The sequence below is a fragment of the Haliotis rubra genome, unplaced genomic scaffold (genome assembly GCF_003918875.1).
Source record: "Haliotis rubra isolate DU_JTF1 unplaced genomic scaffold, ASM391887v1 Scf39, whole genome shotgun sequence".
Taxonomy (NCBI): domain Eukaryota; kingdom Metazoa; phylum Mollusca; class Gastropoda; order Lepetellida; family Haliotidae; genus Haliotis; species Haliotis rubra.
Window position 1 is genome coordinate 900,194 of NW_025767068.1, and position 144,179 is coordinate 1,044,372.

Here is a 144,179-nt window from a genome sequence, read left to right on the forward strand (position 1 = left end):
TTGGATAAACTGTTGATCTTAATACTAAACAATGTGACAGACAAAATAATTCCTTGTGGGACACCCTGATCCTGATTATAATGGTCAGACAGGGGTGAACCCACTCGGACTTGAAATTGCCTGTTTGTTAAAAACTGGGAAATGAAAAGAGGTAAACGACCCCTCAAACCAAAATCATGTAAATCCTTTAAAATGCCATGCTTCCAGGTGGTATCGTACGCTTTCTCGAGATCAAAGAATATCGACACGGCATGTTGTTTATTAACTATTGCAATTTTAACAAAGGATCCTAGTCGTACCAAATGATCAATGGTTCTACGATCTTTCCTGAAACCACATTGAATATTTGTTATAAGGTTATTGGTTTCAAGATACCATGTTAATCTATTTCGTTCCATGGTTTAACAGACCCACCCCGTAAAGTGATTGGTCTATAATTAGATGGGTCAATATGATCCCGGCCAGGCTTTGGTATAGGGACAACAATGGCATTACGCCACGAAGTTGGGAACTTCCCTGAAGTCCATATTGAATCAAAAATTTCTAAAAGAATTTCTAAACATGATTCAGACAAATGCTTCAGGAGCTGATAGTGTATATTATCAGCCCCTGTTGCTGTATCATAAGCTTGCTGAAGGGCAGTGTGGAGCTCATGTAACGAAAATAATTCGTTATAGTCTTCACCATTGTCTGAGTTAAAATTTATTCTTTTCTTCTCCTGTTGTTTCCGATACTTTTGAAACTCAGGGACATAATTTGCTGAAGATGAATGCTTGGCAAGAGTTTCACCAAGTTTATTTGCAATGTCAGTTTTATTAGTTAAGATATTAACACCATCCTTAAGATGATGAACAGTAGATTTGGAACCTTTGCCCTTTATTCTTTGGATCATGTTCCACACCTTTGACATAGGTGGACGGGAATTTATTTTGGAACATTATTTCGCCAAGACTGACGCATATTTTGTTGAAAAGAACGTCTAGCCTGAGCATTTTAAATTTTGACTTTGTCTAAATAATGGACAGTAGGATGTCAACGAAAATATTTTTCGGCTTTCTTCCTACATTTTCTGGCCTGTTTACATTCATGATTAAACCATGGTTTACGAATATGTGGAATTGCAGAGGACTTAGGAATTGTTTTGTCAGCAATGTCATTTAGTATATCCGAAAAAGAATGTATATGATCTTCAACTGTTCCGAAAAAGATCATGCTTCAAGTGTTCAACACACAGAGTCTCATATAATGACCAATCAGCCCTGGCAAAGCTTGTTTTAGTAACATTATGTTTGATAAAATATTTCACGTGACAGACCATATACTATCAAGCTATAGCTTTATATTCTGATTTTCATTCAACGGTTCTGAAGAAAACTTGAGTGTTATGTCTGTTTGTTAGGAATTAACATAGAAAATGTGTTTAAAATCAAATATGTTTTTGATGACATAAATTCCATGTAGATATGTGTATGCATTATTTATTTATTTTTACAAATTTAACAGATAATACTTATGTGCAATGACTGAATAAAGTCATGCATGTGTAATGTAATATTAAAGTACACACGCACCATCATACAAAAATATCAGATAAAATTCACGACGCAATTCACACGTTGCATAACAATTTTTTTCACATTTCGTGTACAATATCAGCTCCCGGCCGTACTGAATTACATGAATGTATCCTAATCGGCGTAATACGATATAAATTTGAGTACAAATGCAAAAATACATTGCAGGCTTAAAAGAGTGATATTCAGACATCTAGTGCCAGATTTGAATTACCGATTGCAAAACGTCAACAAACTGACAAAATATGACCTGAAAACGATCAGCTGATTCCACCGCCTCGCTTCGAATGGCCATTTTGCGATTCATTAATGCAATATAAGCAATTAATATCTATCCCCGGTGTATCATGGAATCATAACAAGTATTTCAGGATATCACACTTGATATATCAACAATCGATTAATCTGGTACTTGGAGACCAATAACCTCCTTAGTGACCTCCAATGTGGTTTCCGAAAAAAAGAAGTACCACTGACCCATCTGGTGCGTCTGGAATCTTTTATCAAAAATTCCATTGTCAACAAACAACATACTGTATCTATCTTTTTCGATTTATCGATTTATCATAAATTGTAACTGTGTAATGTGACTAACAATTGCCTGCCTTTAACTTTAGTGCTATGACTTTTTCTTTTTTTAAATGACAATGTATGAATATATGTTTTTGAAATAAAACTCATTTTGACTCTGTACTTACAATGTTTACTAATGCAGACTTCTTCTCGTCACTATATGGCTGGAATAATGCCGATGTGACGTAAAGCCCAACTCAACTCAACTCATCGGTAAAGGCAATAGATATACTGTTCATATGCACCAGCGTGAACGTTAACGGTTATGGTGAAGGCTGTACTGGTTAACTGTCTCTAAGTGTTTAGTAACAAGACAGCTCCCATCGCGCTGTCAGGTTAAGGTTGGACCGTCCGGATCAGCGCTCCAAGCGGATTAGTGAAGGGAAGATAAATTCAAAAAGATCGCCCATTTAGATGCTTTAGAGACTTTTCAAAATATTATGTTTTTCAAAGTTGACTTTTAGACACTTTTTTCGTTTGATCGGGCTAAAATTGTTGCTGTCGGCGGGATTTTGTAAAATAAAAAACATTTTTGTTCCGTCGGAAGGAAAATGTGGGTCGGTCGGGAGATGAGAAACACAGAAAAAAATACGGACGGCCTTATCTGCATTTGCCGCTGGTTGGGCACGTATTTCTGTATCTCCACTGAGAAAGTGACTCACGGTTACATGCTACGTGTATTCCTATGTTCATACATATGATTCATGCTAATGAAAAGGTTAGGGGAGGGTGTGTGTGTGTGTAAAGTAAACAAATTGAAAGGTTCGGTACCGGTCCCTGGTGTTTTAGGTGAGGTGAGGTGAGGTTTTACGTCGTGCTTGAGAATATTTCTCTCATATGACGACGTGCATGCGGCTGTATGTGTAGGTGCGGCTGCTTGTACTAGCCCAGACTTAAGCTGGTTTTATAGTGCTAGCCCACTGAGATACCATACCGCAGTGAAGCATGAATACCCCACTCAGACACATTATACTGACTCCGAGCCGACCAGTCCTTGATGTACCCATTAATGCCGAGCGCCAAGCAGGGACCAACAAGTACCATATTTTAACGTCTTTTGGTATGACGCGGTCGGGCAAACTTGTACATACCCCAATCCTTGGGCATGTCACTTCCTACCGACCACCGGTACCTTGCACGTTGGAATTTGTAAACAATTTTTTTGAACATCACACGTCTCCAAGGAATCGAAAGTCCGTTTTAAGTTTGTTTCTAAAAGTATGGTCGCGATTCATTTGGTTTAACAGATATCTCTGGAAAACTCCTTGGCGCAGTTACTGATCGCGTAATAATTAATTACCTCTTCTAACTGATTAGATTGCTATCTACAGTTATGCTTAGTTCATAGAAACATCTTTTGGCAAATCACCATGTGATGAAATGCCAGTTCATGAATTCCAAGGTTTGGTTAAGTCATCAGGCGTACAGCTGATGAACACAAACATAAAAGTAACTGACGATCCGTGTATCGTTCGACAATTCATTTATCATTATCATTCACCTTTTAATGTTTATCATTAAAGGTGAACAACTCCCAACGCTTAACTTCACTCTCGTAATTTTTGTTAACTTTTTAGTGAAGCATAAATAGTTCAGATTGCATCAAATGTATTACATGAGTAATGGTATCTCAATCGAGTGTTCGACGTTTTTGTATGCGTCTTTTTAGATTTAGGGTGAACGGTGCACGTATGAATTACCAATTAGAAAACTAAAGACCGAAAAAAGGGAAACAGATGTGAAGTTGAAACAGGCACTAAATCAACTGATTGCTCCAAACATTATGAGGTAAGATAGTCGCGGAATTCAGTGTTTTTGTGTTTTATCAGTTGCTCAGATCGCTAACCTTAAGCCTGTATTAAACAAATTATATGCATATCGTAAGCAAATATGTAAATGACTATCTCGTTAAACTTCATTTTCATTGAAAACGGAAATGACATGTGGTTGATATTCCAGATTCATTAAATGTCATTGCAACCACTGAGCTGCCCCGCTGAGTACATGTCTCCTGTCTAAGAAATGAGGAAGGATCATGTACGATAGTCCTTCCCAGAGGAAACAAGGCACAAACAATTGAAAGTTTTTGCAGTCAAGTCATGCGTTGTCATTGTCTGTATAGTGTTCAAACACTAATAATCGTATTAATGGAGGCATGTCAGGTCAAGCGGTGGCGAAAGTTTATTTCATTTCTCACCTGATAACAACGAGTGAACCCTATTTCCTGCATTCTCCTAGCATTTTAATAAACGTGGCATAAAACCATAGTTGCTCGTTCACTCAAGTCAGTTTTGTCAAAACAGAAGATATTTTAATGCTGTAGTTCTCATTAATTTTGTTTCAGTAAGGTTTGGCTCTTACCGAACGAAATAGTTCTCTGGAAGAAATGCTGCCAACATGCAAACTACACATGTCTGCAGACACACCACTGAGTACAGACACACCTAGTAGCCCCTAGCAGTACGTCAACACGTCGCGTGTTGGAGGAGACTAGTCTCGCATCACCAACGATAGTGCACATCTATTTCTGGCATGGGACAACATGTCAGGATGGCTTGGCACAGAACGTACCATTGCGCGACAACTGGGCCTTCAGGATATCAGTCAAGCTATGATGAGACTATGTTGGAACAATGGTGTAAGTGTATGTTTTAAATGGGTGTGCATGCCTTTAAACATTCCATTTATTATAACTTAGGTAAAGGTCACAATTTAGAAGTTTTTAAAGAAATATACACGGATATTAACTCACTTGCTCCTTAATGATTAACAGTGTTCTGGGATAGACCACGGAGACGAGTAGTCATAATATATTCTCCAGGTACCTGACCCCGGGACCCCGGGTCTTTGTTCATCAGTTTCTCTTCACACAGATGAAGATGCGGGTTAGAATTGGTCTTCAGTAGTCCATGCTTGTCGTGAGAGGCAACTAACGGGATCGGGTGGTCAGGCTCGCTGACTTGGTTGACACATGTCATCGTATCTCAGTTGCGTAGGTCATGATCACTAGATTGTCTGGTCCAGACTCGATTATTTACAGACCGCCACCATATAGCTGGAATATTGCTGAGTGGCGCGTCTAACAAGAAACTCAGGACAAGTTCAACTCAGTTTCAGTTCACCAGTGCCAAGAAAGATGAGTTTCTATCCACTAAGGCTGGTATATCCAGTGTTCTGTTTTCCGGACCAGACCTAGACAACCATGTTACGCAGAGTTACGCATCGGGAATGTTTCAATCTGAAACCCCGACAACAAGTATTAGAGCATGTCATCAATGCATCAATGTTAAGTTTACAAGCAACCTGAAATACTGATTCTTACAAACAGATTCAGATTCAGATTCATTTTTATTCAGTATTTTGGGCCTAAAAGCCTATAGTACAAATACACTTGCTACAATTAAATGCACATGGTGGTGGGGACATTTCTTGCATTGAAGACATGTTTTAATTAAATTGCAATAGATTTGATCATATCAATATTTTTAGAATTTAACAGACTGGGCAAATTTTGTTTAATTCTTACAGGTGCTGATATAAATGATAAATACTTACTTCGTAAATCTGAATACTTGGTACACACAAATGATACATGAAATTCACTTTCAATATTACTTGTATAATTACATTTTTTACAGATGGATTCATTTACATCAATGAAAGCTCTATTGCGTTTGCGTAAATAGTGAATTCTTAAATCATGAAAGCCAATTCTAAATTTACACAACGCCCGTATTAACGATTTGTCTTGTAGACTCATAATATAAAACTCCGGTTCTAGCAAAGATTTATGAGGGGAATAGTGTTCTACAAAACTTGAATTATTAATAGACATAGACCCTTCTTGGAAGAAAATGTCCTGAAGACGTTGCTTAAAATCATATAAAAAATTACATTCATTTCCAACCTTTTGTGAAATCCACACATGAGAAAATCCAGTCGAAAAGAGTAACTGTCTAACCTCTGATGCCCAATTAAGCTTGCCAATATCTTCTTGTAGCGTTAAGAAAATATAACTTTGCCTAGGGTACCTATAAGAATCCATTTTTAATAATTTCAGCCAAAATTATATTACTTTTAATCTGGTGAGTACAAATATATTGCAACGCCCAGTTTCCCCTAATACAGCCTTATTTGAAGCATACCCTCCCAAATTTAGGAAGCATTTAAAATATGATGCATGAACCTTTTCTATACAGTGAAAATATTTAGTTCCCCAAATTTCGGGCCCATATAAAAGAATCGGTAAAATCTTACAATCAAAGATGGTACAAGCAGTTTTCAAATAAATAAAAAAATTCCTTTTGAATAGCTGGTATACAGATTGCATAGACTTTGGTGCTTGATCAGGTAACTTTTACAGGCTGTTGACCGATTTTGTCTGGATGAGAATATTAAACCCAAATATTTATAATACGAAACACATTTCAGCCCTGTATTACCATAAAACCATACCTCATCCTTTTTTAACACACCTCCATTTCTGAACACAATAATATTAGCTTTCTCAATATTAACACTACACTAATACCTAAGCAGCAGGAAGTGGAAATTGGCAGGTTTTACAAATTTACGTGTGACAGCCAGCGCTATCATTTGCTCTTTAGTGTTGCAGTCCTTGCATATTGTTAAAATTTATTTCTATAGCCATATTTTATCATTATTATAGAAATAGACCTCTTAGGTGTCAATGTAAATGTTATTAAACCGATGATAATCTGACAATACGAGCAACTCAACCGGGGAGGTTTTGAAAGGCATTTAGAAGTTGGACGAACATGATTACATGACACGTTTTATGGAAGGAGCATATATGGAGACATATGAAGGAGCAAGATTTAGCTCTGAAACGTCGTTTAAAGAATAAAAAAGAAGTTGTTATCCATAAAATGTGCCATGTATTCAACTCCACCGGGCTAATTATTTTGGCTGTTTTGATAACTGCCGATACAATGTAAAGACTGGTTCAACCCGTCCCGTAATTTATGTCAACAAATTGTATACGTCATGGTGCGCTTACACGTGTGTTGAGAGCATTTGATGATCATATCAAACGTCGCTTACTTTGTGTTGGATCAGTGCAAATCAGCAATCTGGGTTACCGACAACTGACAAAACTGATTGAGGCTCAGCTGTTGCCCTGCAATTAGTGGGTGACGGAATTTGGTTTAACATCACAACGGCCAATATTCCAGATACACGGCAGGAGCCTGTAAATGATCCACCCTCACAAACTATTGTCTGAACACACGAGGAATGACAATTCTGACAATCAAGAGAGGTGATCGCCCGATCCAGTTTAGTGACCTCATGTGGCAAAGTCCCAGGAACATTTTCAACACACGTAAGCGCCATGTTGGAAAAACTAAGCAGTGTTTAATACTTAATGTGATTTACATTCATCAAATTTGCAAAATATAAACATGAATGTATGTGTGCATATCTTAGGACATTGAAATACAACATGTTAATGCAGAAGAACTGGCGATGGCACTGCTCATTTTGTCACAGAAAGCAATGTATATTACTGTTAATACCATCGTATGGTTGTCTGAAGTATGTTAGTATGTATTATCTATTTAATGTTAATTTGGTGCTGAAATGTGAATGCTTGGTACTTCCTTCAACTACAAGTATGATGTTCAACGTATATTACAGAATAAAATCTTTCCATATAGACGTGGATTGAGTCCGTATTGAGGTGCGAGGTGAATAACTTGTCGAATGTTGTACATAATTAGCTAAATTCATGGAACACCACATTAAACCCTTTCATTCTCTTTCAAAGGGAAATTGAGAAAACACAGGTGTTAAGAAGCGTATTACGTACACATGGCTGCTTCTTTGAAGAATTTCCAAGCCTACATGAAGTCATTGAGGGATCGCTCACAATCGTGAATTATAATAATTAGTACGTAGGAAAGGAGCGTTGCTTTCATAATCTCTCACGAAAGGAATATTTTTAATTTGATAGCTAGTATTATTTTGATGAACCTGTTCCTGATATTCTCTTCAATGTAATCCTTCTTTCAATCTTGTACCACATAATTGTCACAACCGCAGGCATACACAGAGATTATGGAACTAATGCCTGGTTAACGGGAATTCTTACAACGTGTTTGTACTTATTTCTGATAATTGAGTCATCAAATCGTTTTACGGTGCTTTGCAATGGGCTTAAGTCTAACCTGGCACAATGGTATGGCAAAACAGTGAGATCATGACTGGTGTTCGCACTGGTATTCTAATAAAACTAATAGAGCACTTCAAGCGTTTTCAACAATGTATTTGTGCTGGAATGACGTCCCATTTAGTATTGGCCCAGATATTTGCTGAGGGTTATTTCGGTTAATGCGCTTCCTTTCGGTAGTGGCATTCCTACATATACCAGAATAGTACATGTATCGCTGTGCTTACATGCTTACTGTCGCGACCCATACATGTCGTGGTGCGTCCATCTATAATGTCGTGATATATTGTACCACACATGTCGTGGTCCGTCCATCTATAAAGCCATGATATATTGTACCCCACATGGCATGGTCCGTCCATCTACAAAGCCATGATATATTGTACCACACATGTCGTGGTCCGTCCATCTACAAAGCCATGATATATTGGCATGGTCCGTCCACCTACAAAGCCATCATATATTGTACCACACATGTTGTGGTCCGTCCATCTACAAAGCCATGGTATATTGTACCACACATGTCGTGGTCCGTCCATCTACAATGCCATAATATTTTGCTGCATACATATCTTCATCAAATGATATATTGTTCCATCTAAAGCCAAAATATCTATTTTACTATCCATTATAAGGTGATTATATGTAAAATCACATACTATATTGTACTTTTAATGCGACTGGTTTTGCATCTGTGAATCCAAATTGTCATATTGTCATATGACCTAAAGTCGCCAACGTGAAATGGGAAATGGGTCAGTGCCCTGTGCCCTGTGCCGCTACCCAACAGAAATCCCACAAGCATAGCCATAACATATTGAGTAAGGGGTTTGGACAGGTGTTTTGAGCAAGGAAATGTATTCTCGCCCATGGAGCAGAAGTAGTTTAAGTTGGGAGTTCTCGAAAAATGAATTTTCACTTTTTCAGCCTCAGTAACTGTGTATCCATGAAAATAGAAAGTTGAATTTTGTAAAGTCCTTTGTCAGAAACAAGCCTCAATGCGAAGATTTTGTGGACAAATGAAAGTGTGACGTATTATGTGAATATCCAGAACCTATGACCAATTAAAAGAACAATATCTTCGGAACTACAAGATAGAATTTTGGACAACAACTTCGAAATATAGAATTGACAAAACTAGCTTGTGGTTGCATGCTTAAAAACATGTCTTATGAAATAAGACGAAGCGTATAACCTGTCTCGATGTCATAGATAGTATTAACCGCAATGCACTACATCGTAATGGAATCAAGCTTTATTGGTATTTGCCTGATGTATTTGCAAAAAAAGTCATTTCAGAGTAGATAGAGTTGCAGCCATGATCATCAACACAATATACAAATAGACTGTCTGATCCAACGACATCATCGTCTCAAACTGGGCGAAGTGTAATCAGGATCTATATCAATGTCATTATTTTGTAGCACTTAAAATAGCAACATATCAATTAGAATTCCCGGCAAACATGAGGAGTGGGGGTTTTGATCTCTGGCACACACAGTTTCAGGGGGTTGAAGATGGTTATTCCTGAAGGTGGCACTGCAAAAATCATAATGTGGGTTCGAATACATTATTAATCTGGGTCTAGACCAAAGTTAGTTGCCCAACTCTGAACAGCAAAGCGTTTTGCCAATGAAGACCACTGAGTTCGGAGTGGCACCTGCTTCATAACGCTGAACGATTGATCTCTTGCCAGAATTCCAAGAATCGACATGGCAAAAGGTGGTTGTATGAGATGAGGAACGCACTGACTCACTGCACCAGTAACCAACTAACTTGCTGTACCGAGGAACTGATTGTTTGTCTCAATCAAGAAACCAGTACACCACACGCAGTCCTACAGTAGATGGTGAATGGAGGTGTCAGCGAAACAATGGGGAACCTGTCGCTTATACGTCAAACTGTTTGTCTATGGTTCATGAAAATGTCTTACTGAGTAAGCAATGATACGCAAGCGATTTCAGGAGAGCATTGAGTACCTATGTCAAAGGTCTGGCATGGGCACAATTGCGAATGTGCTGCGCCACTCACTGAATGAAAGTTGGTCATTTATTCACACATGGTATAAGGACTTCTAAGCAAAGTTATATCCTACATACATACACTCGCCAAGGAAACGAGGAAATCACACATAATAATAGCATATTAAAAGCTAACTAACTTTATATCCTACTTAAGTACACTCGCCAATAACACAAGGAAACCTTTGGACGGGACAGACAATAAAAACAATGATGAGTTGTTCGACAGGTTTATCATCAAATACCACACAGACATCCAGCATACAATCAATACAGACGGTATGGACCCGGCCTTCATTGTGATGCTGATTGGGACTGACATAGCCTTCTCGGCGTTTGTATACGAGGCCTAAAGTCAACGGCGTGTTTAAACAGTGGTAAATGGTCCATTTTAGTTAGTACAGATTGGGGTCTGTTTAAGGACCCTGGTGATTCTACATTATTGCATTTAGATTACATCTAGGCTCGCAGTTCTTGTCTTGATGAAGAGAGTGAGTTGGGGAAATAGATCCCTCCAAAGTTAGGGCCGAGCAATTTGGTGTTTGACGAAAGGTCTTTAACAGAGTACTTTATTTTACGTAATGACACTTTCTTCTGATACCACGTGTTAACTGACTTTTGACAACGAGGAAATAAAAGAAGGCTTAGAACACAAATGGTCGGGTCAGTTGAGTGTATACTCATTAATGCATTCAGTAAGTTTTTTCCTTCATTTTTGGTACAAAAAGCTAATGGTGGTTCTATGTAAGGTGTCGCGTTGTAAAAGCAATTCTTTTGTTGAAACCACTCTTCTTTCATGCATTTCAATCACATACAATGTCCCGCAGTAGAGATGCATAAGAAGTCCTATGAAGTATCTCATTCACTCCCTCGTCTACTCAACACATTTTAGTTCAGGGACAACTGCATCAAAGAAAATACTTGAGATTTTCCCATGGACTACATTGTTGCATTTACATTTCATAAGGACCCTGCACACTCTTCCTAGAAGCATGCGACCACTACCTTTCTTATCACTATTATGTCCTCGCATCCTAATGTTTTTTTTCCAAGATCTTTGTAAATGATATCGCCAAAATTTGAAGTATTCGCAGCTATGTTAAATCTCATTCATGACATTTATCTTCTGAAATGATATCTCATCTTACATGGGAATTCAAAATAGCAGACATGTTTAAGATACAATTACATGTTCCATGTTGGCATTTGATAACTGAAGCTAACTTGGAAGTATTGAACACAATTACAGCCAAATCAGTCGGGAGCGATCGAGTGTTTTATTTACCATCAAATTCATCAATTTCAGCTGCAACGAGTTATTAAACCTGTACCGGGGGAACACACGGGGGTTTCAAGATGTTCCAAGGGGAAATCACACCGTCTGCTTTCCCTCAAAATCTATACCTGGCTCCTTGAAGGAATACTTCAAGACACAAATAACTTCTAAATTGTATTTTGTCCGTGGATTCACGTACCCTTCCTGGTGCTACGTACACGTGTATGCATCAGCTACAGATATAAATACATCAATTTCATGTTTTGTATCGAGCACAGTGTTTACATGATGCTCAAGGATCTAAATTAAACACCCACAGTGATGGATGTAAATGAGTATGCTTTTACACCGCAATGCTCCAGCAATATCGGGGAACACATTAATGTATCAATGTAAGGACTGGAACACGGCCCGTTGGCGAACAGTGCGAACGTTTTAACTACAAACCATCCCGGACACCAAATTGATTTAGGATAATTTTGAGTGCCGGCATACCAACAGCTATAGGACGGAGGGCCAGATTGAAGACATCCTGGCCTAATATAACTACGACGGTCTGCGATGGTGTTGCTACCTATTTTCAACATCATCCCCTCCGTCCACACACTTCTGCCAACGAAAAAGACACCTTTCTGATTTCGAAAACAGTCCCCCACTTAACAGTCATTTGCATAATGCTTGTCTGGCAGTTCTTTCGTCAAGTCTGGGAAGACGTGTACATATGACGGTGCAAACTTCGGCGAATAAGGACATTCAGTGACTTCCATGCGATGTCGTACATTCCAGCCATGGCGAACTGACTTGCACTATGGATTCCACATTCGTGCGGACCGTGAATTGAAACCGAAGTCAAGTGTATCCTGATAGGACTAACGCTGAATTGTTACTTATATGTGGACCAGAGTTCATGGATACTCTGGTGTCCCCCGCCGTGATATTGCTGGAATATTGCTAAAAGCGGCGTAAACCTAAACTCAGTCAGTCATGGATACAATCAACAGAATTCAACGGGATAGTAATCCCGAGGCATTTGTGTACCGACCCTGTGTGTCTCGTACGTCATAGAACCGAAAAGGAACATCGTATCGTACTCGGGTACACCTCCAGCGTGGGGTACACATAATCTCGCCGATAAATTGCCAGTTTTCCTTCGTGTCCACACGTGTTCATCTTGTGCGCGGTATATCTCTTCTCACTTGTTTTCTTGATGGAAATGGCGGTTTTACAAAAGCAAGAGATATTGGCTCGTACACAAGATGCGTTCTATGCTTGTCAAACTCACTTGAGCCTGTACATGAGGAATATCATGAACCTTTGTAACACAGGAAGGCCCCATTTTCGTTTATACCACCGTTACACCGAGCTTGCGACCCCACTGCGACCGATTCTTGCCTCTCGGTCGCATTCACTCGCGCACACTCGCACTGAGATCGTAGTTTGGTCTTGGGAAGCTCGCCATACTCGATCTCCCTCACTCGCACTCGCTCGCCATCAGTCGCAGAGGGTTCTGGGGGTGTATGAAACGGTTCCATACACTCGCACAACTGTTGCGACCGACGCGACCGATGGCTCACTCGGTCGTAGTGTGCTCGCATCGGTCGCAGTGGGGTCCTGGTGCGGTCGCATACCGGTTGCATGAACTCGCACTGCACTATGATTTGTGCGATTCTTTCACTTGCGATAAAATAGCGCCATGAGTGGCGAGCGCACCAAGACCCCTGTGCGAGCACTGTGTATTACACTGGTTTCAATGCGACCAATCACGACCGTTCTTGCGACTAATTAGCACACCAATGGCGAGCGCTTCTGCGAGTGTACCCCGAGTGATTTAGAGCTATAAAAACCAACTGGCGGCGGTCTTGAATTTGAAATCATTATCATCTTTAGTCAGTTGTAGAATTGCTCGCCACCCGGCAACACCGAAGAACTGCTCCAGTGAAAAGAAGACTGCTGCCGTTATGGCACCATGCGCTGAACTGATGTCCTGCTGACCCTGTAGCTGTAGGCCATACTGGTCACCGGTGGCTAGGTGTCTTAATGTCAGTGCGAGTTTCAACCCTGCTTCCAAAGAGGGTCTGTAATTGGTGCATTTCCTGTTATCATGGGCCCTCCTCTTTCTTGAATTCCGTCAAAGAGTTCGACTGGCATCCTCATGTAGGTCTTGAACTGAGTTGGATTCTCTTCCTTCAACCACAAGAAGGTAGTACTGGCACTGGTCTTGTCTGTCCGAAGGAGTAAGCCACTCTCGTACCCAAACTTCATGCCATCGATGTCTTCTTCTCCTTCGCGGAATGTGTCTAACCATGACCAAGGTACAATTACCAATATCCTGTATTTGTTGGTGGGTTTTCGACAGCAAGGCAAGGACCAGGGTCATTTCAGTGTCCATCTTCTCTAGGTGTTTTCAGTCTGCTGTTCAGGCTCAGAATGACACGATCTCAGTCGGTCGCGGCCGTTTTTAGACATTTTTTGGTGACCGATCGCGAATAAGTCTTGATGAGGTCGTATGGGTCTCGATGCGATCTTACAAAAAGTCGCCATGGTCGTACTAAAGTCTCACAGAACTCACATAGACTCGCATTGGTCGTAATACGGTCGTACTCGGTCGCACAAACAGTCGCACTGGTCGCAGGTCAATTGCAGGTCGGTCGCAGATCGGTCGCAAGTCAGTCGCAGAAACTGTCGTGTTTGTTATAACCCAGTCGTGGCTGCTCGCAGGGAAAATCGCCAATACTGTCATACCACTATACGACCGATCGTATCGCTCTCAACTCGCTCGCCCACAAAATGACCCGTTAACTCTTTTTGGTCGTAGTGGGATCGCACAGCTGGCCTGGTGTAACCGGAAAGTCAAAATGTGTCAAAATCGGTAGCAAAAACTCTGCGACCGGCTGCGATCGAACTGGTCGCTGTAATCGCGCTCGGTCGTATACCGGTCACGCCTTGGTGGGACGGGGGCCTTACATAACAGTTCTAGCTCACTCGTAAAAGTTAGGAAGAGCTGCTTGGCTGTACTTGTTTTTGGCGTCATGGTGTCTTGGTGTTTATTGGTTCCAATCCCCGATCCGGCCTCATAGCCAGTATTGATGTTTGTCAGCCCTAACTACAGACTTCATGATGTCAAGTAACATGGTGAGCGTCTACAACCACAGCCAATCAATATGCAGAGTAAGTTTTCACAAAATATACCATCAGAAGTTTCAAACCACAAAACCAACTTCTGACAGTTGATTCGGCGGCCGTATCACCGCATGTGCTTATATCAGTAGAAAACGTTTAGACATGTACAGTTTCAATGCTACTCGACACGTTCCAACTTTTCAAAATAGGGCATTATATTTTGATCAGAGAACAAGGTGAAAATGGATGAAGAGAGTATGTCTGACGTTGTAGAGTATTTGGTGAATTTCCATATTTGACTGCTACGTTACACCTTCTGCATCACAGTGCACGGCCTGCCATCATAATTGTAACAATGTAGAAATATATTCTGCAAAGCTTCTTGACTTTAGTATTGTGACGCCCACTTCATGCTGGCTGGCGAAGATAGTGAGCTACATGCTATCACAATCTATCATGTATGCGAGTACCCATGTATTTGTATGCACATAGACACATATTGACTATACGGTTATTACTTAATTCAAAGCAGTATCCTGAACATTTGCTTCAGCCAGTGCCGCCTCACTCCACATCTTCGTGATCATCAGTGGTGTTGCGTGCACTATTGTCAAGACAAGATGGATTTCAACATGCTTTTACAAAGTGTACCAGGCTATCTTTGATGGAAGCTTGGTAATCTTAATGTTTGATGACCCGTGAAGATCCGGATTAGAATTGATCTTCAGTAACCCATGCTTGTCGTAAGAGGAGACTAACGGGATCGGGTGACTTGGTGACTTGGTTGACACATGTAATCGGTTCCCAGTTGCGTAGATCGATGCTCATGCTGTTGATCCCTGGATTGCCTGGTCCAGACTCGATTATTTACAGACCGCCGCCATATAGCTGGAATATTGCTAAGCGTAAAACTATACTCACTCATACCATCTCATGCCGTGCGAAATGTTTACAATACAGACTTCACCTGATATACTTAATACAATAAATGTTAGGAACTTTTCCTCGTGGTTACAGAGCTCACAGTTCAGGCCGAATAACCAGGTTCTCTCAATAGATTACTGTGTTTGGTGGGTTTGGTGTTTCACTCACCAATGGTTGATCTTTCAGGCTGCGTGCTCTTTTACTGATTGGCAGTAATGTCCTGGTAACCTACACATGTGTAAATGTTCCTCCACATTAAAACACACAGCGACTTTATCACCCAATTATTCACCAAGACAAAGTCATACACAATACCGACATGAACATGTTGCTCATGATGCATAATGCAATTCTTCTTGATTTTCTGGATTCCATTGACTCTATCGCGGGTGTGGCCGGTGCGGCAGGATACGGTCATCTTACCGCGAACACCCCGCGAACACCTCTTGACATTGTCATAATCGGCTTTGTTGTTTATTTGTAACATCCCCCATCATTCTGTCAATTGTCCGTCCATTGTGATACGCGAGAGTAACCCGAGAGCCATGCAGGCTTCGTGTCAGGGGTTATGTTCACTCGCTCTGAGTTACTGGATTGAACGAATATTTTCAACGTTGTGTCAATCATTTGTATTTATCACAAAAGAGTAACAATACGATACACAAATTAAGTGAAGATGTGTATTTCAAACCTGTGATGATTTGGTGTTATTGTCGCTCCTTGTCCAGAAACAGATTCAAAATGTTGTAGAAACAGATTAAATAAAATTATGTCAATTCAGTTTTCAATAATTCGAGTACAGTTTGTTCAAAGCCCTGCCCTAAAGTCAAATCGTGGTCTTCTACTGTAACATATAACAAATTGTCATACAGTGGCATGCTTTATTTTCCTGAGACGCCACGTAATAATACAATAATACATCAAATATTGAACATACCACGTTCATGTTATTTACACTCCACTTTCGGCTACTTTGGCATAACTAACATCTACCAAACTGAATTATATCGAGAAGCAGGAATGCGATTACTTCTACTACAAATCAAACCTGTCAAGCCGCTAATTCATAGAAGGGTCAGGTGTTCATCCTTATCATGTCTAATCTACATATCTCGAATTCATATCACTTAATTTGTTATCGATATAAAATAAATGAACAGGCTTGTCCACCACAGGTCTTTTGTCAACAGTAGTGCAGTTATTATACATTGCACTAGACATGTTTCCATTCTTCCAAGTGACTACATGTAAAACACCGTCCATTTCCGGTCTCTCAAATAATCTAAAACAGTTATGTGATATATCAATCTAAACACACGAAAGTGTAGTCTGGATTAGTTTTTCGATGTAGCAGTCAGGTTGCGTATCTACAAACAAACAGTGTTTCAAAACTACTGTTGCTGTTCGCATATATTGACACTCCTCGGCTCTTTGATAATATTTAATGTCACTAAAGCCGTTCAAAATGGTCAGACAACTGAGCAAAGGGAACCAACAGAGTTCAGCCAAAACATTTTCCCTTCACAATACTGGTTCCTCCACGTACCAGAAGGGATAACAACAAATATTCACAAACTATACAAAACATGAAGGCGTCATATAATATAAGGTTTACAAAATGTCTGACGTTATGTCTATGGCAAACCAGGCTTCCATCCGTCTTTCATCACAGCGAATATAACATGATCAGTGATATAGATCATGGCTCTTAGTCTGTTGGGAAGCAGTCACTTTGCGGGTCTTCTGTCTGGTCCTGTCTTTCACTGACATCAAAGTGGTCCTGGCTCTCGAGACAAAGCGATCATAGTTCGTGACGTGATCAGCTGTGAATGCCATGTAACTCCCGTAGGATTCATAACACGAATGAAGAGTGAGCGTTCTGATTAGTTTTGCTGTGAGTCTGGGACATAGAAGTAACTGATACAGTACGGCCAATCCTGCAGTACATCGATTTCAAGATGAGGGATACTTGTTGGAAAATTTAATTGTGTGTAACTGAGTAATTTTCAATTCATTGTTGCATGAAATAAAATTATTTGATTAACGGGTTCTGTATTTTGTGTAATTTCATTAACAGTACCCTTATGACCCCCCTTTCTAAGTAAATATAACACTGGATGTTCACATAGATGAAACGACACAACGACGTATAAGGAAGGTCCAGTTTGAAGCTCACAACGTCAATGTCATTAACAACTCTTTGTAAGGTACAAGACACTTGTATGATCATAGAGATTTCCGTTGTGCCAACAATCTCTACCATCCTTGAGTGTAAGTAGGCCTCGGGCAGCTGTGACGTCACCCGTAGTGTACGCGATGTCACCGACGTTGTTACCAAGTTTCCAGCGTCGTGCACCGGGACGGTACGTAATTTTATGCTTCCAGCATGGACAAGAATGCACAAGAGTCCTCAGATCGGCCTGCAAGATAGAACGGAAAGAGTTCATGTAGTAACCAGTCTATTTATATCACGGTTAAAGACTCATCTTCTAGGACTCGTCATTAGGTGACGTGTGTTGTATCTGTATTCCGATGATATATCAGTACAATAAGCATTAATATTTACACAGACCCATGGAACATGAGTAATAGAGAAAAATAAAAACTACTGTTAGCGCAAAGTACAAATGCATAGTTACATCAAAAGTCTCATGACAGTACTGTGTTAGGATAGAACGCAATTGCTGTTCTCACACCTGTACCTTCATATCCTCATACTACCACGTAGTCATAATGAGTGAATCTACAGAACACTCCTAACACAATGATTCAATTCATCCTTTCTATTATTCACATATGATGATTCATTCTCTAGCATCCTTCAGATATAACAATTCAATATATAGTATTCACCATATGTTATGATTCAAAACATGCTGTTTTCCCAGATATGATTATTTAAAGCTTTCTTCAGATATGATACATTCCATATTATTGTTACCATATATAGATTCAATCGGTAGTATTATCCAGATATTATGACTTTAATATATATCGATGTAACGAAGTTCTAGGGACAAGGCAACAACATTGCCAGACATAAAACCCTTCAGTCGAATATTACATGTTTGTTCAACGGTAAAAAGCTCATCAAAATTCCGTTTCAAGAAGTACGTACGGCGCATGGTGTTATCAAATATTGTTTTGATCTTCTTCACAGAACGCAAAGAATTGTTTTTTAGCGCAAAGCAATCAGCAAAGAACGATATACGTGTTTGGACAGTTCATAGCTGATGCAAAAGCAGTGCCTATTATTCTTTTCTTTCCAGGAATATAACCCTTCTGGTTGGTTTCGGCTGCAGGCATATTGCATCAGCTCACACATGAAAACTGGAGATGGACACAGTTATTGTTGAATCATCTGCACGTAAAGCATAAACTGTGCCCGCGAAATCTAGACAGTTCATTGTGTGTAATTGCATGGGCTGGCGAGCAAATTAGCTACGTGACACGTCTTGAAAAATCACCGATTTCTCTCTGACATCGTAATCCCTTTAGGGACCCATGACTGGTTGGCCTTCGTCGGTGGCGAAATGAGAACCTGTCTAGCAATCAAAGAGATTCGATGATTGTTTTCCCAATGAGTAAACTTGTGGTCGGAAGTGCACTGTTTGAGTAAAACAAGTCATGTTCGATTTTTGCTCGACTTAAAAGAATATGTTTAATTGGATTGGTTCACAATGAAACTTTAACTGAGTTAGAGAAGCCGTCCTGGAGAATATGTCAGTTTTACGTCTCCCTAGTGAGCACTGTTTCTGCTATGAACGAGTTTTGGCAGCGAGCTATCATGGAATGGCGGATTGTAGCAAGGCGACGATTGTAACACCCACAATAATCACATCAATAGCCTCTCATATCTGATTTGGACTCCCCAGTACATGCGAGTTTCTGAAAGAACCAGTACAAAGTGATGATAACCTCGCAAGAACATGGAATGTAAATAGGGGCTATATAGTCAGAGAATGAACGTCTTGCACTTGTTGGCACCGATATCTATAACGTATTCATCATGGAGCAAGGTTGTCAGATGATTCGACCATTCGTTCTGTCTGGACGCTCGTGTATTCAAATTGTTGCGTGTGAGATTGTTTTAACGCAACACTGAATAAACACGCAATGGACAAGAGTCATTTTGATATGAGAGACACTGTCTGAGACGCAAAGGGTACTGAGGTGAAATGTTTTGGCACATTTATTTGATCCCCGAGCACGGTAAGTCCAACACGAATTCGTTTGGGTACCATTCGAGACTACATTGTTCTGCAAAGGGACACAATCTTGCATCAGCAGTCTCGTGTGGTGAGCGGTAAAATGAATTGCTTTAGTTAAGATGGCTACTTATTCCAGCTACAGTTTCAGTCCGGAGTATACAGGTATCAACTGTTTACCACGTTGCTGGCATATGTATGCTGCTGACAAGGATGTTATCATCAAGCAGGGATTCGACCACATGGATATGGCAAGCTGTCAAACGGTCTCCATTTTTGCCTTAATTTGCTATTTAACAAGATTTTCAAAGCATTTATTCAAAGGCAGTACAAGGTTGGTTGGTTTGTTGTATAACGCCACACTCAACAATATCCAAGCTATATGGCGGCGGACTGAACCAGACAATCCAGTGATCAACAGCATGAGCGAGCGATCCTGACCACCCGATCCTGTTAGTCGCCTCTTACGACAAGCATGGGTTGCTGAAGACCAATTCTAACCCGGATCTTCACGGGTCCCAGTACAGGGATCAACAGTGGTGTTAACACGGATTGTTGTCATATTCCGCATTTTGTGTGAGTTTGAGTAATGTACATGCACTTGCCTTAAAACTGTCGTTCATGAAGCCGTAGATGACTGGGTTAACAAAACTGTTGGCCATAGCCAGCCAGTGGCAGGCGTAGTACAGGGCGTTTTTGTCCGCCTCCCGCATCAGTTCCGGTATGAAGGATTCCAACAGGAAGAACGTGTGCAGAGGCAACCAGCACAGACCAAACAGCAGGACGATGATCACCAACATCTTTACGATCTGAACAAGATACAGTTGTACATTTAAGAGTGCCAATCATAATTTTGTAAACATTTGAAAGAATTCGGTGAGTTAGGAATGCATCGACATTATAAACAATATATTTTCTTACAGTACGACATTTCAGCCATGTATGGGACAAGCAGGGGCGACTAACTGACGACTCTCAGTAAATCGATGCTGTAAACGTTCAGACGTGTTCAAATATTGTTAGATCACAAGTAATACACTGCTGATAAACACTATGTGCTCCCTAACAATGTGTGTTGGACACGTGCTTCCAGTGCACGGAAGCAATATGTGTCATGAAAGGGTTTCTTTATCCCTTAATCACAGTGTGTGTTGGACAACATTGAACTGTCTGTGATTGCAATGGATGCTTTGTATGTATTTTGTATGCTTCATAGGTCAGCATTACATGGCGGTATCTGAGCGAATGGCATAATAGTCGCATCTTCGAAAACACACGAAAGCATTCTTCACTAACGTCATGCATATCAAGTTTCAAAACACTTCGAAACATCTGCTCTATTATTATATCCCCAATAAATAGAGTAAAATTGGAATCGTTACATTTCTAATAATACCCTTTTATTTTCGAAGTGATAATTATAGTATTTAACATGCTATCATTGAACATGTGTTTGAGATCTAACAACTTAATCATGCAACCTTTTGTTTTTCTGTTTGTTGCAAAGGCAATTTGAATCAAACACAGATGAAGTTTGTAACACACCGACGATATCTTGTTATGTTCATAATGCCCTCACCTTTCGTTTAGACTTCAGTTGCTGGGCATCCCTCATTTCGTCAGTGTGACCTGGCAAATGGCGTCTCCACAAAATTCTCCCAACCATAGAATATGTCACTGTCAATATTGTCAACGGAAGGAAATACGTTAGAAACATTATAAACAAGGTGTAGGATTTCATCCATGCTTCTCTTGGCTCTGGCCACTCTTCCTTACAGTGCGTAGAACCGTCCGTATCTTCATATGTCCGCCCAACAATAATCTGAACAATGTTTAAGGCAATGGCTATGAACCATATTAAAATTATCACAAATTTGGATCTTGATGTTGTCAATCGCTTCTTCAGAGGGTATGTTATCGCGAAGAAGCGATCTACTCCAACCGCCATGTTCGTAGACACACTAGCAGTTACTGCCATCTGTTGAAGGAAGGACACAATTGGACACATGGGAGCAGAAAATATCCATTTCTCCAAAATTTGATACGTAAAGGTGAATGGAATACATATTATGGCCATGATGAGATCAGCGACAGCAAGGTTTATCAAGAAAGGTCTAAGTTCTGTTCGAGATCGATGTCCCTTCACGAAGATAACGATGGCAAGCGTATTGCCAATTACAGCAGCAACACTTGTGATGGTATATAGCATGATCAGCGTCACTCGAGATCCCATATCAAGTGTCATGTCAACAGTAGCATTCATTGCAACTGTATTCAACCCCAGGTTGCCTGTGCTGTTGTAAAGTATACCAATGGTTGTATTCAGATGTATTGCTGTTGAAGAAGACATTCCGTGAACATCTGGAGTATGTCGATGTGGTGTATGTCCTGGATCCATACGTATTGGTTCTGATTCAAAGTATGTCGACGTATTCATAATTCCCTGCAATCCAAGATCAACTCATTCCAATCTTAAGTTCCGTTTCCGCTGATCCAGTCTGCAAAGGTAAGGGATAAAGGTATTAGCTGGGACCACTTAACAGATCAAATGATTATCACTATCGATACCATGCTAAGATCTAGCACAATACCGTCTCGTACTGCATGGCTCAACGATATTCTGGTCTAAAACTGTAGGTAGTTGCCTTTCTTCAAACATATCATGACCAACTTTAGGACCGAAATTTGTTTAATATTTGTTGGTTTCAATCTAACATTAAACACAGCTTGTTTAGAGTGTATAACTCACAACCATCGTCACTTTCATTGGATGCACCCTGTCATCATCATCAATATTTATTACAACCAATGACACGATCACCTTTATTAATATCATTTCCGCTCAGTGCCCCCGCATCATATAGTATTGCTGTGCATTGATTTTCACGTCCCCATGTTTGCGCCTCATTGAAGCAAGACTCGGTTTTCTTTTGTTGTAGTGTACAAAAGAGATTTGCGGCACATATGTTCCCATGGCAGTTACCGGTAACGATTTGCGTATATTACCACCCCCGGGTGTCATCGATTGCCAGTTGAGCTTTTTAAGTATTTTTGTGTGTGTGTTGAATGTTTTTATGAAGTAGTCAGAGTAAGCGTTACTCTTGACTTATTTAATCACCAAGTTAAATGACATGTCAACATATAAACACACGTACTAATGAAAACATTAAAGTGCAACTTGAACTTAGATATCATCGATTTTATGGCACACAAAGATGTATAAACACGAGCTAGATATGATGCCTCACATGTCACACACAGAAACAGTCCATGTAAAAGTAGCTTTGTGAATGTAAATATCAGACAAGATTAACTACACGGTCCACACACAGAAACAGTCCATGTTAAATTAGTTTTATGAATGTAAATATCAGATAAGATGAACCACATGGTCCACACACAGAAACAGTATATGTAAAAGTAGCTTTGTGTATGTAAATATCAGATAAGATGAACCACATGGTCCACACACAGAAACAGTCCATGTTAAAGTAGTTTTCTGTATGTAAATATGTAAATATCAGATAAGATGGAAAACACACAGAAACGTGTCCATGTAAAGGTAGCTTTGTGTTGGTAATATATCAGATATGATGAAACACACGGCACACACACAGAAACAGTCTATGTTAAAGTAGTTTTGTGTATATAAATATCAGATAAGGTGAAGCACATGGTCTACACACAGAAACAGTCCTTGTAAAAGTAGCTTTGTGAATGTAAATATCAGATATGATGAAACACCACGCAAAAACAAAGCAGATTTCATTGTTTTCTTATATAAAATCTTTGAACAGCGTAAAAAGGGTGAAGTGCTTTGATAACAGATTTCTGGCACTATTCGCGTCTACATTACACGACATGCATGAATTGCTGCATGCCAGTTAGAATTTGGATCTTCACAAAGGTAGCAGACTTCTTCAAGGACAAGACAAACACTTTGGTGAAAAAGTAAACTGAGATGTGTTGAAAAAATATTCCTATAGAAAAGTATCTTTCTTGTGTGTTTGATTTGTCATGAATACGTTAACTTTCTATATTTATGCTCTTAACAAATTAACATCTTTTATCGTTACATTTGTCGTTAGTTAATTTATCTATTGTGCACTAAGATTCACGTCAGAAATCAACTATTGGCATATACAATACTGGCTGGGAAATTTGAAATTATGACCTATAAATTTACAATGTTAATTTACAGGCTAACTCACAATAATAGTTTTGTCCCAGATATGGTGGCTGTTTAGTGGAGAAGCGTTCGCCCCGTGTAACTCTCCCATGAGTATTATTGACATTGCACTCCACCTACTTTTAAGCATAGACTATTCATTCGCAAACAAAACCACTGGTGTTTAATAATACTTTAGGTTCCTGCAACTAATCAGCTGTGGAAAGATATGGCCATGCCGTGCCTCAGTCTAGCGCTTCAGCACATTCCTAATGTGTAAACCAATATCCGTTCAGCCATGTAAATAAACGCCCACTTATTTGAGTGCAGAGGAACGGGAGATTCGAACTCAGGACTAAGTAGCCGCGAGGTATCAATCATTCCCTTTTATTGTCAAAGTTAATTCACTTAGCGATGGAGCCAAACGTCGATAGGCGCTGACTACCAGAATAGACAGTGTTTGATCTAATCTAACGTTTGTTTGCCACATTATTTTCAATAGCCTCTTTGTAACGCTCAATCTGTCAGGCTTGTAGGTTGTAGCTAATTTTCTAGTCTCAAGATGCCACTGGCAGCAATTTATTATTCATTTGTACAACCCGAGGCGCTGCTGTAACGCTCCATGCAGTCAAGAGGAGATCATGTAAGAAGGATTCCATGTTCGCTAAAGAGTTTTCATGAGGTTCAAGATGACACAACGTGACAGTAAGACAAATACAGCTGAAACACTGAATCTGGACAACAATGGGGTACTCAAAGACTTTGCGTCTGTGGTGTTTCTCAGACTAATGCAAATAAAACATCTTATTTTGACCATTTATGTTGAATCAAGCCAACCCCAGGGACGTTATAGACGTCAACTGTAAGTGGCTCCTTGAATAGAAGAGCCCTAGTTGCAATTCCCTATCACGACAAATTAATTTCCTCTTGCAAACAGAAAAGGGTCAGAATGTGTTGGCGATGAAATCCTCTGATTGAGACGCTAACTCAATTTTTGATTCATTGATTTTCGTTTAATGGCATCGGGAACCCTGTAAGTGACCCGTTAGACATTGGAAGAGCATGATGTATATGAACTGTAACAAGACTGAAAATATTTGAAGATGAAAATGCTGACTTTGATAGGTACTAGATTATCACCAAGAGAGAAACTGTCATTTGTTTTAGTTTAACTTTCCCGAGAGCTGAGTACTTCTCTTATTAACGTTCACGACAGTGACATTACTCGTGTGAGAATATCTGTGTAAACATTGTCAACTTGTGAAACCAAAGCAAAGCACGATGCATGTACAAGGCTGAAACAAACAAAAATAATCATCCGATATTTGTTTCTGATGAAAGTACAAAGTTTGGGTGTTATGACGTCATTGTTGCTTTAAAACGAAACAAACCGGACCAAGCATTACTATTAAAAACACAGCATGGCATTGTTTTATACATTGTGCTATGACGTACTACACAGTCGAAAAGAAAACTGTCTAACTACCGTGCATGAATAACTGGTGCCAAACGGTATGTAATGAATAAATTATCATGGCATAACTTAATTACCAACTTAGTGTTATGCGTTATTGCAGTCAAACCGGACAGGACCTTAGAAAGCCATCGATTGAAATAAGTTTCGCAATTACAGCAATTGCTATAAAATCAGTCTTAATCCAACCAAAGTAGAGGGGATATGTCAACAGTCGGCCTTTCACTTCCACTGCATTACAAAACCATGTGTCCCCGACCGCGTTAAACCCAATTCCACCACCACCACCACCACCACAAAACCATGTACCAACTGAGCTGAGATAGTGTCTCCTTATCATAACTCCATTCTCCGCACGTTTAAAACTTTTATAGAGACATCAAACTTGAACTTTGCCAAATCCATAATCATTATGTAAAATAACCCTTGTCACTAATGCAGGGAAGATGTTCTTGATTTGTCCTCGTTAGCGTCGCACTGGAAACGTTTTTCTCATCGCGGAGATTTTCTTCAGGAAACAATCTCCGTGTATTATTGATGGTTCTTATTTGAATATCACACTTTCTATTTCAGCCCAGCTCCTTCCTGATGAGAACTTATCACGTTATCGTCTAATCTAGTTGTCGACAAAATACACGACTAATGCGGCATCTAATAATGTCCCCATCAATCGGAAAATGACAGAACCTTTGTAAACATCCTTTACCAATGTAGGGGCTTATAGGCAGCAGTTGGACAGGTGCTGGCCGGGGCAGGCATTCCTTGTATCCATTACAGTTACCAATGGTCAGCTCATGCCCAGCATGACACAGAGAACATAATGTGCCATAACTGACTATATAATACAATACGATATACTCTTATGTGGTAGAGTTATTCACTGTGTAACAGTGCTTCAAGTGTATTACATGGTTCCGTTTGACATTCTGTGGGGCAACGGTGTGCTTTATTAAGATAGATATCTGTGAGATACTACAAGCCACTACTACCGCATGGTCCTTACCAGCACAGAATATTATGGAACATTCCAGAACAGTTACACAATACATAATGTTCGTGCATGTGTCTCGGTTATCTCACGTTACATCTCACATTACAAGACCAGCATTTGCGTGAAGATCAGCCTATGTTTGACGTTTGACCACTGTTACAGGAGGTGTATATTATCAACCCTGTTTTATTACTAAAATAAATATTTTTTGCATTATACTGCCTTTAATGTGCCACCCTATTACGTAAACGCTATGAAACGTATCCTGGATGTTTACTTAAAAGCTATGAGGAATATGCAGAATGTTTAAAGGGTATGATATATATTGCGATGACACCACACAATTCCCATGCATAAACATGAAGTTTCTTAACATCGATTTAGCAAACACAGCGTGGGGTGGTATATTGCCATTTTGAACGTAACCTTTAAAATATCCTTTGATAATGTCTTACAACTGATTTCGTTTGAATCACTAACACATTTACGATTGCTCCTAATTGGTACTAAATCTGAAATGATTGCTTGTTCGGGTATAAATATATTTTTCAAAATGTTTATGAATCCCATGCTGACATGATCTAATGATAAATGTGTGTGTAAATGTTAACTACTGCGTGTACTGTTACAACATGCCACTTCAAAGACGTTTCTGAGAGAACATGAAGACACTTACTGTATGGCAGGAAAATAAACCTTCCAGCACAAACGCCTGTCCCTTACACTTACAGTAATATCATCAGCAAACATCAAACGGAAGTGAGGTATCGACACATGTTTTTGCGTGATTTGACCCGATATTAATTCACGTAGAGGAAGACATACGAGTATGATTCATGTCCTGGGTATATTCAATGTTATATACTCTATGGAGTAGTCGCATTTGGATACGGGAATCACCTTATGTCCATATGAGTTGAACTCAGGGTGAGAATTGATTGGGAATGGTACATGTTCTGAAGTAACCGCCTGTCAGAACATTATACTCTCTTACTTCATATTGTACCAGAGACAACGATGTATCTCTGGTGGATATATATATATATATATGTGTGTGTGTGTGTGTGTGTGTGTGTGTGTGTGTGTGTGTGTGTGCGTGTGTGTGTGTGTGTGTGTGTGTAGAGAGAGAGAGGGAGGGAGGGTATTGTATTATATCTGGCAAATGACAATGTGGGCACACATTGTGGGTATCAATCTTGAAGGAGGTTTTATCCATACATTGTCTACTTTTAAAATATACTCATGCCAATAATGGTTGTCACTGCCCTCCCCACCCCAACCCCCACACACTCACACCCCACCCCACACCCCCTCTCCAATTAAAACAATTGAATGGGGTGGCAACCAGTATTGGCATGAGTATAGTTGCTCTGTATATGAGAACATCTACACATACCTTTCCATGCGTCCGTGCCGTTACATGTTACGTTTTGGATTTAAATTGCTGCTCTGCAGCAACATCTGAGGCAGCTAATCCTGTCCATCGGCCTCTTGCCTCCACTCTCACCTCCCAAGTACAGGGGTATTTGACAAAACACTCTTTCAGACGGTCAGTGAATGCATCAGTGACTTCATGGAACGCGTACGGTTGCTGGGATTGAGGTGTTGAGAGGTCACGGCGTGTCACGCTACATGTGAACAGATGCAGGGTTTCCTCGGTCAGATGTTTTATAGCTGACGTTCATGAATAACCCGTTTTGTCGGACTCGTGGAGCGAGAGGTCACACGGGCCTGTTACTGTTGGTTGGTGTTGGTGCGACAATAGGCTTATAGAGCCTTGACATTAAAGCATCAGCGTAATATTTAACCAATGTTATTTGAATACACCGAATATTTCTATAAGACTGTTACTGAAACGCGTTTCCCAGTAGTAAAAGGTGGAAATGTTTGTGTACACGTATAGAGGATTATCTTGTTTCCCACTGCAGGGGGAAAACACTGACCACCTGAGCTGAATCATGAATAACACACATAGCGTGATATACGTGCAGCTATTCAACAGACCCTACCCGTGAAGATCCGGTTAGAATTGATCTTCAGTAACCCATGCTTGTCGTAAGAGGCGACTAACGGGATCGGGTGCACGTGGTCAGGCTTGCTGACCTATGTCACAATTGCGTAGATCGATCTTCGTGCTGTTGTCTGGTTCAGGCCCGATTATTTACAGATCGCCGACATATAAATGGAATATTGCTGCGTAAACCTAAACTCACTCACTCATCATACGGTCCAATGCCGTGCGAAATGTTTAAATACAGACTTCAACAATGCAATAAATGGGAGGAACCTTTCCTCGTTGTTACAGAGCTCACAGTTCAGGCCGAATAACCGGGTTTTAAGCCTCCCCAAATACTTTAATATTTGACGTTCATTCCTGTATTGTAGGCATATTGCTGTTAATGACACTTACACACTCGTCCCCTCAATAGATCACCGTTTTTGGTGTGTTTGCTGTTAAACGACACAATCCGGGTAATCCATATATATGACAGAACAATAGAGTCTGGACCAGACAATCCAGTGATTGACATCGATCTACGCATTTGGGATACAACGACATGCATCAAACATCAAGCCTGTCGAGCCCCTCCCGTCAGTCGCCATGTACGACACGCATGGGTTGCTAATTTCTAACCTGGACCTTTATGGGAGCCAGTCGGCGTTAATCTCTTAGAATCTGATATTATTTCAAAGATAAATTGAGAATGTCGATTCATTTGACCAATTTTCTTATAATGACAGATAAAACCCATGACAGTACCTTTAACAAATCGTGAGAACCTATGACATTTGAGAAGTACGTTGAATGTTATTCACAAGTGCAATACACGTACACTGGCTGTCAACTGTCTACAACTTGCACCGCTACTTACCGGTCCTTGCAGCTGACACGTCCCGCTCTCAGTGTAGAGGGTGCAGTGCGGTAACAAGTAGAACGGTGAGTGTTGTGGGAATGGTTCTCAGTCGGTGCGAGATCGACAAGATATAGCCCACAGCTACACATAAACACAGTCGCTTTCCCCACTCTGATACGGTCCATGATGGATTTCTGACAGCCCTTCTTTCTATTTCTATTTTAAGTAGAATCCCACTGGCGTGGATTGGCGATGGGCATATTTTTGGACAGAAACGCCGGTCAAAAACGTTAGACACATATGTTTTATGATGGACATACAACTGACATGATTGGTTTGGCCTGCGAGCCACACTGGCCTACATGCATGCTAAGTGTGTCTATTATGTACAGGTGTGTCTTAGTATTGACTGCATAGAACCAGGGAACGGTCAGGTGTTCACATGGATGTAAGCTTTGTAAGCCAATAACACTTCTACAATGCAGCTGTAACAGCTTGAAACAATCAATATGCTCTCAAAGTCTGCACTCGAATATTGGATTTAATCAAGATTAAAAAGGATGTTATTAGTTCTGTAGATTGCCACAATAGCATCTTTGTCTGAGGTACATTTATACACACGTACATATATACACGCGACTTTTGCAGGTGCATACGCATTTAGATGTAAGTCCAGATATTTGTTCTGGTGAAAACTCCTTTATGTGCACGAGATCGTTCACTGCGCATTACATTTGAATATCTCTGTGTGTGCGTCTATGCAGTGCGTGCGTGTGTGTGTCAGTATGATTCAAAACAATTCCATGTCTACGTCCCATTGCTAACATCGCTGGATCTATTCACACATGTGCTTATTTACATCTTACTCTTGTTATAAACATATGCAAGCACCTCTACCTTTGTGTAGTCTGCATTCATCATTCGTGATTAATTTAATCTGATACTGTCAGACTTCATTCGGATGAGGGTCAAGGACAACGATCCCTAAACACAGACAAGTTTGTCACGTGGTATATACTTACCTGCAAAATTAACCTGCACACATATTGTAAAGAACTGATGTTTGATAAGAGGAAAGCCAAAGCACCCAATCCCCTGAACATAGTCAGCCTCTAGTGGGTCTGTGAAGCCGAAGTACCCAATTCCCGGAATATAGTCTCTAGTGGATCTGTGAAGCCAAAGTACCCTATTCCCTGAATATAGTCAGCCGCTAGTGGATCTGTGAAGCTAAAGTACCCAATCCCCTGAATACAGTCAGCTTCTAGTGGATCTGTGAAGCCAAAGTACCCAATCCCCTGAATATAGTCAGCCTCTAGTGGGTCTGTGAAGCCAAAGTACCGATTCCCCTGAATATAGTCAGACTCTAGTGGGTGTGTGAAGCCAAAGTACCTAATCCCTGAATATAGTCAGCCTCTAGTTGGTCTGTGAAGCCAAAGTACCCAGTCCCCTGAATATAGTCAGCCGCTAGTGGATATGTGAAGCCAAAGTACCGATTCCCCTGAATATAGTCAGACTCTAGTGGGTGTGTGAAGCCAAAGTACCTAATCCCTGAATATAGTCAGCCTCTAGTTGGTCTGTGAAGCCAAAGTACCCAGTCCCCTGAATATAGTCAGCCGCTAGTGGATATGTGAAGCCAAAGTACCCTATCCCCTGAATATAGTCAGCCTCTAGTGGGTCAGTGAAGCCAAAGTACCCAATCCCCTGAATATAGTCAGACTCTAGTGGGTCTGTGAAGTCAAAGTACTCAATCCCCTGAATATAGCCTCTAGTGGGTCTGTGAAGCCAAAGTACAGGCAGCCTCTATCACTAACTTACCGAGCCTGTAGCACTGCTTATGAATTCTCATCTGTAACGAATGCAAAACGAAGAAAGATGGCATCACTACCCGAGAGAGGGCGATAACCAGTTAAACCTATGGCGGAAGTTGAGCTGAGTTGAACTGAGTTTTACGTCACACCGGCATTATTCCAGCCATATAGCGACGAGACCAAGTCTGCATCCATACACATTTCAATGGCGGAAGTACTGTATTAAGTCTATTCTTAAGTACATACAGTTTTCCCAGACATTATTGAGAAAATCTTTGTTTCCTTATACTGACAATGGAATTTAAAAATATATGTTACATTGTGTGTTGAGGTACTCAATATGGGAAGCAGCTCTTGTAGGCTTAAGAATGAACCTTACTACATCAAGAGTTATCTCCCCTGGGGTAGCAGACGGCTTCCTTTGTTGACTTGGCAGATTTGACAGCAGAAGATAAAGGAAAGCTGGTTCCAGATGATTTTAAAAGTGTGACTAATGTGAAAGAGTTTTAGCTGGTAGACATGACATTCCTCTGACTACAGGACCCGTGAAGGTCCGGGTTAGAATAGTGATCTTCAGTAACCCATGCTTGTCGTAAGAGGCGACTAACGGGATCGGGTGGTCAGGCTCGCTGACTTGGTTGACACGTCATCGGTTCCCAATTTTGCAGACCGATGCTCATGCTGTTGATCACTGGATTGTCTGGTCCAGACTCGATTATTAACAGACCGCCGCCATATCGCTTGAATACTGCTGAGTGCGACGTAAAATTCAACTCACTCACTCACCCTGACTACACCATACAGAACTTTGAAGAATCTTCAGTCAGGAGTTTGGATTGATCACAAGACAGGGACCACGAGGCCAAGGAAGTTCAATACTACGGATCGCCGGGGACTTGGTCAGATTGTGAGTTGGCGAAAACTGAAAAGCGTTGAGAATATCAGAAATGAGATGATTAATACAGGACGTCCTTAGGTATGTAATGAAACCCTTAGGCAAGAATTACAAAGATTTAACTGAGTGAAAATGTGCGGAATTCCCTCACCATTGATGAAAGATCCACAAAAATAAAGACGTTTCAACTGGTGTAGGGCTCACGAAAATCAAGATTGGATAATGGTTTCTTTTTCTTTTCTGGCTTTTATCTACCAACGGCCAAAACATAGCCCGAAATTTTACATGTGCGGTGGGATATCATGACGTGGAGTGTATTTTGACTGGAAATTTCACGAAGGAACGATATGTTGACATCTTAAATGATCACCTCCTCCCAGCGGCCCGAACACTGTATGAAGATAATTGGACTTTCCATCAATAACCCTGTTGATAATGTGTGGGGACTGATGAAGGACAGAATACACCAAAATGGACTTAGAAATATTGAGGATATAAAGAAAGAAGTGACCGAATATTGGGATACGCTGTCTCCCGATTTCCTACAAACTTTGATCGTTAGTGTACATTCAGTCGTGTATTGCAGGGCAAGGAGATCTCACAAAGTACTGAAACGACACTTAGACTGTAGAGAATCATATCTCAACATATTCATTTAAGTAAAACTTCTATAGTTCATATACATGTATTAGATATTTGCAGATACAAACTTCTCAATATTTTCTGGGAATACTATATATATGGCTTTATGTGTGTACATGCACAAATCACAGAACCAGGAAGTCTAGTTCCACGTTAATCGTCTACAGACACATGTGCAGGATGTGATTACTTGCCCATGGAAACCTATCATATTGATCTTGATGCAATCACAGATATTAGCAATTGCAGTATCTGCCTGAAAATAAGACACAGAAAGAGTGATTCATGTAAGTAGTAATTATAGTTCGTCTTTGATGAAAAATATGTCCTGGGAAGGAATCTCGAATAATCATACACATGAAGGCGTTTTCAAATAACCCTATTTGTGTCGCTTTGATTGACAGAGCACATTCCACAGCGCATGTTTAGTTTCGTTTGTTCTGTTTATTGACTCCGAGCTAATACGATCTCCCAGCTAATAAGATTTCTCCCTGAATAAAAGTAAAAAGTAAAATCAAAGTTTGTAACTTCTAAACGTCTTCTGCATGATCTTGGTTGATAGAGAAAGGAAACAAATTAAGTCCTTCGTGTATTCACGTATTAACGTATTATAGAAACCATGTGCTTCCATTGTAACAATTACTTTTCTTGAACGAAATACGCTACATCAATCAACCTTGGATAAGCAGACATTCCCATTTGTTTGGTGGTGTTGATCTAAACAGAATCAAGGTCCTGTTTCTTCAACTCCACGGCATACAAATCAATTCTTGGCATTTATTGACTGTTTACTTCTCATAAGCTCACAGAGTAATATATAATAACCTAACAATCTGACGGTGCCAAATCTGACTGAACACTGAGGAAGTTCAAGGCACACTCACTGATGCATTGCATCCATCGGTACAACCGATTTATCGACTGTTTATGTCTGACCGATAGTGGTTAACCCACATCTTAATTATAGCTACCACAATCAACAAGACGTACGAATCCCAAGCAAGCTCAATCACCTTTACAATGTCCGGTTCATGTCTTAGAGTGATGTCAACTACTTCCTGAGAGATGTCTCAGTCGTATCATGTATTTTACCACAACATTTTCCTCAGTGGTGAGGTGAGGTGAAATTGGGTTTAACGTCGTGCTTGAGAATATTTCGCTCAAATGACGACGTGCATGCGTGTGTATGTGTATGTGCGGCTGCTTGTACTAGCCCAGACTGAAGCTGGTTTTATAGTACCCCACTCAGACACATTATACTGACTCCGAGCCGACCAGTCCTTGTTGTACCCATTAATGCCGAGCGCCAGGCAGGGACCAACAAGTACTATATTTTAACGTCTTTTGGTATGACGCGGTCGGGGATCGAACCAGCGACCTTCCGCTCTCCGGGCGGACGCTCTAACCACTACGCCACGGAGGCGGTCTCCTCAGATGTTGCAGTTGAAGGTCTTCTTGATCTTAGGTCGTCTTTAAGCCCCCCTTGCCCTCTATAACTCCACTACCCATCTCCTAATGGTGACCATAGAAGGAGACCATCCCCCTATGGTGACACCATATCTGAATGGATGTCCATTGAAGCAAGCACTTTACACATTTTTAAAGCAACACAGGAGACAATTTTATCCATTTGTATTAGTCAACTCAAAATACCGCCCTTTTCTATACTTTAGATACTACGCTCCCTGGTTGTGTACTTAGGTTAAATACAGCTTCCAAGCAGGCAGACTGAACGTACTACATGCACACTATTAAGAGTGTACTATACATCAGATAGGCTCAGAACCTTTCAACCACCCCTCGTGAATTCGGCTACACTTGATTTTCGAGCAATATAAAAAGGATACCACGATACATGAAAAGGAAGTAAAAGTGCAGTTTACGTACAGATTTGCCTTCTATTATTCTATCAACAACTGAGTACTTCTCATGCGGTCCTTTTGTGAGTGAGTTTAGTTTTACGCCGCACTCAGCAATATTCCAGCTATTTGGCGGTTTTGTGAGTATATGTTCATCCACCCGTCAATATGGACTGACCCATCTTTATCTATTATGACGTCGTTTCTTCCATAGAGGACTTGTTTCATCACCAAGAACCCCCGTGCACCAATTGGATCTGGGCTAATATCGTGTGTGGAGGATATTGTGTTCTAAAACCAGATGGCAACAGATGAACGCAGTTACTAATAGTAGAACAGACAGGCTCGTATATTACTTTCAATTTCGATATTTCTGGAATGATAACGTTTATATTTTAAGTTTCGATTAACATTATGTTTTTCAAAAATGTTATGTCAAGCAATGTTAATGTCTTCCTGGGGCTCCTTTCACAAAGCAACCTTTACTAAGGTTAACCTTAACTTAACAATTCTTTTACATTGCACTAAGGTTACCTTAGTGACTTACGATCACTTTAGTGCTTTATGGAAGGAGGCCCGGGGTGTCGTTGTACAAAGCGATCTTAGCGCCAAGGTGGCCGTAACTCCCATACCTTAACATAGACTTAAGGTAGTCTTAGCGCTAAGGTTGTTTTGTACAACGGCACCCAGGTCTATAATGACATAATATTGGCTGAAAATGAGTCCGTCTGTTCTGTGGGAATGTTGCTGCTACGTGAACTAAATGTGTTGTTTTGATGGTGCGGAAGAAGTGCTGCTATGTGTCACGTCCTTCATGTGCAAGGATACGATGACAGTGAATTCAATTCATGTCACAATGTTTGGGGTGGATCTTCACCAAAGAGACAAAATATCTTTCATCTGCCTCTCTTGGGTCACTATAAATGAAGTGACTGCCTTTTGGGGTGAACGCCATGGTGTAAAACGTCCAACATTACACATGTTCGTGCGCAGATGCCATCTCCTCCTCGCAATCATTAATAAATCTATAGACAGAAACAGAATGTTTCGTCAGTTAATTGTCCATTTCACATAAGCTATATGCTTAACTAGTTATTGTCATTTCCATTAATAAATATGGTAGGCACATATGAGCAAGTTTACCCCCTTCATGTACATTAGAATTATAAACACAGCGACACAAAGGTCATGGAATCTATGCCGGTTAAAACTCCATTATGTGTGTGACATCGCTGGATCTAAAGTTGTTTCACCCAAGGCCAAGTCTGTTAACAGCGGTATCCACCGGGTCTTCTTACATACCAAAGACCTCACCTCGGTAATATTCTGTACAGACGGCGTCATTATCTGCAAGGCATGGCATCTGGTTGTGTCGTGTGAATGACGTTAGCCAATGGGTAAGAGCACAGTATTGAACCAGTTTCCTCACTTCCATAAATTCGAAATGGTCCATGCCGCCGTAACATTCGAAACACAGTTCGATCACAAAAAGAGTCAAGTTGGTGCGTTAGCCTTTCCGCCGATACTTGTAATTCTTCTAAATGTACAAGCTGGTGCTTACTTTCCCACACAGCACTATTGCTTGGTTCAACGAAGCACGATGATTATTCAACATTGTGTAAAATCCATATATAAGTTTGATCGATTTCCTTCAAAACTGAATCATCTGGGAAGACTAAAAGGTTAAGAATGATTGATGAACCGCTTGAGATAGTATCCTCAAGGTTTCTTGACCATATGCCGGAATAATACGCACCAGACATTCTACCAGATGCCTAATTCGTGTTCATTTCGGATTTGTATGGTGCACACAATCATGATGTTTTGAAGTGGAAAGGAGAAGAAAACAACACCGTACACTTGCTTGAAAGGAATATGTCTACGCAGTGTTGAATAGATATACTGAAATATGAAATCTTGCTTGGGTAATGCTCAATAGCTAGAAGTATGCTTAATGCGTTTCGTGTACATGGGAATATTATTTAGATTTTTGATAGTACTGACATTATCGCTGGATATGTACCTTATATATACCAGAGTTTTCATAAACATTAATAATTTACATTTATTTAATTCTAGTGGGATGACTTTGTGACGAATGATAAAAAAATGATATTTTTCACTCATGTGTTCTTCGTAATGCTGCATAGCTATGCATTCTAGTATTTCTTTAGTGCTTGTAAGTGACAAAGCATCGTGATCGTATCAAATCTTTAAAAATAAAATATCAAAGCCAGATCAGGAAGTCACAAGAGAATCGAAGACGAGAGGAAGACATGTTTTAAATCGGAGCTTAATAGTGCTTACTTCATGTTTGACGTCAGAAGATAGTGAAAAGCTGAGGTCCAAGAGGTATCTTTGAAATCAATATTCAAATGTAGAGGTCAAGAGACAACTGGATGAAATCAATATGATCTTCTCCAACGGTTGTGTATCGTATTTCATGAGTCATGAAATTAATACATTATAAAAGAAGAAGGAAGAAAGTGAGCCCTTTCTGGTCAGGGGGGTAAATCAAACCTAACCATACAGACAGCAGGCCGGACAAACACCAATGGTTTTAATTTGACAGCATGCATGCAAAGTATTCAGAGCACAATATGCTGAAACACCGCATTGTTATTGACGACAAATGTCTAGCTATCTTTGTCATGTTAAAACGCTGATAACTTCAAAATAAGTTATATGTTAAAGAAACAGACTAGTACAATTTCATTTATTTCCCCAAACGTCGAGGGAGACAATATTCCTTTTACTGCGAGTTGCGGGGTTGACTGTGGATCCACGTTAATATGTGATGGAAATAATTAATAACGCGGTATTTTTAAAGACGCAATACGCAACGGTTCCCAGACAGTAAAACTGTTTACGCGTCTTTGTGATCATGCAAGAGAACTCCAACGGTGAAAGGTTCCCCATTACAACCACCGCATTAATTACATGACTAGGGTTAAACAATCGGACATTCGATTCGGAGCATAAACAGCACGGAGACAGTCCGTACACACATAGCTCATCCCTTAAATTGCTCTTGTACATTGCCGTGAATGCTTATTGTGAATAGACCAAGACAACTGGCTGAGATGTCTCGTCCCGCAGGTTTCACTGGCGAGGCTGCAATTAGTGATGCTACTTCGATTATACCGCCCGTACCCCTTGGTAAATAACGTGACTAGAGAAAGTTATCGTTTATGAACACGCGTGATTAGGAATGGGATACCGATATGTGACTTCCGACTCAGTCGAAGAGCATGTTTGTCTGGGTTTACATTTTATTCTACACGATTTTCATAAGATGTGAACTATGAGAATAGTTCGTCTAAATAAAAATACCATCGGAATACACAGTTTATTGAAATGTCTGCTTGTGAGACGAGAGTAGATAAATGGTAAACTAAGTATTCTTAATATGGCGATACTGGATAGAATTCGTTTGTGTTTCGTCTTGATCGGAGAGCGAGGTCTATTCATTGATATGACACAACTCATTTCCACGTTGTTGGTCCTACTATCCAATTGGTCCTGATAGGAACTTTTAGTCTATCATTTATACCAAGAATATGTATTATTGGATATTTTCGGGTCTTTCCATTTACCTGAAATATCATAAACCCTGAGAAACATGCTATATTCCTATAATGCGCTCCAGTGAATTGCATCGTTGCAGATGACATAAATATGAAGGTTATAACGATACGATTACCAGAAGACCTGCATGTCAGAGCTACCTACGAAGTATCCAGTGCTTCAACGGGCCATTGTAAAACCAAATTAATTACGCAATTACTATATTTCCCCTTGGAAAAAAACAACAGGAAGAAGTACAAATAAACGTATAAAAAAGAACGATCCAAAACAAAGTTACCAGACAATGTAAAGTCATAAAAAAAACCAGCAGGGAAACTCATAACTGGCCATGGGCCAGTCGTCAGGCTGTCACATTACGTCAACAAAAATTCGTATTCAACTGGCGCTTCTACGAAATTGATACCAAACTGCCACGTTAACAGTTCTGATATTTTCTGGGTTCAGACCAACCGGTTCAGACAGCACAAAATCCGACCCTACGTCCGACGATACTCCCATTTTTGCTTTCACGTCACCATCAGACACGCAGGCAGACAGGCAGGTAAACAGGCATGGTGTAAACATTATCTCACAGTTAGGAGACAAGACTAGGATAGTATATTATATATTGGATTCGGGTGGACAGATCGTGATGATTGTACAAGTGTCTACATGAGTCTTGTCTGTCTGCGTCCAGTGGTAGTTATACTCTGGTTGTGTAAGTGTGATGGTCTGGGGAGTCATCAAAACACACTGGACTACAACATGAAAGCGTAATGGTCGAGAAGTCATGATGGAAACACAAAACACTTATCAATGGTAATGGTAATCTGATCGCCTTATGATACCGAGGCGACGTGTTTTGATCATGCTTTACACATGGACGTACCGTCCGCAACACAGGATAATGTCCGGCCAGGTGCTGTAGTGGTATACTGTTTGAAGCAACGTTTGCTGTACAGCCATGGCAACCTGTTTCTCCAGTCCCCCAATGAATTGCGTGGTGGGAGATGGGTGGACATCAACGATAGGACCAAACCAGCCGGTCAGGCTAACTCTGTTATGCCAGTCTGTGGTTGCCATTTGGTGTATTCAATGCTCCGCCAATGGTGTCTTCAAAGTACCGGCACTACCTCGCCTCAATCAACGCAAACGATTGTTGCAACCGACCTAATGTATTTCCATAACGTAACGTTTACGCCACGTACTTATAACAGTTATTTTTGGTTGTTAGCCTATATGTCTAGCATTCTTCATCTTCACTAAAATACCTAAGTATGCATCGAACCAGTACAATGCACTTAGAGAGTATGAAGCATCTCCACCGTGGTGGTTATTGAATTTCAACAAAAACAGACAAATTAACTTAATCTCTTTAGGCTGTTCCACATCTAATCAAACGAATCCAGCTGTATTCAAGCATGAAGCACTGGCCATCACGATATCAAATTTGAGTGGCGTACCTCATCGTTTTAAGGATGTTTAGACTGGTTTCAGTACGTCGTTACTTCATTTAATCAACCAGTTCAAATCCAAATTCTTGTAGAAATCCTAAATGGGGTAGTTTAGTTATCACGTACAGGTCAATTCCAACAGATCTCCGCGTTCCTTCATCATCTGTAGGCTATATTTGTCAACAGAAATACCAGTATAGCCCATTGCTAAGGGTTTGGGTTGCAAGGTCCTTCTCAAAAGTCTGTTTTGTTTAATCCGAAGTCTGTGCAATCGAATCTTTGTGAGGACCGCCGAATGGTTTACTGAATGTCAACAACAGCAGCACATCGATCACACCCTGAACATGTCTTGCGTACGGCCAACTACATGCTCACCGCAACAATTACTGGTGACACGAACCATACACTCCTGCTAAGCTCACCATTAAGTGGAGCAGATCCACAAAACCTAACCTAACAAGATTTATTAAGCGTTAAAGTTGACATGAAAATAGCCACACAGCCTCAACTGATGCATAAATTACATGTTGTTGATCCGAGCCAACGTCTTACAGTGCCAATTACTGTTGAAACAGAGGTTCCTTTCATTCTGTTATTGATGTCTTGTAGCAGTTGAGTGCATTGAAGTTGTGAACCTGCATCGGGACAACCTTTCAACTGAGATTCTTGGTCCATGAGAGAATGTTATTTTACGCTATGTTCCTGCGATATCGAGGCATGTGTATACATCACCACGTGAAACGAAACACACAAGTGGTTTCAAAGAGACGATATTCTTTGGCTTCTACACGGTTTTAAATGTGATGTATTGGACGTGTATGGAGAAATTAGAAAGTAGACTTCAGCAATAAATCAGGGTCTTTTTATTCGACTGTTACATCACTGTCTCCAGCACAGTTGACGTAAAGCCTCGTGCCGTTTGTGTGCTATACTGGCATAGATGACCACATGATACTTGCTCCTAATGGAACTATGAAGTCTTCGCACGACACACCGTACAGCGGTAACCCACTCTTCCTGAAGAGCTCAGCGTAATTGTTGTGTCAGTGGCCCTGTTTAGCTCATTCTGCTGATGCCCAATTGGGTTAGGATCCGGTGACCTCGTAGGCCATGACATTAAGGTTTGGTTCTTCTGAGCTATCAGGAAATCAGTATATACAAGCAGTGAGTGGTGACGATTATTGTCATGCTGGAGGCTGGGCGGCATAAGGACGTCACATCTTCACGATGCCGTATACAAGTGTAAATGCACCGGACAGGAACACGAACAGTTTTCCGTCCATAGGAAATGTCTCCTCACCTGACGGAATATGTCTTTTTTATGTATTCAACTTTCGGTATAACGCTTATTCAGTCGTTGACAAAAGGAACCGCAAATCTCCCGGAATCCGACTATAACGCTGAACTATACGGTAGTAACTATACGGTAGTAACGCTGAACTATACGGTAGTAACTATACGGTAGTAACGCTGAACTATACGGTAGTAACTATACGGTAGTAACGCTGAACTATACGGTAGTAAGCTATACGAAAGCCAAAGATGATGTTTGTAGTTACAGCAGCTCGAATATGTTAGTGTCAGCAGGTTCCGTGCGCATTGCAGGGAGTGTGTTATTTCGAAAGTGAGGGACCCGAATGTAGCCATGCTTGGTCGTTGTGGTGATGCAAGTTTGATATCTAGTGGTGCCATATTTCTAGTATCATTACGTGCTCTGGGAAACATTCAAATGCATCAACACTGATGCTAGTAATTCACAGCGTCAAGTCCACCAACAGCATTACTTCTCGAATCGGCATCATGAGCTGATGATTTTGAAAATTTACTAACTGAAGAATTTTTAAGAATAATTTGACGAATACCATGACGTATGACGCTTTTAGGATTTCCAGCAAAAACAAATCATGCTATGTCAAACGTGTTATAAAGTAGTAAAATCTGTTGATGGTACTTTAGGAGCATGCAGCAGTGCCATATGGCGTACTTTACATAAACCAAATTAATGTTTGAAACAATCAAACCACGAATAGGTTTCTTTACCTTGAGGAAGAAAACGATTGTCAGCACGATGTAATAATCAGTCTTTATGTGCATAATGTCGTCATGAATACCTCAAAGATAAGCACGTGTACCTATATATGTGTATTGTCACATAGATCAGCGAGGATTGATTTTGATTTTTGCAATTAAGCAATTTAAACATAAACAGAAAATGAAAGGTTTATTTTAAGAAAACATAACCTACCAGACTTCACAGTTGGTTTAGTTCTGCTTGGCGGTCCAAGTAACCTGCGGCAGGTACCTGTCACGAGTGCTTGTCGTTACCCGGACCTGTTGTCCTGTTAACATACCTGTACACACGTGGCCCCAGGGAAAACAGGATCAGCTCGTCCACGTGACCTCACTGCAGTGAAAATAATGTCTTTCCCAAATAGTGTTATTTTCAACTGGCAGGTGCAGAATGAAAGTTGACCGGATATTCGGTTTGTGACACGTTCACGCGAAGCAGTATTATCATGGATTCGACTCTGGTTTTAAGGGAGATTTTTTATGAATAGCGAAAGAGTTTCATTTTCTTAATCTGATCACTAAGTTTACCACCACCACAGTGTAGCAATACAGCGGTTATCAACTAGGACTGACGCGAATACAGATTGTTCAGAACAGAATGGATCTCATATGCCTCCCATAGAACAGATGCAAAACATACTTTTGCCTAAAACACATGAACAGATGTTTTTGATATGTGTATACTTATTCAAGCACGTGTCTAAAATGTTCTGCATGTTCACGACTGTGTGGACTGACGTGGGGGTGTCTACCTATCACACAGATTGATAGGCGTAGAATGGTCTATGACCATCCAGGGTCATATAATCGTTGGTTTGAATCCTATATTCGCTCTGGTTATGATAATTGTTATTATAATTAACACAGAGGGAGATGCATCTTTCCTTTGTCATAAGATAACTCATAAGATAATGAAGCAGAGAGTTCATTATAAGATTACCACTATAATCATCATAAGCAGTTGGTTTGCAAGTTATTATAAAATAGTGATTGCAGGTGTTTTCGAAAAGGTGAGCGAATCTTAGCTCACTGGCTGGAAACGTCACAAAGGTAGTAATCTTATATAATATATTGAAAATTATTACAGAGTGATCTCTTTTTAACGTGAAGTTGGCAACATGCTATGAAATCACATTTGAGTAATCGTCCTTTGATGTAACAACCCGCCTCGTTGACCAAATCTACATTTGGGGCTGCTAACATTTTCTTCCGAATTTCAGATGTCAACGCAAGAGAATAAACGTTTCTGTGACTGGACGAAGTAGATTCCATCTGGCGTAAAAGGCACAATAGTGATGAAAACTGTATGAATGGATAACTGACAATCAGTGTTGACACAAAGAATAAGCAAGGACTGACCAGTAACACTGCAACTCACGCAATTGACATTAAAACTATGATATGCCTATTTATATATATATATATAATGTTGTAATGAACTAGTGTATTAACATTTTACAACGTATTTACATAAACTCGTATTGCGTTGTCATTAATTAAATTAACTGCAATTTTACTCTTGTGATTTAGGTAGCTCATGTGTTGTTTATGGTGGCAAATTGGACTTGTGTACAATATCCGTCAGCTCGTCATACCTTCACCTTTCTTGTTCTATCGTTGAGAATGAGGGAACGATTGTATTTTCTTATCACATGCGGATTTATCTATAACTATGTAGGTTATGTATATTGTGATAGGTTCATATGTATGTCACGAGGAGCAGTACAAAGTATGTTTCCCTAGTTTTCCTAAGTAAGTTATTCGCTATTTGTATTTATGAGTGGTTATAGTTCTTCGCCTGGTGTAATCAGTCCGAGCCCCGGTATAATCCACAAGCATGGTTATATCTCTTTAGTGTCTATGTCGTTAGACTTTATGCAAATTATGTCGTTATGCATGAATACACATATATATGTATATATAGGCAGAGTAATTCATACAAGCAATCACTGAATGGTGCTTTGATAAATGTATGAGTAAACTACATCGTACTATGTCATCTTTCCTTCGTTAAATGGATACACATATGACTGACTGCGAATTTGATGCACCCGTACATGCATCTGTGTATTAAATATTATGGAAATATTTCAGGGTGTTTGTTATTACTTCCATTAAATAAATCCTCAATACTAACCCATGACCTGTGTGTTGTTCATGAACACCCCGGTTGCACCGTCATTCACAGAACTTGTACTCCAAACTATGTGTTTGCTGCCTGATCCCCAGCAGCAATGCGCCCGCTATGCGACGGCGGCATACTCGACGTACTGAGTTTCTCAGGGAACAGAAATACATACCAACTGATGCCTTTGAACCGAGATTTAGAAATAGATAGTATGAGTGGTTAGTTCTGTGCTTGGTGTGGACATTTATTACATGAATAATGAGACAAGACATTTTTTATGGTTTGACATATTAACGGTCACTTTCCAGGTGCCTACACCAGGGACACACTTCTTGTTAAATGGATGTAAACGTTGTATAATGCTAAAAACATTGTGTCAGCGTTCGTATTTGTAAATGTCAGATATTTTATGACCCAACACTGCTCTGCACATGCTGTTCTAAGGCTTAACATGATTTGTAAACCTGTCTTCGTACACTTTCATACAACTATCCGACAGGCTGTGTTTGTTATTGAAAAGGTGCATCTGTTGTCAATACAAACATTCATAATCTCGAAGAATATGTAAATTCCCAAATTACTTCGGATTGTTTGTAAATTCAACTGAGTGAATGTTGTGTTACGCTGTTTACAGGTATGTTGTGATGACCCGCCACTTCCACGTAGACAAGTGTTACGCTGCTTTACAGGTATGTTGTGATGACCTGCCCCTTCCACGTAGACAAGTGTTACGCTGTTTACAGGTGTGTTGTGATGACCCGCCACTTCCACGTAGACAAGTGTTACGCTGTTTACAGGTATGTTGTGATGACCTGCCCCTTCCACGTAGACAAGTGTTACGCTGTTTACAGGTATGTTGTGATGACCCGCCACTTCCACGTAGACAAGTGTTACGCTGTTTACAGGTATGTTGTGATGACCTGCCCCTTCCACGTAGACAAGTGTTACGCTGCTTTACAGGTATGTTGTGATGACCCGCCACTTCCACGTAGACAAGTGTTACGCTGCTTTACAGGTATGTTGTGATGACCCGCCCCTTCCACGTAGACAAGTGTTACGCTGCTTTACAGGTATGTTGTGATGACCCGCCACTTCCCACGTAGACAAGTGTTACGTTACGCTGTTTACAGGTATGTTGTGATGACCTGCCCCTTCCACGTAGACAAGTGTTACGCTGCTTTACAGGTATGTTGTGATGACCCGCCACTTCCACGTAGACAAGTGTTACGCTGTTTACAGGTATGTTGTGATGACCTGCCCCTTCCACGTAGACAAGTGTTACGCTGTTTACAGGTATGTTGTGATGACCCGCCACTTCCACGTAGACAAGTGTTACGCTGTTTACAGGTATGTTGTGATGACCTGCCCCTTCCACGTAGACAAGTGTTACGCTGTTTACAGGTATGTTGTGATGACCCGCCACTTCCACGTAGACAAGTGTTACGCTGTTTACAGGTATGTTGTGATGACCTGCCACTTCCACGTAGACAAGTGTTACGCTGCTTTACAGGTATGTTGTGATGACCCGCCACTTCCACGTAGACAAGTGTTACGCTGTTTACAGGTATGTTGTGATGACCTTCCCCTTCCACGTAGACAAGTGTTACGCTGCTTTACAGGTATGTTGTGATGACCCGCCACTTCCACGTAGACAAGTGTTACGCTGTTTACAGGTATGTTGTGATGACCTGCCCCTTCCACGTAGACAAGTGTTACGCTGCTTTACAGGTATGTTGTGATGACCCTGCCACTTCCACGTAGACAAGTGTTACGCTGTTTACAGGTATGTTGTGATGACCTGCCCCTTCCACGTAGACAAGTGTTACGCCACGTTTACAGGTATGTTGTGATGACCTGCCCCTTCCACGTAGACAAGTGTTACGCTGTTTACAGGTATGTTGTGATGACCTGCCCTTCCACGTAGACAAGTGTTACGCTGCTTTACAGGTATGTTGTGATGACCCGCCACTTCCACGTAGACAAGTGTTACGCTGTTTACAGGTATGTTGTGATGACCTGCCCCTTCCACGTAGACAAGTGTTACGCTGCTTTACAGGTATGTTGTGATGACCTGCCCCTTCCACGTAGGCAAGTGGTTAGTAAGATCACTTTGTAGCCTCATCTGGGTATTGAGCCACGGCTGGGATAACAACCTCCTATTGCTGTTGATGGTATCTTACATACATTCATGACCATCTGTCCCTGATTCAAACCCTGCTAGACTGATCCTTGTCGGTCTGGTAAGCAATACAATGTTTGGGAATGTCTACATATATGTCTTTGTTTTGCAATTCTTCTATTTGACATACCAACAGACAAAGTTCATCATATCCGCATTAAAACACCCGTCCATATACAGTTAGTGCGGAACATATTTTTGTGGTAATGCGTTTAGACATCAACGTGTGCAGCAATAACAGGAACTGAACATCAAACTGATGAGCAATGGTTGTTCATGGTTCATGGACGGTTAACCAAAAGATGCAAGCACAGATTTACCGACAGAAGCGTTTCCGCTCCCTAAAGAGACACTTTAAGTAGGAGAATGGGTACGGGGTATTGACACTGGTACACGAAGTAAATATAAGTAAGTATGTGCACTGTAAAATACGATATGCACACATAAAATGATGCGTATTACATGTCTAAACTATCATATTGTTATATATGCACACTTCATAACAGTGGACATGAGTGAATGGATGAGGTTTTCGGTGCTGATGTACACCCAATGGCTTCAGATAACGCAAAACAGGCTGTAATTAAACGTGAACCAGGCTACATTGGTAAGCTTAAACACATCCTGTAATAGTCCAGTAAGGGAACATTAGTGTAATTTCAATAACCTGCAACCTGGCACCTGTAGTACATAGTATGTGTAGCTGTTGTGACTGTAACATACAAAGCGGAAATCTGCACACGTCAATCATTTGCTGACACTAATAACATCTGAATAAACATAGATCAGTTTACAGGTTAGCACACGTGCAGACAGGAAAAGGAACTATGCACATTAACACACTGTCCACAGATAATTAACAATATAATCACGAATTTAGTTTGCAAGAACAGACAGCTGAAATTGCCATTTTCTCTTGCATGTGTTCATATTGTTCCTGTATTACAAACATTGTCAAATCAACTGCATATTTCTTTATATTTCTATATACTCCGTTATGTGAGGTTTACCGGGAGCCGTAGACATGTGGGTTCACGGATACAAATGTAAACTGTGCCCTTCATGTTTATATGAAATAGCGACTCACTCACAAGCTTTGTCTGAATGACCATCTAATCCCCATTGGCTCTCTATCACGTATATGAGTGGAATAACTCAAATGCCATTACTTGAAACCTGCAAATCCTTTTGTACAGTGATCTGTGAACTGTCAGTGGAACCATGTAACGTCTCGTTGTCTACTTCTGTTTAAATTTATGTTTACGACTTCACCTGTGTGAAGGAATTATGTCTGTATGCAAACTCATGAAATAAAAGTCACCAGCATAGCAACCATTATATGACGCCCTGGCACTACTAGTAATGAACGTCACATGCGATACACCACATACAACTCGAGCTGCTTTTTCGGCGCTTAATATTTAACTTTCATTTACGTATTCTATCCTCCTCGGTACCAGCTCAATGGTGAGTGAACAGTGGCATATTTCGAACCAAGTCAAAGGCGTGTGCGTACACGACATGTGTTATATGTGTGGGAAAGTACAGGATCCCAGGAGAAGGTCCTTTTTCAGATATTTTCATTTTAGAACAGAAGTCACCTGTGTCCATAATTCTAAGTGTTGACAGAGGGCAGGAAACATTCACACATACCGTGTCTTTTCCTTGCACAGAAACTATCGTGCCAGATGTGAGGGGTTCCTGTGCTCCTTCGTCGCGCTATGAATCACCTGACCAGAACGTATTAATTTCTAAATAGTACATACTTCACTAATCTAAGCACCTTGTGTAACTGTGGAAACGCAATATACTATTGTAAAATGAAGGGGATATTACAAAAAACGGATATTGATATTTTATATATTTAATAACATAAGTAGTTTAAAAGTGTAACAGGGTGATGTGACTGATATTTGCATTAGGTATTGAACGTCAGATGACCACAGATTTGGTTTGACGATTGGCCCTAGTGTTTATCGCATCATGAAAAGTCAACCTCGTGAATATCGCGTGAATCCGCCTCTTGTCACTAGACAATCACGGATTCGACAAGGCATACTCCTAATCAAACGTCCAATGTCTGCTTGGTTCATCCCATGCCATTATTCATACAGGGTAGGATAACGATCGTTGTGAGAGGTCGTATGTTGATGACGGTGATCACAGACATGTTAATGGGTGACAAGTCTGGACGGAGTGCTGGTCATGGCAAGGTGGTCATATTCTCCTGTTGGAGGTACTCAGTAATAATAAAGGCCTTGTGTACTCTTGTGTTTCCATCCTGAAACACAAAACGACATGAATGTCGACACCACGTGTACCCTCAGGATGTTGTCACGGTTGTACTGCCCAGTCACACGTCCGTGAGTAACATGTAAATCTGTCCTGCCAGTCACAGTGATCCCATCCCACTCCATTACTGAGCCACCACCTTAACGATTGTCCAGACTGTCTTTTATGGCATGAAAACGTTCGTTCCGTCTACGCCATACTGTGTTGCACCTGTCAAGGAAGTCCAAAGAAAACCTTGATTCATCCGAAAACATAACGTTTGCCCAGTTGGTCCAACGCTGCCGTTCTTGACAGCAACGACGTCTGGCAGTAATGTGACTGTCCGTCAACACGTGGACGCCGGTCATGCAGGTTCCATCTGCGTAGCCCATTACGAATCGCCTGTCCACTTACTCTAGCACCTGTAGCTCTGTGAAGCTCATTTCTAGTTTGGGAGACACTTTGACCACGGTTTTATAACACAAACTTTCGGGTGAAACGTTCATGTGTGCCAGTTGTCGCACTTGGTTGGCCAGAAGGTCGTCTGTCAACGATATTTGTCTGTCCAAATCGTGACTGTTATCTGCTAGTTACTGACTGTTAATCATTACGAGCTGTCTTCTACCACCTTCCAACAGGCCTATTTCACCCAGTAGTTCCCGACGTGATAGATGCCTTAGATAAGTTAAGTGATGTTAAAAAATAACAGAACAGCTTGCAGTCTGAATTTTAGCATTGCAGTTTACAGCAAGACACTGACATGTTTCACTGTACATTTAGAATTCTATCCTGACCATCTTCAAGTGAACATTATGAGAACGCTTGAATAAAATTGTCATGAGTGCACGACAGTCATAAGTTGTGAATGGAAAGAACATATTCTAATCCATTATAATCACACATTGGTTCCCACATAATAATTTTCCTAAGAGGACTATCCCCGACTATCATTAATATTAGTATATCTCAACTATTGCTATCAGACATTTCTAGAAGGACTGGCTTGGCACTGAAGTACACATGCCATCTGCAAACCATATTTGAAAACCCTTCAGTAAATGACATTACCTGTAATAACCAGGTCAGTCAGCTAACCTAAAGAGAAATACATGCCATATTGGCTTCTTCACTTCATTGCAAATACAGTCAGAATGTTTAAGGTGATAAGTAGCGCATACATTTCTTAATTACAACATTGTGGTATCACCCGTTCAGGAACTCAAATCACTCTCAGTGTGGGCGTGAAATGACGAAAAATATCAACATTATATATAACAAAGAAATGTTTACAAGACCATATCAGTTGTAGAAATTACACCCCAAAGTATAACAGAAAAGAAATATACTTTCAAATCACTTAATAGCCCGTGTATAATGTAGGTCTAAAATTTTAAAGCTACTAAAAGTTAATTACCCTTTAAACGCCTGTTACCGTAGTAGTTTAACATTTCCAAGGAAACAATCCTTTGCCATTCACTGTTTCTTGAAGCGAATATGTGTACGTGAAGATCATTATCCCATAATGACATATAGTTTTCTGACCTTACTTGTTTCAAATATAGTTTAAAGAATTCTATTTCAATTTATCGCCTAGGTACTAAGAACTATGTTATATCGCATTACAATATTTCCATGGAATCTGTATAATATCTTTGCCGGAAGTAAGTCGATAACACTTTCGGCTAGGACATTACGTCTTCGGCTACTATTTCTAAACCATGCCTAATAAACATTTTGCAAATAAAACCGACATTGGATAGGAATATAGTGTCCGTCTAAAGTTGGTAACATAAGGCACATTTGTTTACTTTGAGATTACATGTGACTACTAAATGCTTCATGATTTAATGTTACACAATCAAGAGCGACATTTCTGAAACGACCCGTCTTACGTTAATATTGCTTTGGGGATTACGCATCATTCTGTATATACCTGATTCGTGAACACCTGGTGTCAGCCCTTGTCAGTAGTGCTTTATAAACCCCAGGTTCCTGAAGTAGTCGGTGTCGTAAATCGGATCGCTTTGTTTTCTTGCGTTTGTGGGCAAATTCGTCTATAGATGCATCATGTATAACTTGACACTTGATATCACTTCTTAAGCAAGCATAAATACATCTCAGAAACAGAGGTATGGTGTTTTCTGTTAACGACGACCTCCTAGATAACTGATATACATCTGGAGACAATGTACAGATTGGATTGATACACTTTGTGGGAGACCAGCAATGAAAACAGTAAATATCAGTACTCTTTGGTGCCCATTACATCGGGTTGCTATTCGTAAATTCAATTAATTTTTGAGTGTGAGTAAGTGTTGAAGGCATTTGTTACATGTCATGAAACATTTTACTGCAGTTCATTAGATTGTTCGTGCATGACTTGACGTGTGATTTACCTCAGTGGACGGCACATTCTAATAGGATATACATAGTGGGTGGTTAACAACGCTAACCAGTGGCATGCGCGTCTTACACCTGAAATCATCAGTTTGTCGTTTTTAACAACGATCAGTGAAAGTGATTCCATGAATTATTCGCCTGAATTTTGTTGTGTATAATATATGTGACTCTACATATACTCAGCAGCAAAAACGACGTCAGTACGAATTCAAAATTAGATAGGCACTGTAATCAAATCATTACAGAAATGGACATAATAAGCGGATCAAAATCATTTTTTGTGTACAATATCTTGACACATCAATGAATAACAATTTCAAGACATTACGTGAACGTTTTCAGTCCATTCAGACTCTTGACTTCAGTATCTAGTGTGAACACCACGAGCGGCAATAACTGCAGCACAGCGTCTATGCATGGAGTGCGACAATCGATTTATAAAGGCCATTGGCACCTGGAACCACACTCTGAGAAAGGCCTGGTGCAATAAATCGGTTGTGTTCGGCCTTTGTATGACATTATGCAGTCTCCTCTGAATTTCATCCCAAAGATGTTCAGTTGGGTTTAAATCATGACTAATGGCTGCCCACTGCATAATGTTGACACCGTTCTGCTGTAGGAAGCCCCGTGTAGCTCTGGCAGTATGGGCCCGGGCGTTATCATGCTGGAAAATGTTGTTCCGTTGACGTGCGAAATTTGGTATGACGTGGGGTCTGAGATGTAGCGCACCGCTGTGGTGCCGCCTCCTCTCCCTGGACCAAGGTTCTGGAACACTACAGGACCCACTCTCTGGTTCAGGCCTATTCCACCCCATACCATGATGCTTGCACCTCCCCATGAGTCTCTGTCCATAACACATTGGTCTGAGTAACGCTGGCCACGCCGTCGCCATATTCTTGTTCTGCGATCTGCAGTTGATACGCACTACCGACTCTCATCTGTGAACAGAACAGTTCTCCATTGCCTGTATCGCCAGTTTTGGCAAACTGTAGACGATCACGCCGATGACGAGGAGTAAGGATAGGTCCACGGTAAGGTCTACGGCAATGGAGGTTCCTGTATCAGTACTGATTGGTACTGATTGGTCTTCCGAGTGTTCCCACTGTCTGGCGTGCTGTTTCGTATGCCTGCAGGAACATGGCGGTCTTGTCGTCTTGTGGTCACCCTTGGTCTGCCAGTACGGGGGCGATCATTTGTGGTGTTGGTGGCCTGGAAACGTTGCTGCAGCCTGTAGATGGTCCGAACGTTGACCTGGAAGTGATTGGCAACGGCTTGTGCAGCGTGGCCAACTTCAAGTCTTCCTAACGCCTGGTTCCTCTGAGCTGTCGTGAGTCGCGGCATCCTGCTGACGTTGTAATATAAATGTTTCATCCAGGTTTGGGGTGCATTTTATAGGGCTGGTCCTTGTGAACAGCACGTGCAGCATGAGTTGCATGAAAAACATTGAGAGCACCATACCATCTCTGAGATCAGGTTGCGTTTTTCGAGACCATTTCCTGGGTTCCATTCTAAGTTTGGGAAGGAATGTCTTTGTTCAGGTAAAGTTGGAGATGTTGTCAAAAATAAACAATCAAAACATTAAATGAGCTTACAGTTATCCGTTTCTGTGAAGGAAAATTCAAAACTGACGTTTCTTTTGCTGCTTAGTATATATCCCTCTGAGCATAGACATTTAAAATGCAAAACTACACCATGTTTCGCATAATGTGATCTCTATGCGTACTTTATGTTAATTTGATGTGTAGGCAAAAGCAGCACTGGGCATTGCAGGTCAGGAAGACATTACGATACATTAGTGGGGGAGCAAATTACTTCAGCACCAAACAGTTCAGGTTTCATTAGTAGTGCAGTACTTGTTTACACATACATGTCAAGGTCAACCTTTGACGAACTTCTTAAGAACTTCTTTGTGCTGATGGCAATGAAATTGCGTTATGTGAAGAGCCAACATATGCCAGTGAAAATGTAGACGTTCGGCTCTTCATGCTTATCGCATTGATGTGTAGAATGATAAAGTTTCGGATATACATTATATGAGAACCTTATCCATGCGAAGTATTGGAGTAACATCACACACCACGTGCTTGCCATCATGATACAATCCCTTTAAACAAACTGTGAATCTGAAAGTATATCAGTGTCGGGTGTCTATGGAACTCCTTATAATTCAATTATTACATATCTATCCTACAATACTCCAGTCGTTATAGACGTTTAGTTACACGTATGCTGTGTTTGTACTTGAAATGCACCTGTTCAGAATACCTATCAAGGAAGGATTTACTGTTTAGTTGTTTGAATGACAAAATACACTTTAAATCCAAGCTGAACGTACTAAATTAAAACACCAGGCCTACCAAGCAGTGAGCTGCCCCATCTGAAAAGAACATTTTTCTACTTTGAATGGAAATTCATGCGAGGACAGACACAGTCCTCTGTATGGCTGAGTAGTTGAGTGTTACAGGGTGAAATGGTAGGGAGCCACGCGGACATCCACGTATGAATGTATGTAGCAGCAAACATTAATACATTTAGCATTTAGCAAAACCCTTCCTGACTGCTCAGGAGTTACTACATTAACCACCATGTAACCTAATATGACGGTTTCATGTGAAGGTTTATTTCACACCCACACTCAAACACCCACACACTTACCCACTCACTCCTACTCTCTCTCTCTCTCTCTCTCTCTCTCTCTCTCTCTCTCTCTCTCTCTCTCTCTCTCTCTCTCTCTCTCTCTCTCTCTCTCTCTCTCTCTCTCTCTCTCTCTCTCTCTCTCTCTCTCTCTCTCTCTCACACACACACACACACAAACAGACATGCACGCACGCACCCTCGCGCGTGCATATACATCTCCGTCTTAAGCCGAACCTGTTAGTAAAATATCCAAATTGTGGCAGCTGCCAGCCGATATGTTGGTCACTGTTAATTACTTCCTATTCTTAAACCATATACACCTGTATATAATGTCCCGACTTCCAAGTTTAATATCTAGTAAACAGAAGTCTACTGCGGACATAATACTACCGAACGCCCGATTACAGTTCTCTGCTTTTCCTTCGTGTTGATATTAATTTCAGCAGTTTCTCTTTCGCAAAACAAATCGATAAACTAAGTGTAATGATAACATGTTTGGGAAGGCTTGTTAACTGTCAACAAAGAATACAATTGCAAGGTGAACGCCTGGAATACGCAGTATGTAGTTGGGTTTGCAAGCGAAAAATCTGGTTCAGTTCGATTAATTGTGTAATAATGTTGCTTTTGTCAGTTGTTACCATAAAAGTTGGTGTAATTGTCGAGATAGCAAGCCCATTGTTTGACAGATGTTTCCAACATAGTGAATTGTGTTTAATGTCCCGTGGAACAGGGTTTATTTTCAATCCATGTTTCTGTATGAGGAAAGCACGAATTGACGGATGTCAAAGGCAGCGTTTCCTAGGAGAAGTCCCATTAGCTGTCTGGGCTGCGTGTAGAGGAGGCAAGGGCCCTGAGCTGATGATGAGCCTTGCCAAGCTGACTGTACCAGCATCACCCGAACCCTCTCTGTTGCATTTCTATCGTAATATGTAAAACATAATAATAAGGCCATTTATCAAGCGCATGTTTCCACACACTCGTGCATGCTCAAAGCGCTAACACATTACTACCCCGGATAACCCTAGCGTCCTTTTAAAAGGTTATAGTCACATGACTTATCCCACCGGGTGCCCATTTTCTGCTGGGTGAACAGAGGCAATTTTTAACAAACTCACTTGCCTAAGGTGAGACCACATGTATCACATGTCCTTCGTTGTGGGGCAGAACTGAAGTCCTAGAAACTCTCAGGAGTGCAGCTGCCAAACACGGTCACCATCCAAGACTTCTCCGCGCACAACGTTGCTTAACTTCAAGATAACATACAACCCACGAGCTTGGTCAGTGGGCATATGTATTGAACCAAGGGTTATAATCAGATCAACGACTGTCAACTGCACGACAAGAAGATGTGTAATTCCTGTGACGGAATAAAGTTTTCAAACATTGATCATGCTAAATCAGTAACTTGCCACACAGATGTTCTACAGAGTTGTATCACAAGCAGACAGAATGACCAATTTATTGACCAATTTAGGTATATAGCCTATATTCTACTTCTGAAATGTTATTAACAATATGAATACTGTAGCAAAGCTGGGTACTCCCCCCTGTGTCAGTCAAGCGGTTTGGAAGTACCAAGCATTAGGCAATCTTAAATCATTCACTCACCAAGCGTTAGGCACCGAGAATAATGGCGAGTCCGACAACTTGGTCCAGCGGCTGCAAACGTGACATTTATTCAGGAAGGTCCCCATATTTGCTATGTTTTTTCGGATCATGTCAATCACATTAGCGTCGAAAGATTTCTGAAAAGGGCAAGATCAAGTTTTTTGCCAGCATACGCCCGAGGCTGTATATGGGGTTCAAACAGATTCTACAGGTATTATTTTCAATGACGCCGTCTACATATTCTTGGTCCTACCATGGACAGACCTTTGATTCCTTGAAGCATTCAAATCGCTTATATTTGCAAGATACAGTGTTTGTGTCAAAGCTGGGAATCTATTGACAACGTGTTGGATAGTCTCATTAAATGCATTGCATAGTCTACACTTCATATTTACATTCTGATGAAAAATAACATACTAAAGGTTTCCGGTATTTGAATTAAAAGGCTCTGAGTAGCAAACCGTAAGCCTTGTTCTGTTTCACTTTTTAGGCTAGCCGACTTCATCCAAGTAACTGACCCTGAGTTGCTGTTTTTGTCATTTATTTTAGTAGCAGTGGTAGTGGTAGTGGTAGTAGTAGCAGTAGTGATGGTAGTTATACGTATACAGTGTTATAATATTCAATTAACATGGATCACATTCAGGAAATGCAATCAGACTGAGCATGAATGTCATTCAGTGACATCGTTATCGCCATACATTTCATGTGAGTGAGTAGACGAGTGGACAGTCACAAATTTAACTCATCCGTGACACAAATGATGCCCGAGGCAATTCCGTAAAGCCGTTCCCGAATAGGTTTTCAGGTGAATACTTGCCTTAGTTTTGTATTTGTTTATGACAGGTTCCGCCGGTGGGGCAGGATACGCGCAGCTGTGTGTGAACACCTGGTGTCATCGATATTTGATAGTGAAAACATACATGCTCATGATATAGTCGGAATTGTAAATCGACTGCTTGGAACACAGATTTCTTATGGATGTGAAAGGGTTTTGTGACGTTTAGCTAAGAGTAACTGAGTGACTTCTAGTGGGTGAGTGAGTGACTTTCGGTGCTTTTGGCAAATGTTTGCAGCTCGTGGCTGCGTGACTTTGAGCAGTATTTGAAATCTGTATGTCTCATTGTGCTAGGAAAGACAATGGTCATAGACAGGACGAATTGTGATTCGAACCCACGAGCATAGGAGCCACAGCACAAGCATAACTCCAAGAAACACTGGTCGTTTCAGATGAGTCGTGTAATAATAAATAAAGGTGCATCATCTGGCTGGAAATAAATATAGGTTCATAAATATAGGTTCATTAAAGGCTATGTGTGAGTGAATAAGTGAGTTTAGTTTTATGCCGCACTCAGCAATATTCCAACCATATGGCGGCGGTCTGTAAACAATCGAGTCTGGACCAGACAATCCAGTGATCAACAACAGGAGCATCGATCTGCGCAATTGGGAACCGATGGCATGTATCACGTCAGCGAGCGTGAGCACCCTATCCCGTTAGTCGCCTCTTACGACATGCATGGGTTACTGACGATCAATATTCTAACCCGAACCTTCACGGGTCAAGCGCTATTTGTACTCTTGGGTTTGATTAATAATGCTTCAGGATTTCCAATGACGCATGCATTGATTGAGACAATTATTCTAATACACAATGTATTAAATACTGCATTACACAAAGAACACCATTGTACTTGGATGTACACCATGTACATCATCATGTATTACACGTCTACAGTAAAGTCCATGGCGGTTGACCAGAGATGTTCTCTGTGTACAGGGCATGCTTCCACAGCGGGATCCCAGATCAGCATATAGATATAAGTAAGTGTATCACCTATGATGGTATCAACGTGTAAGAGAATCGTGAATAGAGAAGCCCTCTTTGCTCCGTACATGTGGAGTTGCCACCTAGTCAGAAATTTTACGACACGGGCAAAACTCCAAGGCGTTCCATGCATTCATGTCAGGAACAAGAAAAGCAATATTACGTTGACATTCCGAATAACCGTTGTCTACTACATTTGCCAATGTTATGGGTATTAAGGCGGCCTACATTGGCAAAATAGATGGTGTAACTGTTTTGCGGGGCATGTTGCTATTTCAGGAGAATATAATATGAACATTTCTAAATATCTTTCAGTAAAATAATTATGTCCGTTCGAAATCTTCCAAGGATTGTCGATTTCACTGATGTTCAAAGGACTTTTTAAATTCTCATAATACATCAGGCATGGATGGACTAATTGCTGGCTCGGAAGAACGTTTGAATAAGAACCCCAAAGTGTTAAGCTTATTCACATTGAGAGCAGCCATGGAGTCGTGTGTATGTATTTCGATATTTATCGTTTGTTTTCAGACTTTCTATGACATGAATGGATTGAATATGCTACTTGGTTATCATTCAAGTGAGACATAGTACCCTATACACATCACCCGACATCATGTTTTGAAAAGCTTTCAGCACACTTTCTTCAGAAAGACGTAATCGGTCGATAAGAAATTCTCTTTGGAAAACCTCTAGCCCCATGATCATGTGAAGTACTTTGGGGAGCTATTTGCTTGTGAGCTGACACTTTAATGTTAACTTAGCATACATCAGACTTTGTCGGGATTAGGCACATTCTCTTTCACATTGGATATTTTTAGCAGTTCTTATAAAACACAACGTTACTTGAGATTGCAGGTCTACGCTCACTGTACATGAGACAAAGGGGTGTACTCGATGTAACCATGGTGCTCTACTTATCTTGTGGGTAGGATTGTTACAAGTTCTCAACAAGCAACAACATGACTAACGATGACCAGTCAGTAAAGTATAATGTTTGTTGTCTATAGTTCATTACTGTGCAATATGAAATAGAAACACAGAACGAATTGAAAATTCAGGACTGCACAATTGTGAAATCAGCTACCTGAATCTGTAAATTGGCATGAACCCTATGCTTCATATATCCAGATGTTGCCCCCCAGAAAGAAGTACAATACAAGCAGCGCAATGTAAGCAAACCTGGCTGAAGTAATTTGTCTTACCAGGGAAACAGTATCAATCACAAGTAGTATTTCTCCACTGACAGAAGAGTGCTTACCTTGATTGGATTGTATTGCGTACAGTACCAGTCATATATTGTCTCCATCCATCATAATCCTATGCGTAAGCGCAATGACGAGAGACACATCTCTGTGGCTCTGCCAGCGTATTGATCACAAGTCAGCGCCAGTTTCTAACCTTGCCAGCCAAGCCCTACCACACGCAGGACTGCCGACAGCAGCCAATTTTCCCCATGCTTTTAGAGGTAGGCTGAGAGTTAAGCTTCCGAAACCACGGATCGACACGTTAAGAAGAAGCAATGTTCAATTACTACTTGAGTTAAGCTGCGTGATTTGCCTCATCGCTACAGAGAAGGGCTGTATCTGTCTTGCGGACATGTTGATGACTGAAGCAATGGAACTCGAGTTAAGATGGCACTGTCCCATAATTCTATTGTAATCAATTACTGGTGTTTACAAAAACGTCACTGGCTGTGGCTTTGAGCATCTTAGTGTCCGTTGTTTCCCTGAAACATTTAGTACTTTGACCATCCCGGTGATAATCTGCGTGGTACTGAAACTTTGACATACGAACACACGTGACGTAGGGGTTAAAACACGAGTATATGTATAGAGAGAACAGACGGATTAAACAAGGCTATACATTTACACATGAAGTAGGGTTTGGACAAGGAGCTACGTCTGCAAATGACGAAATTTTGAAACAAAGATATACGTAAACAAATCACAAATATACAAAGAGTATACGTTAACACAGGACGTAGGGATGAAACAATGATATAATTATACAGACTACGTAGGATTGAGGACGCAGCGTTTAAAAATTGATATACGTATACAGACTACGTCGGGTTGAAACAAGGGCAGAGGACGTAGGATTGAAAAAAGATATACGTCTACGTCGGGTTTAAACATTGATATACGTATACAGACTACGTCGGGTTGAAACAAGGGCAGAGGACGTAGGATTGAAAAAAGATATACGTCTACGTCGGGTTTAAACATTTATATACGTATACAGATTACGTCGGGTTGAAACAAGGATACAGTATACAGTGAGTGAGTGAGTTTAGCTGTACGCCGCACTCAGCAATATTCCAGCCATATGGTGGCGGTCTGTAAACAGTCGAGTCTGGACCAGACAATACAGTGATCAACAACATGAGCATCGTTCTAAACAAGCGAGATACAATGACATGTGTCAACCAAGTCAGCGAGCCCGACCACCCGATCCCATTCGTCGCCTCTTATGACAACTGACAAGCATGCGTTATTGAAGTAACAACAATAACCGTTGTGTTATTGTAATTCCTGATTAGCTGAACTGGCAATAAACGTAAACATTTAAGCCACGACTTCCAGCGTTCACTTCTTTTTCCACTACGTACTGCAGAGAGGAAATGAAAGAACATCGATAGATGCGGGACCTGAAGACTCGGTCACCTGGGTTACAAAAACTTCATGTCTTCAGGGTTCATTTCCAACCGTCTATCCGTTCTCAAGGAACCAATGTTTCAATCTGTTAGTTATTAACCATGCTATTTGAAACAGCCGCCCTCTCTTCGACATAATACAGCCTTGATGCTGCTATGAAGTTTACCGTGAAGCTACCCTTTGTTTGATTGGGCATGTTACGTTATGTGCATAAATCAATAATTGATTCACGTCACGTAACACTGTGTATTCCTTCGCCCGGAATGTTTTACCCGTAATCAATCTCGTCAATTTTGTCTGCTTTCATTAATATCATTGTTTGTAGTTTAACATGACTTACATAACTCTATTTTGGACGGCATGGCTATGGTCTGTTGTTAATCGTCACGTAACGCTGAAGCCCATTTCTGTGTCCCCCGCCGTGATAATATTGATAGAATATTGCTAAAAGCGGCGTAAAACCAAACTCACTCACTCACGTAACGCTGGCTATCGAGAGTTCGAATAGAATTGTGAACTTATTGCATACATAGTGTATTGTACCTATCCAACCACACATGCAACAGCTGTCTAAGCAAATAACGTTACAAACATTACGTGTTATTTGCCAATGAGTGAGTATGGAAATAGGGTCCCACAATTCAATTATGGTAGGAACGTAGATACCGATGTTTTTATCAGTGTGTATTTGGACCAACACACAGCATATTAATGTTTTATCTATAATGGCATCGAGTAAAGCACCTGAACAATCACAGGATGTTGTCACCAGTATCATAAATTAATACAAATTCCCACTCAGTGCGAAATTATCATGCCGAGGTTAGGAACGAAACCATCTATGTTCTTCAAAAGAATACTTTGATTCAGATTTGAAATGCATAAATATGCATGGGTCATGTTGGATATAATTCGGCTTGCCTTTACCAAATCATCAAAAATCATATTCTGTATCTAACAAAAATCTCTTTTGACATTGTGCATGACATATGCGACAGGGCAGTTTATTTTCTCACGCGTTTTGATGACAAGTACACCATGTACCTTCTCCTCTTTCATAGCTAAAACTCGTGAGTTCTTGTTTGAAGTCCCTTTGTAATACAGTACATGATGTAAAGGAATACTGTGTATTTCAGTCACGGACCAGCTGACATTTAAGGTGAACAGCTGCATATCGAGTGGTCATCTGTTGGGTCATCTGTGTGGGTGGGATGTCAGTCCCCATCAAGATAGCAACAGCTCATCAATGACATATTTACAATCAAACCACACATTCAAATTCGAAAGACAAAATCAACAAATATGATCAAACTCTTTAAATGAAATAAAACTTCGGCAAAATAATATCTGAGTCAATCCGTAAACTATAGATTCAACTGCTCACCATTATATGAGAGTCCACTGAAACATAACTGTTGTTTGTCTGGGCTGGACGCATGCCGATAGGTCTACAGTGGGCTGTAAACGTGTCGGCATGTTATTACAGACAACGGCCGTAAACATGATATATCTGTAGTGATCTGGTGCTCTACAGTGAGTACTGGAAACAGAAGATTGCTTTGAGCAGATAGCATTGCCCCCGAGTTTCTTCTCGACATCTACGGAGTGGCTAACGTAATACGTATGAAGGTGTGAGGGTTATACGTATTTTACAGGATGTAAACACACATTGCCGGTACGTAACAAAATGGCATTCTTCTATATCCAGTTTCAACATTATCAAAGCATATAACAACAGACTATACCTGTGATTCCACTCCAACTGACTCGCTTTGTATGACATTGACTCAAAGATGAGTAGGGTTTCAAAAGTGCGGGGGAGTTTTGCTTATCGATCCTTTGAACCATGATCAAGCCAAGAAGGGAAGGACATAATTAATGCTTGGGAGCAGTATTTATGTTCTCCTGAAGTGTTTACTAGAGGATAATATGTTATTTAATTATCCATGTTATACATGATGTGTTTATTCTCATTGCATATCTCCATCATTTATGATCGATCGTGAATAAACAGCCATCTGTAAAAAGTATTGCCTACTTATTTATGATGGAGATCTTTCACCTCTGCAACTTGGTACATCAGAGAATCTAAGCTACAAGACACAAACATGCCAGTCGTTGGATGCCCTATTCCGTCATGTGGCTTTGTGACAGAAGACCTGGATTTTGTGGTGCATGCAACAGTCCACACTACAGGACCTGCCATCTCTGCAAAAGTAGAAAAAGTGAAACGACCAAGCATATCCTCTGCTGGAACAAGCGAAGATTGGTCATACTTTAAATCCAGGTGGAAAGACTATGTCCAAACGACCATGGTCACAGGGAAGGACCGCGTTGTACAGCTTCATGAATGCTGTTACGAGACACTGCGCAGAGATTTCACACGTTCGGCTGTCCTGAAGGCCATTAGACTCCTTGCTGTCAGAGAGGAGAACACCATGGTAGCTCGCGTTACCCTCCACAGCATGACTCAGGATCGAGATGAAACTGTTCGTTCCTTCGGTGCAAGGCTAAGAGGTCAGGCTGGCGTCTGCAAATTCACCATTGCATGTCCAGGATGCCATCGGGAGGTGAATTACACTGAGACGATCCTTCGCGATGTACTCACCCTTGGACTAATTGACCCTGAAATCCAGTTAGATCTCCTTGGAGACAAGAACCAAGACACGAATCTCGAACAGGTGTTTCAATTTGTGGAAGCCAAGGAATCAGGCACACGCTCGGCATCTCGACTTCTAGACTCGCAGTCTGTTGAAGCTGTTAGCAGTGGCTACCGAAGAAGCAAGAACACAGCTGTTAATGCATCCAAGAAACTGGATACGTCCGAGTCATACTTCTACTGTGGAAGAAAGGGGCATGGAAAAAGTGCATCCCTGAAAATCAGGAAAAAGCATTGTCCCGCTTTCGGTCGCATGTGTTCATCCTGTACCCGCTACAATCACTTTGAAACTGAGAGCTGAGAAGCCTTCAAGGACGGTTGAGGAAGACGAAAGCGCGGTCTTTGACATGCTGTGCTCAGTCACTAACATCAGCTGGCCCTGATGAAAGAAGACACTTGATCACCACCTGTATGATCAGCTGACGGACACCTGGACTAAACAAGCCTCCCGGCCCCATCCCTTCCTCAACCTATCGATGGCTGTCCATGCAGAAGACTATGACAGACTAGGATTCGGCTCAATGTTATCCTCAAGACCAAGAAGAGCCTCTGTTGTCGTCATGGCAGACACAGGTTGTCAGAGTTACCTTGCTGGTATTAAGGTCGCACACAAACTTGGACTGAAAACACAGAATCTCATTCCAGTGACTCTCAAGATGCGTGCTGCCAATAGCAGGGGTATCCATATCCTTGGTGCCCTCATCACACGGCTGTCTGGCAGGAGCCTAGCAGGGACAACAATTGAAACCAGACAGGTGGTCTATATCACAGACAACTCTGACAAGTTCTTCCTCAGTCGTGAGGCGTGTATCTCACTGGGGATGATCACAGGACATTTTCCCACAATTGGGGAAGTGCCCAGAAATGACAGCTTCAATGATGATTCTACACTAAACGAATCTTCAGGGATAAATGATCTGAAATGTGACTGCCCAAAGCGTGGACCACCTCCTAAAGTGCCAACCAAACTAGAGCACCAGCCGCTCCCACTCATGGATGGACCTCCCATGAAACTGATGGTCGATCTGGACGTTCAGCCTGTTGCTCACCACACTCCTGTCCCTGTCCCACTTCACTGGCAGAAAGACGTCAAAGCCGGACTGGACCAGGATGTCAGACTGGGTGTGCATGAGCCAGTCCCAAATGGAGAACCGGTTACATGGTGCCACAGAATGGTCGTCGCGACGCACTGTTGACTTTCAGGCTCTCAATGCCCATGCCATTAGAGAGACACATCACACACAATCCCCCTTCCACTAAGCCAGATCAGTGCCACAGAATACGAAAAAAACTGTCTTCGATGCATGGAATGGCTACCACAGTGTCCCCATTCGAGATGAGGACAAACACCTTACCACATTTATCACCCCATGGGTCCGATATAGATGTCGCACTGCTCCACAAGGATGTATCGCCTTTGGAGATGGATACACAAGACGCTTTGACGAGATTGTGTCTGATGTGCCAAACAAAACCAAGTGTGTGGATGACGCACTCCTGTGGGCTGATGACATTGAGAAATCCTTCTTCCAGGCATGTAATCAGCTTGACATCTGTGGAAGGAATGGCATTACTTTAAACCCTGAAAAGTTCACTTTTGCACAAGACACCGTGGAGTTTGCAGGCTTTGAGATTACTCGTACCAGTGTTCGACCTTGCTTGAAGTACCTACAAGCCATCATGGACTTTCCTACACCGAAGAACATAACGGACATGCGTTCTTGGTTTGGACTCGTCAATCAAGTGTTATACGCATTCAGCATGGCTGAGAGGATGCAGTCTTTTCGCCAACTCCTAAAGCCTGGGACACCATTTCGTTGGGATGACAATCTGGACCGCTTGTTTCAAGAATCCAAGACCATCATTGTCAAGGAGATTGAGAAAGGTGACGCATCTTTGACGCAAACAAACCAACCTGTCTTGCAACAGACTGGTCGAAACCAGTTGACCACAAACCTCTACTGAAGATCTTTGGGTATCGATCACTTGAATGCATCTCGAATGCTCGACTACGTCATCTGAAGGACAAGACCCTGCGGTACAAATTCCACATGGTTCACATCCCTGGAGCCAAACACAGAGTTGCTGATGCTGTATCTAATCACCCAACTGGTAACCCTGAGAGGATAGTTCTAGTGGATGATATTGCAGCCATGGACTGTACTGAACTTTCCCCTTCTCTGGATGTTTGTCATAACATCCTCGCCTCCATCAGATGCAGTGAAGAGCCTGACCACAGTGTAGAGGATGTCACTCTCCAATCTGCTGCGTCTGCAATCAGCTCCTTGGAACCTATCACGTGGAACAAGGTGAAAGTTGCAACCACTAGCGATGTATCCATGGCCAAACTCGTTGACCTTATTGAAACTGGGATGCCAGAATCCCGCCTTGAACTTCCTACTGCACTACGTGAATACCATCAGTTCAGAGAGATCTCCACACGGTAGACGGAGTTGTGCTATACAAGGACCGGATTGTGATCCCACCAGCACTACGTGAAAATGCCCTTACTGCCCTCCATTCTGCACACCAAAGCGTCTCATCAATGATGTCCAGAGCTGAAGCATCCATCTTCTGGCCCGGACTCACACTGGCCGTCACAACCCTCGGAACCAACTGTGCTCACTGCAGTTGGATGGCTCCATCACAACCATCAGCCCCACCAACACAACTAGTATACCCATCCTACCCCTTCCAATGTCTATGCGCTGACTTCTTTCATTGCAAGGGTGTCAACTACCTGGTGCTGGTCGACAGATACTCCAACTGGCCGATAGTAGAGAGAACTGCCTGAGGTGCACCTGGACTCATCAACTGCTTACGACGCACATTTGTCACATTTGGCATACCTGATGAACTTTCCTCTGATGAGGGACCCGAATTCACAGCCTCTGCAACCAGAGAGTTCCTTCACACATGGTCAGTACATCATCACCTATCTTCTGTCGCCTTCCCCCACAGCAACTGCAGAGCAGAAAGTGGCGTGAAGACAGTCAAACGCATGATCACTGACAACACTGGACCCCGGGGTGAACTTGACACGGATGCTTTTCAGCGGGCAATGCTTCATCCCCCCCCTAAAGGACTTCATCCCCAGCCTACCCGGCCGGTACAAACCTCATGAGACATGAAGCGATACACTATTATTGAGGGAGGAGGCACTCAGAAACCGACATATGAAGATGGCAGAACGTCTCACTCAGCACACCAAACAGCTCCCACCTCTCGCAGTTGGTGACTTTGTCAGAATGCAGAACCAGACAGGGCCTCACCCGCTCAAATGTGTGGTCGAAGTTCGTCAATTCGACCAGCATGTTGTACGGGTAGACGGATCAGGTAGAGTTATGTATTTTTTCATAAAGTTTTTAAAGGCCACAGGCCTAATAAACATACAATTTATAGAACACATAATGAATGCAGACTAACATGATATATATCACACACATTTAAATGACATTCTGTGCTTTAACGCAAAAAGTATAAACTTTGATAATTGACATAGGGTATATTTACATTGCGTTGACATAAGATTCATAAATTTAAAACATGTTGGATTTTTATAATAATAACTATCTAAATATTCAATCATCAATGGTGAATAAGCATTACAAATCATTACAAAGTGATATTCATTTTCTATGTGGATTAATCCTGATTTTGCATAGTAGAAACACGTTCTTTCCTCTTCGTCTTCATTATGATGTCTTCCTGTTTCTATTCTAAGTTGGTGACAGCTACAGCGAAATCTGATGTGAGTTTCTAAAAAGTGTTTATCATTTATACAGTTGAAGGAGGGTTCCATTGTTAAAGGTGTTTTGAAAGCAAAATATGTTCTTAATGTGGGTTTCTTGAGAACGTTATTATGCCATCATGTAGAGTGACCCTACGCAATCGGAAGTTTCTGAGGAAGTACAACCCTGCTTTCCAACCTCCATCCAGACGCTCAATCGCTGATGACTTGCCAAGGCCACAAACATCTACCCTTGACAATACCACCACATCCGGCTCAGTCAACATCAGAACACTTGACCACACCTACAACAGTCTCTACTGGTGACGAACAACGCACTCCGCATCAACAGCCACTGCCATCCAGGCCAGCTGCTACACCTGATGTCTCACAATCCCCACCACCCTCACCTGACAGATCCCCACCACCCTCACCTGACAGATCCCCACCACCCTCACCTGACAGATCCCCACCACCCTCACCTGACAGATCCCCACCACCCTCACCTGACAGATCCCCACCACCCTCACCTGACAGATCCCCACCACCCTCACCTGACAGATCCCCACCACCCTCACCTGACAGATCCCCACCACCCCTCACCTGATAGATCCCCACCATCACCTGACACCACCACCCCACCCCCACCACCCTCACCTGACAGATCCCCACCACCCTCACCTGATAGATCCCGTCCACTCTGTCCTGTGATCAGAGAACCCACTGTCCTGACAGAGTCACCAAGCATCGATCCTGCACCGACCCTAACAGTAGACACAAGTGTGATCCACCCACGACGTTCTACCCGCACCAAAAAAAAGCCGAACTGGCTGTCTGATTACGTGCATGTGATTGAGTCAGAATAATCCCTGGGCCAAAAGGACAGTCTACCCAGTGAAAGCCCTGAATGTTTTATTGCCAGTTTCTCTCTTTATTTCAGTTTGTTCCAAACGTTTAGTCTATTCCCAATCACTTGAGGACAATTCAAGACATTATGCTTCATTTAACTCAAACCTGAGTTCTAGTCAGAACTGTTTCTTTCAGTCCTTGCCACAACTTTGTCAAGATCCGACAATGACTTGGGGAGGGATAGAGGATTATATGTTATTTAACTATCCATGTTAAACATGATGTGTTTATTCTCATTGCAGATCTCCATCATTTATGATCGATCGTGAATAAACAGTCATCTGTAAAAAGTATTGCCTACTTATTTATTTACTACATCGCCTTCCTCATGAAAGTAGCACCTCGGACAGGCATCTTACACATGCACATTAGAATGTATCGGATGTGGTCACATAGCACACACAGTTGGCCACTTTAATCATTAGTGATACTAATGTCCCAATTGTAAATTCACCGCAGTCATAGAGATTATTTGTGTTTTACAACTGATTCTCCAGAATACTATAGCTATATCTTCATTATGTGTGGAAAATGTTCAAGCTTTACTGATCATCTAAGTTAACTTGACTTGTTGTTGCCAGTGCAAGTGAAGTCGTTCATTCTTGGCGAGTTTTCATTGAGTCGCCCTCCATATTGTACCTGTTTCTACTGGCTAATGGGTTTGTACCTTCTCATCAGTGATTAGAGAGGATGTGGCATGTTAGGTTTGCAAACATAAAACAACTGACAGGACTTGGCTGAAACAAACGATGTATTTACGGGACTGATTTGTGACAAAAACTGAATTCACTTAACATTACGCTACCTTATTCTGGCTTACTAAAATATAATGCACCGCCAAGCACGGATTAGTCCTGGCTCGTTCCCTTCACTTTGTCTGCTATCTCAGACGTTAACGATGTAGGTCAGAGTAACAGTTAATGTTTAGACTAATTAAATGTAGACACTGTAAGGGTTTCACATCTGGCCCTAATTACAACGTCTGGCCCGACAGGTAGGCTGTAAACGGCATCAAACCGGTGAGTACCTAATTAATTATTATTGCCAGGAGGATAATTTTTTAAGCGTGTCATGTGTTATTCTAGAATTTATGCATCTAGCAAGGTGACAATCGAAATTGCAGAGAAGACTTCACACAGTATTACGCTCACGAAATGTTGCATGTGCTCAAAGAAGACCACTACCAGACCAGCTACACATCAAGCAAAGATATAACATTCAACGAATGGTAGGGATGTGTTTTAGTTTATATCACTGATATGTTCTCAACTTATAACGAGCATGTTACTCACGATTGAAGCATTGTGCTCTGGTCATTATCAGTTCCTGCATAATATAGCAAGCATCAGCAAATATGTATTAAAAAACAACATTTGTTTTCTCTTATCGTCATCTGGCGTTTCCCCGTTTTACCTGTACATCAAACTTCGGCTGCAGCTGCTGCAGTTCATTACGACGTTGGGGAACTGGATGATTCAGTCACATCACACTGATAGCTTGCTCAACAACCGTTCTACAAATTTCCTGTCTACACCATTCTTACACTGGAAATAGAATTCGTAATATCTCTTCAATTAATCTCCTTCTGGAGGTACAATAATCACCTGGCTCTTTGCCATAAGATGTGTGTTAATAAAGTTAAGCTTACAAATTGAAATTGTAAACATATGAAAAGTATCCATCGAGACTAGAAACAAGAGGAAACTTGAGTTATTACATGTCCTTCTCGTCTTCCACAGCTGCTGAGGCAATGGTGAACATGATCTCGGCGTCATCAGAAGGGATTCGCAGGATATACACGCAGATTTACAGGGCCCTGGACTGTTTTGTCAGGGTCGTCTTCAGAAGCAGTTAAAAATGGACCCATGAATGAAGCAATCGGTGGGCTTTCTGAGGTCGCACAACACACCTATCATTTTAGACAAATGATGCCATGTCTACTACACTTTAGGATGATCGTACGAACCGCAAAAATAGACATGAATGCTATAATTACGAATTTACTTTCACGTTCATATAATTCAGACTCTATAAATAGCTGTGGTGTATTCATATTATGGAAATATAGTATTCGCTCTTCCCATAATGACACATTCATAACAGTAAGGTTAGACGTGTATACTACGTCTGTAAATGGCATGCTGACTGGAGCTTGTTAGCCCTTTAGGATAGATGTCATTTGTTGCACATGCATCAAGGACAGATAATGGACTATTGTTAACTAAAAGCACGTTTTGAATTCCATTTACAAGATTCTTAAGGCGATATCAGAAAACATCAAAGCACCCATTTCCTTTCTACAGCACTATCTATATCAAAATGGATGGGGGCATATTGTTTACCACAGGGCTTGATACCATAGGCAAGGAAACATATGGTAGGATTACAATGGCAAACTCAGCCAGATCACACTCAATGTGTCACATATAGGAATGCTAATGGGTTCAGATGGCAGTCTTGAGTTTGTTTCAGTTTTTGATAGGAAAGTATAGGAGCTTGTTCCTATCTCGTCTTCACCATTATGGATTGTAATGCGTACGTTATCCATTGTATTGTTTCTACAAAGGGTATGTCGATAGAGATTTCTTAAATACTTAATAACAGTAAGAAGAAGAAGTGTGTTCTAGTGTGTATACAGTTGCATCGTAATTAAGTAGGACTGTGGATGATTACAAATGAACCTGTCCGTACTGAAATATGTCTGCTGGGCAGTGAGATGGACTAATTACAGGTTCCCCCAAGTCTCGAGTTTCGCACTGCGAGAACCGACCAGGAAAACAAACAACACCCCCTTCCATCTACCTAAGTGAATCAATAACACCACACTAAGTAAAAAGCAGCCTTCCAACTGGAGACGTATGTTGGAGATGCAGTGTCTGATGAAGAAAGCTTGTTTTCTGTTTTGCCGCCTTCTGGAATTGGGTTTCAGATAATTTGATCAGTTAGCAGACGACTAGTTACATGTACGACAAGTTGCATGTACAGAAATGGCTGCCTCGTCTTTTCTTAACCCTCCGTTGATAAAAGGCATGGGCTCCAGTTTTGTACAGTTTTCTTAATTTTGATTTTGTCTACCTTAAACATCATCTCATCCACAACATCTGATCAATATTTTGCGTCAAGACAGAATCTCAGGAGGGATTCAGTCCACTCATCCTGATACACCGGAGACAGAACATGAATCTATTGTTGTCATGCTATACAGCTACGTCATGAATGAATCTATTGTTGTAATGCTATACAGCTACGTCATGAATGAATCTATTGTTGTAATGCTATACAGCTACGTCATGAATGAATCTATTGTTGTAATGCTATACAGCTACGTCATGAATGAATCTATTGTTGTAATGCTATACAGCTACGTCATGAATGAATCTATTGTTGTAATGCTATACAGCTACGTCATGAATGAATCTATTGTTGTAATGCTATACAGCTACGTCATGAATGAATCTATTGTTGTCATGCTATACAGCTACGTCATGAATGAATCTATTGTTATCATGCTATACAGCTACGTCATGAATGAATCTATTGTTGTAATGCTATACAGCTACGTCATGAATGAATCTATTGTTGTAATGCTATACAGCTACGTCATGAATGAATCTATTGTTGTAATGCTATACAGCTACGTCATGAATGAATCTATTGTTGTAATGCTATACAGCTACGTCATGAATGAATCTATTGTTGTCATGCTATACAGCTACGTCATGAATGAATCTATTGTTGTAATGCCATGCACGTCATGAATGAATCTATTGTTGTAATGCCATACAGCTACGTCATGAATGAATCTATTGTTGTCATGCTATACAGCTACGTCATGAATGAATCTATTGTTGTAATGCTATACAGCTACGTCATGAATGAATCTAGTGGAGGAATGTGATGGTAAGATAATGGCGTTTAAACAATTAACAAGACGTATATTTACATCGTTCAGAGTTGTGAACTTCAGAGCGAACCTCCCAGCACCGCATACAGTTTCAGTGGGTGTAGCACCCTTAGCAGTATCACATGTTTTTCCCCCAGACTTCGCATAGGGGGCTTCTTACCATATCGAATTCGTTATTTGCTGGTGGGGAGCTGCAAGCATGTCCTTCTTAGTCAGCTTTGTTCATTGTATATGCCTTAGACATGCATGGAACAGATTTCTTTCCCAGATTCATTCCCCTGTTTCAAATGCAGTCTACTGGGGAGAGATAAATGGTTTGTTTCACATCCGATATGGTACAAAATCACAGCTACAATACAGAGCGAGAATGATTGTCAAAACAGTTCGTCTTCGATTATACATACATTTATTTAGACTCTTTATACGAAATATTGCTAGGAATTTGACACAATCTGGCTAACTATTCGTCTCTCCGTCCAACTTGACTTGACATACACCATGTAAACCAGGGATGTGCTTGACGATAATATTACCTAGTGAATTATAACGCCACGTGTTTCCATTTCCGGTATTTATATTGATACACGTTGTTGTTAGACTCCACTTCGTCTCGAGGCCTTCTGGTTTTACAACATATCACCAACACCAACAACTTACTACACAAGTGTGAAATTGGCTGCACCGGAACCGCTAGATGAATGTTTAACATAATGCCATTGGCATATCCCATTGATACAGACTTAACGTTAGCTCTGGCAAGAGCATCAGACCAAACACAAAAAGTGCCTTGTCTCTGTTTATGAGGTAAGGTGGTGAGGTGAAATGGGGTTTAACGTCGTACTTAAGAATATTTCGCTCAAGCCTTTGGTGTACCCATTTATGACATGCGTCAGGCAGGGACCAACAAGTACCATATTTTAACGCCTTTTGGTATGAGGGGGCCGGGGGTGGAACCCGTGACCTTCCGCTCTCCGCTACACCACGGAGGTGGTCCTGTGTTTATGAGCCACACAGATATGATTCGTCGTGTAGTAATGGTACTGATAGATATAGCATGAGCCAGATAAATACTATCGTACACATTTACTAGGCATCTGTACGGACGTACGATGTAGTCCTGCTCGCTGTTCACTGTGTTAATGTAATATGTAGGACTGCTCAACCTGTTACAGTTCGTCATTCGCCAGGTAGGATACATGGGAGGCCCGCCTGCAGCGCTCTCATAGCTGTACACTGCAGGCTTCGCCGTTGTCTGTTGCGCACACAGTGGTGATTAAAAAGCGCTGGCGGAAACTCCGTATGTGTAGTATCTAGAAGATCGGGACAGATAAATAATATTCTTCGTTAACTTTATACAGAGGAAATGCTCTTATGTTATAAAAATACATTTGTTAACCAACTTATGTTTCTTGAAGTTTGTTTGGTCAATTTTATTTTAGTCCAAGATCTATATGATGAAGCAATTGAACCTTGGTTTTGTGTGACCATACTTGAAAATAACAATATAAAATAGTCACTCTCCATTATCTGCGTGTGTGTGTAAAAGGACTTCAACATTTGGGAATATAATAGTTCAGGATGACAGAGGATCAGTGATGACACCAGGTGTTCGTCACACGGGACACCATGTGAAACTCTGTGTCAAATCACGCAGTCATATCCGTATGCAGTATGAAGCGTCTCATCATTCGGGATCAGAAAAAGTAAAATATGAAGTTCTTCTCCTTTGGAACTGGTTTTATCTCGACTATATGTGAAAGTAAATGAGATCACCATTACCACCCAACTATCTTCCTCCGGTGCCATGCAGGATGCTGAGACTTAATCTTCATTGAAAGCTTGCATATACAATGTAGATAAAATATTTACTTCATGTTATCAAACAGTCAATCTTTCAATTAGTACATATAATGGCAGCAGTCTGCTGACTATCTATTATCATATAATGTTTACGATCCTTCAAGATGAGATAACGTTTTGATATGATCAAGCCGTCGCTAGCTGAACTTCAGGTCAATGAAGAGTACTACCCTCTGTGAATGATATGCATACCTATGGTGCTTTACGACTGTCGAGTCAGCAACTTATTACAAGAGTGTATTATGACAACAGAATCGAGAAGCGTCCAACATGTACTCGGTCCTCTAACTATGACATCCTATCATCAAAGTGACGCTTTGTATTCACGCACTCCTCATGTCCACGCTCCTACATGGTGAACTGTGGAACTAATTTCCCAAATGGGAGGGAGAACATGTACAGATAGAACAACACGCTAAAATACTATATCTACATTAATCTGCTTAATGTGGCTCAAAGAATTGTGAATGGAAAATCTCCAACCTTCGACATTGCACACACTCCCCAATCACAATGTTAATTTGACCTGAACCCAGCCCTGCACTTATGTTTGTACAGCAGCCCTGGATAGGACGGACGTACAAATAGAAGTACTGCACGTGTTTTGGCAGGATACGCTCAGCTTTGCCCAAACACCTGTATAATTGCTAGGTGATAGTGCGTTATAAACAGGTGCTTATGAAATAGTCGGAATCGTACCAGCAGACTCTGCCTTTATCAGAGACTTCTAATGATTATAGAAACGGTTTATATGAAAATCATAAGACTGGGCATGTTCTAATCTCCACTGAGGTAGTTCCGCTCTGCGCCCCTTTCATCACCATCACAGTCGGGACTAGGCCTCACATATTGCACACACATGGGGACCAGACCACAGGGGCTTCAGCGTGGCGACCACTGGACGGCTTAACCGCTCCTGATTGCATGTGGATCTAATGATGCGAAATCTTATGTAGAATGTGTCAGTCTGCTTTCATAACATAGTCCATATCATTCTCCCAGCCTTGAAGCACTGTACGTTTGTTTACGGATAGAAAGAAGCTTCGAATAACATTTCTCAATTATTAGATAACTTGGTACAAGAAATAATTACCATACAAGTACAATACACCATACCCTACACTTATATAGCGATTAATCCAGACTAGAAGTACTACCAGAAGGGATAATGTCTTTTTATGAAAATGGCTGAATTGAAAGTATACATTAAAGTTGTACGCTAACAATGCTACAGAATGTTATGACCAGCTTGTGATCACCCATAAATCATTCCGATCAAAACGAAATCTTAACAAACTGAACATCTCCACATGGCCGCGGAAGTGTCGAAACAACAACTGACCGGACAAATGACTAACGAGGTTTTTCTGTCCAGGTTCTACAGATGTTTCATTCATAAAAACACACCATTTCCACCACAACGTGTAGAAGTGAATTCAGTGTGCACATTAACCGACATATCAGCATATTTATACAGGGTAATATAAACAGGGGCAGCATGCCGTGAGATTCAGCTCTTTCTGAGACTCCTGCTGAAACTCACTACGAAAAAACACAGCGTTAATATATGTGCAGAATAATATTTGTGTGATTGTATATGTACATTCAGGATAAATACCAAAGGGCATGTTTTATATGGATATTTGATATTTGTTAGGCATGTGGCAATCCGTTGTCCCTCGCGAAGAGCCTCCTATAGTGTATGGAGTGACAACGCCAGTACACGTGGATCTGGCAGGTCCAGCTGCAGTCATATAGTCCCAGGACCTGTTGAACGACGTATGAATTCAACAGGAGTTCAAGGGTTTGTCAGTAATTAGTTGGCCTCGTCTTCTAGAAGTAATCAACAGCAGATGCATGCTGAACATGCTTTCTCCGGTTACACGTATTCCTGGGGTAAATATTAGTTACATGTTGTTTCCTGTACAGGTAATTGACGAATCTTCCATTTACTGAACCTACTTTTGTATTAAGTGCACAAGGAGCAGCTGCTTATTCTCTTGTTTTACGTTGTATTGTGACAAAATTAATCAGTTATTATTGATACTATATTCTGGAGTGTATTCTGGATACAGCTCTCCTGTGTGTATTCTGGACACAGTTGTTCTGTGTGTATTCTGGACACAGTTGTTCTGTGTGTATTCTGGACACATGTGTTCTGTGTGTATTCTGGACACAGTGGTTCTGTGTGCATTCTGGACACAGATGTTCTGTGTGTATTCTGGACACATGTGTTCTGTGTGTATTCTGAACACAGCTGTACTGTGTGCATTCTGGACACAGATGTTCTGTGTGTATTCTGGACACAGATGTTCTGTGTGTATTCTGGACACATGTGTTCTGTGTGTATTCTGAACACAGCTGTTCTGTGTGCATTCTGGACACAGATGTTCTGTGTGTATTCTGGACACAGATGTTCTGTGTGTATTCTGGACACAGATGTTCTGTGTGTATTCTGGACACAGATGTTCTGTGTGCATTCTGGACACAGATGTTCTGTGTGTATTCTGGACACAGATGTTCTGTGTGTATTCTGGACACAGATGTTCTCTGTGTATTCTGGACACACTTGTTCTGTGTGTATTCTGGACACAGTAGTTCTGTGTGTATTTAGGACACAGCTGTCCTCTGTGCATTATGGACACATTTGTTCTGTGTGTATTCTGGACACATTGTTTCTGTGTGTATTCTGGACACAGTTGTTCTGTGTGTATTCTTGACACACTTGTTCTGTGTGTATTCCGGACACAGTTGTTCAGTGTGTATTCTGGACACAGTTGTTCTGTGTGTATTCCGGACACAGCTGTCCTGTGTGCATTCTGGACACAGCTGTTCTGTGTGTATTCTGGACACAGTGGTTCTGTGTGTATTCTGGACACAGCTGTCCTGAGTGTATTCTGGACACAGCTGTCCTGTGTGTATTCTGGACACAGAAGCTCTGTGTGTATTCTGGACACAGCTGTCCTGTGTGTATTCTGGACACAGCTGTCACTTTGTGTATTCTGGACACAGCTGTCCTTTGCGTATTCCGGACACAGCTGTTCTGTGTGTATTCTTGACACAGCCGTTCTGTGTGTATTCCGGACATAGCTGTCCTGTGTGTATTCTGGACACAGCTGTTCTGTGTGTATTCTGGACACAGCTGTTCTGTGTGTATTCCGGAAACAGCTGTCCTGTGTGTATTCCGGACACAGCTGTCCTGTGTGTATTCCGGACACAGTTGTCATGTGCGTATTCCGGACACAGTTGTTCTATGTATATTCTGGACACAGCTGTTCTCTGTTTAGCTTTGACATAGTTCGTCTGTGCATATTTTGGACACTTTGTTCATACATCAGCTTCAAAACTGACGTAATGTTGACCGTAAAATACATGCATGTCAAGCCTTCTTTCAAACTGTTAGAGTGTATAAGCTACAATGTCCTGCGCACCAGCCATTAACCTAGGGTATACCTGACTTTCTGAATTCAGACTGACATGCCATTACAACGCCAATCACAATCTTGAAGAATGTCACAAAAAGTAAACTGTCAATACATGTAATAGAATCTCATATATATTATGAATTAATATTCATCGAGGCCAGTGTTACAAAAGGCATCCACAATCACTTTATTGATGAGGCTATACCTCATAAAGGCTTGACGCATTAAACCGTTATATGTTTTGCCCTGAGAAGTGTATATAAGTGCATTCTGTTTTTGATCCAATATGAATACTTCATTATATGTGGAAAGAGATTGGCCATTCCAAATCGACAATTGCAGCAACATGTCTGCTATGTTTCAGTGTCTGAATTGAAGGATGTCTACTTCTAAGTCCATCAGTTCACGTCAGAAGTCAGCGACTTTGGAATTTGCATCAATATTGCTATGAGGAGAATCATACCAAATCGTATCACGGATGCCAAGCATTTATCTACCGGCATGATAACTGTAAAGATAATTCTATACGTACCTCTCCTAAAATACCAGCTTAACATCCTCTGAACTGCGTACAGCAGAACATTTGATCAAAACTACCATTGCGTATAACCTCCTTCTGACATCATATCAACGTTTGCACCCGATTACTTGCGTACATGTCTGCTTCATGAAAGTTCTTAATTGAATCTCAATAACATCATCGCGGCCGTTATATGCATGTCTTACAGATATAATATCATGAATAGAAACGTAATCAAATTGGAAGCTGATTTTAAATTATTTCATTACAAAGCTAGTTTGTTGCCCAAACACGGACTATGAAAACACACGATCGGATATTGGCCAGCTTTGTAATCTTCGTCCACCGACTATGCTGACAAAATAAAACACGTGAATATTGGCTCTCTATCACCAGTGTCAGAATTAAAACCTGTAAATTAGATTCCGTTTACAAGAAGATACATTTCTACATTCACGATATTAGTCATAGCTTAACTCTTCATTTCTCAATCGGGTTTGCTAAACCTTATAATAACTTCATGACGTTTTCATTGGACAATTAAAAAGAGGAAACATGCGGAAACACTGGCTCAAATACGATGACGCAAGTAGGAAGGAAAGTTATAACTGCTTTGCGCTTACCCACATTACAAGGAAGACCACTGTCAAAAGAAGGGCTATAAAAAAATACCAAACAGTTATCACTGTTAAAGCTCTAGAAGGCAGCTCAGATTTCGGAAGTTCTCAGTATTTCACACAGTCATTCAAGTTGGCAGGAGTTTAAGCTCCATGCACGTAGTCGGCAGGCGCTCGATACATTACGGAGTTACCCAAGAGCCAAGACGTTACAGGCTACAGTCATGTATACTCTCGCTGCTCCTTTCAAATAATGAAGGTTGTGGATGGAACTTTGAGGATAAGAAGTTCTGATGTATTGATGTCCTAAGCTCGTGATATCCTAATGTCGAAGTAAATGTAAGTTTGAAACTACTATGGACCTGATGTTATAAACAATGCGTCAGTTCCTCGGGCAATAATTTCCGATAGTAAAATAAATAACCCCCTTTAACTTTAATGCATTGCGAGCTTACCTTTCATTCATAGTCTTCATTTCGGCGGTGAGTGATAAATGTGTTGAAAGTCCGATTATATGTTATATGGAGACACAGTACACTCCACGCGAATTAACAGGAACAATGCACTTAGTTCCTCCAAAGGAGAAGATGATGCGACATCGTCACTTCTACTCCTCACTGTCAGAAGAGTAATTCTCCTGGACCCGCTCGCCGTTAGTGCTCTGACGTCATGCTGACTGGCCCAGGAAAGGCTCTCTGGGGGCATCAACAATGTGACGGCAGAGTGCGCAGCATTTTCCAGCCTGGCTACACCGACTCACACGTCCATTGAAAGAACAAAACACGTTTCCCACTGTGATAACATGCTTCTAAAACAACCACAGCTATGCTGAGATGACTTTTTATGCTTTCCTAATGAGTCCTTCAAAGCATTTTTTAGATTGAAACACTGTGGGTTTAGCATTTATCTTGATAATGTGTAGCCTCAATTTCAGGCAGTTTTAGTGCATTGTTGTTCCATGACTCAGTTCTGTTTACATGACATATGTCAATTACTTGGTGTTATTATTTCATTACACAGAGCCTAATCTTGGAACAATATCAAGATGATAATACTGTGTGTCAATATTCAAATCCCAAGCATTTTTGTGTTCTCATTGTCCTTTTCGAAAATATAATTATCAGTGTTTATCACGTAACACACATGACAACTTTTGGTAATGATAAAGCAAATTCTACATTGCTCTAATTGAAAAAATATGCAATACATATTCATGCCAGAAATGCTACGTACAGGCAAAATTAGTGGCTGTACGAAAATAAATGATTCAGCGAAAATGACACAGTATATTGTTTGTGTGATAGACGTCAGAGCTAGTTTTACATACAAAACGTTTCAATGTATGGAATGCTCGCTCTCAAGCTCCTATTTATCCAGCTTGTTTCTATCGCTCGATGCACTTTCCTGAATTAACTAATATTGAATCATAATGGTTTGTTAAACTAGTGAATCTTTGAAAAATCCTTCTGGTGATAAATCACCTACCCTCCATATTCGTCAAAATTGATTTGTTCGACTTTCGACTTTCACGAAGAGCAATTTTGAGAAATCTAAAGACAAGTTTCGTCTCTGCATCTATGCGCCCTTTGATTCGACAGGCGTTGTAATCGCTTTAGTGTGCAGCAAGTAATCGAAGTTCATTTTAAAGACATTTTCAAACTGTTTGCGAATAATCGCGAATAATTCAAGTTCAATTTGCCCCCTGTTTCTGATCGTTGGGAAATCACCTGTGTCACTTAGATTTCCAGTTTCACAGTAAGATGAGAGACCATGCTAGAACGTTAATTGTTTGAGACTTGCTGGACCACCAGGCTGTGTCTGAGTTTGAATGAGCACGTATCATTATGTGAGAACTGCATCACACAGTCCATCCCGTGATCAGTCCGGTAAACTGATAAGTCAAGTGCTCAACGCTCACGTATCGTAAACTGACTACCCCCAGCAGCAACACCAGAACACAGAGTCCTTATCGTTTCCCCCCAAACCTGGAAGCTTCTCAAACAGCTTTTTGAAGACTATATATGGGTCAGGCGCATGTCTCTACCAACTCTCAGTACATTAAGACCGACCGTTTTGTGAGGGTTGTTATTTTCACCCTGGATATCAAGCCTCGGCCTACTTTGCATGTTTCATCACTGTTTTTGCGAGGTGACATAAATGTCATTGTCATTATTGCTATTACAACTGCTACTATAAATTTACTGCGTTTGTAAACATACTACACGTCTAATATGTGCTGTCTATGTAACTAGTTTACTGTATTTTGTATTACTTTGTCGACCTATTTAACTGTATTCTTACTTGTATAAGATTTCTTTCCGTTTGTTGGTTTCACACTGAATTATTTTGGTTCACTTATTGTTTGAGTTTGTAAGTAGACACGTAACAGCGCGCACTTAAGCCGAACTGTGGCAGGCGCTGCAGGATGAGTGGGCGAGGTTTCCTCAAACAGTATTGTTTTCTAGTCACAAATTTGGACCAAACGCTTCGGCATGACCAAGTCATCTCATATTTTTTAAGACACACCCCTGTCCTCCTTCTGGTTTGTTTGCGCCCTGGCAATACGCCGACAACATGTTCTGTTGATTGACATATCATACCTAGTCATTCCGTCTTTTTCACCTATTGCTATCACTTGATACCTGTTTGTATTTCTGTAATTACCCATTATTGTCGAAAGAATCCCACTTTTTAGAGACAGTGTATATCTCGGAACCTTCAGACGAGCGCAGAAAAGTGGTGAGAGGCAAATCTTTGATCCTTACACCCATCCAGCACGTATCAGGAGATATGATCAAAACACACTTATCGGGTCTTGGAAGCAAGGAAATCCGTTTCCCGTCACTCTGCACTTCTATGTTAACTCTGGAGATTCCTAAAAATCAGTCCTTGTTATCTGTCTACGTGTGACGCATTTTGCCAAAATGGTTATTTCCATACTTTAAATTTTCCAATAATTCCAACTGATACGCTATGCTTTGGGTCAGTTTCTGCCGGGTCTGTTCCTTTGCACTGCTAACGCAACACTCACGTATTCGAGGTGTATTAACAAAGAATTACCTAACAGAGTACAACGCTCGACCTAATGAAAGTTAAGGGATCTCTACCTTATGTGAATTCATATTACATTTCTACTATTGTTTGTAACAATGAACTGCCTTCAATTATGCACACTTGCATTATATATTCCTGATTCTATGTACTAAAGGATACAACGTGTCAGTAGATATCACGAGACGACTGAAGACGAGAACACATCAATAAGGAGAATGGTATCACTAGATGATATTTCTATAGAGTAGTGAATTGAGTTGTACACTCGGCAGTTTAAAAGACGCCTTGTAAACGTGTTTTACTACCAAATAATGAAGAAACGGGCACTGTTGAGATGTACGTCAAACAAACGTATATGTATAACGATAACGGTTTACGAAGTCTCAGATTCCAGTAGGGCTGAAAGGAGCGATGACTTCCAAAATAAAAAGATATATTTGTCAAATTTTGCTTTGTCAAACACATGAATTATTGTTCATTAGTGAATGTGTCCATCGATACAATGCATTGACCAAGACATGAAATGACCAACGTTCACCACCCACTGTTGATGTGATGTTAAATATTATAAGTTGTTCACTGTTCCCTTCGGGCTCAGGGAACATAAACAAACATCGAGGGTACATCAACCCATGGGCCCCGAGGGACCAGTGAACAACGTATTTATCTTACCGAACATCTTAATGTTAAATTTTGAATTGTTTGAAGCACGGGTACAGATCTTTTTGTAGCCATCGCTAGGTTTTTCTGACAAGAAAAACAGATGTAGAGTTATCTCCCTTCCATCGATTTGCATTCGCAAAACATCGGTAATTTCCGTACATCATACGTGATTCAATGTAATTCGAGATAAAGAATTACTACCACAAAGTACCAAATGAGTTGCCATCGACAGCGGTGTACATTGAAATGTTACTCGCTTATAAGTGGGGTACATTGAAAATAATGGAAGAGAGCTCAACCAATCAGAAAGCGACATTTATGTGTGAGGTAAGTTAATGTATATGCTGTGTCGTGCTTTCCCCACATGAGCTTCATCCACCCCTGTAATCCATACATCACGTTTACATGTGGGACAAAATGTATTCCGATCTGTGGACATATGTCTGGTGTTATATAGGAGTTTTAATCGGGATGTGTAGGTTCGGCATTGGGCTGCTACCCACAGACTGCCGCGGCCAGCTCGTAACGCAGCAGTAATTAGGTTTATATGTGCGTTGAAAGAAAACATGCCACCGAATTATTCTATTTTAAATAGATCACAGGCAAATATTTATGTCCAATGGGTGGCTACTATTTCGGTCAGCTGCAGGTGGAGAAGGTTTATGGGCTGATAAAGTACTGTAGTATATACACTTTATAGATTTGGGAAATTACCGTGCTTCATGAAATGGTTAATTTGAGATCGGCGGGCCTTAACAACAAACATGCACGAACCGAGAGATTATATCAAAATGTGCTATCTGTTTGGATTGTGAATGGTGGTGTTCAGCAGCCATAGTTCCTGGAAGGCACTGCAATGCTTGTGCTCAAACACAGATAGAGAAGGTGACTCCTTACTTCATCGGCATATAAACTCACTGTCGCGAGAACAAAGAAACACCCTGATTTACTAACAGTTAACCCAACAACCAGACTTTAAGAGTAAGATGGCATCATTTAATGACATGATTTCTGAAATTTGTCTTAACTTACCTCTAAAACCTAGTTCCGCACATTGTTGCGTGTTTCCAATACGGTGAGGGTACAATCTATTCTTCAACAAAAGTAGGGGAACTCGGAAATAAGGCAATATTGCCCAAACTGGTTTCTTGTAATATATTGTACGAATATGAACGTACAACTAAAATGAATATTAGTAATGTTATATTGGAAAAAAACATCACAACCGGTAATGACGTATGACATCACATTTCATAACCGCCAGTGATCATCAATGTCGACAGGGGTAAGATGGGAAATTTCAAAATACATTTTTAATGGTTAGTAGTGCGTATACCGATTTATCAAACATTCCTTCCTTCGACTAGGTATATTGAATATGACTCTCCCAATGGCGATTTTGAATGAATCTGCCCTACTCGACTTGTATCGCATGGCTAAGTCTAACGAATGCGGTCAACGGCGTATGACGTAGACGCTTACGTCTCCCTTTCATTTCCCAGACGTATTCGGTTGGGCTAACGGTCTAGGCGCATTGCTGGCCATGCCATTCTGTGGGGATGATGTGCTGCTACACGTAGGCATTGACGATCTGTGCACAGGGGATACATATGGTGTCGTCCTGAAAGACACAACGTCGATCCACACGCAAACAAGATAGCATGGGTGTCAGTATGACACTTCCTTTCCTTGTACAATATGGAGTGGGGTCTGTTGACACTATATATATAGCTAAAACCGATCCACCGTCAAATATGGGATGAAGTCTCATATTGGTTGTCATTGGCTTGGCGTTTATACACCACAACTATCAAGGAAACGTCAAGTGAATCGGGACTCATCTGAAAACATGACATATGACCATAAAGTAGCCAAGTTTGCAAATCATTAACGTCTGTTGACAATATGACGATATATACGAGGCGGCACAACACGTGGTCATCCAGCATGGAGATGGGCTTCAGATAGACGAATTCTAATCGCCTTAACTCGAGCTCCAGTAGCCTCATGACAATCTGCAGCAGTTTGATGTTGAGATTGCGCTCGATTTTGTAGAGCCTGTATTGGGAACAATCGATCCTATTCTCTCGTCTGTGACCTGGTATGCTCTGCAATGGCCAATCGACAACATTGTGGGTTTGTTGGTACCAGTGTCTCAGTTTGCGAATCACGGACTGCTGAATATTGAAAACATTGTGCCCATCTAGGTAGACGTCTTCCAGTTTCCAGCATGCCAAGAGTACCGTAGGTGCTCTGCACGTTGCAGACGCCGCAACGGTAGTTCATACAACTAGTTCATACAACTAGTTCATACATATAGTAAATCACAAGAGTATGTCAGGCGGGATCAATACGATTAACATCATGAATAACGATGCACAGAGATAAAACGACCTTACTCTGAAGTCACAAAATATCAAAACGTGCCAGAATCGACACCCAACGCCGAGGCGTGCTGCACGTGGAAACTGTCGGATGCGTATTTTGGTGTTTCTTTACAGACACAAACTCTTGCAAAAAAGTTAGTTGTCAATCTTCATCTCTGTTCCAATATTTGTTATTGATATACAAAAGACATGATCCCCAACTTTGGTAAGACTGTAAAATAGATACAGCAAATGATCACATTTCAACAATAGTTCTTTCGTTACGTCAATTCATCTGGTTGGGAAACAAGTAACTGTAACCAGATTCATCTTGTTTTCTAACTACCGATGTCACCGACGGGATGCGCTCAAAGAATCGCGACCATCATTTGATTGATTCATAAACAGATCATCATCACAAAATCGAAATCGGAGAATAACCTCTGCTTTGAGTAATTTCTTATGGTTATGAAAAGCGTCTTATCACTTTTATTGTCAGTCGGTTCGAGTGGAACTTCATGTTTACTATATAAAGCCCGACCTTCCGAACGTTGTTATACTTGAGTAGGTGTGTAACGACTCTGTCGAGAGGTATATATAAATACATCTCTGTATACATTGTTTATAACGACCATGTATCTTATTCTTCTTGTTTGATGTGAGTAATAGATATGTTTCAACTTTGTTATTTTCATGGGTTCAGCGTGCTCAAAGAAATGAATTACACAGATTGTATTGTGAAAACACCATTTCTCGACCTAAATGAGATTAAAATACATTCACAGATATAAATAGTAAAATAATGCAGGCATTGTGAGACTGGCCGAGAAATGTGAGTATTACAGAAACTGGACCCAGTTTCCAACGCGTCCCCCGAGCAGCCACTGACGTAGTCAAATACTACTTTACCAGAGACTCATTACACAGGCAGTCGTAGCACTAGCGTCTCTGTGGTACGGGCCTTCTCCATTATCAGGCACTGTATATATACTCGCTATTTTTAGAGCGGCCAGTGACGATCCTAACGATTTGCTGTGACCATGCAGTTAATATGAGACTGCGGCGAAGAAAAGAAAAATACCTTAGACGGAGAGTAACGTCTCTTGCAAGAACATATACATCACAGAAAAACTAAGTTCCTCGTATGGGGAATCATAAATGTCGCACAGACCAAGTTGTTTGCCTTCCATTTATGACTTTGTATGCTTGGGAAATTCATAGATGGAGAAAAGCACATCTAAAATGGCGATCAATTGATTGGCAACTGTATGTTGCATGAAAGGAGTTCACTCGTTATCAGGAATCATCCAAGTTCCTTCCGACACATTTTCTCTCCCCTTCTTCAGGATTATCAATACATTCCCATTGCCACTACTGCAGTGAGGACGCGGGATTACGTAGAACGAATACAGTACAACTACCCAAACCACAACACAAAAAGTGGACCAGTTATTTTTTGTCAGATGTTTCAAGCACCAGACAACGTTTTGAGAATATTCAAACCTTGAAGTTAAATTGGTCGTCGTTAGGCAGTCCTCTCAAGGAATCGACCTGTTGGCAAGACTTCCCGAGTAACTTGGGCAGTGTGTAAATACCGTCATATGGTGTAATGCCAACATCAGTTGTCAAAGAACCATGTATTACTATGGTATAGACCATGATCACGATACCTGCCATAACCTGAAAGTAAGGGATGTATGTTAAAGACAAGGCCAGCGATGCCCACAGCCAATGCCCGTCTAAATAACGCGTCCAAATAGACAATTCCCTTCCAATGAGTATATGAGCTGTTGCATGTGTTCGTAATGGTTTCACCTGTGGGGTAGGAAACGCTCGGGCGTCATCTGGTGTCATCACTATTTATAGGGATACAAAACAGTGGGAGGGGGCAATGGACACAGGTTTCTCACGATTAAAAGTTTTGGTGTTTTTTGTAGTATTTGTTTTCTTGATTCATGTGTGTATGTAAGGTGTGTTTATACTCATTGTTAACCAAGTAACCTAACGTACTGATTATTGTGAGACAAGATATGTATATACGAACATTTTTTCATATTTGAGAAATGGCGACGTGTGTATGTTGTCATGGTGGTTCATACTCAATATACCCATTTCATAAGGAACAGAACTGATGTCTGTAGGACGTTGTGCAGGCATGTTAATGCTTCGGTATTTATGGTTTTAAACATGTTTTACACTTTACAAGCGAACTTAGCGGTACGATTGATCACGATCCAAGTATTCTCCCTTGCAGTTAATCCTAAAAGTAGACACAGCGATAGACATGTCATCAGTCGAAGAGGTGTTGGGGTTATCATAGAAATTGTTCATGTACACAAGGGATAATACGGAGCCCAGAACAGAACCTTGGGGTACCCCTGCTGAAATGGATATCTATGAGGACAGGCTATCATTTACAAAACCCTTTATTTCCTGGAAGACACGTAATCCTATTACCACGGACTTTACCTTCACTACCATAATTTTCAGGTTCATAATTATGCTCACAGAAGCTTCTCGGCCAAAACTGATCAAGTGCATATGAGACATCACAGAATACCATACACAAAATTTCGTGCTTGTGACAGAAAAAAGGCAATGTTATAGTATAAGTCAAGTAATTGCCAAGAGACATTTGAAGGGCATGGAAGCAATCCCTATTGGAAATTGGACCTTGTTCAAAAGCTGATGTCTAAAAAAATGGTTACCTCTAGTGGTCTCTCCAGTAATTTGCCAAGTAACGCCAGTCTATAATCCGGGGGACGGACTTGCCACATTTCCTATACAATGGCATGGCACTGGCTAATTTCCAGTCCAATGGAGATGTAGAGGAGACTGAAGATTAAATGAAGTTGAATGACATAAAGGTATTGCACCTGACCTGTATCTGCATGTAGGCTCTCTCAATCTGGATTTGTTACTTTGTTGAATCGATAAGATCACTAGTTTTTTTCTCTTTCTGTGATATCAGTAGGAAAGGATTCATAACGGTGTTTAACGTGAGGTGAAGGGTGAGCATGAGCATCGACATTGAATACAGAAACAAACTAATGATTGTTGATCTGTTTGATTGGCATTTAGAACTTGGTGACTAATAAAAAAAATTAAAAAAACGGTATAAGAATCCATACCGAAACGTCGCATCATATATAATAATAAAAGAAGTTGTTATCCATAAAGAATCTTACTTTCTTATTAATGATTGTTGTATGGATAAAGTGCCATCTGAACTAACATCGCGACAAAACGGGGGATTTACATCTAGTTGATCTTCCATCTTTGAAAGTATTTCTCAAACGTTCCCAAGTTTCCTTTCGTTTGCAACCTTTTTCATCCTGCTATTTTACTGTAAAGTCCCATAGTCGACAGTGACATCGGAGATCATTATCAAACCAGGGTTTATAAAATGCCACACTTGCCTCTTGGTTTGTGAAATGAAAACAGTAAATTTGACAAAAATAAACACACTGACGCAAGTTTAAGTCCCGCCTCCCGACTTTGATTGATGGATATGCGTCTGAAGATGTCTTTAACTGCGATGAGACTGGTTTGTTTTTTCGTGCTTTACCGGATGTTATCTTTGTTGATGAAGAAAGAATATGATGACTATCAACACGTTGTTCAGTCGTATTTACGGCACACGGAAGATCATTCTCAGGTTGAAAAGGGAAAAGTTCTCTAAAACGGTACGCCCTCTATACAGGTATTTCTGCCGGTCCCAACGAATTTAGAGGGCTTCCACTGTATTCAGCATGACGAACACTTCTCCTTTACCAGAAATATCCGATACCAATTTGATTATACCTGTAAGTTTTCAATCCCAATCATAACTATTTAAGATAGGATCTTGCCGTTTGATGAAATGTGTATAATTATGTTCCGAGAACATATTTCGTAAATGGTTACTAGTGATGAAACTTAGCAAGTGGTGAACACTGAACAGTGTAATACAACATTTCACCAACAAGAACGATAGCACATATAAACATCTAGTTACTGGCATGTGTTAAAAGACATTCCATTATACAGTGACAGTATCAACGGCGGAAGGTGACATATAAATGTAAATATCGCAACTCTGATTTGAAACAACATGGCAGGTAGGTTCTGAAGTCTACAGTCAACTATTGATACACCCCTGTGTGTTTCATCACAGTGAGTGAGTGAGTTTAGTTTTACGCCGCTTTTAGCAATATCCCAACAATATCACGGCAGGGGACACCAGAAATGGGCTTCACACATTGTGCTCATTTGGGGAATCGAACCCGGGCCTTTTCGGAGTGACGAGCGGACGCTTTAACTACTAGGCTACCTCACCTCCCGTTTCATCGTAGTGATTGTCATTCGACAATACCAATACTTATTCACTGTCAGTGCAGGTACAATGACAATGACAGTATAGAATAAAATAGCAATGGCAACAGCAATAAAGTCAGTGCTAATATTCACCAAGCAGCAACAGTGGTCATTCTTCCCAAATAGGTCCAGACAGGATATCAACGGTGGAAGCAAGGTTTGACGGTAGTCGTGAGGCAATGCGAGATGGCAGAGGCATGCGTTTTCCCCGTCAATAGTCTGGAATGTTAGAAACTGTGCTTTTCTAGAAGCTACCAGATTATTCTTGATTCAAAAAGCTTCTTAACATAGCTATTTGCACACCACTGCACCATACTACCGAATCTTACCAAAATTATACAATTACAACTTTTTTAAAACCTCAAATAACTACTGAATACAACAATCGGACAGTTGTGCAGAATTTCTCAAAAAGTAGGGATATTAGAACGGTCATAAAACATCAAACTTGCATTACAGATGGGTAGAATAAGCCGACCATTGCCCTATGTGGCACTCTGTCAGTAATGGGAAGGTGTTGGGGAGTATTCAAGAGAGCATTACTGTTGTTCATTTTTGTAATATTCTTGCATTTTCAGATGGTGACGTGAAGCTTAGCGTTTGGGGTGACACGTTGTAGTGTGCATGTTTGGTAATATTATTTTTAATTATTATTAATTCAAGGGGAAAATTGTGGAATGTTTTTAAAATCCAAGGCATTGACAACAAAATGTAGTTGTGTTGACCATAAAATCTTAGTTTGTTATGGAAGTATACACAACGTGTCCATATGCATAATTAATACGTATAATTGAGAGAAAGAAAATATTCCATAGGGATAAGTAAATCTACCTACTAGAGAATGCAATCGTTTGGATATAGCAACTCATACACCACCTTGGACAGTGCCGGTTAATGGCAAGGACAAATTTGGAACATATAGTCATTATGATGTATGACGTTAAATTTCTCACGTTACTTCCATTATATTATGGAACATCTACACAAGGCCAGCACAATCCATTAGGCAGTTCCTATTTACCTGTACTACTGCCCAGGTGTCCATGAACGAATGTAACCGTGCAGCTTGATATTCTTAGTTATAGTGGGCCGTGTGGTTTTGGAGACAAACTTTCAACATGTTAATAAGCATTGTGTTACATTCAATCAAGGAAATACCAAATTATGGTCACAAGTCTGGTTTTCGTATCTATACGTTATTTAGATCTACAACAGAACGTTCTCTCAGCGTATCCTATTGTGTAATGTATTATTTCTTTCCCATGATCCCCACAACAAATTTAGGCTCTTTTGCAGGTCCGTCTAACATTTATCTACGGCAGCCATAGTAGAATCATAATGATACGTATAAGTTTAATTGTGCAGTATATATTACATACTTCGTCGTTACCAGGGGTTTTGTTATTTGTTAAAACCTTATCACTAGATATACAACATATTAATGAAAGAGAATATCCAGTCTTGAGTACCACCCGTAACAGACTGCATTTGGCATAAACAGAATGGAATTAATTGAATATTTTGGTGGTCTGTACCGATGAAGCTGTTTAGCTAACGATGAGACTGAGATACCTGTTTCATTCCTAACTGATATCTCAACACATGGGCGGGAAAACAAATACACCGAAGAACTTGTGTATGATAATAAACATTTATACATGTATTCATGAAGTTCGGTTTTGTATACTGTGTGTGTAATATGGTAGACAAGATCATGATCACACAGTTAAATGACAGATAGATTGGCACAGAAGGTTATAAAGTGTCTCAATCAGAAAAAAAGCGGAAAACAGAGTCCCACTGCTATAGGTTATGCCCGACATATTTGACAAAATGTTATACCCAGAGTAGACTGAATGCAATCGATTGTGGAATCTAGGACTGTCATTATTAAAATATGACTAGTGCATTTGGTTTCAGTGGTATTAACATGTGCACGAATTGACAAAATACTTCATCTGAGACATTTGCCTTGCATGATTCCATACAGGTCTTACACAAAGTCACACAAATACATACATTAATATGATAATATCTACTAATTACGATTATCATTAAGCCGTTTTCTTTTCTTATGTTAACATCTGAATTTCTGTTCATGGATGAGCCCATGGCTGAATTTGGTATTTAAAGAGAAGTATTGTGTAGTGTATTTTTCTAAAAGGATGTAAAAATAGTTCCCACTGGCGCACGTTAGTTCAATATACAAACGTATGGCGCATGTTGCCATTGCAATTATGTATAGCCAACCGTGTTTGTTTGATACCTTTGTCATGACTTGTCACAAACAAGATTCATCAAACCGACCGACACTACTGTAATATAACGACTTTCACAGTGTCAGTGTCCTCTCCATTTGACGGAGGTCACTGAATTGCGATTCATTTGCATTACATTATCGTCCTACTCTTGGGGTTATGGCCTAGAGAAAGTCCTTGACCCAAGCCCTCACTGAGCAGCAACTCGGCAGGGTTTCTTATATAGATTTAATAGAGATATCTGTATTACTAAGATTATATACAGGTCACGGCGCAACACTTAGTGCTTCCACAAACAACGAACTGCAAAAACACTTGAAATAATCGTTCCTTTTCAGAAGTTAGTTTGTAATTAATTGACTTGTAAATTCAGCAGACATATAAAGATGCAGATTTATACCTTTCAATCTATTGCAAACTTAATTTCTAGATGGAATTAAAACCCTTGCAAGGTCAATACTCGGTTGAGTTCACTTTCCGCGTTTATTATCACCAACAGTTTATAAACCTCGGTCATTATGTGGATTTGTATGAGAATAGGATTTAACGCCGCATTCAGCATCCTTCAGCTCAGACACACCGAGGCGGGGACACAACTTTCACTTTTGTGCCCATTTGAAAAATCGAACCCTAACGTCTAGGTTACCGCAACGACCCTGACGTAGTATGAGCACGTGACAGAACTGTTATGATGCATTCGAGTCAACAGTAATAAGTTATAATCAAGTACATTCTCCCTTCTAACTAGACAGAAACAAACGTCATCCAAGCCCGCCGAACCAATCCAGTAATACACTATACGAGTTGCTTAATTCCCCAGCATCGATGGTTGGTCAAAATAACGACCAGTGCCAAACTAAATTTGACACTCGGCTTTCAAAGAAACCTCAGTTCAAGATTAGAAGATATTCTACTGAAGCCCCGGTGGGAGTTGTGCGTTACTTGGGTGGTGAATTGTATTTGTGCCCCAGGAAATTCTGCATATGTTTCGTCATGACGATGTTACTGTAGAAGCCATCCATCTCTCAAGTGATTGGACAGAAATGGAGTTATCCGTGAGCGATATGTTTCCAATTTGGCCGAGTACAAACCTGTCAAAAGCCCATCAGTGGTTAAAGACTTCTAGTTATGTCGTTTATCTGCGAGGTATCCGAGGGTCTCTTCTACTGATAACCAATCAGCTCGAAGGGCTATGTCTTGTCGAGTCAAATAAGGTTTTATTCCCCAGTAACACGTTAGGAGGAGGTATTACGGCTTTCATTACGACGTTAGGCACGATCTCGAGCAGTAAACAGGATAGTTTTCAAATAAGGGCTGGGCCAGATTTAAAGGATTTGTCTACAGTTTTGCAGAAGCTTAAGCGCATCATTAAACTATTGTAATGGAAACTCAGTGATGTTCTCAAATTATTTCCATTGGGGATACGACATGAGCGCGGCTGTGTTGTTGTAAGCAACTCAACAATAACGATGTTTTGTAGAGTTTCGGAATTGCCCCAACTTGTTTACTGCGGCGTACAACAATGTGAGTGTACGCCAATTATCGACTTTGCTTGAGTGAGGACAATGGGAGTACCAGCTAACATGCTTACTTCCCAGTGGAAAACAACCACGGTAACATATTTTCGTAAATACATTGCTTTTCAGTGGAATGAGAAACTCGTCATTGGCATTCAGTTAGAGAAAACTATATCAGCCACGCAAGATAAAGGGAAAGAAGCAGCATTTTCTTATCGTTGTGTAACCCAGACAAATCGATTCCAAACCATTAGGGCAATACAAAAACAATTCCTGTCGACATGGCAAGCTCGATTCAATTTCATGCTAGTAGCGGTGTGAGGGACGTGTTGCTGGAAGCCTTTCGTTTACACTCGTGATCGTACATGCTCCTTTTCAAACGTATTTAAACGGCCCAGGTCACAAACTTTCAAAGAACGGTTATAACAAAACAAGAGTCAAATTTCTCTAAATGATTACTGTTTGTTTTTCTCAGAGCAATTAAAGAAAAAGGCCCATCTCGCTGTTTCATTAAAACGGTGTATCTCAATTCGTGCGTCTCTCTCTTCCCGCACGACTGAATAAATAAATGTAAAAGACCTTTGAAACACTAATGCTGTGGTGAGGACAGATGACTCCAGTGTTACCTTTATGTACACAGCCTAGTGTGGTTAACTCATATGTCCACAGAAATGTTACATCTCAGTCAATGCTAGCCACTGACGTTTATGATTCGTTATTTGTCGAAAGCAATCACTCGTGCGGCCACCTGCCGAGCCACTTCCCGATGGCCTTCATGGTATGTGCTTATAACAAGTGTCACAGCAACGGAGCCGAGCACCAAGTCTTCCACGTGAAAGACACATAATAAGAACAAAAAGCCTCTCCGACAGACATATCAATCGATATGAGTTAACACGGTGACACACTGATCATTATCTTGGCAAAGCTTTAAGCAATCTACAATGCTATGTCATAAGGCAGCCATTTAAAAATTGAAACTGAAAATCTTCTATAAATCAAACTAACAGAACCCATTCACGGAAACTGTTTGATGCCATTCTCATGAGAGATTAAACAAATGTACATTTCCATAATATCATTCCCAACGAGAAGCAGGCATTCCCGATGCATTAACAATTACAACTGAGATGAAACAAAATTTGGAAGAAAGTCGATGTGCCAGAGCGGCAATGGCTAAAGGGTGTTTCAGATTTGACGCGCCAGTTACTATTACATCTGAGAAAGTAGAAATTATCATTAGGAAGATATTACCTCATACACTCAGGGAAAGGTGCCATGCACGGGGGATTCTTTACGAGCCCTAGGTAGTATGATCTATTATTAAGGCATAGCAGTAGATTTTGAGCTGAAGTGCTGGATAAATATTATTATCGGCGTCCCGAATTATAAACAACAAAACGTGTAACCCTTTATGGCGTTGAGTGTGTTAATTCCATCACGACCCTACCTCTTCTTCATTTGTCAACGGCAGTAACAACTTAGTCCTTAGATCATTGAGGGTAAGTAGATGCATACAGTTTTATCTCAATGCCGGCAATAGCTACAACATGATAGTCGACTGAAATACATCTAGATCTGGCTCGGACTGTAATATCAATACCTATAATGAACACCTCTTCTCTTCTCTTCTCTTATCCATTAGAGCTATCCTCAATAAACCGCAAATTGCGAAATGTATCTGTTAAGGATAGCATCATAGCTACGCACTGTGACGAATCCCTTGATATTCTTAAACAGATATCGTGGTTGCGATGGCGATGTTGCCACACACATTCACTTCTCGTGTCACTTCGAAAAGCTAAAACATGACTTCTTCGGTTCATATTAAAGCATGGTATGTTGAGTCCATGTGCTATTACGTGTCGTAAATCAAGTATTGTATGTTACTATCTACAACGGGCTATGTCGTCACGGGGATAGCAGAGTGAGTGAGTTTGGTTTAACGCCGATTTGTACATTTTTTTTTTTCAGTTCAACCACGACATATCGACTTGACGTATAGGAAAGGCCGATAAGATATAGGCCTGTTTTGCTCTGGTAGTATAACGCTCGCCGACTGTTATTATTCTGAATACATGCTACAAACCCCTTCCACATTCATAAGAAATCTGTTAAAAGCAGATTGTACAATTGTGTCTATACCATGGGCATATATTTGTTTCAGCGGTATTAGAGCTGACAATCCAGTGATTGTCACCCTGCGATACAATGACAGTATGTGTATATGAAACAGTGATGATACCAGGTGTTCGCGAACATGTGAGCGTATCCTGCCCCACCGGTGGCACCCGTCATAAACATAATGCAAAGTTTAGTTAGTTGTTCACCTGAAATAATTCGGGAACATATGAGACAAGTCACAATAGAGAAACGCATCGGACATAATATGTGTCACTGACGCATCAAATTTCGAAATGTCCACCACATGTCTACCATAAATCTTTGTGAAATCTTTACTGAAGTCAGTAAATAAGTTGCATTTTCAAAATATTTTCATTTAATGCAAGGCAGTTTCAACACCGACCTGCTTATCAGAAGACCTGTCATGGTTTAAGGCAATGGTGTCGAGAGCTTGTCAGTGTGTCTACATGTTTTGTATTTGTCGACATTACATGGTGCTAAACTGGACTCGACACTACCAGTGTTACATGTCTCATGCGTGTCTACTGAGGAATAGTTTTGGGGCATATCAAACATCAGGTATTGAAAATGTTCTATTTCTGTTCCTTCTGACTCAATAATGTACGGATTTATTTGATTCTGACACACACAAATTCTCCCATTGTACGATATGAACGATTCGTAGCGAATGCGCAGCAACCTGAAATAAAAGCACAATTAAACTGCTTACAATGGCGCCGTTTTCACGAATAGCATAGATAGGCAGACCCGCTTTATGTTTAAACTGGCGTGTCGGTATTGTAGAATTTTACGAAAGCAGCATTGATCCAAAACATGATTAAAATATCTGAAGGAAGGTAAAATAACAGCATGGAGATCATTCTAATGTGTAAATTAGGTGTGCCCATAAAGACACTGGCTATTAAAAGGCTGGAATCTAATGAAGGGTTATTATTTTTTTAATAGTAGAGACTAAATTACACTAACCCCTAGAGTAAATCACTCTTGAAAAAACTTACCCAGCATGTCAAATTTCAGTCAGTTTGCCACCTGCGGAGAAACGTCAATATATACTCTTGTATGCTCTTGCCTTCAGATCCAGCACTTGGAGAGTCCACCGTGTGACGAGAAATGTAATCACGTCTCATTCAAACATATAGTACCCAAGGCACAACTGAGGGAGGGCTTGCTTTTGGAACTTCCATAAAAAGAGTGAAAGCAGGCGTGAAGGCGAAAATCGTCTTAGAAATCCACGGCAACGTAATTCAAACCTATTGGGTGTGCTATTTTCATTCATTGGACATGCTTTCCTCAGTGGGATAAAATGCTCGTGAAGCTAGATGGCTTTAGGCCTAGCGAAGCAGCTCTGACACGATAGATGTGAAGTGGCGGTCAGTAAGTCATAACAGCAGGCCTAGGGTGACTCGCATGGGTGACCTCTGATATGATGGCCAACGGTCTGTTCATAGCTACTTAGCTACTTTCCTATTGTGTTAGTGTCATTACACGCTGGTCAAGTGGTGTTATTGACCAGCATGGGCGATAAAGCCCACTACATATGGGGTTTAGCCATATACTGATCACATCCACACCCAGTAATGAGGACACGTGCTGCCAATCTCACGATGAGACTCAAATGCGAAGAGCCTGTACACATATTAGAGAAGCGTTGTTACCTTGTTACCGTTGTGGGGTATGTTTAGGTAAATATTCATCACTAACTACTTAAAGCCATTTCAGAGCAAGTCAGATAGATATGACAGTATTTCAGTCATTAGATGCGACGACATATGACATAAACCGTTGGCTCGTGCACATGGAATATCTAGTATTATAAACATGTATACACCGCAGTGAGTAAATTGTTTCCTGTAATCGTATGTAAATACTGATGATGAAAGGAAACCTGTTTCATTGTTCTTGATGCCAAGCAGCATTATGGCGAGTTGAATCAATCAGCATATATGCTCATACATAATGCAGAACAAACAAAAACATTCTGATTAAATGATAACATCAGTTATAATATCCAACACGTACTTATCATCGATGGGATGATCAAAATCATACAAATTGACAAACCAAAGAATGGTTTTCGCATTGTTTTCATTTACTCCTTTCTAGTAGCGATCACAACAACATGGTAATTAAGTATTTGTCATGTCTCAAAGGTAAATGTTGTCACGATCACAAACGCAAATGCTTATTTCAGCACTGGTAGGCCCGTGGACGCCAAAACAAATGGTGCACATTTTGGCAATACATAGCTGATGTAAAGCCAGTAAATAGACGAGATACTAGATGCTCCGCATTAGTACATTGTGATCCCTGTCACGCCACAGGCAGCTACTAAGCAGGGTTTGGCTAGCATTGTGAGATCAGAAATGTGTATTGGTTGGTAATCGCGTGTTCAGGAGCGCAAGGAAAGTGTATTTTCGAACGCGTGTACGCGCGGTATTTCATCAATTGTTGGTTGGTCTCTTTCAGAAACGCCCATTTTCCATGGTTTTGGAAGTAGCGTCCAGAGCTGGTCTTAGCGTGTATGTGTGCTGCTGCTGTGTGGAACTGAATCCCGGTGTTTAGGAGACAATGTTTCTGCTTTGGGAATGAAACTTGATGTCGATGTGGCGAGTTTGCCTGGTTCGGCTGATGTATGCTTACTACTATTAACACGGAAAAACTAGACAAAGTTTTATTTTATAACGATATGCGTTATTGAAAACTGGAAATATTACCGACTAACCGACTACCTTCCTCAATCTCACATTGATAACGAGCATCGGATATAATCCGGGACCAGTATCTCTAAAGCTAACAGAACCAAGGTGCATTACGTTTATCTGTCTTTACGGGTGTTTGTATTCCACGTTGGTCAAATCACGTGCGTGCCACATATACCTTCGTGGCATACTCGCGACTGGCCATCGATACTTCGGCCCAACTAAATGACAATCTCACGTTCACAATAACAACGTTATCGTAAGTTTTATCTGAAAACGCGATTATTATATATATTACGGATGACAGTCACAAATCAGGGGGTGGCTGTCTAGTAAATTCACTCAGGTAAGAAACTTTATTTCCTTCTACTTTGACATACTATTGTTATTCTATGTTAACTTTAACCTATTGTAAATACCTTAACTATAAGTTACCACCCTTGGTAGTACCTTCAGGTGTATGTGGAACGAGGCATGCCTTAGTATGTGTCTCATATCTTCTGTATTACAGTTTAGGATTGTTTAATTAATATTGATTGACACTACACTGTTTTGTGACTATTATAGAATGTATAGAGTGTGTCGGATATTTTAACTATTGTATTACGTTGTGTAGTGTATTGAACTATTGTTGTGTACATTGGAATAAGTATCGTGATTAATGTAGTATGTGTCGTGTATAACGAATCCACATGTGATGTTTATGTACTTTGATATCTGATTGCATTGTGAACCTGTTCTAATAATTAATTGTAAACTATGCTATTATTGACTGATTATGTAAAATCGTTCAGTGACTGCTGTGTAATAAACTCCTTGTTTATTTACTCAGGTGTTGTGTTGTGTGTGGGTTGGTATGGGCAGACCCAAGCGAGCTGATTCCCCAAACTTCGCGCTTTAATACTACGGCTGCACGGTATTACCGGTATATCACATAAGACTTCCGCCCGTATACCCCCTAAAGTTTAATAGTGAGGGAAAAGATATATAATATTGTGTATATTCAGGTAATATGAGTGGGGATGGTGGGTGGGGATTGGGCGGAAGTCTTTCCAAATGATTGGCAACGGGTCCACTTAAAAATTGTCAAAGAGCAAAGTTTGGACGTTTTGAGGAAATCAATAAAATTGAATAAGCTAATGAATAAAATCAACAGTTTTCATAAAAGTACATCTAAGTTACTATTTCCATCTTTTCGTGCGATCGTGTTATGTAAGTAAAGTCACATCTCGGCTTTCGTCACCTCGATCTTCATGCTCGGGCACGATGTTTAATGAGAAAACATTTGCATAAAGATTATTTGTCACAGGTCCCCACCTAGCAGGATACGTCCAGTAAGTTCCATAATTTACGTAAATAAGGCGATGAGGCCGGCATCCATTGCTGTAATATGATTGGCTTACGAGCATGATTTTTACCAATCACGAACCTTATAGCAGACTGTGGCGAAAAAGCGTCATTAGAGGCCATGTTAGAGGGTGCACGTATTTTAAATAGCCATTTTCAGTATTTGACAGCTGCTTTCAGTATTTATACAGTCATACAATTATTCAGCTCGTACTTATAGACGCAGGCATTGCACTTACATCGACCGGCTTGCAAACACTTATGTGTATATTTCCAGCTATCTGAACCGCCCATGTCGCCAGTAAGTTGTAATCACGTGTAGTAAGATTGCTTGAAAACTTTCATATTTTTGTAATATTCCTGAGTACCAGTCACAAAGGTGACAAGCACTTATGCAACATGCAAAGACTATTCCCACTGTCAGTGTGACTAACACCAATGTACATTTTATACAGCCACAGTTTAATGAACACCGAACCTTTCTCGGGGTTTTAGAAGGAAACATATTCTCCATTGGGTCGTCAGAGGCACAGTAACAAGTACATGATCATACATGGAAATGCGGTATGAGAATGTAAGGGAGTGCTCAAACAGCAAACTGGGTGTTGGAGTGATTTCTCAGATTCAGGTTCAATTGTTCCAGACATGTACAACACATGAAGTCTATTTCTGATGCCGCGTTATTGCTGGCTCATTGCTATACACGGAATCAACGATGCTCATTCGCTCACCCATGTATTTGTTTTTATAATATGGAAAGGAAATGTTCCTGAACAGTGTACATGTTCAACCGACGAAATCAACACAAAAGTCTAATTCTAATTAAATAGATAAATACAGAAACGAGGGTTCTGATGATCATGGCACAGGCAGACTGTTTAGACTCATCGTCAGCTAAGGGACCTTGCACCCTTTACACGCAGCCCAGAGAGCGCAGTCGAACCCAGCAAGAACTTTCTTGATTGTCAGAAGGGCTGCGTTCTTGGGAGCAAACACAACGACTCTCCTCGTGTCAGTCAGAATAGGAGATACTAAACCTTAGTCACACTCAAAACAATGTGGAATCGGATGCTTTTTCCCTGAAGCTTAAATGTTATGACAAAGGAGCTTTGGCTCTAAGACATCAATACCATCTTAGAGCCAACGCGCCTTTGAGCGGTTTACGGATATTGGCGCTATACAAGTATTTGTATGTCTCTCTGGCTGTCTGTCTGTATGTCACTTTCCATGATGCCCTGAATATGTATAGGACCTATGGATGGACCACAGAGTCACAACCACAAGCATGGCGACGACGGTAATAGAACGAAAGAGAACACCATTATACTGTGTTTGTACCTAGCTATTCGCTCCACTGACAAGGTATTGGCGAGTCTGTATAATTTCATTATATAATCTACATTCCATATTTGCATTTGGATGCAATCAACACATTGGTGGCTAGTGACCCGTCCTGAGCAGTAAACTCGCTCCCTCTGTTTCACTTTTCAGGCCAACCGACTTCATCCCAGCGAATGGGTAAGTAGGGTTGCGTTTCTTCACAACACCCTGCATACAAAGGCGGTGTAGCCTTGTACAGGAATCACTACAATTGTTGAGACAGTGCTGCAAGACGAATCGGCAGCAACAGAGAGTTTCGACGGGGCCGTCAGTTTGAGTGTGGCATTAGTCGATCTACATATACCTGTTCTTTGTTGATATGTCAGACGTATGTTTATGGAATGTTTATGAAATGGTTTGCAAGTCAATGATAACAAGACAGTGTTCCTCACTACCATCATTACGTCTCAAAACACACACAGTGTTGATGTCGTATATGAATTGTATAGCAGGAAGTGAATGGCAAGCCCAGCTCACGAGGTTGTAGTTGGTTGTTACCATGGTTGTGGAGACTGTGATGGAAGAAGCACGCCGTTTTGTTTTGTAAACAAGTGTGTTCAAGGTTAAGTGGGATTACTTGTTATGACAGAGGTAGAAGAAACAAAAAACATACTTCCGTGTTTAGAAAAACACAAACAGAGCTCAGGTTTCTTCTGTTTTCTTTTAATTGTTGACACAGTTTAACGCATGGTCATTAATTATGCCTGCAACAACAGACCAACTTGGTTGGAGTTTTCACTGGGCGAGTTTGTCTTCACGTACGTGCAGTGATTTCTACAAGTGGCATGTTATTGAGTAGTAACCTTCATGAAATGATTTTTAAACACACTGTACTTGATACAGCATGTTTGATAGATATGTCTGTGAGAAACTGTTATTCCGTGCGCATGTGCGTTCCCGGTTTGTGATAAAGTTCAGTACTTTCAGTTGTTTTTAGTGTTTCAAGTTTTAGTGTTTGTACTTAACAAGAGTTGTATTTCAGTGTCCATTCCATACCTTTCGTGTTACAGCCTTAATGTAATTTTGCTCCATTTCCAACAACAACCCGATGCAAATAGACCTGATTTGTTCATGTAATTCTTGGTTGGGTTTCGTCTGGACCGGCAAGCAAGTGTATTTTAAATCTTCCTACGACTGATCATTCTTGTGAGGAATCGCACATCGCGATGATTATTGACCACGCAAGTACGTGTCGAGCATCTCTGGTGAGAATTGCAGCCTTGTTTACATATAGCCCAACTAAATTACACAGCACAGCCTATTGCCTAAAGTGTTCTCTAGTGTTGTTTTCTGGGTTTAAATATCCACATTGACATAATGTGTAAAAAACACATTCAGGCGTGAAATATTGGTTAGATAGAACTAAATGCGGGGCAAACTCACCTTTTCTGCAACACAGAAGCGGATGCTTTTAGAGAGCATCACAAAAACATTCAAATAGTCGTTAACCTTTACTATATTGATGTAAGAAAGGCACATGTAAACACATCCGTGATGTTACTATGTAACCACCCCACGCTTTGAGGTGAGGTGAGGTGAAATTGGGTTTTACGTCGTACTTGAGAATATTTCGCTCATATGACGACGTGCATGCGTGTGTATGTGTATGTGCGGCTGCTTGTACTAAACCAGACTTAAGCTGGTTGTATAGTTAGCCCACTGAGATACCATGCCGCAGTGAAGCATAAATACCCCACTCAGACACATTATACTGACTCCCAGCCGACCAGTCCTTGTTGTACCTTAATGCCGAGCGTCAGGCAGGGACCAACAAGTACCATATTTTAACGTCTTATGGTATGACGCGGTTGGGGATCGAACCCGCGACCTTCCGCTCTCCGGGCGGACGCTCTTACCACTACACCACGGAGGCGGTCTCCCACGCTTCGAATGGAAATACGCGTCTATAAATGTATAAACTCAGTTATATATTTAGGTTGCTGGTTGTAGAATGACACTTGATATAAACGAACGTCATATATATTGTGCGTGAGTTAGTTTGGGGGATGGGGGTAGTTGCGGTAGTACTTAGTACGACGTGTCTTCAAACCGTATCGTTATCAATACGTACATAATGAAGGTGCCTTTATTTTCCTCAATGCAGGAACCTGTCTTCAGACAGGTACATGTAAATAAGACAGCATCGTCCCATATAGAGCAGACATATTTATGATGTATTATTCATCGTGATGCATAATCATGAAATATGAAATCAACGTGCTGTTCTGGAAATGATAAATTCACACGTTGATCAACTGTAAAACGCGGATCGAACACGGATGCAACTGTATATCTCTTAAACGCACGTCAATATTTCCCTATCTCCAATTGGCATTCCAAGCCGCTCCTCGAGATTTTGACAGGTTTTCGTTTCCTAATAAGCTATATCTAACTTAGGTAGACAAAGCCAAATTATTTATTGTCCAAGAATATTACATGTTTAATATATGCTACTGAACCTTTCAATTAATTACAAACCACACCATACTTTCCCCATGCCTTAGCCATCAACCACACACGTACATTGTCTGATCCTTCACCTGGAGTTGTTTAAACAAGTGTGATAGCTATCAACCCGTCATTTCCACTTCCTTATCGTGTCTGATAGTAATCAAGTTCCCCAAGGGCAAGACCTTCGAACGGAACCTGTAGAGAAGTATCCACCGTAGTAGCCTTACCTGTATGAATGACTTGCAGAACCATATGTGAAGGGTTCGTAGGCATATCATGTGTGTTATGGAAGAAGGTACAGGTGTTCACACACACCCTTGTCCTTGCAACGTTATTTCAACTTATTTAGAATATTTATTAGTTTGCTACCTTTAATGTACGTGAATATATGGTTTTCATTCTTTATGCAACTTATGTAACATTTTAGTCAATGAAATACGAGGACCATAACTTGATAATTGTCAATGAAAAGATAGATAAACAAAGCGCCTGGCATTTGTATTTGCTGCACAATGTATTATGTGACTTACTGTTTATGTGTTCTTCCAGAATCACTTTTCGAGCTGAAATTAGGAGACATATCACGGTTATGAATAGACGAGTTTTGTCTTGTTTAAGTTGGTAATGCAATTTAAATCCGACAAGTCTGCAATACACAACACTTTACAAAGACATTCAGTGAACAGTAACCCTGAAGCAACTTACACAAGTCTGCTTGTTTTCAAAGACTTTGGAAATTTGTCATATTCAACATTATTACGTTGTGGAATTTGTTGGCATCTCATATAACATGCTTTGTTTTGACAGTTCGCTAGCTCTTGGTTCATCTGATTTCACAGTTGTTGCATGCAACTGGTTCATGGATCATGTTGCATTCTGGAGGCGAAGTAATCATCCAGATTGGTAATACACCACACATGCTCACATTCCAACAGCCAAGATATGTGGTATGTTGTTGGAAACTATCAGGTCATATGGACGCCTCTCAACCACCTTAACCTGTTAATAGGCATAATCACTCTTCATTTGATGATTTGAAATAAATGTTATTGTCGATAAAAAAGACAAAACATTGTGCCGATACACTGACTTGGGAAAATGTAGCCTTGAAATGTAAGGAAACTGTTACCTGCAACAGATTTAATGTTTTACATTGTTTTAATGCAATTCACAGTTTTCATGAAAATTAATGGCGATTTGGACAACGTATCTACGACTATGTAAATAGATTTATCTTTGTGTTGATAAATATCCAAGCGTGTTCATCAGTAATGAGGAAAGATTTACAAATACAATATAGCAATTCCTGTAGCAGACGATGATGAGCTTCGGGAGATTTAAAGCAGTGCAAGTTGTACATGCATCAACTTGTGGTTGTGGACAACTCCTGTCACATGAATGTATTGACATTCTAGATCTTCTGGTCCTTCAAGTTAAACAAAGGCACCTAAACCTTGTCCACATCCATCGAAATTTGTGCTGAAAACAGAGTCACTATCAAAAAGTCGTACTACCAGATATGATGAGCATATCCTGTTCCACCGTTGACATCCGCCCCAGACAAAGGCAAGTCCATCGAAAACCTGAAAAAGCACTGGGACGTATGGCGCAACTCAAAACAGGGAATTGCTTTGGATATCATTTTTGTCACTGAAGCGCAAAATCTGAAAATCTCCTCCATGTGCCATAAAACATTTTGGAAGCTTGATCTAACAAATTCTGGGCATGAATCATATGACGCCCTTTGAAAAAAATACTATTAATCGATTAAAAATAGGCCGACAAATAGTCTTCAATCAGGAGAACCCTCCTGTCATCTGCCGTAACATATTCTCGAGGTTTTCCCCAAAAATCCCATACCACGCTCAACCTCCTATTTCTAAACATCTGGACTTGCCGACATGTTTTAATCGACCGTTTATTGGAACAGTTGGGACAGGTGCTTGCAGGATCAATCCAAGTTAACTGTTTGAGCCTTAATTGTACCATCCTGGTCAAGTGGGATCGGAAATGAGTGTTTCCGCATGGATACCCCTTTCCCTCACGATAAAGGCGATGAAGTACACTTGCCTCGCTGACCTACTAACGCTGGGGCAGTATTGATGTATATGAGGGGTAACTATGCATGAAATGCCCCCAGAAACAGGTCAAACAATGTTAAACTACAGCGTTTTCAGGATTTGATTTATTTGAGATTAACATTCACTGCTGTGACTATATGAGGTATGCAAATAGACATTTTGGCATTTTGTAGTACTACATGAAGTCGCTGTTTACAAACTTAGTCGTTTAACCTTTTTATGCATATTTCTTGAAAATGTTTTTGTCAGTATCCACAAACCTAGTTGCTTGAGGGGATGAACTGCCAAGTTGTATGGTACGTTAGTCGTTACATTTAAAAGCGACAAGTGATTCCATACGGTCTTTGCATAGCGACATAACAATATAATCGTGATGAAATCTGTCATCATGCGGTTGTGTTGTATCAGCTTGTAAGAGTACATGTTTTGTTCACCCTTTCAATACGTATTTCATATAATAATCATGGTAAGTGTATGATATTCTTATAGAGAGATTATTCTAAATGCAACGCACCACTGACCCCGCAAATTTGGGTTGGTATGCAAGATATCATTATGTTCAGATCGTTTCTTACTTTCGATCATTATGAAGTGGTAACATTGTTGTACTGGTCCAAAGTGAGGTCCCAAGTGAGGTCCCAATTCAGGTCTTTCAAAACGTTGTTTCCAACCATGTTTGAGCAGGCATGTTTTACGATGAAAAGGTTTTGCCGTTTATATTTATGTGATGGCTTCGATGTCGATGTAGATGTAGATGTCGATGCCTGTTAACATCTTTTCCTCTGAAACCATGGCCCCATTATGACTAGATGTCACGTCTGCGCCAACAGCTGATGCCAGATTTATTTTCTAAAGATGTTCCAAATTGAGTTTCAATAGAGCCACCACTTCCATACACAGCCTTTATATTTTTCAGGCATGTCTTCCAGTCAAAAATTATATTTGGGTTCCTCTTGTTCCGCATATTCCTATGTAGTTCCTTTCTTTTTGATTCACTCAAAATGTATTCTTTCCTTTGTTAACATGCTGTATTAACATACGGTTTGCTCAAATGAATGTGGTTTTATTCCGAAAAAAGTACAAAAACAGGTGAGTCTCAAGAACCACAATGCTTATTTTAACTTTAGAGTCAGTAAGTCCCAAAATTTTCAAAGTCAATTTAAACTTGCCAGGATTTTTAAACGTATCATTCTTGTCATTTTAAGTTTGGCTAACATTTCTTACAATCGCCAGCAGCTGAAGGGATGGTGTAAATCCAGCTAGGGTCCATGCAGGTAGGAAAGGTACTGTAAGTCCCCATGGTCCCTGGTATGGTGATCTACCTTCTGGTGTTGGCGATCTATAGCCTGTTTTTATATTGTACTGTCCAAATAGTGCTATCAGTTTTAACTCTCCACACTAGTTTTAGTTGTAATTGTGATATTCTAGTTGTTTTACTGTCCTTCGTCGACAGGTTTTTATAACGTACATATATTCCATTTCAATGTCAAATGTTCTCATTTAAATTTTTATTGTATAATTTGTTTTCGTCACGATATGGCTGAAATATTGCCGATGTGACTTTAAATCTTAACTCACACACTTATTATTTTAACTTTCAAATTGCGGCGCATGTGAACGTCCTGCGAGATCACTGTAGTTGTCGTCGCGCACCATGATCCGTATAACCGTAGAAACAGATACGGCTCAGGGTTAACACATGACATATGTAACGAAACATGCAATGTTACAATCATTATAAAAGATCAGGAGGTAGATAAATTAAGCCGATTATTTCAGAATTCTTAATTAACCATCAACATTAAAGCACAAAATATTAATCTGATTGCATTCTGATTGTCCTTGTTGGAATTTGTGACTGTTGATACGCAGTCGAGCTGCAGTGCTGCGGTGCTATGTGTATGGTGTTAATGTGGAATACTTTCATCTATATATAGCCGTAGCTCATGTTACCAACATCCGTGCCCTTATACAGTATTCCAGAGCTTCGCACTAATGGTCTTGGGACTCATTGAGCTATTTGATATACTCTAAGCCGGCATAAAACTGAAATATGACGTAAGCATTCCCTACAGACGAAAAGGATTTTAAAAGCCAGTCTAAATTTGGTAAATGCCATTCACGAATGCCATTTGGTATTAAGCCACTTAAATTATCTTACAAAACTACAAATTAATACAGTCTATTCCAAAATATCCCTTAAGTCTGCCATGAAATCCGTTTTTACATAGATGCAGCTACAGGCAAATTAGCACCATGGAAGCATGGGCAACGGTTTCTTCAGACGCTGCTTTATGAGCGTCTGATAAGCTGGAATGTCTGGCATGGTGGAGAGTGAAGGCTAAATTGGATAGCCCGTCCGTGGTCCTGTATATAGCAGCAGAAAGCCGAAGGTCAACCCTACATAGTGGAGCGCTGGCCCTTTTCTGTTGGCATAAATACAAACTATTGCGCACGGTCAGAAGTTGACCATGGTCTGGCATTGCTAACCCGACCTTAGCCACGGTAATGTCAACAGCAGCAGAACAAGAATCGAACCCATTTTCAAGTTTCAAGAGATACCCATGTTTCCTCCTTGGAAATGAACTTCATTTGTGCTATCTATTGTACGTATATGTGAAAAGTAACACGTATCAGGTCACAGAACGTACACAAAGTTATAGAAGCGGCGAAACCGTTTTCATCGTCATGAGAAATAGTTTTCTATTGTAGGATTCCGATTGCATGATGTATATGTAAAAGAGGGTTCGGGGCGTAGGCGCAACGTCGAGCGTATCCATCACATGTAGTGTTGTCCTCAACGTGGCGACCATAAATCAGATTGAATGCTTTACTGAGGCTAAGGAAGGTGTGAGCCCCGCTCAATGATGTATATGTAGAAAGGACAGGACTCGATTGTACCCCATAGTTGTGCAATGTAAACACCAATGGCTGGAGGTGCTGTGATATTGGTTGTCATAACGGGAAAGGCCACTGTTCCAAAGATGAAGTCATGTCTCTCTTGTCGTTCAATATTATGAATATTTTGTCACTCTTAATATGCATCTACTGAACTAAATACGAAAAGACGAGGCAGTTTTGTTACAGCCAATTCAACGGAAGCTTGAGTTAAACTTCGTGACTAAATTCCCACGTTTCACCAACTGCTTCTTAGTTAACGTCAAGTGGCACTTGCTTTCCATTTGGACACATTTTCCTGTTCTGAAGCTTTCTGTAACCTTCACACATTCAGTGACAAGTGTTTCGTGGAACAAGGAATAAGATGTTTGTCGCAGTGAATAGTGGTGTACAAAGATGGTGGTGTTCCCATAACGGAAATAAATTTTTATCTGATATTTTAAAAGACACAAGGATTTGATACCATTTCAAATACTTTCTATGTACCTACCTAAGGCAAGTCTTGTCTTGTTTATGGTGTGTCTTTGAGACAGACAATTTGGAGTACATTTACCCAGAAGTCGTTATCTTACATTCATTCGTTCCAGTCGAATAGTGTTCTTACCTCGTGAGATCTCTGATATTCTCTCGATTAGACTGTTGCAACAGTTTGCTCTATGGAATCACCAATCAACAGATCAGACGTCTGCAGCACATCCAAACCTATGCTGCCAGATTGGTCACTCGGACGAACATAAAGGCACACATCACACCAGTGCTAAACTCGCTTCACTGGCTCCGCATTCCTGAGCGAATCATTTTCAAAATACTCTCACTTACCAAGCTGTCCATGGTACTGGATCTGCCTATCTGAGTGATCTGACTGTCCCATACCTCCCTTCAAGAACCCTGCGCTCTAGTCAACAACAGCTCCTACGGGTGCCTGTCACCAAACTTAAAACTTTCGGCTCCAGATCCTTCTTTGTCTCAGCCGCTACTCCGTGGAACTCTCTACTCAAATCACTGAAGTTGATTCCATCTCTAGAATCTTTTAAATCCAGTCTTAAAACCCACCTTTTCAAGCACTATACCTAAAAGAATCCCCACACAACTCATACCATTGTGTAGAACTCAACTGCATCTGTTTCCATCGTTTGAGGCAATGCGCTTTGAGCATACCTTCATGACGTGGATATAGCGCAATATAAGTGCCATTATTATTATCGTGCAGTCACAGTGGTTCTATATGAGGAGGGGAAACACATCTTCCGAATCAATCAATCATTTGACCTTATACTAGTCCTTTCTTCTGTCCCCAGGAAATAAGAGACATTTTGTAATCTTTTAGGCCCATGGAGATGATTACCTTTTCAGACATTAGTAATTAGTAAAGGAATCTTTGCTTTTGAAATAGCTACTTAAATGTAATCCATGTAAGCAGTTTACTGTGAGACTTTCACCTGGACAAAGTGAATGAACATGAATGTTTATTAAAGATCATTAAGACTTTAGTTCATATTGCCCTCACTCGTCGTATTTCTCCAGGTCCAGTACAATAACATTACAGTGTATGGCGTCAACGTCAGCGAACAATCAGTCTCAATAACTTGCCGGGTCAGATTCCCACTGTGTGTTAAGGGAATTATGGCAGCGAAACATATTTGGAAGGCATTAGGAGTGAGCAGATATGTAACTCATTTGCGTTAGACTCCAGTGGTGAAAATATATAAGACAATTACTGGCAATTAGTGTTTAGAGAGTACATGTAGGAGAATTACATATTTGTATGCCAAATATCTATCTTCTCCATAATATGACACTGGGTTTGTTGCACTATCATGTAAACGTGGTTTATACGCGTTGGCGTGTCTTTCAAAACAAGCACATTGTGAAAACATAGCGTATTGGTTAATTTAATACGAAGTTACTTACTTATATGTGACTAATTCGATTGGAAGCGTTATAACTGGTTAACACGTACTGGACACCAGGTGCCCATGACGCTGTTACACGCGATTTAAGGTTCGTGTTAAGTTCAAATATTAGAGTTAGTGTTAAGGTTAGACACAAGTGACTGGTGCCACCCAGTCTCCAATGACAAACATCCCTACACCGTACATGAATGCATACCGTGAAAGCATGACGTTATTCCGAGCACATGGCCGGTCAATTACCTTGGCAGATCCAAGATGGCATTGAGCAGTGTTGCTGACTGCAAGAACTACATACTTGTAGCAGTGATACAATATTGTGAGTTGATAGAGGTGGTTAAAATGCTGCGATGGTGACGTGGCCATAGCAAGGATCATGGTCGGGCGATTCTGGAACGACTTTTCGTTGGGCACCTTCAGTTCACTACCTCCTGGTGTCACTTAGCTGTAGGGATATCATGAAGGGGTTATTAACACGTTTGCCTTGTATCTATGGAGAAAACTTCTATTTCCGTGCTTTATTTAAAGCACAGTACTCTGTACATACCCCTTGAACAGGTTTCGTTCATCACTCACTGGACCTTTTTCCTTGGGCTTTCAACAACACATGTCGTATTTAAGGTGGAGAAAACACCATGCGCAGATATCAGTCTACTTGGCGTGGTGATGGATTACATGTGTGGAAACAATCTCTATATGTATACACACAATTGTAACAATCCATCAGGTGTCAAGTCTTCAGTGAAAGATACGCCAATCTTAGAAATAATCCAAATGGAGCACCTTGTCAGTTAACACATTGTGGTTCACAGCAACAGGTTACAGCACGCCATGAAATACAAACACAACTCAAGCAGCGTGCAGAGCAATTATTACCGAAGGTACTCATTGGTTGGTGTAGATGATGAAAAACTAGAAGCAGGTTTTGGGTCCAAGATACATCCTGGTTTCATCGTTGTAGAATATAATCATTAGCTCATGTAGGAAATAGGTTCCTGTTGAGACCGCCCATAATACTTCTGCTAATGATGATCGAGACTAGAACGGCCTCTTACTCGATAATAAGGGGAAAGTGCCCGTACTGTTTGGTACGGGTGTGTCTTCGGTATCCACGTTAGCAGAATCACTCTTAAACCGATGTTCCAGTATATACAGGAAGGAACTTCTTTCAAAGATAATTCGGTGTGCAGAGCTGTGTCCACAGCACCAGAATTCGATGATCAAAGATTAGAATGCAGGACTAACCGTAATGAGCTTCAAACTAACTTTTCCTCATTTCAAGTTGTTATTACCGGCTTGATATTACTGAAATTGTGTTTAAAGTGTTACACTCCTCACACCTTCTTAACAATGAGCCAAACACAGCTGCAGTAACAGTGGTGATGTTCACTCACCTCCTTCACTATGTTAATTTTTGGCCGATTTCCTTGCAAACATACGCGTATAGGAATAGTTATGACTTTGCCGATGATGCATTAAACCATAATCAGCAGCATACCAGTGGGGGTCATGTTGAATACGCTGAAACTCCTGTTGTCAGCTTTATAGCAGTTTCAACTAAGTTCGTATTACCTTTGGAACAAAGAGAATTACATGATTTGCGTCCTATACATGTAAAGGCGTCTACGTGCCAGGCACAAATGGCCAATTATTCAGATGGTGCAATTCGCTGTGTAGAGTTGCCTCCCCTTTGTGTGCCAAAATGCTTCGATCGGCTTTTTAAATCCGAATTCCGTCCTGATGTTTATTACTGTTTTGTCCGCACTATTTTCCTGTACTATGAGTTTGAAACACTTCATGTCGGCCCGTAAGCCGTATTACCGAATCGCCATGAACCCAAACCTCGCATTCACTATAACTGTCCATGGCATACTTAGCGATAGCAGCTTTTGGCATTTAATTTCTAAGATAATCTACTATGATGCAAATTGTACTCTGCTGAATCTACATCAAAGGGAACTTCTTTTGCAAATTATATACGTTAAAGCCAGAGAATAACCAAAATCGATAAGTTCCAGCACACTTTGCCATATATGGCATTAGTAACGATACTATTCCTGGAAGTTATGAAGAGGGTTGATACAGTGATATGAATGGCTAATGTACTTGTTTATTATCCATGTAGCCATGGATACACATACTCTTAGAAGATAAATGAAAATCTTTTGACTATATAACAACAAAAATAAAAGGTCATTTACGTCAGTCTTCAGACTGACAAACATGGATCTAAGGATCCATTCTGAGATTCCATGTAGCCGTCCCTTGTGTTTGGGATGAAAGCGACTGTAGCATCTCAACTTCTATTACTCCAAACATGCAATTCCTGATAAAGTAAGATTATAATACGAGTATCTCTGAGATTCTATTAACGAGGAGGGTTTATCTAGTTTCAAAGTTGATTGATTGCACAGTCATGTGAAGCTTCATCAGCATTCCGTTGTCCTAATAGGTCACCCAAAATAGGAACAATGCACGTTTATTTCATATAAGATTGTTCCAAACAAACCAAATAGTGCACAAGAACAGCTTTTGAATTGAACACCTGTTATCATCAATGTTTGATAAACAGATGCTGTTGATAAAGTCGGAATCGTACAATCGATTAACCTTTCAGCAGAGATATCTGAATATTGAAGGGTTTTCACGCTTATGTTTACTTACGTTTAGTAACCCAAAAATGAAGCTATACACGTACTTTTAATGCAAAATAATTATAGTTTCAATGTGTTCACTGCAATTCCTGCTTTCCGAGTAGCTGAACTGGTCGCGTGTTATTGTATTTATATCCTAATAAATGTAAATAAATATGCCACGTCCAACAAAGTGGACTGCCTTCATCACTTCCGATTGTCACCATTTACAGTCAAGAACAGTTTAGCAATATTCATGCATATCAAGGATTGTTCAAACTACCTTTCGATACACGAAGCCAGGAAGGCATGAAACAACCTACCTTCAGCGGCTGCAGACTCGCTCGGAGGGTCTTATCGCTCGGTTGAGTGACACAACTGACATGCGTTCGATTTTGTATTTTTTCAACTATGCCTACCTCTTCTCAGAAAACCAATGTTTGAATTTGGCGGTTACCGTCCATCTTATACAAAGCAGTCGTCTTCTTCCCGACATATTTGTTCCGGTACATTACAGTCTGACTGCTGCAGTACAGTCGCTTCACACTACACCTAGGTTTTACCCGTTCGGTTCCAAGAACTAATTAGGTGATGGGGGTATCTCATACCTGGATAACTGTCGGGGATTAGGTGGTCTGGGGATGGTAGAGTCCATAACGTTTCATCATTTGAACAAATGTATGACATTAACTGATTAAATAAATATGTCATTGGATGGATGGATGGATGGATGGATGGTGGATGGTGGATGGATGGACGGAAGGGAGAAAGGATGGATGGATGGATGGATGGATGTCTAGCATTTTGTTGGATGGATGCATGTCAAACAAACATTTTATTGGATGGACGCATGCAACATCAAAGTACATAATTTATAAAGTAGAAATGTATAATTTACATGCATAGCAATGACGAGTCACACATTCAACTGTCAAAACACAAAATCAGATTTATACAACGTCGCCAAGAAGCATTCGTAACTACTCGTGTCTCGTGACCATGTTTACGACTGGGCTCTGACTAAGCGCAAACGGGCATGGAAATGAAAATAGTCTAGTACTATTACCAAGGAAAGATAAGTCTGAATTTCCATACATGGCTTATAGAATATCCTTTATACCCGTGGGCAAAACAGCAATAAGGCCATTCCCTTTGTAAATATGTTTCAGTGTTTAAATTTTCTGATCCTTTACCTCAAAGTTTATGTTTAAATTGTGCTTTGCATAGTTTAGCGATGTTTCAAAGTTCAACGGTGCCGCCATTTTCATGCTTCGAAATGCGTTTTATTACGCGCGATTTGATTGGTTTACCACGATTCTTGGCAATAATGGCGTACGATAGGGGTACGAGTCTTCTTGTAGGTCACGGAAAGAGGCGAGTAGTTACAAATGCGCCAAGAAGGTGAGCTACATAGTTCACATACTCCACGATTTCAGGATTGCCACTATTCAGAGTGTCCTCCACCCATCTCAGCCTGATGTCGACAACGACGTATTTCTTCTTTCTTCACGTCGATGCCCACGCTGCTGGAACATCAGCCTAACTTCACTCTTTGATGACTCTTGCTTGATCACATTCACAAAGTTATATATATTCTGATTGCAGGATGTCAGAGAGTTCAGTTTGAAATGCCATCCTTCAAGGGTTGTTTGTTCTATGGCCACTATTAACAAAGCACTTCCACACAAGTTTCTCCTGGAGGCCCTCATCTACCCAGGTCAGTCGCAGCACGGTCAGGCAGTCCACTTTGAATATGTCCACATCCTACAGATGGAACGTTGAAGGATGGTCGTGGCTGAGGTCCAATCTTCTCAACTCGGTTTTCCACAGTATAGCTCGTACCCGTGCAGTGAGATTCAGTGCAACGCCAGCTATTGCCTCTTCTTTCTTTCTGAAGAGTCTGTACATGTATCGGTCATGATAAGGATGGTAGGCGAGTTAGATGATGCAGATAAGGTAGATGAGGTATGAAAGATACTGACACAAGTATGTTTGCCATTGCAATATCGCTGTAGGTAAATATAAATCCTGTACTTACAAATGTCCTCATATCCTGCTTCAATCTGATTTCAAAATCGCATAAACTGTGGTAAACTAGTTAGATTTTGTTTTAGGAATTAATGGAGAAGGACACCCCTATCTATGAACTTGGCCAGTTCCCGGGAATTGCTACGATTCACTGATTAAAGATATAAGGTAATTTTGGAGAGGGTTAGACAGCAACATTGGGAGATCTAGGTATACTCCTGCAGTCCTCCTGCAGATCCTAAGAACTTTGTTTCGATGATACTCCCCTTTGATTGGCTACAGACTCCATGGGCGTGTGCATAAATTAAACAATCACCTGATTGTCACACCACTATTCTTTCCACGTGAATGTTCATCAATTATGTAATGTTTGACTGATTTGATTATGTAATTGTTATTTTTCGAAATTATTGCTGCTACCAAATGTTGATTGTCCATCATTTGGGGTTCCTTGAGGTGTGAATCGACAATGAATAATCAATCCTAAATTGTGTGGTTGCAACCGGTGAGTAGGACACACTTTGTCTTTTCACGAACATTACTGCTATTTTTCCAATCACCCCCAGCCTCGTTTTCTTCAAAACACAAACTGTGAAATATAAACTGTATAAAACTGTATGCATGTATTATGTGTGTGCGTGTGTGTATTTATGTATCTGTGCGCGTGCGTGCATGTGTGTGTAAGCGTGGATATTAAAACCCTTCCGACTCTGCACTTAATACAATTTCTTTTACCTTGTACGTTTCTGCACTGCATACGTAATTCAATGTTAAACTATCGTTTTTAGTTTCAGTAAAATCAGTAAATAATTATTTTCTGTCATGTCACTGCACCATTTGGGCTTTCACTTGATTTGCTGGTGCACAGCCGCTTCAAGCGAACAACAAATAACTTACCTTTGTATGCACATTTTTTAATGGCGCGTGCGAAAAGTAGGGCAGATCATACATTCGCTTTTTAAGAAAAATAAAACCTGATAGCATTAGCGAATAAATTTAATATTTGCCTTTAAAGTCAAAGTGAATCTGTGAACCGGAAGACAATCCATACCCCATACCTTATCAAAGAGTGATGCCGTCAGATAATCCAAAACGAGGTGGCTCCCGTCGCAGACACATTGAAAGCCACTCAGCTGTTCACTCAATGGTACAACCAATTTGAGCGTGTGAGTAATTGTCGCAAGGCGCTCTGTGAAATGGTTTTCGGAAGGATATGCTCTCTGAGTAATTTATTGTATGTCGTATTCGTTTAACATTTATTTATGATTAGATTTATGCAGCGGTGTGCCCGTTGCAATATTTAGACACTCTAGGGGTCATGGATGACCCTGAAACATCCAGAATTACCTAGACCTATCCACTATAGGCATTTCTGGAAGAGCTTTAAGACTAGAACGGGCAAGGGAGTGAATAACATTCATTTGTTATTTCTTGGTTTCTCACAGAGTTCTTTGTCAAACAGATTTCTGCTTTAACATATTGTTCCGATTTGGAAATCAATACGAAACAGAGCACCTGCTTGATTTATAGCAAGTAAACAAAGGGGGATAACTCTTCACAAACTAATGAAAAAGGATTAACGGAGTTGTCTCTCTTGAATGAAACCAAGCACTTGATAGCTGGTCAAGGTTGTTTATACTAGAAATCCAATTAAACATATTCCTAAACTTCTCAACAATTTCTGGTTATACTATATATTATGGGATATGTTAATCTTGTAGACGACGATTTGGTACATACATTTGCTGCATCCGTCAACGCACCTTGTTCGGATGATGCTTTGAAATCCATTTTGTAAAATACATGGACATGGCGTCAGTGTTTATCTTCAAGTCAAAAGTTAACAGTGCTGATGTGTGCTTTGGGTTCAACTTGATCAAATTATTATCCTAATGTCTTGATGCATACGTTTAATGGCTATGTAATAAGAGGCCTGTCAGTGGGAACAACTATAAACGTTCCATGTAGGGCAGCCAGACTTTCTATGACAGCGAGCTGAAGCAGTCTGCTTATTTCAATCCTGTTTCCACTCTTTTCAGTTGGTGCACTGTAGCAACGATACCGTCACTTCATACTCAATACGTGGCGCCTCGTAATGGACATATGTAGAGTGTGAAAATAATCATTTGTGTTTTCCCGAAAGGCAAATGACATTTAAAATGCCGCTTATGAATACCTTTCAGGTCAAATGGACAAATAAAAAATATGTATCATAGATATATTTTACTATCACCTCCGAACCTTATAATGTACGTGTCGTCACTGTTAGGAGGAAGGAGGAGGGGATATTCGCTCTGAAATCTCTGAGCTTTGTAAGTTTTTCGTCATGCATGCAACCACTTGGAATTATCAGCGATTTTTACACAAGAGATAAAGTTGTTATCTGAAAGTTAAAAGTTAATGTAATCCCCTCTGATGTAATGGCATGCAATTAGCGGAAATCATTATGAAACACTTTGTGAACAATTCGAATATGTATCTGTTCATGTGTAAGAGGCTTCCGCACTGTTCATGCGCACCCTGAACGTTTTGCAAATCATGAGATCAGATTTGTTTCTTACACGCATTATTGATTTACGTTTTGAGTGACTACTGGAACGAACACTATGATTTGCTTCCTGAACGTCTTCAATCGATCTACATCATGCTATTAAGACATAATTAGTACGTTGAGTAGTTGGGCAGCTTCAGAAAGTTGTAAAAATTTAAATTGAGTGCATTTTGTCCGGCAGTCTCTCGGAGCTGCGTGTGTTTCTCTTCAAGTAAAATATGACTCAACGAATGATGTACTAAATATCAGAAAGAAATGGTGACTTCTGATGACTTTACAGTGAAGAAACTGTTCACTGTAGCCATACATGTACATATAGGCTTTCCTATTATTCTTTACAGATTTATAACGTTATCAGTGACACATTGCACTGACGGAATATGTACACGTGAACCTAACACAGACCTATGGATGATTTGTTTGGTACCTAACATTTCATTGCTTTGACCAGACAGTCCGATCATTAGCGTCGAACTACGCATTTGGTATACAATGACATTTATCAACCAAGTCCCGTTTGTGGCCCATGACAACATACATGTGATGTTGTAGATAAATTGGTATTTACCATTCCCAACCCCTGCCCATGACCCACTGGAATAACGTGAACATTTGAACAATATGGATTATTGAACCTTGGTGTTGTTTCACGCAAGTCGCACATGGTGTCTGGAGACAGTCCACTGTAATGATTCGTATGAACACTTAAGACGAATTGAGTGAGTGAGTTTAGTTTTACGCCGCACTCAACATTATTCCAGTAATCGAGACTGGACCAGACAATCCAGTGATCAACAGCATGAGCAGCGATCTGCGCAATTGGGAACCGATGACATGTGTCAACCAAGTCAGCAAGCCTGACCAACCGATCCCGTTAGTCTCCTCTTACGACAAGCATGGGTTACTGAAGATCAATATTCTAACCCGGACCTTCACGGGTCAGTTAAGAAGAACTGTTTATAATGTAAGATTGCTTGAATTGACAGACAACAGGAATATTGTTATGGACTTGCAGTAACCCATGTTGACACTGGTAACGAAGAATAAGTTGAATACAAAGAATTTTCCCGTGAACCTAATGTGGAAGCAAACTGATCTACATATAGACCTTCACCTTGATCGTTAGTATTGTGCTGACGGACCCAATCGAGGCGAACCGGAAAGTATTCATCCGGAATGAACAAACCATTATTTGTCAGACACTAAATATTAAACGCCTTGTCAAAACGGATGTATCGTATAACATAGCATATCATGGGGCAGGGTACCATTTCTCTTTAAACTTCATTTAAATATCTACTGTTAATTTGTCAGACCTTTGCTTCCTGTATATACTTGTTGAATATAAAATCTGGAAAAATAGTTTGTTCATGTAAACAGATTGAAGATTTGAAATAATATGTTTCTCAAGCTTGAGGATTTAAAGCCAAATCTCCGGGCTTTTGTACTGCCATATCCCTGCAGCTGGGTATTTAAAGAACGTACAGAATGATGTTTGTTTCTGTTCTCGCTATCCCAAAAGCAGGATTGTACTAAAAATATTAAAGATTCCACATTGCAAAGACCCAATGGCTAAGCCTTCTCAGAGAGACAAAGGGCAAAGTTTTTCTCTGAAATCATTTAATGATTGATTTTAGTTATTGCAATTTGACATTTCACCGGCTGAATTATATTTTGTCCAAAGCTAAACAACTCCAGCCAAGCCTTCCATTAACTACACTGCTCATCAAGGTGCTTCCAAAGTATGCGTTGGTTGTGGACGGTCTCTACAGCAGAATTAGCACTACTTATAACCGCTTCCAAAGACAATACGGCAACATCACCAGCTTGGAAGAATGAAATATAGAAAGGAACCTTAGCGCCATGCCACCCTGTGGACAGCCTCTACAACATCATCATCGCCATGTCACCCTGTGGACAGCCTCTACAACATCATCATCGCCATGTCACCCTGTGGACAGCCTCTACAACATCATCATCGCTCGGCCACAATGTGGACAGCCTCTACAACATCTTCATCGCCATGCCACCATGTGGACAGCCTCTACAACATCATCATCGCCATGCCACCCTGTCGACAGACTCTACAACATCATCATCGCCATGCCATCCTGTGGACAGCCTCTGCAACAACAAACAACATCATCGCCATGCCACCCTGTAGACAGATTCTATAACAACATCACCGCCATGCCACCCTGTGGACAGCCTCTACAACATCATCATCGCCATGCCACCCTGTCGACAGACTCTACAACATCATCATCGCCATGCCACCCTGTAGACAGATTCTATAACAACATCACCGCCATGCCACCCTGTGGACAGCCTCTACAACAACATCATCGCCATGCCACCATATGGACAGCCTCTACAACATCATCATCGCCATGTGGACAGCCTCTACAACATCATCATCGCCATGCCACCCTGTGGACAGCCTCAACAACATCATCATCGCCATGTCGACAGCCTCTACAACATCATCATCGCCATGCCACATTGTGGACAGCCTCTACAACATCATCATCGCCATGTGGACAGCCTCTACAACATCATCATCGCTCGGCCACACTGTGGACAGCCTCTACAACATCTTCATCGCCATGCCATCCTGTGGACAGCCTCTGCAACAACAAACAACATCATCGCCATGCCACCCTGTGGACAGCTTCTATAACATCATCATCGCCATGCCACATTGTGGACAGCCTCTACAACATCATCATCGCCATGTGGACAGCCTCTACAACATCATCATCGCTCGGCCACCCTGTGGACAGCCTCTACAACATCTTCATCGCCATGCCATCCTGTGGACAGCCTCTGCAACAACAAACAACATCATCGCCATGCCACCCTGTGGACAGCTTCTATAACATCATCATCGCAATGCCATCCTGTGGACAGCCTCTACAGCAACAACATCGCCATGCCACCCTGTGGACATCCTCTACAACATCATCATCGCCATGTCATCCTGTGGACAGCCTCTACAACATCATCATCGCCATGCCACCCTGTGGGCAGCCTCTACAATAATATTAGAACTATGATATTCAGCGAACAACCTCTACAACAACATTAGCACCATGATTCATTTGCATAGCTTCTACAGGAACAAAATCAAACGGAATCATCTTACCAATATTCATACGAAGACATGTTCATGTTTCGCATGAAATAATTACAATCTTATATACTCGTGTCGTGTATTTTGATTTGGTGGTAACTGAAATGCAGGTAATACTGTCCGGATACCTACCCGGTCTTTCAGACAAAGAGGCATGTTATGTAGTATGTATTTCGTTTCAGGTAAACATCGTCCATTGGGCAAGGTTTCGGATATCTGTGGTCCGAATAACTCTGTATTGGGTTCCACTGTATTATGTACTTGTTCCACATTATAATGTTCGCGAAACATATGGTCAAAGTATGTCCTGGTAACATGTATCCTACTGTTTTAATGTGTAAGAAAACACGTGGACAGCACATTCTGACAGGCGTGTTGAGTACATCAAGTACTGATGATGGCAAACTGAGAAGGCATCTGTTGTTAAAATAAATTATATTACATGACATCCTAATTTCACGACATGCATGTCACTTTTTTCATGTGTTTCACCAATCAGATGAGTGAAAATAGTCTTGTGAATGCAAAATGTGATTCTGAAAAGAAAAACGTATTTCTACATTTGTACTAATATTATGCTGGGAAAGGTATATCCTGTGTGAATGTCGACGTGACAACACGATGAACATGCATGGTTATGTTCAAACAGGACGTGAAAATGTTCAGTCTGCAGAAAGGGCCGCAAGCTTAATGTAATTAATAAAACTCGTCAATCTGGATTATAAGATGGTTGTGGCTTCGCTAACCTAACTATTGTTGAGGATTGCACGGCTCTGTGAAGGCCCAAAGGTATTTTCAGTTCGTGCCATTCATTATATTTTTTCACAAGGGACATAATTAAGAGGAAGTAATCTGTTTGGAATAAAAAATACCACATGCTGACATGTAAAATTGTAAGGCGCTTACAAAATATTCATCGCTCAGATGTGACAGAAAAGGGTAGTCATCTCACGACAAGCACTGTAACACACAATAGAGACATATTTCAAGACATGCATTTCACTTTATCCATGTACTTCACCCACCAGAAGAGTCCAAGTACACTTGTAAATGTAAAAGGTGTTTCTGAAAAGGACAGCGTATTTCTTTATTTGTACCAATATATGCTGGAAAAGGTACATCTTGTGTAAATGTGAATGATACTCACCTGTGATTCTAATGGAAAATGTAGTAAAGGTTAATATTCCAGTTGATACATGGGTTATTCAAAGAAAGCCGAGTAACAATGAACGTATATAAATTCCATTAATGTTACCATTTCATGCATCTAGAGTGTTTGGAAGAGTACTGCCATCCTCCTCGTTACATATATACACCTTACAGTGTCACAGCACCATTGGAAAAAAACATACGAGGCCCATTAATACGAAACTTACAACAGTTCCGAACTAAAAGCCACAACAAGTAAGGCCAATAGAGATCGTTGCACTGTATATGTTCTGACCAGGTTTGTGTGCATTTAGAATATTATGAATTATGCAAAGCATATGACAATAAATAATGCACACAAAACCATTTCCTCAATCATAGGAAACCACTTCCAGAAGAAAAATCGACGATTATGACTATATCATAGTTATGTCTTTACGAATCAGTATTAACCGTTTTATACCTTATATTTAGGATTGGAATATCCATACGGTTTTTCGTAATTTGTAGTTATGTTATCTGTGCCGGTTACTTGCTGCAGCCTCATTAGTATTTGGAATATTCATTCATGCTGCAACTATTTGGGTTTTTATATTTCTTCTTGTAAAAATCACACAATCGGGGTTTTTCTTGTGAAGCCAATTACTCACTCCTGAACTTAATGCAATTATGCAATGTGTTGAGTTGATGAGCTCTGTTATTCATTGCTGAAGACGTAGCTAGTGCAGCCATTATCGTCATCTATTACCTGCTGTGTCAGAAGTTCTTGGTGGAAATGCATGATCATAGTCCATCGATAATGATCAAAATACATTCAATGACACTTACAATATTTCGTGTGTCTTGTGTCGGAAGAGTCATCAGAGTCTATAATAATAGCGTATCCAGAACAGGAAGGCAGATATATCTCAATAGGTTACAGTGAGGGAGTGAGGATGGTCCAAGGAATATTACGGTGTGTTAGCAAGAAAGTTTCATTTTCTTGTAACTGGTATGCCTGTAAAATGGTAATGCAGCTCAGTAAACGGGACAATTGTTCCCTTGAAGAGTATATTTAACCATATCATGTTTGACACAATTGTTCACTCAGACAAACTGTATTAACGTTGTTCATGTCTGTTATGTATTTATACCTATAAATAACATGGACCATTTTGCACATGCAATACTGGCTGTCGGCATATGTCCATTATGACCACTTGGGCCGAAAATGCATATCAGCCATATCAGCCGTATTGCCCATCTACTAAACTGATACGGAATGAATACACACAAACGCTGGAAACTTCCATAGACGGAACCTAGTTTGTTTTAGAGTTATGTCCCTTGATGTGGTATATGATAAAAAGGTTATGACATGACTAGTTTCCCATTCGCCTGTCATATCAGCCCGAGATTACCATATCAGCCCTCGGGGCCTTCGACCCTCGGGCTGATATCACTGGCGAAAGGAAAACTGTCATGTAATAACCTCTTAATATCGTGTTCGTCAAGTCGGAGTTGAACGTGAAAGGTTCATCATCTGCAAGAAGCATTAACTGTACTTTGCAAGTGTCCTTTGCCATATTGGATGATGTCATATCATTATGCAATTATAAATACTACTCAATGATCCTATTGATTTGTTTTAACGTTCAACCACTCGTGTACATATATTATTATGCCAAAGCCATGGCAACAGTTGTTGCCAAACTTAGGGGGCGGACACGGGCTGTGAGGATTGAGTTGCAGATGAACTAGTGTCTAAACTACATTTCCCCTGGGACTACTGTAATGGTAGAGTGATACAAAAATAGGCAGTTTCCAAGCTATGCCCGTATTAGTGGATTGTGTTCTCACATTGTGTGTCAGGGCTGCATATAGCCGTATTATGTTTTGAAAATATTTTATAACATTTAAAAAACCTGTACTTGCTAATATCAGTAAATCAAGGATTCAGATATGCATATATATGCGAGTTACTAGTATTTTCACTCCAACTCATAACTAAACTGTTATGTCGACAGTCTCAGCTTATTTTGTTACATTTAACAGGCATGCGTATTTGTTATTTGATAATATGCTTAATTTACTACACAGAGGTGCCTTTAACTAGTTTAAGTTGGTCCGCTGGAGTCTTTCTCAAAGAGCACATGTTTACTTATATAATACTCGCATTGCAGTAAACACTTCGTCCGGTGAGACATCTTTCTGCACATGCCTTACAAAGCACTTTCCATACTTGCGGCTCATTTAAACTTGTCTTCCCCTTTCTAAAACTACGACTATGGTATTCAAATGGTCCTTTCGTTTTGTTTGAACTATATTTTAGTTTAGCAAATGATGTATTGCTGTATATTGGGTGATGTTTTACAACACATTGTCAGCTGGAGGTTCTAGAAGCGTATACATGTTATGTTTTTGAGTTCTCTGACAATAGAATTAGTAGCCATCATATCATGTAATTCTGGATATGATTAATACTTTAGTGAAGTTTATGTACATAGCAGGTTTAATATATTTGGCAAACATGTACCTGGCTGTAATGTTTTCATCACATATTTATCCGAGGTGGCCAAATCCATCTTTACGCGATCAGAAGGCCTTTTGGAAATGTATCCATTGAAATATGGATATGCTAGAAAGGATTCAAATTATGTTTGTAGAGCTTAATGGTACAATGCAAAAAAAACCATATGACATGAAAGCTTTAAAAATGTTGTCTGCATCAGATAATATATCAAACATATCACCAGTTCAATCTACGTCTCAATGAGTGTCTTGTGCTTCCCTTGTGCCGGATGAAGGCGAACGTTCTGTCCGGATGAGCCCTATTTCCTTACGCTGGTTATACAGCGTCTAGATCCCATTTCATGTTTAACAAGAAATACCCATTTCTCCATTGAGTTAATTAACCGCATATTCTACTCCCTGTAGAATTAAAACATGTACGGATATAACTGGTATTGCTCTGGAATGGTTCAAGGTCAAGCGGCTCGATACCTTCCCACGAATAATAGATATCAGTAGCGATTCATGTACTGTTCTCTGTTAGTATATTCTTCGCTGAAATGCCCACACGCAACACGCGAATATATATAGAGATTATTACACGAGCAAGTGTGTCATACGACTTATACCCAACGAGTGTGAAAGTTTGTATTGCCCAAGCGAGAGCGTAATAATTTCTTTATTATCCATTTTACCTATGTGCATTTGTGCAGTAAAACACGGTAAGCAAGTGTGAAGGCCCTCTTCATTGACGTCACGTTGAATTGTTTAATGACGTCACAGAAACAATGGTTGCTAGGCAAAAGTGATATGTGCACGTATTGAAAATATGACTCATGTTCCACCATATGGATAATAAACATGTTTATGTGCAACGAACCATATGGGTCCCCTTGAATGAATATTTCTGTCCTTTACATAGATTACTCAGAATGGCTTTCGTGAATATGGCAAACAGTTCTCAACACTAACTGTATCCAAAGTGTACTGCATATGTCAGTGTAATGGTTTATAATGTTTATAATGTATAAAACACAATATGTGTCACTTCTCGTGAAAAGGTTCTCTTTCACCAAAAAATATGTATTATGAACGTAAATTATAATTCAGGTTTGTACCGAATGTTCCCACGGATTCCCATGGTTCCCATGGATAAAACTAACATGCGTGACTTGTGCCAGCAGTCGGTCGAGATACGTTCACCTTCTCGCGAACGCTGGGTATCTTCACTACTTGATACATATGCCTAAGATAAATATAGTCGGAATTTTACAATAGTCTTTGGTTTTAACAGAGGTATGTTGATGGTTAAAGGGCGGCCCTATTTAGGTGCCGGAAATATATTTAGCATTCATTAACGTTAAACACAATACGACCATTAAACAAAAGCATGACCATTATAGACCTTGTTTCAGCAGAAATCTCGGCTGAAAGCAGAGTCGATTGGTGAGCGTATCCTGCCTCACCAGTATCACTCGTCATACACATTTGCAAATGCTAGTCAGCTGTCAGTCGTCCAGTCTAGTGTTTGGTCGGTGATGGCGGATAACAGCTCACTTAATGTTGTTGAATCACGTCATTTGTAAGTAAAACGGAACAAACATCTCGGTTTTCTATATGTGTCCCTTTAACGAACACATTGTATACCTCTTCTACACGACGTGAAGTGGTAATGTTAGGGAAGCCATCTTATGAGTGAAATGTTAGGAAAGTATTCCCACGAAGACAACACGTCTGTCAATGTCTGGCTTATCTACTCAATCACGCCGTTTGCCCTTCAGTTAGTTAGATGATATTCAAAATCCTTCAATTAATACCGTATACGTCCACGATAGTCCGTGAACCTGTCATCAAAATCGATTTTGTATAGACACAGGGATTTTAGCTGTATAGAAGCATAAACAATTCGCTGCAGACTCGAGATTATGAGCTTTAGTCCAGCTTCACCGTCTGGGAGAGAGGAAAGTAAGGCTTAGCTAAAGACGGTAGGAGGTATTCAGGTGTGTGATAGGATGCCTCTGGATATGGCCATCCCATACAGACTACAGATGGACACCCTGGTAATGGTTTGGTGTGGCTAGTTTGATCATTGCTTGGTTAAAACTGAAATGACAGGAAGTGAGAGATCGAGCCGATTTATCATTCGCTACATGAAAGACAAACCCCATTTTCAGTTGCCCAAAGGCGACCATCTGGTGTTCATGAAATCTTTCTTTCTGAGAAGCACGTTGCTTAAGTTACTGTTTTATACCACAGATCGCTGAAATAAATTGTTTCTATTAGTCCCTATCTTGACAAACCAGCTGGTATTCTGTATATATAGAGAAAAGTCAGTAATATGGGGATGATTATGATATGCTACTCGAATACTGCTAAGGCTCAAGTACTGATAACAAAAAAAGCGTCAAAACTTACTAACATATCCCGGTAAACAATAGTTTGACATTCGTTCCTGAAACATGTCTGCCCCAAATATTGTCTACAGCCTCTTATTATATAGTATTGTTCTCTTTAAAAATATCTTTCTGTGGTAACATGCTCGTCTTAATATAGTACTTGTACTATCCATCGCATTATTGCCCATGCGAAGTTAAATATTAACTCACTCACTCGCTCACTCACTCTTCGGCTATTTTAACAAACACACGCAGGTTGAGGTGTTACCTTTTAAAAACGTGATCCTTAGCAAACCTTATGTACAGTATCATATACATGTTATAACAAATTTCCTCGGTTTATTTGACGAACTGCTCAATGATTAAACCTTATTTCATCAGCAGAAAATGACACAGAAAGTTAAATAGTATTCAGATTGAGAATTAGAAAAACACACGTTTATTACGAAGACCACAGGCATTCTGTGTTGGGGACGTAATGGCATTAATCGAAGCACAGGTTTTTTAAACTTTACAAATGCTAATCTTTATTCTCGTCTTCCAAGCGTGCTGATGCTCGACTATTTGAGTAGATGCCCCAGGTTTATTCATCATTATAATTGCTTGCCGTCAGTAAACTCTAAATAGACTGAGTGAAAACGTCTGAATTATATATTTGCTCAATATATTGAAATAAATATAAATATTAAAGACATCAACATTTAATTTTCATTTTTGAGACACGGTATTTACTGATCTTTCAAAGCGCGATGTTTCGAGGCTGCAACGTAACTGTTGATTAAAAGCTGCTGTTACAGAGACAAGTCTATGATATTCAATAATATAAATCTATGATATTCAATAATAATAAATGTGACATTTTAATTAACAAAAAACGCATCATCATAACACTGCATAGAGTAATAATTGTCCATTACACCGATAGAGTTGTGTGCATCAGGATTTGAATTACACATTGTATAATTGGAAAGTGTACCGGCGAAACACAGAATGGAATATTACATCGAAAAAGCATAAGAAATGTTACAAATTTTCCTTTCTATTCCTTGTTTATCAACAACATGTCCGTTTCCATCACCGTAAATATGATTTAATTGTGGAAGAATCAATAAGGCTTTACTCACTCATAATTAGTGTCAAGGTGTTTAGGTGTTTCAAGTCATGCCAATTTAAGTTTAAACTGTAAGAACACGTGTTAAAAAGCGGACCAACACAATTATCACAGTACAAGTGTATGGTAAAGGAATAACCTATTATGATGACTGTACCAGTGAGTAAGTTTGGTTTTACGCGGCATTGTTCCAGCAATATCACAGCGGTATATACTAGCTGACTGAAAATAACAAACGTTTTGCACTTCCAGAATAGGAGAGCCTCGTCAATAGTTCGAAGTTGTAATTACCCGTGAAGGTCCGGGTAAGAAGGAACCTTTGGAACAGTTACTCATGCTTGTCGTAAGAGGAGACTAACGGGATCGGGTGGTCAGGCTCGCTGGCTTGGCTGACACATGTCATCGGTTCCCAATTGCGCAGATCGATGCTCATGATGTTGACCACTGGATTGTCTGGTCCAGATTCAATTATTTACAGACCGCCGCCATATAGCTTGAATATTGCTGAGTGCGGCATACAACTAAACTCACTCACTCACTCGAGTGAGTAAGTGAGTGAGTTAATGTTTTACGTCACATCGGCAATACCTCAGCCATATCGTGACGAAAACAATTTATACAATAAAAATGAAATCATTTTGAAGAGGAAAATCTGTCGACGATGCTCAGTAAAAATACTAGAGTATCACATATATGAATATATAACTAGCATGTAAACCTAAAACATTTTACTTGAAGAAGACAGTACAATATACAACACGGGCTATAGATCGCCAACAACTGAAGGTAGATCACCATACTTGGGTCCATGGGGACTTACATTACTTTTGCTACCTGCATGGACCCTAGCTGGATTTACACCATCCCTTCAGCCATTGGCGTTTATGCTGAGATTTAGCTATACATTAAAATGACTCACTCACTCGAGTTATAATGGCAAGACAATGCCATTTGTGATAAGGATGCAGATGGAGGTTTTTATTTCAACATTGGCTGTTTTATTATTTAAAGTTTCAAGTACCTAGCAATGATAGAGCGAATACGGAATTATCTTTCTCAGTATTTATCTCAAACAATATTGATCCGGTCGACAGTGCCAAGTTTTTACAATATATCTGTATATTCAACAGTTGAGTTATTCTTGTGGATTTCACAGTTATCAAACAGTGGGTATGTTTCTTCTCAGGACAAAGTCCAAATGCCACCGCTATAAAGCGAGGTCACCAAGCATGTCACGGGATCAGAGTGCAAGTAGGTACCACGGTCAAGAGGTCGTGTCTGTGAAAGCATGTCTGTATCCATTGTTACTGCTGATCCTCAAGTTGAAACTAATGCAACTGTTCCCGGAATGAACTTGGTGTGAAACCAACCAACAACAAACCAATGTGATGTAATTAACAATTGTATTCACTTCACTTCAAGGCATTAAAGTGGCAGTACGAAATAAACAGGCAGTACAAAGTCAAAGGTAGTATAATACAAAAGTGATCCGTGCAATAAATACAGAGATGGTAATGCCACTGCAACAATGTCAGGTTTGGGTTGAGTATCCAGTGTAAGAGTGAGTGAGTGAGTTTTGCGTCGTTTTAAGCAATAATCCAACAATAACACGGCGGGGGAGATCAGATGTAATGTGGGATCAGAGGCAAAAGTTAGCTCTCTTATATAAAAGAAGAAAAAGCGATCATGTCTTGCTATTACGTTCCCTGCATCAGAGTGGGTGAGTTTAGTTTTACGCCGCACTCAGCAATATTGCAGCTACATGGCGGCATCAGAGGGAGGTTGTAGTACATTCCAGAAATCACGTCTATAGAACACACCAAGGAATGTCAACAGGTACAATACATTACACATTGTATCACATTGAAACTACCACGTTACAAGATCTTACCTTTAAGACCACGAGGCTGTGCCAGCTTGTATTAATAGTTCCGATCAATTTAACACTGCAAACAGTCTTCGTCTCATGGATCATGAGGCACGAAGGCTGAAATATTCTGCAGAACTTAAACATATTTTCTTAACGTCTGGCTAAGTTTGAGCATTGTTTTTCTTTTAATCAGTATTAAATCATCTGGTAAAGAGTACGAGGCAATTTGTTTTCGGAAAATGGCCACATGCTGCTATGTTTTGACATAAACAAATATTGTGAAATGATAAAAGTCTCAGAGGCATTTATTTTTAGTAAAAATGTCTGTGTTATGTAATTGATTCGTTTTCCCAGGAGAATGTGATGACCAAAGTGTTTACCAATAGCACATTGATTGGTTTGTTCTAGCTAAAGACCGCACTTGTTCCATATTTAGCTCAGTTGATTTACCGGGAGTGGTCATGCTGATACACGAACACCCACACTTCGACAACATAAACAGCAATTTGATCTAACACCCCAGTGACATCCACAGTTTCTTATGTGGTGGTTACAAACACCACCTCGTCTAAGTGCATGCCACAATCAAGATGGGTGACTCATCAAGGCTGTTCTCAATAAGTACAGAGATCTATTTTCCAGCTACACTTAAATGGATGCAATTTCACTTTGGAATAAACTTTGAAACTTGACATCTGATCCCAACTTTCCACAAATTACCTCTGAAAGTTTTCAAAAACTATGCCCTCAATTACATTACAATCGTCGGCATGTTCTCACAAATATCTTCGTTTTCCACGTATTCACAATTACTTATTCACTAATGAAGGAATACACAAAACAGGGAACAACATACATCCCTTGCAAGATGTTAATGAACATGAAAACGTCTTATCCATATCACATTTACTATTTATACCATTGTGTCCATCAGACTGTTTCCGGAAGTCTATAATCCATGGCCAATAATACAACTAATGCTTGAAATGTGGTAACGACTGAAGGAATAATGATTCCAATACAAGTATTTATCTCTCATATGGAAATGTATACTCGTACTAGCCCTGTATGAGATACACCTGTGATACACCTATGATCTTACACGGGATCCAAGACATATATATATGAAAATATTACCCAAGGCATACAATTATTCGATTCTATCTTATCGCCTTTCTTAAGAGGAAGATGACGCGTATTATTCAGCTGTATCTATGATCTTTCTGTTGGGGAAAAGCTTATTATACCAACGTTTCTACTAGAAATACTAAAACGTAATTCACATATACGGGACGATATCATATAAGCATCTTGAAACATATTCGTACACACTATCAGCGCTTAATATGTCAAGTTCCATTACCATTTGAGTTTGATATGCTCACCTCATTTTGCACTTAAATAATAATAATAATAATAATAAATGCATATTTATAATGCGCCCCTTCCACATGCTCAAAGCGCTACAGAATATTTACACTGGAGTATTTACAGATGAAGTTATACATAATATACTGAGAAAAGGTGGGTTTTAAATCAGTCAGTTTTATTTGTCCAATAAACCGTTTGTCTTACACTCTGACAGAAACCCTTATGGAAATCTACATACCCTCAGCCAGCATAGTTACATGTGTCCAGAAGTATTGACCTGTGTTGGAGTAGCGTACGATGATAAACGTAATGAAGAGTTTTGGAAAGGTATCATTAAATTAGCCACTCATAAAACAGTGGCTCCCGCTTCAGGATTAGGGTGTCTTAGATGCTGGCCTATTTTTCTTATGTTATTACATTCAGACCAATAGCACCTGTTCATTATTGATGTTTCGCACACTAATCCGACGGAACTAATCCCAATGTATCGTCACACGACCATTACATACAAAATCGTTAATGGTATCCAACGAAACAATATGGTTGCTTGGTTTGTTGTTTAACGCCGCATTCAGCAACATTCCGGCTATATGGCAGTCAAAGAAACAAAGCTGTCATTTGAGACATGTTATGTATGAATGTGTGTTATGGAATGAAAGACATCAGTTGAGCCATTTCTACAATGGAAAACCTAACGATAAACAACTTACTGACATTACACTGTGGGATACATTTGGTTCCTCGCGTCCACATTGGATCCACATCCATACTACACATTGTAACATACTCAAATATATTTCCAATGGAAATATGAAACAGTAGCCATAAACGTTTCATTTAAGTCAGATTAATTTCATTGTATAGTCATACTTTTCAGAAACCAATATATCAACATAACTGACGCAAAGAGCTACCGTTAGATTTAAAAACAATAATCATCAATTATTTTTTAAAGTTTTTAAAAACTAATTGGTGTTTCCACTTAGAAATATTCCGTCCCAAATATGATGTTCCAGTATGGCTTTCATCGCAATTTCTCCAAATAGCTAAATAATTCACCTTTTAAGTATGCATTTCTTCACGCCTTTGTATTCGATTACGCCCGGTTGTTGTTGCTAATATACTGTCACATTTTATCAGCCGTGTCAAACTATGTCCAGTTTCGACGCACATTTCATATGGGTTTGGCAGATGCTGTGCTAATACAGTAGTTACCAACAGCTCTACCAGAAGTCTAACACAAACGAATTAAAACAAGATCCTACACCCCCCCCTGAGATTTGGAGGTCAGTCCTTTGCGTGACGGAGTGGTAGATTGTTTGAAATCATATAGATTCTACCAAATTCCTCTCGTGCAACTCAATCGACCTGTCGGTTTCTGCACTGTACTGCCATTTTTTATTTGGTTGTTCAAAATGAATGATAAATACTGACTGACTGACTGAGTGAGTTTGGTTTTACGCTGCTATTAGCAATATTCCAGTCACATCACGGCGTGGGACACCAGAAATGGGCTTCACACATTGTACCCATGTGGGGATTCGAACCCGGGTCTTCGGCGTGACGAGCCAACGCTTTAACCACTAGGCTACCCCACAGCCCCATTACATGATGAAGAATGATAAATACGTTTCGTAAGCGAAATAAGATGAGAGTGAGACAAGTGAGGATTTGTTTAAGTCCATACGTTAGTCCTCAGATTTCTTAAAGGTAATAAATATACTGGGCGTAATTAATAAAGGGTAATGTTTAATATGTTGACAAACGTGACACATCGTGACATACAGGAAAGTATCAAACAGAACTAGCAAACTCCACTAGTTGTGGATACCAACCCCCAAAAATTAAAATGGCAACATGAAGCGCGCGGTCATTCAATATCTCGTGTACCTTCCTCGCGCGTCCAAGACACAGGTGCACCTTGTTCTCATCCTCCTTATCAAGTCCATAAAGAAATCTTGCGGAATCGTATTCCATTCCTCTACTAGAGCTCTGCGGAGTCCTGAGAGATTCACTGGTGCTGGGTACACACGTCGACAGAGTTCAGGCATGCTCAATTGGGTTGAGGTCTGGTGAGTATGATGTGTTGAGAACGTCCAGTAGTAGTAATCCCTGCCCAAACCATGACCGTTGATTCCTGCCGCCATGATGTGTACTCCATCTCCAACGCGCCTGCCTGTGACGTCGTGTTAATGATGTCGTCTCAGGACGCCGACCTTTCGATTTTCCACTAGTCTCAGGACACCGGCCTGCGGTTTACTTTTAAGGTTAGGTTCTGATTAGGCGTAATTAGAGTTGCGGATAATCTACTCTAGATGTTTTAATAAGGTGAACTCGTCGCACTTGGTGAACATATCGCAGTGGAACGCAGTGGAACCACCACAACTCAGATGGGCCAAGAACCACCAACAACAAGCTGGTCCAGTACGCTGCTGGCCAGAAGCGTCCGTCCAAGAAGAAAAAATACAGGGACTTGGAGCCACGACTGGATGACATCCGTCACCAGCTCAGACAAGGGACACTGTCCGTGAGACAGTTTGCTGATTCAGCATTCCACCTGTTGCATTTGGGTTAAAATTTGTGGATCAATCTCTGTGAACAAAGTGTGTACTATATGTATGATGAACTGACTGACTGACTGAGTTTAGTTTTACGCCGCTTTTAGCAATATATGTATGATGAATACGCATCGGATATGCTATGTATTTGTTACAACTTTCACGTATTTACTTGTGTGAATCATTGTAAAATAAACCCGTTAAAATCTGTCAACTGTGTTTGTTGATGAGTGCTTCAAGTATGGAAATAAACTGATAAAAATATAAACTGCTGTCGTCTTCTCATTAGGTGTGCTCTCATCAGCATAATCCGGATTATCCTCTTCTAACAACTCGTTGATCCTTCATTGTCCTCGTTATCCTTTATTAAGTGACAAAATGAAACTAGTCTCAGGACGCCGATATTTTGTTCCCACTCAACTGTGCAGTTTGGTCGAAAGGTCGGCGTTATGAGCCTGAACCGTGTTAGTGGTGGACGAACGGCAGGTCGCCTGTGTAGCAGACTCCGGCTGCCTTTATACGTCGACGAACAGTGGTCCTGGTTATCCTTCCTATGTTAACTTTGAAGTGTTCTGTCTGATGATCTGCTGCGTTAAGGAATCTGTTACGTAACTCGGTGTTAATCATCTCGCAATGTTGGGACTCTGGGGGGACCTGGTCAACGTGCACATTCCTTGGACCTATTGGCTTGAAATCTCACAGTCTACCAATATCGCTCTGACTCACATTAAAGCGGACAGCAACCTGCCGCTCCGTTTGACCAGATTCCAAAAGGCCTATAGCCCCACCCTTTTCAGCAAGTGTCAAAATAGGTACCTTAACGGTGAACGGCAGTGAAAAAGCATCAATGCATGTGAATTGTCCTCCACTTTCCATAGATAGAGTGACTTGCACGTGCAAATCATTGACATTAAGTGGCAGGTGGATTCCCATATTGACACTTGAATAAAAAATGTGCCATTTGTAACAGAATGTATCAGGACGTTAAAGAACGCAATAATGTCATTTCAACGGCCTGATGTGTTTTTCCGTACTTTTAACATTAAAACATGCAGTTGTACATATTTCAAACAAAAACGAATATTTTACAACTTTTAAGAAATAGTTACCAATTGCTTGGCCCTTCATTAATGACGCCGAGTATAGAATAACACCCCTCTTTAGTATGATATAATTTTCGACTTGAACTTTTAACTTCTGACAAGTTACCCCCAGCTTATTCATATCGACAGTTTACAAGGACTGTCGTCATTATCGTTATAATCCTGTATTACTCGTGAGAAACCTTCGTGTCCTTCAGTAGCAAAAGCCCGCATATAGCGCTGTAGCGTCAGGAATAAATCAACAAAAAATACACCTAAAACTAACCTTCAAGAGACAAATTTAGATAACCTGTATCTATGTCACTGTTTAGAGAACAGTGTCAAACCACTCAAGCATGATTCGACGGATCGGCACTGCTAACTGTTCAAAATTTGACGGATTAGGCCGTTATTGGTCAAAGCATGAGAACTAATTACATCGGCAACGCGTGATGCCTCCACAATCCCCCGTGATGTTCACCTGTCATGTTATGCTGAACCAACAGAGTCGGGTTCCGTTTTGTTCCATTAACGAAACCAACTTATTTACCAATGTTGATTTGCTTTTCTACATGTTGACTTTAACATGGTAGACAGTTCCTACTCACGTGTCAGCTGTTCGGGTCAGTAGCAGATTCAATGGAAAACACATTCTCAGTAAACAATATATTTTGACATAAATACCGCATCACGTACTTCTATTGTGTCGTGCAAACAAAGTCGTAAAGTGCACAGAGTGGAAGCGGGATAAACGGAAAGTCACTACGAATGGTCACAAAAAAAAGTCCGTGCTGACGGGGTTTGTCTGTAATAATAACATAACATTTTCAAACCTTGATATCTTTTCTTGCCACCTTATTATACAACTTAGACATTTCGTTTTACTCTCTTACAGGCAGATACAGATGTGACGCATCTCTAAAAGTGAGCGGTGTCATTGATATAATGTGTCTTGACCAGGCAAACTAGAGACTGGTGGTGGATCCAATGACACGTCGTCAGGCGGACCAACTGATCCTTTCTCATCAGCTTTTAGGGATAGCATGGGATGCTACTGTACGAGGGCTAAAATCGCTGAATGTCAGGTTCCAATTTCCGAACGCCAGCACTGACAGGGCATTCTCAGCAAGCATTCATCTGGGAAATGAAGCTACAGTAGTTGGAGCTGGAACGTCTGGACTCTCTGGACTCTCTGGCACTTTGAGAAACCCAGGGTCGCTACACTAGTAGGTACTGATAGTACGTGTGGACACTGTCTGCCGACGTGGTGTACAACGCATGCTTTGGACAGGTTATCTACGCACCGAGCATTTTGCTGAGAGTAAAATATATCCTGGACAAAGCCTATTCAGTTAAATTTCACATAGATCACATAGGTGCATATGTTTCAACGCTGGCTTGATGGCCATCACTTTTGCATGAATGTTGAAGTGATAAACTATAAAACGCTTCGGTAATGGCCTAGGGGCGATAACTCTCCTCTTGAAATGATGTAAGCGACTTCTCGCTTTCTGTCTGGTTCCCGATTCAAGGTGCGCTGCGATAACTTTCCATATGTAAAGACTCACGCGTTGCCCTGCTGCACCTTCATTGACAAACGGTCGTTTACAACGAAATACCTTTAACCGAAAAATGTTTGGCTGTGATTGTTACTTTAGAACAGCATCGTTCATTGAATCGCCAAGTTCAAGACGAATTGACACGGCGTGAGATAACAAGAAAACCACATGACATATTGCTATATTAAAACGACATTTCCTACGTCGGAACACGAGGCAGTGTAAGTCTCGGGTAAAATCGCATTATTGAAATATATCTCATGTTATGTTCCCCAACTATTGTTATTGCTGCTTTCAATCTAACAAATAGCTCTCATAGTATCACTGACCTCAATGTAATATAATCGGGAATACGCCTACATCTGCAGTCTACATCTGACAGGCCTTTATCGCCAAAAATAATTATTATACATCCGTGACTTTATTGATAATTGAAGAAATACCATGCAGAAGTTTTAAATGTATATTTTCAAAGTATACTTAATGAACCATGCATCTATCATCTATCAAAACAGTTATATATATACTAGTATATTAGTCGGTTGCAACAGAGATACCAGTCATCCTGGTTTGAGTGAGTGAGTGAGTTTAGTTTTACGCCGCCTTTGGCAATATTCCAGCAATATCACAGCTTCACACATTGTGCCCATGTGGGGAATCGAACCCGGGTCTTCGGCGTGACGAGTGAACGCTTTAACCTTAACCAGTCAGTGCTTTGAGTCACTATATGTGTTAATTCATTTATCCATTTCTTACAATATTATAGCTCCTAACGTAAGAAGAAAATTACAGAGATTTGTCCCAACAAACAACAGATCACACTGACTATCCAAGAGGATGTATATAATATTAAAATTGAATTAAATGACATTTGTATCTTCTTGTTTGGTAAAATTATGTTGACAATATATTTTCTCTTACAGACCACCTAGCTTTAGGTTAATAGCCAGGTATTCATTCAACAGTACTCAAAGATAACTGAAGCATGATGTCTCTTTGTTAGGAATTTATGCGCCAAAGAAATTTGTTCAAAATCAAATATTGATATGATGACATATATTTGAAACTAACCCCATAACCATTCTTATGTTTATGCATTTATGTATATTTTTTACAACATATATAACAGATTATACTTTTGATCAGCGCACCTAGCGGATTAGTGAAGGGAAGGTACTTTGGAAAAATATCGCTCATTAGTGATGCATTTACAGCTATTTTGCAAAATTGAGAAAGGTTCAAACACGAAGCCTTTTCTCCATCATGTTGGATGAAATATGTTGTACGTGCGTATAGCACACTTCTAAACCCAGTTTGAATATGACGTTTCTAAAATATACTAGTGACTTAAAGATTACATGTAGGCAGTGCTAAATCATCACACAGAATGATTTTCCATAAATATGCACTATATGCTGAAGAATATATACTCGAATGCAACATAAGAGAATATCGGTGGTCTTGACGGTTACTTGTATATCTCCAATATACTACGACAAGACATATATTTTAAGCTCTGCAGTGTCGATAAATCCACGCACCAATACAATCTGTATAACATGTATGTACAACTAATTCACGTAACGTATCGTAATGCTGATTCATCCCCTTCTGTGGGTGCAAATGTATCTGGAATCAAATCAAATTAGACATTTGTATAGCGCTACATATCCAGAGTCCTACTCATGTGCGCTTAGTCAAATGTTTGTTTGAAGAGGATGGTTTTGAGACAAGATCGGAAACTGTTGATATTTTCCGATTTTGTGACATTTATATAACACATATAACAGATGGCGGCTATGCATAAAGGTATCAACATGCTACTTATTATCAGAGCCGGAGAGTTTCCCAAGTAACTACAAGCTATCATTATAGGAACCAGCATGATCTACACAATGGCAGCACGCTTGACCTTTGGTCACTTATTCAGCTGACGACAGTGTCTGAAAATGAAGCCATGTTTCCTGCTGAGATTAAGCAGTCCCATGCTGGGTCAACTTGACCCATGAAAGCTCTGTTGTGGCAGTAACATATTTTGTATATTAAGTTCAATAGTCATTTTATTTTATCATATTAATCAGCTTGCCTTTAACTATCACGCACAGCCAGTTCAAAAAGCATGCGAACGATATCGTTACTGCATGTTCACCGCTCAACACAATAACCTGTGCCCTTCCCCACTTAAGACCTTTTTGTCTTTAGAGCCAGCTTGGCTAAACTGTATACTTGACACATTAGAAGGTCTGTGGTCACTCCACATAAGTTCGTCAAATGACATTACATGATGACCTTGTATATTAAACATACATGTTATCTCAGAAACCATTACATCAAGATACACTGTAGCTATACCCTGCACAGCAATGTGTTAAGTGTTTGCACAGATGTTTATGAGATGCAGTATGAGGATATTTTTAATACTTAACGTGTAAACACAACCATTACAGTTACGGAAAGATACGCACTTCGCTTTAAGATTTTTATTCCATTTCTGTCGGTGATTCTATTTTAATCATACAAAACGAACTTCAGTTAAAACACATTTCTGTCAACGCTAGTACTACAGCTCTTTCTGTCCCAACACAGAATTTTTCTGTCAACGCTAGTACTACAGCTCTTTCTGTCCCAACACAAACATTTCTGTCAACGCTAGTACTACAGCTCTTTCTGTCCCAACACAGAATTTTTCTGTCAACGCTAGTACTACAGCTCTTTCTGTCCCAACACAAACATTTCTGTCAACGCTAGTACTACAGCTCTTTCTGTCCCAACACAAACATTTCTGTCAACGCTAGTACTACAGCTCTTTCTGTCCCAACACAGAATCTTCGGTAGGAGTAGGTTATTTATATTTGTAAGTATGTAACAAAATATTATTATCTATACAATCATGAAAACACTCTGGTCCTTTTTAGCAATTGTATTTCAGCAGGTCATTTTTCGTATCTAAACATATTGCTAAATTGCCCACATATTTATCTGAGAGGACATTCACCCCAATAGTTCATCCCATAGGCAATGGCCCTGTGAGAATATGCATATTAGAATACTTTCCCGACCTTCTGAAGCTGGAAGCTAAATATAACAGATGCCCAGAAACCCCCATCAGCGATCAACACATGAAGAGGTAGAAGAGCGTATGAACAAGCCCTCTCTAGTGGTTCAGCTTATGTTGAGACCGTTAACTAGTCAACAACTACTGACTTCACAGAGTTAGTCAGCAGTAACAGAACTACTGTAACCGATATTCTTTTAAGCTTGGATGACCACTGTCCCTCCCAGCGTTAGTTTGGCCCCTTAAATGAAGTGTTAGTCTGTGTGTGTGTATGTGTAATGGGCTTCAGCAACATCAAAGCCAAGGCAAATGTACTATGAGAACTCAAAGAGTCATTTCCTGCATTTTGCGATTGAAATGTCGAATTCAGGGCAGATGTGGCGTTGAAAGTCGCACACATCGATACGTTATCACTGGAAACTGTTCAGGCACATACTAACACTTTAATATAGCAAACACGGATTCATACTTGATGTGGTAAGTTGTTTTTACATTTATTAGCGGTTTATTATTACACAATTGTCTGTTGACATGTACAGGGACTATCACATAAAAATAGTTATGTTTGCAATATACTGTACATACTGTATATGAGACACAATAGATGATATACCATATATGAGATACTACATAGTAGTTGTCATCGACAAAATCCTGTATCTAAAATACTGTGGATGAGATACTGTAGCTGGATACTGTGGATGAGATAATGTGGATGAGATAATGTGGATGAGATATTGTAGTTGGGATACTGTGGATGGGATACTGAAGTTATGATACTGTGGATGAGATATATTGTGGGTGAGATACTTTGGATGAGATACTGTGGATGTTATACTGTAGTTGTGATACTGTGGATGAGATACTGTGGATGTTATACTGTAGTTGGGATACTGTGGATGAGATACTGAAGTTATGATACTGTGGATGAGATATATTGTGGGTGAGATACTTTGGATGAGATATTGTAGTTGTGATACTGTGGATGAGATACTGTAGTTGGGATACTGTGAATGAGATCCTGTAGTTGTGATACTGTGAATGAGATACTGTGGATGAGACACTCTGGATGAGATACTGTGGATGTTATACTGTAGTTGTGATACTGTGCATGAGATCCTGTAGTTGTGATACTGTGAATGAGATACTGTGGATGAGACACTCTGGATGAGATACTGTGGATGAGATATTGTACTTTTGATACTGTGGATAGGATACTGTAGTTGTGATACTGTGGGTCAGATACTGTAGTTGTGATAATGTGGATGAGATAATGTAGTTGTGATACTGTGGATGAGATAATGTAGTTGTGATACTGTGGGTGAGATATTGTAGTTGTTATACTGTGGATGAGACACTGTGGATGAGATACTGTGGATGAGATAATGTAGTTGTGATACTGTGGATGAGATACTGAAGTTATGATACTGTGGATGAGATAATGTAGTTGTGATAATGTGGATGAGATATTGTACTTTTGATACTGTGGATAGGATACTGTAGTTGTGATACTGTGGATGAGATACTGTAGTTGTGATAATGTGGATGAGAAAATGTAGTTGTGATACTGTGGGTCAGATACTGTAGTTGTGATACTGTGGGTGAGATACTGTGGGTGAGATACTGTAGTAGAGATACCGTGGGTGAGATACTGTAGTTGTGATACTGTGGGTGAGATACTGTGGGTGAGATACTGTAGTAGAGATACCGTGGGTGAGATATTGTAGTTGTGATACTGTGGGTGAGATATTGTAGTTGTGATACTGTGGGTGAGATACTGTGGGTCAGATACTGTAGTAGAGATACCGTGGGTGAGATATTGTAATTGTGATGATACTGTGGGTGAGATATTGTAGTTGGTGATACTGTGGATGAGATACTTAAGTTATGATACTGTGGATGAGATATATTGTGGGTGAGATACTTTGGATGAGATATCGTAGTTGTGATATTGTGGATCAGATACTGTAGTAGAGATACTGTGGATGAGATAGTGTAGTTGGGACACTGTGGGTCAGATACTGTAGTTGTGATACTGTGGGTGAGATACTGTGGGTCAGATACTGTAGTAGAGATACCGTGGGTGAGATAATGTAGTTGTGATACTGTGGGTGAGATATTGTAGTTGTTATACTGTGGATGAGATAATGTAGTTGTGATAATGTGGATGAGATAATGTAGTTGTGATACTGTGGATGAGATAATGTAGTTGTGATAATGTGGGTGAGATAATGTAGTTGTGATAATGTGGATGAGATAATGTAGTTGTGATACTGTGGGTGAGATAATGTAGTTGTGATACTGTGGGTGAGATATTGTAGTTGTTATACTGTGGATGAGATAATGTAGTTGTGATAATGTGGGTGAGATAATGTAGTTGTGATAATGTGGATGAGATAATGTAGTTGTGATACTGTGGGTGAGATAATGTAGTTGTGATACTGTGGGTGAGATATTGTAGTTGTTATACTGTGGATGAGATAATGTAGTTGTGATACTGTGGATGAGATAATGTAGTTGTGATAATGTGGGTGAGATAATGTAGTTGTGATACTGTGGGTGAGATAATGTAGTTGTGATACTGTGGATGAGATAATGTAGTTGTGATACTGTGGGTGAGATACTGTGGGTCAGATACTGTAGTAGAGATACCGTGGGTGAGATAATGTAGTTGTGATACTGTGGGTGAGATATTGTAGTTGTTATACTGTGGATGAGATACTGTGGATGAGATAATGTAGTTGTGATACTGTGGATGAGATACTGAAGTTATGATACTATGGATGAGATATATTGTGGGTGAGATACTTTGGATGAGATATTGTAGTTGTGATACTGTGGATGAGATACTGTAGTTGGGATACTGTGAATGAGATACTGTGGATGAGACACTCTGGATGAGATACTGTGGATGTTATACTGTAGTTGTGATACTGTGCATGAGATCCTGTAGTTGTGATACTGTGAATGAGATACTGTGGATGAGACACTCTGGATGAGATACTGTGGATGAGATATTGTACTTTTGATACTGTGGATAGGATACTGTAGTTGTGATACTGTGGATGAGATACTGTAGTTGTGATACTGTGGGTCAGATACTGTAGTTGTGATACTGTGGGTGAGATATTGTAGTTGTGATACTGTGGGTGAGATACTGTAGTTGTGATACTGTGGGTGAGATACTGTAGTTGTGATACTGTGGGTGAGATACTGTAGTTGTGATACTGTGGGTGAGATACTGTAGTTGTGATACTGTGGGTGAGATACTGTGGGTCAGATACTGTAGTAGAGATACCGTGGGTGAGATATTGTAGTTGTGATACTGTGGGTGAGATACTGTAGTTGTGATACTGTGGGTGAGATACTGTGGGTGAGATACTGTAGTTGTGATACTGTGGGTGAGATATTGTAGTTGTGATACTGTGGGTGAGATACTGTAGTTGTGATACTGTGGGTGAGATACTGTGGGTGAGATACTGTAGTTGTGATACTCTGGGTGAGATACTGTGGGTCAGATACTGTAGTAGAGATACCGTGGGTGAGATATTGTAGTTGTGATACTGTGGGTGAGATACTGTAGTTGTGATACTGTGGGTGAGATACTGTAGTTGTGATACTGTGGGTGAGATATTGTAGTTGTGATACTGTGGGTCAGATACTGTAGTTGTGATACTGTGGGTGAGATACTGTGGGTGAGATACTGTAGTAGAGATACCGTGGGTGAGATACTGTAGTTGTGATACTGTGGGTGAGATACTGTGGGTGAGATACTGTAGTAGAGATACCGTGGGTGAGATATTGTAGTTGTGATACTGTGGGTGAGATATTGTAGTTGTGATACTGTGGGTGAGATACTGTGGGTCAGATACTGTAGTAGAGATACCGTGGGTGAGATATTGTAATTGTGATACTGTGGGTGAGATATTGTAGTTGTGATACTGTGGATGAGATACTTAAGTTATGATACTGTGGATGAGATATATTGTGGGTGAGATACTTTGGATGAGATATCGTAGTTGTGATATTGTGGATCAGATACTGTAGTAGAGATACTGTGGATGAGATAGTGTAGTTGGGACACTGTGGGTCAGATACTGTAGTTGTGATACTGTGGGTGAGATACTGTGGGTCAGATACTGTAGTAGAGATACCGTGGGTGAGATACTGTAGTTGTGATACTGTGGGTCAGATACTGTAGTTGTGATACTGTGGGTGAGATACTGTGGGTCAGATACTGTAGTAGAGATACTGTGGGTGAGATACTGTAGTTGTGATACTGTGGGTGAGATATTGTGGGTGAGATACTTTGGATGAGATATCGTAGTTGTGATATTGTGGATCAGATACTGTAGTAGAGATACTGTGGATGAGATATTGTAGTTGTGATACTGTGGATCAGATACTGTAGTTGTGATACTGTGGGTGAGATACTGTGGGTCAGATACTGTAGTAGAGATACCGTGGGTGAGATACTGTAGTTGTGATACTGTGGGTGAGATACTGTGGGTCAGATACTGTAGTAGAGATACCGTGGGTGAGATATTGTAGTTGTGATACTGTGGGTGAGATATTGTAGTTGTGATACTGTGGGTGAGATACTGTGGGTCAGATACTGTAGTAGAGATACCGTGGGTGAGATATTGTAATTGTGATACTGTGGGTGAGATATTGTAGTTGTGATACTGTGGATGAGATACTTAAGTTATGATACTGTGGATGAGATATATTGTGGGTGAGATACTTTGGATGAGATATCGTAGTTGTGATATTGTGGATCAGATACTGTAGTAGAGATACTGTGGATGAGATAGTGTAGTTGGGACACTGTGGATGAGAAACTGTAGTAGACATGCTGTGGATGCAATATTGTAGATGATATGGTGTAGATTACATGCTATGTAAAAGATGCCTTAGATAAGTTACTACAGATCAGATACTGTAGGAGAGTTATTATAGATTAGATGCTATAGATAATATACCATAAATCAGATATTGTCGATAACTATAGATTAGATACTATATATTTATTTAGAAAATATATCAGATACTACATATTAGATGCCATAGATTAGATACCATAGATCTGATGCAATAGAAACAAGATACTGTAGGCGTTACACTAAAGATCCGATACCATAGATTAGATACTATAAAATAGACACAAGAGATCAGATACTGTAGATGAGATACTACAGGTGAGATGCTATAGATTAGATGCTATGTATCAGATGCTGTAGAAGAGATGCTGTACATAAGATTCGATGGAGTAGATACAATAGATTAGAAGCATAGATTAGATGCCATAGATAAGACCCAATAGAGATACGTAACTGTAGGCGTTATACTATGGATTAGTTACCATATATTAGATACCATAAAGCAGATACCATAGATCAGATACTCTTGATAAGATAATATAGGTGACATGCTATAGATTAGATGCCACAGATTAGATACCTTTGATCAGATACTGTATAAGAGATATTGTAGATGAGATGTTATATATTAGATATTGTAGATGAGATTCTTTATATTAGATATTGTAGATGAGATGTTATAGATAAGATATTGTAGATGAGACGCTATATATTAGATATTGTAGATGAGATGCTATATATTAGATATTCTTGATGAGATGTTATAGATTAGATATTGTAGATGAGATGTTATATATTAGATATTCTTGATGAGATGTTATAGATAAGATATTGTAGATGAGATGTTATATATTAGATATTGTAGATGAGATGCTATATATTAGATATTGTAGATGAGACGCTATATATTAGATATTGAAGATGAGATGTTATAGATTAGATATTGTAGAAGAGATGTTATATATTAGATATTGTAGAAGAGATGTTATAGATTAGATATTGTAGATGAGATGTTATAGATTAGATATTGTAGATGAGATGCTATATATTAGATATTAGAGATGAGATGTTATAGATTAGATATTGTAGATGAGATGCTTTATATAAGATATTGTAGATGAGATGCTATATATTAGATATTAGAGATGAGATGTTTTAGATTAGATATTGTAGATGAGATGTTATATATTAGATATTGTAGATGAGATGCTTTATATAAGATATTGTAGATGAGTGTTATAGATAAGATATTGTAGATGAGACGCTATATATTAGATATTGTAGATGAGACGCTATATATTAGATATTCTAGATGAGATGTTATAGATTAGATATTGTAGATAAGATGTTATAGATTAGATATTGTAGATGAGATGTTATATATTAGATATTGTAGGTGAGATGTTATAGATTAGATATTGTAGATGAGATGCTATATATTAGATATTGTAGATGAGATGTTATAGATTAGATATTGTAGATGAGATGCTATATATTAGATATTGTAGATAAGATGTTATATATTAGATATTGTAGATGAGATGTTATAGATTAGATATTGTAGATGAGATGCTATATATTAGATATTGTAGATAAGATGTTATAGATTAGATATTGTAGATGAGATGCTATAGATTAGATATTGTAGATGAAACGCTATGTATTAGATATTGTAGATAAGATGTTATAGTTTATATATTGTAGATGAGATGTTATTTATTAGATATTGTAGAAGAGATGTTATAGATTAGATATTGTAGATGAGATGTTATAGATTAGATATTGTAGATGAGATGCTATAGATTAGATATTGTAGATGAGACTCTATATATTAGATATTGTAGATGAGATGTTATAGATTAGATATTGTAGATGAGATGTTATAGATTAGATATTGTAGATGAGATGTTATAGATTAGATATTGTAGATGAGATGTTATAGATTAGATATTGTAGATGAGATGTTATAGATTAGATATTGTAGATGAGATGTTATAGATTAGATATTGTAGATGAGATGTTATAGATTAGATATTGTAGATGAGATGTTATATATTAGATATTGTAGATGAGATGTTATAGATTAGATATTGTAGATGAGATGTTATAGATTAGATATTGTAGATGAGATGCTATAGATTAGATATTGTAGATGAGACTCTATATATTAGATATTGTTGATGAGATGCT

General features: G+C 40.2%; 2 protein-coding genes across 4 annotated transcripts; one reads left to right on the plus strand and one right to left on the minus strand.

Annotated features, from left to right (window-relative positions):
* Positions 1–16,545: 16,545 nt before the first annotated feature.
* On the minus strand, positions 16,546–77,726 carry LOC124286715 (substance-K receptor-like). 3 transcript variants are annotated; one of them, XM_046723139.1, is made up of 4 exons: positions 77,454–77,726; positions 21,466–22,384; positions 20,492–20,695; positions 16,546–18,098 (listed from the first exon to the last, which is right to left on the minus strand). In XM_046723139.1, the coding sequence occupies exons 2-4, from the start codon at positions 22,321–22,323 to the stop codon at positions 17,868–17,870; spliced, it is 1,293 nt and encodes a 430-aa protein (XP_046579095.1). In that variant the 5' UTR covers positions 22,324–22,384; positions 77,454–77,726; the 3' UTR covers positions 16,546–17,867. The 3 variants fall into 3 exon arrangements, with proteins under 3 accessions (XP_046579095.1, XP_046579094.1, XP_046579096.1); XM_046723138.1 differs by lacking the exon at positions 77,454–77,726 and adding an exon at positions 57,979–58,319; XM_046723140.1 differs by lacking the exon at positions 77,454–77,726 and adding an exon at positions 29,393–29,755.
* On the plus strand, positions 61,483–62,334 carry LOC124286670. Its single transcript, XM_046723075.1, has one exon. The coding sequence runs from the start codon at positions 61,483–61,485 to the stop codon at positions 62,332–62,334; it is 852 nt and encodes a 283-aa protein (XP_046579031.1).
* Positions 77,727–144,179: the final 66,453 nt, after the last annotated feature.

What these genes read in the sequence shown, in the direction of transcription:
- LOC124286715 (XM_046723139.1), bottom strand. Translation starts at nt 22,323, where the DNA reads ATGAATACGTCGACATACTTTGAATCAGAACCAATACGTATGGATCCA. An exon ending in AACTGAAGTCTAAACGAAAG is followed by an intron (nt 20,696 to 21,465) that starts GTGAGGGCATTA and finishes TATCTTGTTCAG; the next exon opens with ATCGTAAAGATGTTGGTGAT. An exon ending in TCATGAACGACAGTTTTAAG is followed by an intron (nt 18,099 to 20,491) that starts GCAAGTGCATGT and finishes TCTATCTTGCAG; the next exon opens with GCCGATCTGAGGACTCTTGT.
- LOC124286670 (XM_046723075.1), top strand. Translation starts at nt 61,483, where the DNA reads ATGCCAGTCGTTGGATGCCCTATTCCGTCATGTGGCTTTGTGACAGAA.